Source organism: Hyperoodon ampullatus, assembly GCF_949752795.1.
Source record: "Hyperoodon ampullatus genome assembly, chromosome: 10".
Classification (NCBI taxonomy): Eukaryota; Metazoa; Chordata; class Mammalia; order Artiodactyla; family Ziphiidae; genus Hyperoodon; species Hyperoodon ampullatus.
The window spans coordinates 43722796-43866387 of record NC_136923.1 but is presented as its reverse complement, the minus strand read 5'-3'; the positions used below and the strand labels follow the sequence as shown (position 1 = coordinate 43866387).

General features: G+C 49.7%; 1 protein-coding gene across 7 annotated transcripts; it reads left to right on the top strand.

The window, feature by feature from the left end:
• Window positions 1–40712: 40712 nt before the first annotated feature.
• On the top strand, window positions 40713–126886 carry SCN5A (sodium voltage-gated channel alpha subunit 5; the record flags this gene model as incomplete). Of its 7 annotated transcripts, none has more annotated exons than XM_079712483.1 (27): window positions 40713–40985; window positions 43470–43615; window positions 50994–51074; window positions 52392–52520; window positions 59495–59586; window positions 62833–63063; window positions 64427–64490; window positions 65882–66023; window positions 66526–66723; window positions 67723–67902; window positions 68531–68902; window positions 74092–74224; window positions 75151–75386; window positions 84421–84594; window positions 85903–86259; window positions 90738–91175; window positions 92613–92771; window positions 95464–95584; window positions 96497–96651; window positions 111142–111315; window positions 115255–115377; window positions 117216–117497; window positions 119611–119664; window positions 120253–120394; window positions 121062–121162; window positions 122345–122615; window positions 125646–126886. In XM_079712483.1, the coding sequence occupies 27 exons, from the start codon at window positions 40713–40715 to the stop codon at window positions 126884–126886; spliced, it is 6069 nt and encodes a 2022-aa protein (XP_079568609.1). The 7 variants fall into 7 exon arrangements, with proteins under 7 accessions (XP_079568609.1, XP_079568607.1, XP_079568612.1 ...); XM_079712481.1 differs by having other exon boundaries at window positions 92610–92771; XM_079712486.1 differs by lacking the exon at window positions 59495–59586 and adding an exon at window positions 59269–59360 and having other exon boundaries at window positions 122345–122525.
• Between the last annotated feature and the right edge of the window lie 16706 nt (window positions 126887–143592).

The window sequence follows — 143592 nt, the reverse complement described above, 5'->3', positions numbered from 1 at the left end:
TTTAGATCTAGCAACACCTCCTCCCTGAGTGCCCACAGTCATCATGGATTGCCCTGAAGCAGAGGCGCCATTGAAGAAGCCTCCACACAATATTTCTGATATTTTTCCAGATCAGTACAGAGAAGTAGGCTTACCTCCTCCCCTCTTGCAGGGACCGTGCCTTCTCTTCTAGTACTGTTCACCAGGGTGGGGACTAGAGTGAGGCAAGCAAGGTGCCCTGGGCACAAAATTTAGGGAAAGTGCTCATTTTCAAGTGCTGATCTTGCACTTGTATAAACCTGAGAATTAAATTTTGCACGCTGACACCTTTTTGCCGCATCCTGGTTCACCCCATGACCGCTGCTTCTAACCTACCTATTGATCTCTGAAGTCTCATCAGCAGTAATAATCTGAGGATATTCTCCACCATTCATCAATGTGACAGCTGCTGGCTCACTGTCCACAACCCTATTCCTGTCCTCAGTTCCAGAATGGTTTGTCCAATACACAGGTTTCTCAGATCCAATGATCATATCCTCCACCCTACATTCGCTACCTACTCGGTGGTCATATCCCGAACCTTGTCATCACTATCAGCAGCACCAGTCATATAATTTTGCCAACTATCCCCTCTCCAGTACGCTTACCTTATTACCTCCACCGAAATAATTCTTCAAATGCTGTAGGTCTTCCATCCTTTGCCTTTCCATCACTCCCATTCTCTCCTTACCCACTCTGATGTCATGGTCTATCTTGATAATCACATGCTTCTGAACACTTTCAAATCTTTTGTCACTTTCTCCTGCATCCTACTTGTCCAGTGAAACCTTAACTACTCCAGTTAAACACAAATTTCTACCCTCTCTGATCCTGCTCCGGAGAGTTCCTGGTCTCACTTCAGTTTCACAACCACAAACCTTAGATGGACTCTAAATAGTGTCCAATGATCCTATTGTATTTCCCTAGAAAGTTCATTTTCCTACCCACCAAAATGCTATTTTGTGCCTCCTTCTCTCTTCTCAAACCTCCAACCCTCCTAACCCCTGAATTCTCCCCCTCCTTCATTCTCAGTCTATGCTCCCAATTCTTACTTTTCTATTCAATGATGCAACTTCATTTTTGTCATTCACCATTCCTTAAATTATTTTACTTTTTTATTGAAGTATAGTTGACACACAATATTATATGTTATAGGTGTACACTATAGTTATTCAAAAAATTCAAAGGTTATACTCCATTTATAGTTATTATAAAATGTTGGCTTTATCCCCTGTGTTGTACAATATATCCTTGTAATTTATTTTATACATAGTAGTTTGTACCTCATAATCCCCCACCCTCAAATTGCCCCTCCTCCCTTCCCTCGCCCCACTGGTAACCACTAGTTTGTTCTCTATATCTGTGAGTCTGCTTCCTTTTTGTTATATTCACTAGTTTGTTGTAATTCTTAGACTCCACATATAAGTGATATTATACAGTATTTGTCTTTCTCTGTCTTACTTATTTCACATAGCATAATATCCTCCAAGACCATCCATGTTGCTGCAAATGACAAATTTCATTCCTTTTTAATGTCTGAGTAGTATTCCATTGTGTAAGATCTTACAGAAAAACCTGAACAAACTTTTTGGCCAACCATATGCATATATGTATATACCACAGCTTCTTTATCCATTCATCTGTTGATGGACACTTAGGTTGTTTCCGTATCTTCCATTTGTAAATAATGTTGCTATGAACATTGAGTACATTTATGTTTTTGAACTTGTGCTTTTGTTTTTTTCAGATATATACCTAGGAGTAGAATTGCTGTGTCATATGGTAGTTCTGTTTTTAGTTTTCTGAGAAACCTCCATATTGTTTTCCACAGTGGCTGCACCAATTTACATTCCCACCAACAACGGACGAGGGTACCCTTTTCTCCACATCCTCGCCAACATTTTTTTTTTTTTTTTTTTTTTTTGCAGTGCGCAGGCCTCCCACTGCCGCGACCCCTCCTGTTGCGGAGCACAGGCTCCAGACGCGCAGACTCAGCAGCCATGGCTCACGGGCCCAGCCGCTCCGCGGCACGTGGGACCCTCCCAGACCGGGGCACGAACCCGCGTGCCCTGCACCGGCAGGCAGACCCTTAACCACTGCGCCACCAGGGAAGCCCCTCGCCAACATTTTTTATTTGTGTTCTTTTTGATGACAGCTGTTCTGATAGGTGTGAGGTGATATCTCATTGTGGCTTTGATTTGCATTTCCTTGATGATTAGCAATGTTGAACATCTTTTCATGTGCCTGTTAGCCATCTGCATTTCCTCCTTGGGACAGAAGTTGTAACACTTCTGAATGAAATCTTGGATTGTCCCAGAACTTTTCTGACTACTCATGTAATAAGAAATCCGTTGGTCACTTTAAGTCCCAAAACACAGTTGATGTGATATTTAGCATGTCAGTCCTGTGTAATAGCCACAGTTTACAACTTCATTCAGGTTTTTGCTCCTCCCCCTCCCTCAGTTGAGGCGGGCTGCAGCAGGCTGCCAGCTGCGGGGAAGGGGAGTTGATTGCTTTCTCACTCACTTGCCTGCTCCTACTTCCTGGATGCTGTCTCTGACTCCAACAGGGTTTGGGGGTTGGAGAGAGAAGGGAACTGGAAAATTCTCCTGCTTTCTGAGCCTGGCCAACATTTAAAGATGACTCCCTGGGAGCTTTTATGAATTCAGCTAAAAGCTCTGGTTCCTGGAGATCTCTCACCTGCAGTTCCTTTGTCTGGAATAATATGCTCTCCTCCAGCTCATCTGCCTACTCACTTCCTTCCACAGCCCTGAGAAACCCTGAGGTGGTCCACCTCCAGGTTCTGTCTGCTGACGGGCCCTGATAGATTCATAAACTCACTCTCTTTCTCTCTCATAACCCACATCTGATGCATGGGAACAGTTGCGGGTCTGACAAATACTCTGACAAATTCTGGGAGGGCCTCTCTGTCACAATAGAGTCACCTCTCCTTCAGCATCCCTACCAACAGCTAGGGAAGCCCATCTTTAGCTGTTTAATGTCCCAGGCAGGAGTCAAACACCAGCCAGTGCACCTCCCAGTTGCAGGGGTCCCAGATTTGGCCTCTTGAAATCCTCCTCACAGGGTTCAGATAAAAGGCAGGCACCCGACCCACAATACATCTCCAGTGGAGGTGGGGATGGGTCTCTGTACTCTGTCTCAGCCCACTGTAGCCCCTCCCATCAAAGAATAATCCTCGGGCCTCCCTGGTGGCGCAGTGGTTGAGAGTCCGCCTGCCGATGCAGGGGATACGGGTTCGTGCCCCGGTCTGGGAGGATCCCATATGCCGCGGAGCGGCTGGGCCCGTGAGCCGTGGCTGCTGAGCCTGCGCATCCGGAGCCTGTGCTCCGCAACGGGAGAGGCCACAACAGTGAGAGGCCCGCATACCACAAAAAAAAAAAAAAAAAAAAAAAGAATAATCCTCAAAAATCCTTCCACCTTCAGGCAGATTGCCTATCTCCATTTCATTTAGTTGTTCTTCTGGGGTTTTATCTTGTTCCTTCATCTGGAATATATTTCTCTGCCATCTCATGTTGTTTAACTTTCTATATTTGTGGTCTCCGTTCTGCAAACTGCAGGATTGTAGCTCCCCTTGCTTCTGGTGTCTGCCTCCTGGTAGGTGGGGTTGGTCCAGAGGCTGGTGCAGCCTTCCTGGTGGGAGGGGTGGGTGCCTGTCCACTGGAGGGTGGAGCTGGGTCTTGTCCCTCTGCTGGGCAGGGCTGTGTCAAGGTGTGTGTTTGTTTAGAGGCAGCTGTGGGGTCAAGATGACTTTTGGCAGCCTGTTTGCTGATGGGTGGGCCTGTGTTCCCGCCCTGTTGGTTGTTTGCCCTGAGGGGTCCCAGCACTGGATCCTGCAGGCTGTTGGGTGGGACCAAGTCTTGACTCCAAAATGGCAGCCTCTGGGAGAGCCCACAGTGAAGAATATTCACTGGGGCTTCCACCACCAGTGTCCTTGCCCCCACAGAGAGCCACAGCCAACCCCCGCCTCCCCAAGAGATCCTCCAAGACACACAGGTAGGTCTGGCCTAGGCTCCTATGGAGTCACTGCTTTGCCCTGGGTCCCAGTGCACGTGACACCTCATGTGCACCCTCCAAGAGTGGAGTCTCTGTTTCCCCCAGTCATGTGCAGCTCCTGCGCTCAAGCCCCGCTGGCCTTCAAAGCCAAATGCCCCAGAGGCTCCTCCTCCCAATGCCAGACCCCCAAGCTGGGGAGCCTGAAGTGGGGCTCAGAACACTCACTCCTGTGGGAGAAACTCTGTGACAGAATTATTTACCAGTGTGTGGGAAATAGTGGGTATGGGATTTGATTATATATCAAAAGTACCTCTCCTATCATCTCATTATGGCTTCTGCTTTGTCTTTGGGTGTAGAATATCTTTTTTGGTAGGTTTGAGTCTTTTTTGTCAATGGTTGTTCAGCAGTTAGTTGTGATTTTGGTATTTTCGTGAGAGAAGGTAAGCTCAAATCCTTCTACTCTGCCATCTTGTCTCCTGCCATCTCTGAAGTGTTGGCATAGGTCTGTTCAACAATACATTCAATTTTTAGGGTAGTTGCAGGACTTCCAGAAAAAAGAAAAACACATCTAAAGCATGTCTCACAGCATATATAGGTGATCCATGGTTTTAGGATTCCTCTAGCTCCAAAGAACCCCAGAAGATTCTCAGGCAGGACTCAGGTGGCCCTTCCACACCTGGACCTCTAAAAATTCTTCCACCTTCCTCCAGACAGCCTGACTCATTTATCCCTCAATGCAGGTTGAATTTAAGAGTCATATAACTACTTCTTCAAAAATTTGTATCTTGGTCTAGCACCTCACTTTAGCATGTCAGATTTATTATATTTTGGTGTCTCAATCAACACTTACAATTTAACATCCTGTTACACTTCATTGAAGGAATAAAATGATCAGACATCTTCCCACCAGCAAATAGATGAATCCACCTGCCTCTATAAGCATTTTCTCTTGTGTTCCCTCCTCCTAAAATGGAAAAAGAGTTTCTGCTCAAATCGAAAGTCAGTCTGTGCCCTGGATCACATAACATCCTCATCCACCCTATAGTTATCCCTCTTCCTTCATCATCAATGTCATCATTCCCATCATCCTTCAAATAGGTTCTGTGTCCCTCATCTTAAAACACACATACTGCCTTCCCCCTTCTCCCCACATCTCACTCCTGTCCCATCTCACTGCTCTTCTTCACAGCAAAACTTGACTGAACAGTGATTTAGACTCACTCTCTCCACTCACTTAACTCTTGTTTGTTGGTTTGTTTGGTTGGGGTAGAATTTCTTTCTTTCTGATTCTTATTCTAACTTTAAAATATAGAGAAAAGTAGATAGCCTCATCCACCAGAGGGCAGACAGCAGAAGCAAGAACTACAATTCTGCAGCCTGTGGAAGGAAAACACTCACAGAAAGATAGACAAAATGAAAAAGCAGAGGACTTCGTACAGATGAAGGAACAAGATAAAACCCCAGAAAAACAACTAAATGAAGTGGAGATAGGCAAACTTCAAGAAAAATAATTCAGAATAATGATGGTGAGGATGATCCAGGACCTCAGAAAAACAATGGAGGCAAATATCGAGAAGATGCAAGAAATGTTTAACAAAGACCTAGAAGAATTAAAGAATAGACACCTGGAAGAATTAAAGAACAAACAGAGATGAACAATACAATAACTGAAATGAAAACTACAATACAAGGAATCAATAGCAGAATAACTGAGGCAGAAGAATGGATATGTGACCTGGAAGACACAATGGTGGAATTCACTGCTGTAGAACAGAATAAAGAAAAAAGAATGAAAAGAAATGAAGACAGCCTAAGAGACCTCTGGGACAACATTAAATGCAACAACATTCGCATTATAGGGGTCCCAGAAGAAGAAGAGAGAGAGAAAGGACCAGAGAAAATATTTGAAGAGATTATAGTTGAAAACTTCCCTAACATGGGAAAGGAAATAGCCACCCAAGTCCAGGAAGCACAGAGAGTCCCAGGCAGGATAAACCCAAAGAGAAAGATGCCAAGACACATAGTAATCAAACTGACCAAAATTAAAGACAGAGAAAAATTATTGAAAGCAGCAAGGGAAAAATGACAAATAACATACAAGGGAACTCCCATAAGGTTAACAGCTGATTTCTCAGCAGAAACTCTACAGGTCAGAAGGGAGTGGCATGATATATTTAAAGTGATGAAAGGGAAGTACCTACATCCAAGATTACACTACCCGACAAGGATCTCATTCAGATTCAACGGAGAAATCAAAAGCTTTACAGACAAGCAAAAGCTAAGAGAATTCAGCACCACCAAACCAGCTCTACAACAAATGCTAAAGGATCTTCTCTAAGTGGGAAACATAAGAGAAGAAAAGGACCTACAAAAACAAACCCATAGCTTACCATTCCCCCTCCCCATATCCTCAAATCCATGCTCTAGTAGGTCTGTGTCTTTATTCCCGTCTTACCCCTACGTTCTTCATGACCTTTTTTTTTTTTTTCTTAGATTCCATATATATGTGTTAGCATACGGTATTTGTTTTTCTCTTTCTGACTTACTTCACTCTGTATGACAGACTCTAGGTCTATCCACCTCACTACAAGTAACTCAATTTCATTTCTTTTTATGGCTGAGGGAAGAGATATGGGAACATATGTATATGTACAACTGATTCACTTTGTTATAAAGCAGAAGCTAACACACCATTGTAAAGCAATTTTACTCCAATAAAGATGTTAAAAAAACCCAAAAAAACCAAATGCATAACAATTAAGAAAATGGTAATAGGAACATACATATTGATAATTGCCTTAAATGTGAATGGATTAAATGCTCCAACCAAAAGACACAGGCTCGCTGAATGGATACAAAAACAAGACCCATATATATGCTGTCTACAAGAGACCCACTTGAGACCTAGGGACACATACAGACTGAAAGTGAGGGGATGGAAAAACATATTCCATGAAAATGGCAATCAAAAGAAAGCTGCAGTAGCAATACTCATATCAGATAAAATAGACTTTAAAATAAAGAATATTACAAGAGACAAGGAAGAACACTACATAATGATCAAGGGATCAATCCAAGAAGAAGATATAACAATTATAAATATATATGCACCCAACATAGGAGCACCTCAATACATAAGGAAACTGCTAACATCTATAAAAGAGGAAACTGACAGTGACACAATAATAGTGGGGAATTTAACACCTCACTTACACCAATGGACAGATCATGCAGACTGAAAATTAAAAAGGAAACAGAAGCTTTAAATGACACAATAGACCAGATAGATTTAATTGATATTTATAGGACATGCCATCCAAGAACAGCAGATTACACTTTCTTCTCAACTGCACACAGAACATTCTCCAGGATAGATCACATCTTGGGTCAGAAGTCAAGCCTCAGTAAATTTAAGAAAACTGAAATCATATCAAGCATCTTTTCCGACCACAACTCTATGAGATTAGAAATCAATTACAGGGAAAAAAATGTAAAAAACACAAACACATGGAGGCTAAACAGTACGTTACTAAATAACCAATAGATCCACTGAAGAAATCAAAGAGGAAATCAAAAAATACCTAGAGACAAATGACAATGAAAACACGATGATCCAAAACCTATGGGATGCAGCAAAAAAATTCTAAGAGGGAAGTTTATAGCAATACAAGCCTACCCCAAGAAACAAGAAAAATCTCAAATACACAATCTAACCTTACACCTAAAGGAACTAGAGAAAGAAGAACAAACAAAACCCAAAGTTAGTAGAAGGAAAGAAATCATAAAGATCAGAGCAGAAATAAATGAAATAGAAACATAGAAAACAATAGCAAAAGTCAATAAAACTAAAAGCTGGTTCTTTAAGAAGATAAACAAAATTGATAAGCCTTTAGCCAGACTCATCAAGAAAAAGAGGTAGAGGACTCAAATCAATAAAGTTAGAAATGAAAAAGGAGAAGTTACAATGGACACTGCAGAAATACAAAGCATCCTAAGAGACTGCTACAAGCAACTCTATGCCAATAAAATGGACAACCTGGAAGAAATGGACAAGTTCTTAGAAAGGTATAACCTTCCAAGACTGAACCAGGAAGAAACAGAAAATATGAACAGACCAATCACAAGTAATGAAATTGAAACTGTGATTAAAAATCTTCCAACAAACAAAAGTCCAGGACCAGATGGCTTCACAGGTGAATTCTGTCAGACATTTAGAGAAGTGCTAACACCCATCCTTCTCAAACTCTTCCAAAAAATTGTGTAGGAAGGAACACTCCCAAACTCATTCTATGAGGCCACCATCACCCTGATACCAAAACCAGACAAAGATACTACAAAAAAAGGAAATTACAGACCAATATCACTGATGAATATGATGCAAAAATCCTCAACAAAATACTAGCAAACAGAAACAAACAACACATAAATAGGATCATACACCATGATCAAGTGAGATTTATCCCAATGATGCAAGGATTCTTCAATATACGCAAATCAATCAATGTGATACACCATATTAACAAATTGAAGAATAAAAACCATATGATCATTTCGATAGATGCAGAAAAAGCTTTTGACAAAATTCAACACCGACTTATGATAAAAACTCTCCAGAAAGTAGGCATAGAAGGAACCTACCTCAACATAATAAAGGCCATATACAACAAACCCACAGCAAACATCATTCTCAATGGTGAAAAACTGAAAGCATTCCTCTAAGATCAGGAACAAGACAAGGATGTCCACTCTCGCCACTATTATTCAACGTAGTTTTGGAAGTCCTAGCCACAGCAATCAGAGAAGAAAAAGAAATAAAAGTTATACAAATTGGAAAAAGAAGTAAAACTGTCACTGTTTGCAGATGACATGATATTATTCTTAGAGAATCCTAAAAATGCCACCAGAAAACTACTAGAGCTAACCAATGAATTTGGTAAAGTTGCAGGTTACAAAATTAATGCACAGAAATCTCTTGCATTCATATACACTAACAACAAAATATCAGAAAGAGAAATTAAGGAAACAGTGCCATTCACCATTGCAACAAAAAGAATAAAATATCTAGGAATAAACCTACCTAAGGAGATAAAAGACCTGTACTCAGAAAACTATAGGACACTGATGCAAGAAATCAAAGATGACACAAACAGATGGAGAGATATACCATGTTCTTGGATTGGAAGAATCAATATTGTGAAAATGACTATACTACCCAAAGCAATCTACAGATTCAATGCAGTCACTATCAAATTACCAGTGGCATTTTTTTACAGAACTAGAAGGAAAAATCTTAAAATTTGTATGGAGACACAAAAGACCCCGCATAGCCAAGGCAGTCTTGAGGGAAAAAAATGGAGCTGGAGGAATCAGACTCCCTGACTTCAGACTATACTACAAAGCTACAGTAATCAAGACAATATGGTACTGGCACAAAAACAGAAATATAGATCAATGGAACAAGATAGAAAGCCCAGAGATAAACCCGTGCACCTATGGTCAGCTAATCTATGACAAAGGAAGCAAGGATATACAATGGAGAAAAGACAGTCTCTTCAATAAGTGGTGCTGGAAATACTGGACAGCTACATGTAAAAGAATGAAATTAGAACACTCCCTAACACCGTACACAAAAATAAACTCAAAATGGATTAGGGACCGAAATGTAAGACCGGACACTATAAAACTCTTAGAGGAAAGCATAGGAAGAACACTCTTTGACATAAATCACAGCAAGATCTTTTTTGATCCACCTAGAGTAATGGAAATAAAAACAAAAATAAACAAATGGGACCTAATGAAATTTAAAAGTGTTTGCAAAGCAAAGGTAACTACAAACAAGACGAAAAGACAACACTCAGAATGGGAGAAAATATTTTCAAATGAATCAACAGAAAAAAGGTTAATCTCCAAAATATATAAACAACACAAGCAGCTCAATATTAAAAAAACAAACAGCCCAATCCAAAAATGGGCAGAAGACGTAAATAGACATTTCTCCAAAGAAGACATACAGATCACCAAGAAGCACATGAAAAGCTGCTCAACATCACTAATTATTAGAGAAATGCAAATCAAAACTACAATGAGGTATCACCTCACACCAGAATGGGCATCATCAGAAAATCTACAAACAACAAATGCTGGAGAGGGTGTGGAGAAAAGGGAACCCTCTTGCACTGTTGGTGGGAATGTAAATTGATACAGCCACTATGGAGAACAGTATAGAGGTTCCTTAAAAAACTAAAAATAGAATTACCATATGACCCAGCAATCCCAGAGAAAACTGTAATTTAAAAAGACACATGCACTCCAATGTTCATTGCAGCACTATTTACAAGAGCCAGGTCATGGAAGCACCTAAATGCCCATCAACAGACAAATGGATAAAGAAGTTGTGGTACATATATACAATGGAATATCACTCAGCCATAAAAAGGAAAGAAATTGGGTCATTTGTAGAGACGTGGTTGGATCTACAGACTGTCATACAGAGTGAAGTAAGAAAGAGAAAAACAAATATCATATATTAACGCATATATGTGGAACCTAGAAAAATGGTACAGATGAACCAGTTTGCAGGGCAGAAATAGACACAGATGTAGAGAACAAATGTATGAACACCAATGGGGGAAAGTGGTGGTGGTGGTGGTGGTGGTGGTAATAATTGGGATATTAGGATTGACGTATATACACTAATATGTATAAAATAGATAACTAATACGAACCTGCTGTATAAAAAATAAATGAAATAGAAGTCAAAAATATATAGAGAGGGCTTCCCTGGTGGCACAGTGGTTGAGAGTCCGCCTGCCAATGCAGGGGACACGGGTTCGTGCCCCGGTCCGGGAAGATCCCACATGCCGCGGAGCGGCTGGGCCCGTGAACCATGGCCGCTGAGCCTGTGCGTCCGGAGCCTGTGTTCCGCAACGGGAGAGGCCACAACAGTGAGAGGCCCGCATACAGCAAAAAAAAAAAAAAAAAAAAAAAAAAAAATATATATATATATATATATATATATATATAGAGAGAGAGAGAGAGAGAGAGAGAGAGAGAGAAGTCCAAATGACAGTTCCACAAACACTCTCTCATTTACCCATTATCTAATGGCTGATGGTATTGAACATCTTTTCATGTCCTTATTTGCCATGTGTAAATCCTCTGCAGTGAAACATCTGTTCATGTCTTTTGTCCATTTTTCAATTTGATTGTCTGGGTTAGTGTTACTGTTGAGATTAGAGAATTTTGTATATATTCTAGATAGGAGTCCTTTGTCAGGTATGTGGGCTGCAAGTATTTTGTCCTTGACTGTAGCTTGTCTTTTCATCCTCTTAACAGTGTCTTTTGCAGAGCACAAGTTTTTAATTTTGATGAGAAGCAATTTACCAAGTTTTCCTTTTATGGATCATATTTTTGATGCCAAGTCTAAGTTCTGAAATTTTTCACTTACATATTTTTCTAAAAGTTTTTTAGTCTTACATTTACATTTAAGTGTGTGATCTATTTTGAGTTAATTTTGAAGACTTGGCTTAGGTTCATATTTTTGCCTGCAGATGTCCAATTGCTCCAACACCATTTATTCAAAAGGCCATTGAATTGCTTTTGCACCTTTGTCAAAAATCAGTTGGACATTTTGTGGGTTTTTTTTTCTGAGTTCTGTATTCCATTCCAAGGATTTTTGTGCTTACCCCTTCACCAATGCTACACTGTCTTGATTAATATGGCTGTGTAGTAAGCCTGAACATTGAGGAGAGTGGTTCCTCCCATTTATTTTTCAAAATTATTTTAACTATTGTAAATCCTGGGCCCTTCCATGTAGAATTTAAAATAAACTTGTCAATGTCTACAAAAACTATTGCTGACATTTTGAGGAATTGCAGTGAATCTATAGGTTAATTTGGGGGGAATTGACATCTTTACTATATTGAGTCTTACAATTCATTAATATCGTATGTATCTCCATTTATTTAGGTCTTCTTGAATATTTTTAAATCCACATTTTGTAATTTTCAGCATATAGATCCTACACATGTTTTACTAGATTTACATATAAGTATTTCATTTCCTTTGGAGTAATTATAATGATAATTGTGTTTTAATTTTGATTTCCATGTGCTCATTGTTAATATATAGAAATGTGATTGTATTTTGTGTGTTGATCTTGTATCCCATGATCTTGCTTAACTCATTGGTTAGTTATAGGAGTTTATTTTTGTATATTCCTTGGGATTTTCTAATTAGTAACAATTTACCTGCAAATAGGGATTTTTCTTTCTTTCTAATATGTATGCTTTTACTTCTTTTTCTTGCCTTATTGCACTGGCTAGAACTTCCAGTACTATGGTGAATAAGACTGATGAGAATGGCCATCCTTGCCTTGTTTCCCACTCTTAGAGGAAAAGCATTCAGTTTTTCACCATTAAATATGATGTTAGCTGTAGGTTTTTTGTAGATGCTCTTTATCAGGTTGAGGAAGTTTCCTTCTATTCCTAACTGAGTGAGAGTTTTTATCATGAACAGGTGTTGGGTTTTGTCAAATGCTTTTTTTGGTGTCAGAAAATATGTTCATATCATTTTTCCTTTTTAGTCTATTAGTAGGGTGATTACATTAATTGATTTTCAAAGACTCAAATTATTTTCAAACCATCCTTGAATATCTGGAGTAAATCCCACTTGGTTGTGGTGAATAATGATTTTTATACATTGTTGAATTAAATTTATTCATATTTTGTTGAGGATCTTTGTGTCTAAGATCATGAGTGATATTAGCCTTTTTTGGTGCTGTCTTTGTCTGATTTTGGTATCGAGGAAATGCTAGATTCATAAAATGAGTCGGGAAGCATTCTCCCTTTTTCTACTTTCTGGAAGAGTGTGTAAATACGATTCCTTTAGAAATTTTTTTTGCCCATTTGGATTACCTCTTCTATGGTCTGCCTGTATTTTTTGTCCACTTGTCTATTGCATTGTTTGTCTTTTTCTTATAAATTCTAAGAGTTCTTTACATATTTCAGATATAAATTCTTTATCTGCTACATGGATTAAATATGTCTTCTTCCAGCCTATCCCTTCTCTTTCTGGTCCATTTAGAAATCAGTTGATGGCAGTAAAATGTGGTGGGCATGTGTGTGGCCTCTGGCACATGACTGCCAAGGTTTAAGCCCCACTTCTAATACTTACTAAGCCTGTGACCTTGGGTAAATGATATAACCTCTCTTTGCCTTTCATTTCATTGTGGCAACATGGAGATAGTAAGAGCACAGACCTCAGAGCATTTTTTTTTTACTATAAATATATAACTACTGAAAAGAAATTTAGAGCCATCACTTGCAAAGAGTAAGCCCTCACCATATATGTTAGTCACTATTTCTTTACTTTTGATGATTTTTATAAAAAGAGGATTTTAATACAAATATAGTCATATTTGTCAATCTTTTCCCTTTTTTAAATTTGTCTAAGAAATCATTCCTTATGTATTAGAGAATATAAATATATTATTCCATGATTCTTCTAAAGATTTGAAATTCTCTGTGTTTACTGTGTTTCTATGTTTCAGTCTTTAGTTCACCTGGAATTTTATTCTTTGGTATATGAGGTATAGGTCTGTGTTAGTCAGAATATAGCCTTGGCTGCTATAACAGAGAGACCCCAAATAACAGAGGCTTAATGAATGAACAGTGAGAGGTTCATTGCTCTGTCATGTAAAAGTCCAGATGAGAAGTCTAGGACTGAAAAGCAGCTCCAGGACCAGGCTTCTATCATGCTGCTCTGACATCTTCATCATGAAGCTTTTATCTCCTGGTCCAAGAGGGCTGCCCTGGCTCCTACAGTTATACCCACATTCCAGCCAATGGGAAGTGGGAAAGGGGAGGGCACTTTCTCTCTTTCTAAAGGCATGATTGGAAATTGCCCACATTTCTTTTCTCATAGCCCTCCTCATGGCTAGGTGTTGCCACATAACTAAGTTCTAACAAGAACACAATCCCTTCTAGTTCTGGTCCTCCATTATAACAATTCAGCACAGGAGATCAGCTTTGGTTGCACCCTCAGGAAATGGCACACCATCCACAATGGAAAGGGTTCTCTTTCTACCTTTTCCATTACCTAGTTAACAGCTTAATACCTCATTAACAATTCTTTATATTAAATTCCCTCTATCTAAATAAGTGATGGGGACTTCTAACTTCAGCTTGGAGATGCAGAAAGCTAAAGAAAGCACTGCTTTCCTCCTTACAAGAGAAAAGTTGGAAATTAATCACTTTTGTTAAATCGCTGAGAGAACTGAGGTTATAGGGCAAACAGCTAACTCAATATCTGGAGAAAGACACGCCCTGTAGGGAATTTTTATAAAACTCTAGAAAGATGCAAACTAATTTGTCATGTCAGAAAGCAGCAGATCAGTGGTCGCCTGGTGACAGGGTGGGTGGGTGTAGGAAAGGATGAGAAGGAAGGATTGAAAAGGGGCACAAAGAAATTTTTGAAGGTAATGGATATATTTACTATGTTGATTGTGGTAATATTTTCATGGATGTATCCATATGTCAAAACTTATCAAATTTTACACTTTAAATTTTACTCGATATAAATTATATCTTATTGTATTATTTTTTATATATCTTATTTTAAAAAATAGAGCTCATCACAAGCTGTGATCCAAGGATCAGTGTTTTGGTTGTCTACTGATATGTAACAACCTACTCCAAAACTTATGGGCTTAAAACAATTACCATCTAGTTTGCTCTCAAGTATGTGTATCAGGAATCTAGGCAGGGCTCAGCTGGGTGGTTCTTTTGTTCCATGTGCCATTGGTGGGGTGATTCACTCTGCTACATTCAGCTGGTGGTTGGGGTGAACTGGAAAATGCAAGAAGCCTTTACTCACATGTTGGCATCTTAGTGCTCCTTTTCATGGACTATTTCTCACCACTTGGCAACCCTGGACTTCCTCATCGCATGGTGGTCAGACTTTGTACATGGTACTTGGCTTCCAAGAGAGTGCTCCAAAAAATAAAGGGAGAAGCTGCAGACCTCTTAAGGTGCAACCTCAGAAGTTACACAGCATCACTTTTGCTACATTCTATAGGTTAAAGCAAGTCACGGGACGACCCATGCTGCGGACGAAGTAACACATACTCAATCTCATGATGGGGTTTCACAAAGAATTTACAGCCATTTTAATCCACCACAGTCGGGAGCCACTGCAATGGCTGCAGATTGCCTCTTTATATCCATAAATATAGTCCCAGGTTCACTGGGATGCTGATCTAGAAAAACCCAACATCTCCCTGACCATGCTTGCCAGTAGTAACATCCAAAGCACTAGGAAGGTGGTTTCTGCAATCCAAATGTCATGCCAGCACATCTAACTGGTGGAACCTAAATTCAAATTCAGAACCCTATCTACAAAGGAGCCTGAGAAATCTAGTCACCAACCTTCTGGCTTGGGTACAGAAAGGCACACTAGAAGATATTAAGTGGCAGCTGAGTGCCTGACCCACACAGTGCCTCCCATCACAGCAGGGACTGAATGGAGTCAGAAGCATCAACAGCTCTATTTTGCTCCTTGGTGTGGTCCAACACATATGGACCATGCATGTGAGCTAGAGGTGGATGGAGGTGCTGCCCACTCCCAGAGGCCTGGATACAACCCTAGGAGAAGGCATTCCTATTGGATATTTGTTTGCCTGAGAGAGGCATCCCAGCTGGGGCCCTAGAGTTATAGATAAAGGACTTACAGCTGAGGTCTGGACTCTGGAGATGGTGAGAGCTACTCAGTAAGGACTTCTGAAAGAACAAAAGGCACGCCAGTGGTCTCACTGTCCCCTGTGAAGGTCCTGAGGGCTGGGTATTGGCCCAGGCTGAAGCCAAGCTCCCTGGGAAGTGCAGCTGATCTGGTCCCCAACACTCCTTTCCAGTATGGGGGCCTCAGGGCTCCTGTTCTCTGCACCTCTCAGAAATTATAAGGCTGCCTGAGTCTGGAGCAGCTTCACTCTCCCACGGTGCACGCTCAAGATACCAGGGCCCCGGACTCACCCTCAGGGACCCCAGCAACAGCCACTGCCACTTCCAGGTCCAAGGCAGGTCTCTCCTTGTCCCGGGCCCATCTCCTACAGTGAGACAGTGAGGGGATGGTGCAGTTGATGTCCCCACCCAGGCAGCCCGGATGCTCTGAGCCGAGCCGTGAGAGTGGGAGGCAGCTCTTCTGTTCTCCTGTCAGCATTCACTTGAGAAGACTGCGCTCCAGCCCTGCCTCCTATCTCTTCAAAAGCTGATACACTCACAGACTAGAGGCAGCTTTTGTCAGCTGCTGCCAGTTCTGAGCATTTTCTGGTCCAAAGCATTGACTGCCAGTGAAAAAACCTGTTTCCCTACGAAGTTTTCCGAAGTCTCTCGTCAGGCCTGGGCCCCTCGGCTCACCCTCTTCTCTCGGGAGTGTGGAGGTGGCAGGGCTGGGGGTGGGGCTGGGGTGCTAGGTGCTCTGCCAGCTGTGGCGCCCCAGGACTCATGTCAGCGTTTGGACAGAGTCCCTCCTTGGGTGCCTGTGGACCTGTGGGCTTGTGGGCTTCCATTCTTGTGGAATGTTAGGGGATTTCGTAATCCCCAGGCTTTCCTCTTAGAGATGGGAAAACTGAGACCCAGAGGAGTCTGGTAGTTGGTTTGCACAGCGCTGGGGCTTGAGTCGATGGGGGCTGCTGACCCCACATCCTCTTTCTGTATCTGTGATGTTTTTATTTTTAGGAAGTTGTGGATGCCGGACAGGGGCAGGAGCTGGGGAGGCTCAGAGGTTCCCTAGGTGTGGGACAGGGACTCACTGGCTGGCTCGCTCCCCTGTTCTCTACCATGGCAGCACTGGGGAGGAAATGTCTGACAAAAGAGAAAAAAAAAAATCCAGTCTTTCGTTTCAAAGTCCACAACCCCTGTTTCTGGGCAACCAGAGCCTTCAGTTCAAGCTCATGTACAGAGCAGTGGAGATCAAATACCTGAAGCCCAGAGACCCCGTTCCAGCTCTCTGGGGCTCAGAATAGTGGCTCTGACCATGGTCTCTTCGAGAACCACACACACCTCTTCTTTCTCTTCCGCACACACACCTGCATGCTCACACATTGCTGAAGGAAGTACTACTTCTGTTCAAAAAGGTAAAGGTGCCTCCTTTTTTATTTTTAATTTTTCTATTTATATTTTAATTTACATTCAGGCAAATTCATCCTTTTTAGTGTACAGTTCTGTGAGTTTTGTCAAGTGCAGATTCATGTAACCACCACCACGGTCACAATCCAGATCTTAAAACGTTCCCTCCCTCAGGCTGCCCCTCCACTCCCACACCTCCCTCCACCCCCAACCCCTGGTAACCACTGATCTGTTTCCTGTTCCTTTAATTTTGCCTTCTCTGGAACCTGGTATAAATGGAATCTTCCGATATATGTAACCTCTTGAGGCTGGCTGCCTTCACCCAGCATAACACATTTGAGATTCATCCATGTTATGTATATCAATAAGAATGCTTTGTAAAGGTAGAAAAACAAAGCTGTAGTGGTAACTCCATGCCCAAGCACAGTGCCCCTCTGGCGGGGTCTCCAGCTCTGAGCACAGCTCCCCAGCTCCCCTGTAACCAGCATCATCCTCCATCAGCCTCAATTCCATTCCTGCCCTGAACTGCCGGCTCCCACAAACACACAGCCTACCCAGAACCTGGAATTCCTAGCCCTCCTATCAGCACCCATCTACTTCTGATCCTCGTTCACGTGACCACATGGGGTGCTCCAGAGTCCTCATGGGGCTGCTGGGCCCTCATCCAGGAGAGAAAAACTCAAACGCTTGCAGGGCCATGCAGGTAATGTTAATAAACATAATACAACAAGAAATGGTGGGAACCAAAGAGAACAGGACAGTGCGTGTCCTCCCTAAAGACATTCGTAACACTATAAACTGTTAGGTACACTGTAGCTGCCCCCCCAACACCCTCGCCCCTGAAAAACACATCTGTGGGCTGCACTCAGGTGCCCGGACTCTGGTTCACAGCCTCTGAATCTCTCACGTTGAACCTTTTCCTCAAATCCACCATTGTGTTGATGCAAACTGACACAGGGCAGCGACGTCACCGTTATGAAGGTGGTGGGACTCAGGGTGACCACATGTCCTCCGTGGAATGCGATGGAACAGGAAGCAGGTTGCCCTATGTGGACTTGGGATGCTTCTGTGGAATATGCTTTGCACCGGTAAAGCCGGGGAAAAGGCCAGCTGAATGGAAGGGATGAAGCCCAGGAGACACCACCCTGGCCACAGCAGTCTAGTGCTTCTTACTCCACAAAACCAAACCCAGGAAGGTTCTTCTGTGCACAGAATCAATCTTTGGCTCTTTTCTGATACCTCCCATATCGCATCCACCGAGACCAACCCACCGCCCCACATATACGACACAGGGTAGGGGGATGCTGCGGCAAGCTGCCCAGAGCCCCTTTTAGGGCTGAGGTACTATTTTCCCTCCAGCTGCCAGGAGTGTGGCTGCTGACAGCTCACAGCTGCACACCCTTCTGAGCACTGCCCTTGCCTTGCGGGAGCTGACTCGCCGGCCCACCGCCAATGACTGATTGAAGTGCAGGTAGAAAAGCTTGCTCCCTCTCCTCTGGTCTCAACTGGGGACAACTCCACGGGGTCACCCAGCTCCAGAGCTTCCCGTGGCCTTTGGCTGAAGCCTTTGTTGCAGATGCATTGGAGATCAACGTCTCCCTCTGCCTAACCCTGTCTCCCTCACATCCTTACAGACGTTTTCCCCAGTGCGCTCCCTAGAAACCTCCTGCACGCAAATCTCCATCTCAGAGTGTTTCCAGGGAACCCAACTGAAGGCAAAGAGTGAATAGGCTTTAGTTAGTACGAATGCCAAGTTCAGCCTGTAAAATATTTATTCTGTTTCTCACGTATTATTTCATTTGATTCTCTCAATAACTCAATCAGGTGGGTATATGATTATTCCATTTTGTATATGAGTAAAGTAAGGTCTGGAAAGGTTATATGTGTAATCCAAGGTCACATGGACAATAGTAATCGATCTGATCTGAACTTCTGACCCTCCAAGCCCTGCTCTCTAGTTCACTACACTGGCCAGAGCTGATGGGTGAGGGACAGCATTTTACAAGGAGGAGATGGGCTAGGTGGAGGCAGGAGCAGGCTGCCATGTACAGTTGTGCTTCACACATTTTGGGGGCAAAATGTGCATTCCTAGATATCAGAGATTTATGTCTATTTTCTCTCAGCTCTCCAGCAGATGGCAGTCGACTGTCTGGAGGAAGGGGACCATTCGAAGGCCAGCATCATTTGGGCTGGTGGAGACCTGGCAGAGGTAAGGGGGTGGGTGTCTGACTAAGGCAGAAGGTAGATGTAGGACACAGCACATCCCACCTGGCGACAGTCCCTCAATAAAAGCGTTAGCCTGCCCATTATCTAGGTATAAAGGGGGCATCAGGTCACCAACCCTTTGGAAGCAAGTCATGTTCTTGCCCTTGACCGTGAGCAAAGTCTCTTCCAAGGAGAATGCTGACAACCCACAAGGGTACCATCTTATTACTACTTAAACTTATCTGGGGTAGACAGTGAAATGGAGGACTTTCTTCAAAATATAGTGGATTGAAGACATCTCTTAAAATTTCACTAAAATTTAGTGAAATAATTTTAAAATGCATAAACGCTACAAGGACAGAAAGTCCGGAAGCGGAAGTAACAGCGGCTGCGACAACAACTTTTTGGAAGTGTGAATGGTAACTGACTTAGCAGAGAGGGGAAGGCTGAATTCAAAGAGCCCTCGGAGGGAGGGGTGCCAAGGAGAGCAAAGGACCCCTCCGCCTCGAAACCCTGGGACGTTTCTGGGACTCAGACACTGGGTACCTCTGGAAATGGGGAGGGGGATGGGACCAAAAATAAGAGAGCTGGAGAACAGTATTGAGAGCACCTTAGCTTCCAGATCCCTCCCCACCCAACACAATCTGGCTGCAAATCACAGAGAATTCAGTCTCATTTGTTTACACAAAGATTCAAAGAAAATATGAAGGTGTGGGCTCTGCGGTTCACGGTCATTGGGGCCAACAGCTGCAAATCTCCTGGCCTTACCTCCGTGGTTGTGTAATTGGCTTCGTCAGCTCCAAGTATTGTGCCCTTGTTCAAGGCAGGAGGAAGGGGAAGAGGGAAGACAGCTCCTTCCAGTGCTCCTGTCCTCTTTTATCAGGAGGGGAAATGCTTTCCCAGAAGCCACCCTTCCCCAGCCAAGCTTTGCTTATGGCTCGAGGCTGTTGTAGAGTCACGTGGCCAGCACCGGGTAAAGGGAAAATTGGACAGGCAAATACTTAGCTTGTCCAGCCTTCATAGGAGAGACAGGTAAGGAGAAATAAGATGGGAATGAATGTGGAGTGAGTGGAGCTCCCGGACAGGAGGGCTTCCAGTGGGAGAGATTGGGTGGGTGTCCAGGATCAGAGGTCTTCTCTCTTGGGCTGGTCATTTTCTCAATGTGGAATTCCCCAATCCTTTGCCAGAGTTCTGGCACCTAGCAGAGGGAACCAGGGATCTCACTAGATCCCCTTAGTCTCAGGAAAGCTCCTCACTCCTGCCAGATGCCCCCTCCCAGAGCCAGAGTTAGTCGGCTGGATGGGGGACGACCAGCCTCTGTCTTAGGGGGTAGGGAGGAGGCGTCTCTGGTTCTACGGGCTTTTGTGTGAGCTTTCCACCACGCCTCCTGATTTTAGCCCCAACTTGCACCTCCACCTTCTATGATGCCTAGTCCTGAGTGTTTATGGGTTCTGAACCCCTAGTCAGCTTGCTTCTTCACCTACCCCCACCTCAGGCATCAGCAGAGTGAAGCTAACAGAAACACAAGCAGGTTACTACTCTTCCATCTTCAATCCTACCTAGCATCCATCTCTAGGGGAATGGATAAATAAAATTCGGTGGGTGCATAATGCAGAACACTCTGCAGCTATCAGAAGCAAAGAATTAGCTGCCCACACCAAAACATGGATAGAGCTCAAAAGCAAAGTGTTGAGGGAGAGACATAAGAAAAAGGATGAAAGTTAGAACAATGCGCATTTATATAAATGGAAAGCACATACACACAAATGGCCAATAAACTGTGAAAAAGTGCTCCATTTCATTACTCATCAGGGAAATGCCAATTAAAGCCACAATATGAAACCTCTTCACACCCACTCAAGCGGCTAAAATGAAAAAGATAAAAATACCAAGTGCTAGAGGATTCAGATGAACCAGAATTCTCTTACATTCACTGCTGGTAGAGTGTGTGTTGGTAGAACCACTTTGGAAAACTGTTTGGCCGTGTCTCCTAAAAGCAAGCATACTCCCTCCCATGGCCCAGCAATGCCACTCCCAGGCAGGCACCTGGCAGAAATGCACATAGATGGTCACCAAAATTCACACCCTAGAATGTTCATAGCAGTGCTATTCATAGTAACTCCAGCTAGAACCACCAAACACCCATCAGCCTAAGAGTGGATAAATAAAGTGTGGGATATTCACACAGTGGAATTCTATACAATGAGAACAAACAAACTATATATACGACTACAAGCAGCAGCAAGGATGAAGCTCTCAAACCCAAAGCTAATCAAAAGAATCAGATACAAGAGTCTGTACTATATGATGCTATTTAAATAAATATAAGAAGTGGGCAAAACTAACCTAGGGAATTTGATGTGAATATAGTAGTTAACCCTGGGGACAAAGTGGTGGTAACAGGAAGAGGGCAGGAAGGAGATGTCTGGGGTGCTGGTACTGTTTAGTTTCTTGACCTGTGTGCTGGTTACAGGGATGGGTTCAACTAGCGACACCTCTCGCGCTGAGCACTTCGGGTTTGTGCACATTTCTATATGTAGGTTCAGTGGAAGTAAAACATAAAAAGAAAAGCCTGGGGCAGTAAAAACGCATAAGAAAATCCATAGGCACAAACAACAATACTGCATATTTTACAAAGATGTGTACATATTTAAAGACCTAGCTATAAGAATGGGTGCCTGTGTGGGGAGACAGAGGACAGCCAGGGAGTAGATGACAGTAGTAGCAGGGAGCAGAAGTAAAAGGAAGTAATACCAGAGAGGAATCCTGTGTGGATGCACAACAACAAAGTGCTTAACCCAACTTTGAACCTGAGCTAAGGGGAAGGGCGGAATAAAAGCAACAGGAGTTTTAAAAACCTTGGGTTGGGGCTCCCCTGGTGGCGCAGTGGTTGAGAGTCCGCCTGCCGATGCAGGGGACAAGGGTTCGTGCCCCGGTCCAGGAGGATTCCGCATGCCGCGGAGCGGCTGAGCCTGCGCGTCCGGAGCCTGTGCTCCGCAATGGGAGAGGCCACAGCAGTGAGAGGCCCGCGTACCACAAAAAAACAAAAAAGCTTGGATTGTTTTCTGACTGCCGACTGCATGTTTCTGCTTTAATTAAATGGGGTCTGGTGAAGAGAAGGGAGTCTCCAAGATCTTGGCAAGGGCTCCTTGTAGGAGGTGCCCTGTCTCTGGCCCGTTGACCTCTCCTGCCCTCTGCCGCCACTCTCAGGCCACCAGATACGTTGGCTGAATCTCCAAATTAGACCCGAATCAGAGTTCTATTTCCTCCTTCTCATGAGCTTCTCTCCCCTCGCTTAAATCCGGGATGCGTGCCTCTCCTGCGGGCAACATCCAAGTGCCCAGCACCAAGGAGGAATGTGAGAACCCCACCTCTGCTAGATGTAGAGGAAGCAGGGGGTCTCTCTAAGCCCACCCCCAGCGGTCTCCGTTCTATCTCAGTCTCCTGCTTGGCCCAATGTTCGTCTGCAAGTTTGAATCTTCATTCTGGGGCCCCAGAAGCCTGGTGGAAAACCTCAGGGAGGACCCGGGTTCTGCTGCCCGCTCCTCCCACCTAGGAGGGGTGGGCTCAGATGGTGCCACACCGGGCTGAAAAATGGACATTGTCTGCACTTCCCTCTCTGGCCGCTAGTGGGAGATGCTGGCCAACCTGAGGCCCACCATAGGGCTAGAAGCAGGTGGCCAGAACGTGGTTTATCTGTCCGTCGCCAGCCACCCTACCAGACCGAGGGCCAGAAAGGGTCTTGTGTCCGGATCTTTTCTGTAGACTGGCTTTCTTACTGATTCCCGCACTCTGGGCTGGCTGACTCGCCCCCTCCTGCAGGCACCGGTAGCTCCTCAGTATATACGTAAGGCACCCAGTGACCCCAGGAGCCCCACACCCAAGTCCCAAACGGAGGATGGCCCCCTGGTGACCTCTCCAAGACCCCAAAACTGGAGAGGCAGGTCATAGCCTTTGAACTCCCAAACACAGCACCTGGGTGCCCTCTGAGAACGATTTAGGAGCCTTGAAAGTGTGTCAGGAGAGATTAGAAGGCTGCTGGGGAAGAAAACAAACGCTGTGTGTGTGTGTGTATGTGTGTTTACGTGTGTACTCCTGTGTTGACTCTGGGCAATAGCTGGTCCCTTCCAATGATGCTACTGGCCTGTGGGCAAAACCTGGTGGCCTGTTTCTTTTAAACAAGGATGTGTGTTCCTGGGTACATCTCCCTGTAGGTCAGCCTGCGTGTGTGAGCGACTGTGCTTGTCAGTGTATGGGTCTCTGCATCCATGTGTGAGAGACAGTCTATCTCATTGTCAGTATGTAAGTGCCTCCGTGTGTGTCCAGGTGTAGGTTTTCTGTAGCTCAACAGGGTGAAGTGAGTGCATGTGTTTCAGTGTGGGTGTGTCTGTGTTAGTTGGTTGTGTCTGTTGGTTGTTTCTGGTCTGGGTGTGTGTTTCTGTCAGTGCCTGTATGTCAGTATAAGTGTCTACCATTGTGCAGACTTGCGTGCTCTGTGTGTGTCTCTAGGAGACTGTGGTTCTATGTGTGTGTCTCTGTGTCAGTGTGTCAGTGGATGTGTGTCTCTGAGTCATGCAGGTGTCCCTGAGTTTGTCAGAGTATGACTGCCTCAGTGTCGGTGTGTGTCGATGATGTGTCTGCTTGTGCCCGTGTGGGAGTCTGTGTGTGTCAGTGACAGCGGGTGTCTCCGAGTGTCAGTGTATGTCTGTGGGTAAGGTCCCCAAGTCAGTGAGGATGTGTGCGTGCGTACTCCGCGTGTGCCGGGGTGTGTGCCTGTCCGCGTCGGCGTAGGCGGCTAACTGTGGCGAAGCGTCGCCAGGTCGCTGTGTGTGTACCCCCGCGTGTGCCGGGTCTGCGCGCGTCTGTCCGTGTCCGCGTGGGCCGCTTTCTGTGGCGGGGCGCCCCCGGGTCAGCGCGGGGGTGTGCGCCCCAGCGGGTGCCCAGGGCTTCACCCTCAGAGCGGGCGGAGCGCCACGTGCAGAGCCCGGGGCGCGTTGCTCTGGGGCGGAGCCAGCCCGGGGCCCCAAGCCCCAGGCCGAGCCCAGGCGGGGCCCGCCCCCGACCCCGCCCCCAGCTCAAGCCCGCGCCGCCCGCGGAGCCCAGGAGTCCGAGCCCAGCCGCGGAGCCGAGACGACGGCGGCGGCGCCCGTGGGATGCGGGGATCGCGACCCCGGGGCCGCTGAACCTGCGCCCAGTGCCCGGAGCCCCGCGCCGAGCCGAGTCCGCGCCGAGCCGCAGCCGCCCATTCCGGGGCCCCGGCCGGGGGACCAGCAGGTGAGCGAGCACCCCCGCGCCCGGCAGCCCCGGCCCGGCCGGAACCCCCTCTGCCTGCCGCCGCCCAACTTTCCTCCCTGAGGGTTGGAGCCTGCAACCGCTGCGCGCCCCTCCCCTGCCCCGGGTCCGCAGGCAGGCTCCCTCCCCCATCTCTGCCCCCGAGGGTGGGAAGGGGAGAAGAAGGGTCGCAGAGCAGCCTGGCTGGAGGGGATTCCCGGGAGCGGGGGGCGTCTGCTAATCGGCGCACGCCCCCTCCCCTTCCCTTCCCTTCCGGGTTTCCCAGTGCGCTGTCGAGGGCCGGGGGAGGGGGAGCTGCGGCTCCGGCTTCCCGGCCGATCCTGGCGCAAGCTCGGGGAGGGTCTGAGATTGGCACCCGGATTCCCGAGGCCAGAGACCCCAAGGTCAGAACAGCGACTAGGCGCATAGAGAGTGGGGGAACTGACCGAGAAGGGCTGGGAATGGAAGAAGGGGCTATACCCCCCCCCCTTTCTCTGGGCCCCGCGGAGCAGTCCGCTGGGGGTGTCCTCTCTGGGGTGAGATCTCTGCTGGTCCTGACCGGGGACAGATCTATGTGCACCCTGACGGGGGAGAGATCTGTGTTGTGTGCCCTATCTCTGCGCGCTCCGATCGTAAAGAGATCTCTCTGCCCTCTTGACGCCCTAAAGGGGACACATCTGGTCTCTGTGAGTCCTGAAGTGGAGAGATCTCCGTGTGCTCTCAACAGGGGAGATATCTGTGCTCTGGGATGGGGAGAGTTCTTTGCCCTCCTAGCTCTGACCCGGGAGGCCGGAGGCCAGGCCGTTTTCTACTTGTTTTTTGATCGTCTTTGTTGGTGCCCTGGAAGGAAGTAGAGGTGCCTAGCCTTGTGGGGGATGGAGGTGTGGAGAGTGCTGGTGGTGGTGGGGGTGCTGGGCACAAGGCCCTGGCCTTAGGCCCGCCTTGCAAACACCTGTTGGAGGCCAGTGCACAGCCCCGAATCAGGAAGCCATGGCCGAGGTTGTGGCAGGAGTCGATCTCTCCTTAGTGCTTTGAGACCAGTGCGGGTGACGGGATCAGTCTCCTCTTGGGGTTCTGGGCTGCCATTCCATTTCCCCAGCTGTCTCCTCCCATCCTGCTGAGAACGCAGGCACCTCCACTGGGAGGCTAGACTGCCCCGTGGAGACAGGCACTCCACATGACCCCACCGTGCCTGCCACAGCACATCCGTTCTCTCCCTGATTCCCACCATCTCTTCAGGATCCAGAGGGACCCTGAGTGGCAGAGGCCCAGGTCATCAGGAGGCCAGGCCCCTGCTGCTGCCCTCAGCCTCTCGCAGTTAGAATTGGGCAGGTGCATGTGAGTGGGTGGTAATGGAGCTGGAAGGTGGAATGAGGCTGGCACGGGCTGATAGCTTAAGCCCCGCTGCAGTCACAGGAGCGAGGGGAGGGGAGGGTCAGGGAACGGCCAGAGTGCAGAACACAGATTTTACACTAGAATGTTCAGCCCCATGCTGAAATGAGCCTCAGTAACCCTATCATCACCACCACATCGTGCGGGGGCAGGGGGGAAACTGAGGCTGAGAGTGAGTCAAGGACTAATCCAAGGTCACCTAGAGAGTCAGTGGATTGGGAGCCCCACTCAGGGTGAAGATGCCTTGAGATCTACTTTCTGAGAGCCAAATTGACCTAGGACTGATCAAAGAGCATCTGAGCAGAAAGGGAAGTGGCCCTGAGGTGCCAAGAACTAGCATTCAGCCCAGTGTGGCACGGGCAGCTGCTATGCCTTTGGGGTGCTTGGTCCCGACTCAGTGGTGATTGAAGCCCCTCTGGAAAATTTCCAGGATTGACTCACTCGACATGAAGATGGAGCTCGGAGGAGTGGTAGGAAGTACCAGAGACAACTGGGAGTTGGGGAGAACAAGAGGCTGGTGCTCAGGGAATCCAAGGAGAAGGGAGTCCTGGGGGCAGCCTGGGACAGTGGTAAATGGCAGTGTCTGTTCTGTTCGTAGGAGGCTGGTTCCTGCTGACCCTTGGGAAGCTTATTGGAAAAGTGTACAACGATAGAAGTGTGTGCCCACAACCCACTCAAAAGAGGAATGATTGCCTTTGGCCAGGAGAGTCAAGGGTATCTATCTAACAAAAATAACTTTCCAGCTGGATTTTGAAGGATGAATAGGAGTTTTCTAGGTAGAGAAGGTGCAGTCTAGCCATCAGGACTATCACGTACAAAAGCACAGAGATGTGAAACAGTACAATCGTTCAGTGACCCGTTGGGTCCCATGGTGTGAGGAAGAGAAGAGCAAAAGCTAAAGCCAAGGTCACAGTCACGGGGGCCCTTGGAGCTCCGCTCAGGAATTGGGAATTTATCCTCAGTAATGGTACTAAAAATAGCTAACATTCACTGAGTGCTTTCTGCCAGCCAGGCACGGCACTAAGCACTTTATAAGACTCATCTCGCTGAATCCTTGAATCAACCCTGGAGGCAGATACCATAATAATGACCAACTCGCATTTGGTGAAACTGAAGGCCCAGAAAGGTTAAGTAACTTGCTCACTGTCACACATCTACTAAGTAGCGGGACTTCAGTTTGAGCCCAGGTGTCAGTATATCTGCTTTGCACTGTGCTACCTTTCCAGGGCAGACCATGGGTGCCGTCCAAAGTTTTTCAGTTGAAGGAGAGGGACAGGCAGGTGACCACAGGTGATACAACCTGTGATATTCCAACTTCCTTTCCTGTTAAGGGATATGGCACTCTCCCATCCCCAACATCGGTTGCTCACTAAGTGAGATTCACTGCTGCTGTATCACACGGTGGGGAGTGGGGGGGATGGGCAAGTGGAGTTTGGTTGGCAAACTTGATGCAGAACAGAGAAGGTGATGGGTGTTTCAGGGTTCTGATCTGAACGCGTAGTGCTTCCAGGGAGATGCTGATATCTAGCAGTCAGTTGGAGGGAAGGGTCCAGGGTCCAGGAAGGAGATCTGGGCTGGAGGTAGGAACTTGGAATCGTCTGCAGAGGCTGGTTGTTGGAGCCATGGCAGTGAATTAGATTTTCCAGTGAGAATGCAGACCAGTGGTTCTCAACCCTGGCGATATTAGCATCACTTGGAAACCCTTTTTTTTTTAATAAATAAATTAATTAATTAATTAATTAATTATTTTATGGCTGTGCTGGGTCCTTGTTGCTGCGCGTGGGCTTTCTCTAGTTGCGGAGAGCAGGGGCCACTCTTTGTTGCGGTGCGTGGGTTTCTCATTGCGGTGGCTTCTCTTGTTGCAGAGCACAGGCTGCAGGTGCACAGGGAAAGCTTTTTAAACAAAACCAACCTATGCCCAGACTCCACCCCAGAAATTCTAATTCATTTGATTCTGAGGTGAGGCCCAGGCATCAGTAGTCTTGAAAGCACCCAGGTGATCCTAATGTGGAGAAGAGGGTGGGAGAGAAGAGAGTTCAGTCTGGAGCCCTGAGGCACTCCAACACTTGAGGCTGGAGAAGTCTGCAATGGAGGCTGGGAAGGAGCAGTCAGAGAGGTAGGAGGACAGCCAGCAGTGGGAGGTGTCACAGAAAGCACGGAGGGCGCGCGTCCCGGGAGTCTCCTGTTGTGCTGGGAGAGTTAAGAAGATACGTTTTGAGAAGTTCATGGGAAGATGAAAAAGAATGCATAATTTAAAAAAGAGTGTCCATTGGACTGAGCGACTGTGAGGGTGCTGGTGACCTTGACAACAGAAATTTTCCTCTTGGCACCCACAGAATGTGGTGCTGAGTAGAGATGGATTTTGATGAATGAATGAATGAATGAATTCGTGAGAATGGAATCCAGTTTGGAGTGGGTTGAGGAGTGAGCAGAAGGTGAGGATGTGGAGAGAGCATGTGTAGACAGCTTTTTCAAAGAGTTTGATGGTTTAAGAGGGAAGAGAGAGATAGAGGGGAGCTGGGGGAGGGTGGGGTCGAGGGAGGGCTGTAGGAAGAGCCTGGAGTGGACACTGCAGGCGTGTGCATCCGTGCAGTGTGTCCATGTGCTTGAGATTGTGGGGAAGATGCTTTCCCTCACAGGGAGGGCCAGCGGTCTGTGAGTTGAAAGTGTGCCCGTGGGGTCTCGGTTGCTCTGGTTTGTCCAGTGGGCCGGTCAGGAAGGCCTGGGGTGAAATGACTCTTCCTATGAAGCTCTGAGAGGGTGATTTTGATGGCAGGAGCTGTGATTCCTGCTGGGGGCAGGGAGTAGGAAGGAGAGGGAGATTTGCTCTGAGGAGAGAAAAGTGTTCCAGAAAGCCAGTGTCTGAGGATAAGATGAGGTTGTCTAGAGCAGGTTTCCAGGAGTAGAGGGCCTGGGCTAAAAGTCCTGTGGCTAAATCCACAAAGGAGACGAGAAGAGAAGGTGAAGCCAGGGGGCAGCCTGTGGAGAGAGGCTGGACGATGCAGGGAGGGGTCACAGGGGTGGTGAGGCTTCGAAGTGAGCCCAGGATTTGATGCCCACTGCCCTCTGCCAGCCCAGACTAACCTGCAGCAGAGGTCTGAGTCTGAGTTCAGCCTCAGGTAGTCGGAGAGAGCCTGGACAGGACATCCAGCACCTAATCTCTGTCATGGAACATTCTAGAAGCTGTACAATTCAGGTACAATAACTGCTCTCATGAAGTTTACATACTGTTGGGAAAGACAGTCTGGGTACCACGAAACAATTAAATACAGAAGATAATTTTAGATTGTGACCGGTGCTATGAAGGAAATAAAACAGGATGATGTGATGGAGAGATGGGAGTGATGCTAGACTGGCTGGTCATGGAAGGCATCTTGAAGGAGGAGACTAAACTGAGACCTGAATAACAAGAAAGAAGCAATCCTGAGGAGATCTGGGGCAAGAATGTCTTGTAAAGAGGGGAATGCCAGTACAAAGGCCCTGAGGCAGGGCCAAGCTCCTGAGCAGGGTTGGCTGCTGTGCTCGAGCAAAGGGACTGGGGTGGAGATAGAGAGGTCCCTTGCCTCCATTCCACCTCCCTCCCTCAGTCGTTAGCCCCTTCAGACTGCCCCTTTGCTTATGCATGGCTTACACCACTCACCTCGGGCTGCCAGAGGTTCCTGAGGGTGACACTATATTTAGACACTTCTCCTCTCTGTGGTCCTGGAACATCCTGTGTATTTTTAAGATGATCAATATGTATGGGATGGGTGCTATTTATAGAGACCCCAGGGCTTCCCTGGTGGCGCAGTGGTTGGGAGTCCACCTGCCGATGCAGGGGACGCGGGTTCGTGCCCCGGTCCAGGAGGATCCCACGTGCCGCAGAGCGGCTGGGCCCGTGGGCCATGGCTGCTGAGCCTGCGCGTCTGGAGCCTGTGCTCCGCAATGGGAGAGGCCACAACGGTGAGAGGCCCGCGTACCTCAAAAAAAAAAAAAAAAAAAAATTTAAAAAATTTATAGAGACCCCAAGTGAATTCCTGGGACCTGGGGCCCTCAAATAGTGGAGGAAATCCAGGACCAGGCTTTTCGGGGGCAGCCACTGCATCTGGCAGAGCATTGGAGCCATCTGATTCACAGACTCTGAAACTCGTATCACCTCCCTTGCCAGGCCTGCTTCATCCCATCCCTGCAGAGTTACCACAGCCATGGGCTGGGGAGCTTGGATGCCCATAGTCCACCCATCTCCAACTCTGTTTCCTGGAGGGGTATCCAGTGTGCCCCAAGCCCAACAGAAAATTTCATTGTGATTGTTGAAACCATAGTCTGATGGGACAGTTTGTCAATCTCTTGTTCATTCCTCGCTCTGTTTACTGGCAGAAGAGGACTCTCAGAGCCTCCCAGGTTTACCCCACTGGCCAGAGAGAGGTCTGCCCAGGAGTAAATATGAGGTTGGCATTGGAAGCTTAGCCTTCCCAGTGGGAGATCAGTGTGGCCCAGAGCAGCCAGGGAAGGCTGCCTGGAGGAGGTGGGATTGGAGCCCAGCCATAGAAGATGCATAGCATTTGGAGAGGTGAAAGGGATCAGATCAAGTTTTCAGGCCTGTTTTTGGAAGAATGTTTATGTTCCGAGGCTGGAGTTCTTTCTCTTTCTCTCCCCTTCAGTTTTTCTTCTGATTAAATCTCCCAGGGAGACAGTGGAAAGTCACGTCCCCACAGAGGTATTAGCTGAGTGGAAGGACGAAGCTGCTCTCACGGAGTCTGTGTGGGCCCGAGAAGATGGCTCACCCCCTTGGAGATACCGCTGTTGTCATCTGCAAGGACTTTCACTCCCCTCCTTACAGCTCTGAGAGGCCAAGGGCTGGTACTGGTCACCCCATAGGCTCAAGGTCACACAGGCATGCAAGTGGCACTAAGCCTAGAGCCAGTGACTCCCTGCCCCACCCAGGCCTTGCCCAGGTATTCCCCATGCTTTCTGGGAATGGATCTTGAACAGTAGAAAGGCTCTTCATGGCATCAGGAGGGTGGTAAACACCTTTCTGGCGGGTATTGATTCCTTGAAGGCCTGTGTGAAGGAAGGACCTGGCTCAAGAGGCAGTTCTCAGAGAGACAGCAGAGCAGGAAGGGTAATCTGGCTTGAAGTACCAACTCAGTTCTCAGGCTACCTTAGCATCCCTCCATCCGGGCTGGCCTGGGAGGTGCCCTGGGAGGATCTAAGGTGAGGGGCAGGGGGAGATCAGACCATGGGAGGGACCAGCCCAGCCCAATCAATACCTCCTGCCTGGCCATCAAAGTCCCAGCCTCATCGACTTGGGCCGATAGCACAGAAGTGGTCCAAAGAGCCCCTCAGAGCCCAGGTGCCCTCCCTCTGCTGCCTGCCTCTGGGTCTTTTCCTGGGAAGAGTACCAGCCCTGGGTCCATTCCCTGCTGGGCCCAGGGCCCCACCCAGGGGACACCCTACTGGTGTGTGGGTGCAGGGAGGCTGAGCGACAGAGGCCTGCCCACCACGGCCAGACTTGAGTCGAAGAAGACACAGGAGCTCAGCTGGCCATTTGCGGCGACGACCCTGCCACCGTGCTGGGTCACAAGCAGCACAGACTGCCAGTGAAATAAAGCGAAAGCTAGTTGATAACAAAACTGGAAACGTAGGGAAAGCCCCCACTCACTTGCTGGGCCTGGGTGTTTATTAGGTGTGTAATTGCTGAGCTTCCATTTCAGGAAATGCCTGAGGGAAGGAGAGAAAAAAACTCCCTAAGGATCCCCTGGGGCCAACTGTCCCCGGAGACTGCTGGACTTCGGGTCCCTTCCAGCCCTCAAGTTTTATGATTGAATTAAGGACTTGTCCCCAGATGGTTCACTTGTGTTCCCAGTGTATTGCACAAATAACTTAAATGGCACTCACCGACAAATAAAAAGTAAAATTCTCAAAAGCATTATGTTAAGTAAGAACAGCTGACACACAAGAGCCCATACGGTGTGATTCCATGTATAAGAAGTTCCAGAACAGGCAAAACTAATCTATGGTGACAGAAGTCAGAAAAGTTGACTGGAAAGGGACAGTGTGGAACCATCTTAATTGGCGTAGTAGTTACACAGGCGTATACATTTATTAAAACTCATCCAGCTGTACACCTAAAATCTGCATTTTCTTGTATATGTATTATACCTCAATTTAAAAGAGTATCAAGGCACAAGGGCTGCACATTTGGCTATACTGTGTCATGGACACTTCTGCCTTGTGGATTTTGTGGATTAGTGGATTGGCTTATCCCTCTGGGGGCTAAATGACCCTGTAGCATAGGGCTCCTAGGTTTCTCTGGGCGCATTTCTGTCTCCTTCAGTGCACACAGTAGGTGCCCCAAAAATGCCTAGGTTGCCATGGCGTCTGTGCAGTTCCACTGCGGAACCTTTTTTCAGCCCAGATGGGGAAAGTGAGTTGGAAGGAACTGGGCTGGAGAGAGACTTGGGATGCTGATTGCTGTCTCAGAGGCACCTCTATTCCAGGAGGGTGTTTCCTGGGCCACAAGTGGACACCTTTCTGGCCCGATTGTTATTGTGTGGGTGTAGCTCTACAGGGTCTGGGGCAGAAGTGCCCCAGGCTGACTGAGCCAGCTCTTCAACCTCTGGGCTCTGTGGTCTCCGAATAATAGATCATCCAGGTCTCCACCCAGGAGACCCAGGGCCCCAGCAGCTCTGACAGCTCAGAGCTGCTCAGCACATTATAGCTCCCTGAGTCATGGAGCGGTACAGGGTGTTTGGAGGAAGACTCGGGCTTGGGGGAAGGGGGTGCTGTGTGCCTGGTGGAAGGGGCCCTACATGACCTGGGGAGTTTGTGTTTCCCCTGGCCTGGCACCAAAACACCACTGAACACTCAGATGAGATGATGGAATGAACTGGCACTTCCCAGCCCCCAGGTCCCCATCCTTAAATGGGGAAGGGGGATGAAAAGGCAGGAAGGAGGCTTGGGCTGAGTTCAGGACTCAGGTCAAAAGTGCCCCTGCCTCCATACGGCTCTTCCATCAGCTCCCAGTCCAGCAGGGGGCCTGGTCTCAGGGACCCCCTTTTCATCCCTGCCTGGAGAATCACTTCAACAGAGCAAGAGGGTGAGGTTTTACTGTCAGCTGAATTAGCCTCGGCTTCAGCCTGACTGTTGGAATAAATGAGATGCAAATGTATGTAAATGAGGGCATCCCCGGCTTCTGCGGTGGGTGTGTTCACCTCTGGGAGGGATGGGATGATTCTGCAAGACTTCCCGAGATTGCTGGGGGCTGGGATGGCAACTAGAGAAGGAAAGCCCCTTCATGATGCCTCGCCCCCTTCCCGAGGACTGGGGTCCAGACTGGACAGGGTTAATGCCTGTGCAGCCTCAAAGGAGAGGAGCCTGCAGGGAGCCGGTTAGCTGAGGCCCTGCACGCACAGGGACGTGCCAGTGTGCCTTTGATCTGGGAGCAGGGACCTGAATGCACAGGCCACGAGCACCAGCTGGCACCCCCGCTGAGCCTTTGTCCAAGCGGTTACCCCGGGAGAGCCAGGACTGTGCATATAATTGCCTGGGCAGGAGGGATGGCCTGAAACACACTGTCGACCCCTCCCCTTCCCCCCACCCCCTACCATCCCAGCCTGTGGGATCCCCACCCTCTAACCCTCCTTCCACCCATCCCCACCTTCCAGCCCTCCTCCCCTCCGTTTTCTGCTCCCTCCCCTCCCCCACCCCCAGGCTAGCCTGAGGCCCAGCCCCAAAGCAGGTGGGGTTCTGTAAGGGTTTAGGGCCCGTGGCTGGAACTCTACGACAGTGCCATCCAATAGAGATATAATTTGAGTTACAAATGCAAGTCACATATGCAATTTAAAATTTTCTACTAGCCGCATTTTAAAAAGTAAAAAGAGGGCTTCCCTGGTGGCGCAGTGGTTGAGAGTCCGCCTGCCGATGCAGGGGACACGGGTTCGTGCCCTGGTCCGTGAAGATCCCACATGCCGCGGAGCGGCTGGGCCCATGAGACACGGCCGCTGAGCCTGCGCGTCCGGAGCCTGTGCTCCGCAACGGAAGAGGCCGGGACGGTGAGAGGCCCGCGTACCGCAAAAAAAAAAAAAAAAAAAAGTAAAAAGAAACAGGTGAAATTAATTTTAATATATTTTATTTCACCCAGTACATATATCCAAAATATGATCAGTTTAAATTTTAATCGATATTTAAAAGTTAATAATGAAATAGGTGACATTCTTTATCATGCTAAGCCTTCCAAACCAGTGTGGATGTAACAACAGCACATCTGGATGGGCACTAGCCACCTGCCAGGTGCTCGCTAGCCACAGGTGCAGAGTGGCTTTCCTATGCGACTGGTGTGGAGAGCTGGAGAGACAAGGGCAGAAATTGGCCAGGTCTCTGTGGGACCATCTGGCCACACAGGCTGCGAAGAGGGAGGACCAGCCTCAGAGGAGGCTGATGGGCCGGCTCTTAGCTTTGGAGCGAGGATCACAGACATACTCAGCCCAGGTAGGCAGGCCACAGATAGCCCTGACCCTTCCTCCCTGCTCTTCATGTCCTCAGAGGTGGGAGGCAATGTCGTGCAGTGGTTAGGCTTAAGACCTGGCTTCAGACAGACTGAAGCATCAGATTTCCCATCTGTACAATGGGGATAATAACATCCCCTCTTCCTAGGATTGTTATAAGGATGGAATAAGCGCAGTCCCAGGCACATAATGAGCAAGTGATGCTGCTGGGATGACCCACCCCAGCTCATGGTTGAGGAAACTGAGGTCCAGAAAGGGGGGAGGGAGAGTGGTAATAACGTTGTCCAAAGGTCACAGTGTGGGTTAGTGGCTGGGCAGTAGGAAGGTTAATCTGGCACTCATTCATTCATGCATTCATTCCTTCATTCACCAGGCCCTTATAGGCACCTCTTTGAGGCCAGACTGTGCTTTGGGAGCTCAGGACACAGCCAGAGGGAGAGGCAGATGTGGAAGCAAATTACTCTACCCTGTGATGAAGCCAGTATAGGAACGCAGTGTGCCAGGAATGCAGAGAAGGGAAGGCCCAGCCAGGCGGGGAGGACTGGTGTGGGCAGCGACGAGGTTTTTCAGAGAAGGGTCTTCTGAGCTGGATTTCTTAGGAGAAAAAGAATAGCAGCAATAGCCACAATGATTATAGCAAATGACACTCATTGAACACTTTCTGTGTGCCGAGCATGTGCAAGTATTAATACACTTATGCCTCAGAACAGCCCTGTGAAATAGGTACTATTATTAACCCCATTTTACCTGTGGGAAAACTGAGGTAGAGAACCATCAGTTAACTTGCCCAAGAACATACAAGTGGCCAGAACCCAGGTTCACACAGGCAGTCTTGCTTCCAAGCCATAGCCCTAACCATGCCCCTATCCCGCATAGGACTAGTAAGCCTCCCAGAGATAGAGGGGTGAGCAGACCCAGTCACAGGGCTGGGTTCTCTGGCCCAGGGCATTTTCTCATTGCCAATCTCAACAAGACCGAGTAGAAATTTCCTTAAAAGCTACCATACTCTCTTTGCTGATGACTTTTCCCCCTTTCTTGTCATCACACCTGTTGATTTGGGACCTATCACCTAGGGAAGAAAAGTATTCTAAGAAGTCATTTGTAGGGCCATGCACACAGTGGGTGCTGATTAAATGTTCACTGAGTCATTAAAATGAGTCTGTGGGTTGAGGTGTTGATTAGTTTCAACGGGTTCTCCTCAAGGGAGAAATGAAGTGGTTCCTGATACTCCTCACACCTGTGGGGAGTGAGCCCCTGCTTCAGGGCCACCCACACCCTCTCCCTGAGCCCTCAGGACTGAGGGGCAGTGGAAGGGCACAGGTGGAACTAGTGCCCAGGGTGGTGGGTGCTCCAGCCCGAGGCCACCTGGACTGCAGGGCGGGAAGGAGGCGCCCAGAGCAGAGGAAGCCGGCAGAGATTTTCTAGGAAGCCAGGGAATCACTTCCACAGAGCTCTTTGAATAAATTTACATGGCAAAGAATATTCTTTGCCTGTTGTGTTCCAGAGGCTCCGATTCCAAGGTGAGCAGAATGCCAGAAGTGACTCAGGAACTGCCTTCAGGAGCCGGGAGGGGAGTGGGCAGGAAGGGGCTGCAAGGAGGGGTTAGGCTGGAGTCTGGTCCCTCCTCACCCCAGGGACGGCCAACTGGCCTGGTTTGTCCAGGACTGAAGGGCATCTGGGATGCAGGAATTTTAGTGCTAAAACCAGGGAAGTCCTGCGCATCCCTCCTCCACCCCAGCACTGCATGGCTGCACTGCAGGCTGCTGGGCTGTCGTGTCCCGTGTCACGGCATTGTAACCACCATTGACTGAGCACCAGCTATGTGCCCTGTGCATTCAGGAGATCGTCTTTCAGGAGGAGACAAAAAGATGAGATAGTCTAGGGCGGTCCAGTTTCCGGTGTGAACAGTCCATATTCTCTCCCCACAGCATTTCCGCCCTGATGTGAATTCCCACACCTACAGGCCAGTGACTCAGAGGAGGGGGGACCCAGCCTTGCCCTAAGATGAGGTTTCCAAGATGTTTGGGGAGACCAGACCCACGCTAACAAGTGTCAGAGAGCAGCCGAGGCCAGGAAGAGATCCAGGGCTGGATGTGGGGCTCAGCCTCCTGACCCAAAGGAGGGAGGTCAGTGTGGGTGGGCAATCAGAGAGGGCGTCCTGGAGGAGGTGGCGTAGTGAGGGGAGCATGGGGTGGCTCTGCCGTTGCGCAGGGCATGGACAGTGTTTGGCAATGTCTGAACTAGGGAGTGATGGGAGCTGCACATGGTGGGTGGAGGGAAAGAGGGAGGAGGCTGGTGGCAATGGGATCAGACTGGTCCCAGCTGGAGCCAGAAGTCCCATCCCATGACCGTGGCCTTGGGGATGGAGGCCTGATGTTTGGTGGAGCTGGGGAATTGTGGCCAGTGTCAGAGGAAACGGTGTCAGGAGGAGCCAGTTTGAAAAGGAGGGTTCACAGTTTGCTCCCAGCAACTCTCAGGAGCAAGCAGAACTGAAGGAGAGATGCACCCAGTAACAGAAGCTGATGAACTTGAGACAAGATGGAATAGGGGGTCCCTAGAGCTCAAGCGACACCAATAGGACAGGGGAAACTGGCCCAAGAAGAGGGATCATCTGGAAGAAGCTGTCCCAGCCTGGGGAGCAGGTGTAGGGCTGGTACAGATGGAGAAGCTGGTGAAGGTGGAGAAGCTGGTGCAGGTGGAGAAGCTGCTACAGGTAGAGAGACTGTTGCTGGTGGAGAAGCTGGTGCAGGTGGAGAGGCTGTCCTGTGTGAGGGTGAGAGTCATGGGGTGCCGGCATCTAGAAGAGTATGATCTTTGTGTGATCTTTGAATCAAATCTCATCCAGGCTCCCCTACATGATGGAGCTATGTGAGATAGAGGCTCCTTGCACTTCCCCAGCCAGAAGTGGGTCCTCCCTGCAAAGCTGGGGGCCTGCCCTCCCAGGCCTGAGGGGTATGGCTGGGCCTGAGCCTGGAGTGTCCTCAGATCTACTCCGATCTCTCCTTACCCTGGCATCACCGGAAAGCTTCCAGCCAGGGCTCAGCCAGTCTCAGCCTCAACAGGGCGTGGGCCCTGAGCAGCTGAAGGAAGGGCAGGATCAGAGCCAGGTGCAGGCAGTGGGAGAACAAGGGAGAAAACAGATCCCACCCACCCACAGTGAGCCACCTGTGGGGACCCAGAGACAAAGGACGCTCTTGGCAGGTTTACTTTGGAACCTGAAGCTGCCTGGCTGCTGGGGAGCAGGGAACTTCATCTGGAATCTGGTTTCACAAACTGCCGAGTCCCAGGGGTTCTGGTGCCCTGCTGGAGGCCAGCTGGGGCAAGACCCTTCCGAGGACCCAGGGCCCTGTCATTGGGGCTTCGTTATTACTATATTAAATAATAATATCTAATAAGTGTTGTAATTTTGAAGTAGCCATGGCATTAATGATATTTGAGATACTGCAGCCCCTGTAATGGAACAGGGAAATAGCTGCATTTATTGGTCACAGGTATCGCTAACACTTCCATCTTGCTGCCTACATTCATAATGGAAGGAAATGTTAAATTTCAGGTAGAGGTTAATGAGAATGAGATGCAATTCCCCCCAGATTTTTTCCCCATCACTCCAAGAGGTCTGTTAGGTTCCTCTGAGCTGCAGAGACAAACAAAGGTAGTCTCCTGACTGTTAGCAGTCGGGAGAGGGGTTATCCAGTTGCTGACTAGGGGGGAACCCCAGTCAGAGGGACTGGAAATTATCCATTTCTTGACCTGGGTGCTAGTGACTGTGTGAGTTCGGTTTGTGGAAATTCATCCACCTGTGTGTACACTTAGGATTTGGGCACCAATCTGTATGAACAGTTGACTTCAATACAAATTTTAAAAACACCTTTACCAGAACAGATGTATATGCAGGTGCAAGCTTGCGTGCACACACACACACACACACACCACACACATGCACACACACACCCACACACACACACGCCGCTATGTACCAGGGGCCCTAGGTCCGTGGGTGCCCACGTGTCTCCAGAACCCTTGCAGGCATGTGGACACAGATGGACACAGTGAGACAGAGAACACTATTTTTAGGAAATAATTCCAAGTAAAAGAGGAGGCTTCCTGATTTACAGGACTAATGATTGCTTACAGTGGAGAGGATTGCCCTGCAAGGAAGGGGCTGCTCTCATCCAGGCTGCCTTGTTTTTTGTTTTGTAATAAAAAGAATAATGACTTTATTGTTTTTGAAAAAATAATATAAGATCATCATAAATAATTCAAAACTGAAGAAAAGCATGAAGAAGAAAGTTTAAAATTACCTAAACTTCCACCAGCCAAGGAAAAAACGTCACCATTCATGTTTGGTGACGAGTATTACAGACGCCTCTCTTTGTTCACGCAAAGATGGAGGTAGACAGGGACAGGCTTGTATTAAACAGGGACCTCCTCCTTCACCTGCTGTTTTCAACAAAGATGTTCCTTTAACTTCACTGGAGTGAACCAGAAGAACAAGAGGCTGAAGGATGGGGTGGTTCTGACAGTGTCTGTCCCGGGACCTCTCTCCTCTGCCTTCCTGTCACACATTCCGTGCTGCATCTCCCTGCGGACCAGAGGCGGCCTTTTGAGACCTGGCTGTGTTGTGTTTGCTCACTGTTTACCTGTTACCTGGCCAGGTGCCTACTTCACGGTGACCGGAGCCTGGGCCCTTGGCGGGGTATGTGCAGGGGTCGGGGTGGCAGCCGCTCATTGGGGTCATTGGTGACATGTGTCCCAGGAGTCAGATCAAGGCAGAGCTGGTCTTTGACGGAAAGGGATTCTGTCCTGGCAGAGATCTCCAACAGGTGCCTGGCCCTGCCCGGGTTTGATGTGGTAATTAGTGACAGGGCCTCCCCCTCCCGGTGGCAGTGGCGTCCCAGTCAGGAGCTACGCCGACCACATCCTGTTTTGGTGGGGCAGTCGGGTACACATTCTCCGGCCTCCGTGTCAGAGTCAGAGCCTGTTCACACCAGGTCCTGGATCATCTGAGGCCACCGGGGGCCACATTCTCCCTGTTTGACGTCACATGCGGCTGCCGGCTGGACGTCCTAGCGGAAGCGCAGTCACCATTTTCTGGTTCTGCTATTACTCAAGATGGGCCCTGGTTTGTTCAGACTCAGGAGGAGGGAAGTGAGTGGAGGCATGAGGAGTCTGGGATGCTCCATCAGCGTTTTCCATCTCTGCAAGGATGCCTCACTCTGGGGATTTCTTTGAGATCCTCTCAGGGGGCTCTGTGGCAGCTGTGTACATAGCTCTGCGGTGCCAACATCTGGATGGCAGCTGCCAGGTTGTTACCCAGCTGTTTCCAAAAACCTGCAGGGCTTGCCTGGGCCTCGGTGAGCAGATCCAGATACCCCCTCAGTGGCCAGATGTTGGAACCTCCGTGCCCCAGGTGAAGTCTGGGCGCCCTCCCCCACGCAGGTGCGTGGTGCTGTGGGAAGGCCAGACAGACTGTCCCCCACCCTCTGGTCCCACCACTCAGGCCGAGGATCTGCCTGGAGAAGAAGCCCAGGGTTGGGACGTTGGCCCAGGAGGGCTCTGATCACCCTCCTAGGGTCCCAGGGTTTCCTGGAGAGGAGACAAGCTGAGAGGAAGAGCAGCAGTGGGTACCTGCGAACGCCCTTGCCCCTCATCTACGTGTTCGTCATTCATTCCATCCTTCATTTGTTCAGGACCAGCCTGGCCAGGGATCTGAAATAAAAAGGTGACAGGCCCCCTCCCTGCCCCATGGAGTGTCCCCCTCAGCCCAGGGTGTGTCGGCATCAGTTGTGAGGAGTGTCTCAGTGGGCTTGGTTAAGGAACCAACAGGTGTGAGTGTGCCCTTTTGTATCGAGTGGGGTAGAATGGAGGGTCCTCGATGACCCAGTCACTCGTGCCTACTTGCATTCAAACATGCTCATTGGGATGGGAAAGGGAGGAGTGACCCTCCTGCAGGTCCCCATGCATTCCCTGGAGCCTGGAGGGCTCTGGGTTTGCCCAGGCCGGCATCCGCCAAGTGTGCCTGTGGAGAGGTGGGGAGCATCTTTGCCAAGATGCTGGTCCTTCCCTCCACCAGCCCAGCCACTCCCCCCAGGTCTGGCCACCCTGCCCCCTGGCCGTGGGCGCAGCATCAGCCCCATGTCTGTGTCTTTCAGCTTCCCTGCAGGCAGTGTGAGGACAGCCTGTGCCCCAGAAGCAGGATGAGAAGATGGCAGACTTCCTGTTACGTCGGGGCACCAGCAGCTTCCGCAGGTTCACCCGGGAGTCTCTGGCGGCCATCGAGAAGCGCATGGCAGAGAAGCAGGCCCGAGGTTCGGCCGCCTCGCAGGAGAGCCGAGACGGGCTGCCCAAGGAGGAGGCTCCCCAGCCCCAGCTGGACCTGCAGGCCTCCAAAAAGCTGCCGGATCTCTATGGCAACCCACCCCGAGAGCTCATTGGGGAGCCCCTGGAGGACCTGGACCCCTTCTATAGCACCCAAAAGGTGACTGTTGCCCACCCCCACCCCACCTCCCTGCAGCATCCCTGTCAACGCAGCAGACAGCGAGAGGGCCTCGCCTCCATACGGGGCTCTGTTTGGGGTTGGCTTCCCTGGGCCTTGGGAGAGTGAGTCATTAGTGATCTATATTCCCATCACCTTAGTGTTAGAGTTCCGGAATAAAAGGCCAGAATTATGCAGCCTGAGGTGGTTTGGTGCTATGAAAGAAAGAGCAGGCAGCCACACTTGAAATCTTGCCTCCCTGTGGAGTATCTACTTTGGGAATCATCTGTGGTTAGATTATTCTCACCCCTGGAGGACTCCTCCCGGGTCCCGTGGTATGTGTGGATTGGAGTCAGGCCCTGAGTCCAATTTGGGCCCCAGAGCACAGCATGTGATCCCTCTCCTAACCAGAGACAGCATGTAGCCCCCATCCCCCGCCCCACGGAATTTGCTAGGCACTGGCTATGTAATGACAGCTCAGGCTGGGGGCCACGGCAGCAGCATCCTGGGCCTTGTGGGCTGGTGATGGGACCATGACGGCCAGTGGGAAATCTGAGAGGGGTAGGGAGGGATGGTTCTGCCACTGTCCGTCCTGAGTGTAGGGAGAGGAAGGGGCTTTTGTCCACTAGGGCAGGGTAACCCAGGCTTCCTCAGGCATGGATTTCTACCCAGGAGGTCAATTCCCCCGTCTGGGTCCCCTGCCCTGGCCTCACCTCTCAGGACCGTGTGCTCAGCCCTGCACCCAGCCAGACCACGGGCATGCCCACCCCGGCTGCCCACACTTCGGGCCTCACTGCCGGAAGAAGGCGGGTTTGAGTTTGGGGGAGGACTTTCCCCAGAAGGCTGGGTGCCGTGGAGGATGGTTCCTGCCCACATCACTGCAGTTGGTCCAGGGCTGAGGAAGCGCTGAGGAAGTGAATGTGAGCACCTGGCGGGTATGAGTGTTGTGTGTCAGTGTCACCGGGCGTCTGAGTTGTGTGTCACTGTGCATTGAGACTTCATTCAGGAGACCAGGAGTCTGAGGGTGGGAGAGGTGCCGATTGTCTCTGTGTGTGCAGGCACATGTGAGTGGGTAGGTGGAAGGAAAGCCCACCCAGGCTATATGCACAGGTGGGAGAAGAGACCTTGAACCTGGTCTCGATTCCCCCCCGAGTTCGAGTGACTCAAGCTGGGTTAAGGTGAGGGCCTGGGGCCACGGTTGGGGTCAGAGTTAGACTAGACATTGGGATTAGTCAGGTTGGGTGGGCCTAGGTCCTGGCTGGTCAGAGCTGGAAGTGAGAATTAGGGTCGGGTTAAGGCCGCAGCTGGGGACAAGGCAAGGTGTGAGTGGTGCATCAAAGTGGCGATGCGGCTGAAGTTAGCTGGGACAGGCAGGAGTCATGGCACAGGGACAGCTGAGCGTAGGCCAGGGCTGGGCTGGGCTTTGGGGGCTGTTGGCAGTTGAGCCTGGGAGGAGTCAGGGACACTCTCCTGTCCCTGTGATCGGGGACACTTGAGTGGTGGCCCCAGGTAGGATTCTGGTCTCTAACCTCCCGTCTCTCCTTGCTGACCCCCCGGTCACCCTGCCTGCAGCCCCACCGGGTGATGCAGGCACCACAGCAGAACGTTCAGTCCTCATCTATCTGGTCAACTTGTCTCCCCAGCCCCGAGTAAAAAGAACCTTATCTCAACAACTCAGCCCTTGGAGAAGCACAGCCCCAGGCTATGCCACCTCAGCTGTGCCCACTGAGCCGGGACAGGGGGAATGGACTGCTGTCCTCAAGGGTGGCATCTGGCTCAAATGCCCACTCGATGTGCTCGTGGCTCAGACTCCAGCACCCATTGTCCATTCCCTTGCCCCGTTGAGCTATGTAGATAGAATCTTCTGGAAGCGCAGGGAGCGGGCTTACCCTGGGCTGCACATGATCCCCCGAGGAAGACACTAGGTCGTGTCCTCTGGGGTCAGGTGGGGCTGCCATCTGTCTGGACTCCAGGAGACACAGTCCCCGGGAAAGCTTCGCTCTCCTGGGCTGGGCTCTGCATTTTCCTCATCCCTACTCTCACCCGTGAGTCCTCCCTGCTGACCCAGCTCCCTTATCAGACCCTCACTCCTCAGTGGGCCTCATGGGGGAGTACAGAGGGGTCGGAAGGAGGGGGCATCAGCTGGGTCCTGGCCTCCGCTATGATAACAGCTCGGCTAGGATCATGAAAGGCCTCTTCTGGCTGGGACTGTAATTTTCAAACGAAACTAAATTCACCCAACCTGACAATCCCTTAAACTTGATCTCATCCCACCCCAGCCGTGGGTGACCCAGCAAGGGTCCACTCACCTGCCAAATGTGCCGACTGCCCCTACCCCCCACCTCTCCCTCAGGCCCTCTCCTCTTCCTCTCACCCTACCCTTTCTCCAGAGTTCTAGGGCTCTAAGCCAACAGCTGCCCCCCAAAAGCCTCTCTCCATAAGGGCCTAGGGGCTGCCACCCGACCTAAAGCAGCTCTCCGTCCACAGACCTTCATCGTCCTGAACAAAGGCAAGACCATCTTCCGGTTCAGTGCCACCAACGCCTTGTATGTCCTCAGCCCCTTCCACCCCATCCGGAGAGTGGCCGTGAAGATCCTCGTTCATTCATATCCTTGGCAGTCTGTCCCCGCTGTGTGGGCCCCAAACAGGGCGGGGGAGGGGGGCGGGTGGTGGATGGGGCGTTTAGGGCTGAGGGTGGTGCTGATTCCCAGTCTGTCCTCAGACGAGCACACAGTTGTCACCTGGGAGCGGTTGGACATCAGTCTCTCGGACCCCACCCCGAATCTGCATCTGCATTTTAACAAAATCCCAGGGGATCATGGACACATGAAAGTTTGGGGGATTCGGCTCTGATCCTTCAGGAGAGAAACATCCTAGAAGCTCAGCTACTAAGGATCCCAGAAGAAATGAGGCCGATCAGTGTTCCCTGGTTCTGGTCTTGGCTCCACATGTCCCCTCCCACTGCAGCCCCTGGGCCTGCACCTCCCCGCCTACCAGCTGGGACCTCAAGCAGGTCACCGGGGCTCAGCCAAGGAAAAAATGCTTCCCAGTAAAGAGGCCTCTGGTTTATTCACATGTGGGCCTCTTTCAAGGGAGGCATCGCTTGCTTTTTGATTAGGTGTTGACAAAATGTTTGCAGTTTCCGAGTATCTCAAAGAACTCTGGTTAGCGTTAAGTTATATAAACCACAACCTAAAAAATTTTCAGGCTGCAGAGGAGAGCTATGGGACGGCTGCAGTGTGGTAAGGGATGGGTACTGGTCTTTGGGCCCTAGGAGGACCCCATTCGGGCCGAGCATGGGACAGGGAAACAGCTGTTCTCTGGACTTTTGAAAAGGGGCCTACACATGGAGCCTCTCGGGGTGGGGGTGCAGGTGTCTGGCTGTGGAGTCAGAGGCATGTGTGTTTCACTGTGAGGGCCTGGGCAGCTTTGCTTTAGCTGCAGCTGACTTGCCTGTTTAATTGAATCAATGATGCTGGGCTCAGTGGTGTGATTAGTTGTTGGGTTGGCGGGTTGTCCCGAGAGCTCCCCAAGGTCCCCCCTCAGTTCCCCCTCCGGATGGACCTTTTCTGAGGCGAAGGCGAAGGTCTCACCCATTAACCTCTGGTCAGGGCAGGAGGCTTCAGGAAAACAGCTGCTCAGTGGGGGACTGAGTAACAGAGACAGATGCTGACTGCTCGGGGGACATTTCCTGCCAGGCAGGGATGAGGGGTGCTCCTTCCTGGCTCCACTGTCTGCCCACCTGTGCCCTGGTGCCGGATTCCAAACCCAGGGACCAGTGAGAGGGCCTCAGGGCCCCGTTTGTTTTCTGCTTGCAGACGCTCTCCAGCCCCCTCCAACTGGCTCCTGCCTATCTCATGGAGATCCTGAGACACATGTATGTCCAGGGACCACCCCCTGCTCCCAGCCCATGCAGGCCATGGCTGTGGCATCAGTAGGGTGGTCTCTAGGATGGGCAGACACTGTGGGGAGAAACTATATTCAGGGGCAGCCTACCATTCACAGCTGCATCCTACTTTATGAGGCAAGGGTGGTCCTGGATTTAATTTTGAGCCATTCTGCAACTGTTCCCAAGCTCCCTGTAGGCACCAGGCACTTTGCCCGGCACCCTGGGGGTGTCAAGCTGAATGAGACACTGTCCTTGCCCCCTTGGGAATTTTACAGTCCCCTCAGAGTGATTAGACAACCACACAAGGAGTTGTCATTTCTGCCGGCATGTGGGCATAGCCTGGTGAGAGCAGTGCAGCGGGAGGAAAGGCCAGCCTTCTTCTTGCTCTCAGCCTGTCTCCAGCCTCACTCCAAGGGTGTGGCGTCCCTGAAAGCATGCTCCGGCTCCCACCTGGGGCTTCTCCTCCAGGTATCTAACCAACCCAGCTCTGTTTGGCAGCCACCGCAGCCCCTAGGGATGCAGTTGCAGCCCCAGGGTTCCTGCAAAGCTGGGCCATGGGGCAGCTGAGGCCAGGGAGGCGGTAGGGGCAATGCAGTCCCCAGCCTGGCCAGAGGGTCCACCGAGCGGTGGCACTGAGGCTGTGAGGGGCTGGTTCCGCCCGGCAGGACCGGCTCTGAGGTCACTGAGGTGGACCTTGTCTCCCAGGGCAGCTGCCCCAGGGAAGTGGCTCAGCATCTGGGAGGCCCTGTGCTGGGCTCTGAGCAGCTGCCTTGACGCTCCACCCTGGGGATGGGAGCGCACTGCTGGCCTCCAATAGCGCCCCTTAGCGGGCTTGGGGGGCACTGAGGGAGAAGAGGGGCCTGGATTGTGGGCTTTGGGAGCAGCCCCTCTGTGTCCTTGAGTCTTGCCATCAAAGTGTGGTACACCAACCAGCAGCAGCAGTATCACAAGGATCTTAAAGGAATTGCTGAAACTTGGGCCCAGAACCCGCATTTTAGGAAGGTCTCCATGATTTCTGCACATACCGCTCTAAGGCAGTCACTTCCAAATGTCAGTCTGCCAGTGGCACCTGGGAAGTTTGTTAAAAATGCAGATTCCTAGCCCCTTCCAGACCAGAATCACCAGTGTGAGGCCTAGAAATCTACAAGCTCTTCATGCATTTCTCTTTTTTTCAATCAAGATACAGTTTGCATACCATAAAATTGACCATTTAAAGTGTACCATTCAGTGGACTTTAGTATATTCATAAGGTTGTGCAACCATCACCACTTTCTAATTCCAAAACATTTTTATCACCCCCAAAAGAAACCCCATGCCCATTGGCAGTCACCATGCATTTCTAATGCCCACAGATTTCAGGTTTTGAATTATGAGCTTTCTCTCCATTTACATTTTTTTTTTTTTTTGTGGTAGAAAACATGTAACATAAAATTGACCATCTTAATCACTTTTAAGTGTCCAGTGTGGTCATATTAACTATAGGCACATGGTTGTGCCATAGATCTCTAGAATTTCTTCATGTTGCAAAACCGAAACTGATTGTTGGCTTACACATTTCTATAGCCATTCAAACATCTCAGTCCCCAGTGTGCAAAGTTCTGTGCCAGGCCCTTTGGACAGGGCAGTAGGGGCAAAGACTAACTTACGAGGGGGCAGGTATGCAGTCCCTGCTCTCCAGAAAGAAATCCCGCTCACTTGCGACAATCCAGGCATTCCCAGTGACATGCTGGTGATTGTGCGATAACTCAGTGCAGCTTTGCTCTGGGCTCCACGCTTGCAGCGCGTCCCTGGGAAGTTGCCTAAAAAGTAAATATGGGCATGTAGAATTTTTTTTTTTCTGAAGTATTTTTGTTATAATCCTGCAGAATGTGTTCCTACCAGGATTAAATAAAAGAAACCAACAGAACGCCAAATTCCACTGCAGTCACATTCAGAGAGGCCGCACGTTCATGGCAAGCAACATTTTGCCTTCCTGGGTGCATAGGATCTGTTCACAAAATCCTCCCACATTCCCCTAGAAGATTCAAATGGGCAATCAAACCACATGTTTGTATGTGTGTGTGTGTGTGTGTGTGTGTGTGTTAATTTAATAGCACAAATATATGAAAATACCCTGACCATTAATTCCCTTCTCTTTGGGAGTTTTTTGACTCCTTAGGATCTGAAGACAGGCAGCCCCAGCTTCAGGCTTTCCCCACAACCCAGGCTGGCAGTCCTTGCTGGCATTTTAATTATGAGGCTGGGAGTGGGTGTTTGGGGACAATGACACGGCAGGATTGAAGATGTTCAGCTGAGCTCAGCCCCGGAGAGCTGGCCTTTGCCTCTGCCCACACATGAAACCAGCTCAATCATCGGCCTGAAACCACCAGGCAGTGCAAACAGGTGTACCCTGGCCAGGAGTACACTTGACTTGTCTCTCTGGTATTGGCTGTATGCGTGGCTCCATGGGGGACCTAGGGATGCTTGGGCGGAGTCACATGGACTAAAGGCTCAGTCTAGGTAGGAAAAGATCACATACACAGGAAAGACTGAGAATAATGGAAGGGCTGTCCTCAAGGATAGGAGAGCCAGGCAGGGTTTTGAGCAGTCAAGTGGCAGAGACCAGAGTCTGTACACCTCACCCTCCATTGCTGTGTCTGGAAAAGCCAAAATTCATTCAGGGAGCACTTGTCTTTTCCCACCATGTGACCCAGGCCCTGGCTAGGAGGGCTCAGAAGGGCTGTCTACTCTGGTTCTTCCCTAAGTCTTGATGCTAGACCTTGATTCCCCTCTGTCTGTGTCCCGCCAAGTCCTCTGGTCCAAGGCGGCCTGTCCGCACTGCTGCTGTCTGCCAAGTGACCTTTTCCCCACTCTAATGAGAGCTATGAGTGGTGTGTGCACTGAGAGAGGGCTTGGGAGAGGCTTGGCTCCCCAGACAGGGGTCTCCCCAGTTCTGAGCCTCACCAGGACCAGCTGGGCTGACTGACGGCTGGAGGAACCCTAACCAGCCTCCAGTGCCTGTCTAAATGCCTCCTCCAGGAAGCCTTCCTGCCCAGCCCAGCCAGAGGCGGGTCTGGTTTCTCATAATATCCTATCTTGGAGCAGTTCAACGGCTAAGAGGCCTCCCTATCTCCCGCACAGAGCCACGCACATGTGCTCACATGAGGTTTGTTCTTAAAAATGCAAATAATTCTGTTCCTCTTCCTGGGTGGCCGTCTGCTCACACTTTACAGAGCCCTTCACCCTGTGGTTTGTACCCACAGTCATTTTCTGTGACTACTGTAACAAACTACCACAAACCTTGCCACTTGAAGCAACACGGACTTACCACCTTATAGTTCTGGGGGTCAGAAGCCCAAAAAAGTTCTCACTGGGCTAAAAGCAAGGTATTGGCAGGGCTGCAATCATTTCTGGAGGCTCTAGGGGAGAGTCTGTTTTCTAGGTTTTTCTGTTTTCTCGGGGCTACGGGAAATCCTCGGCTCTGGCCCCCTTCCATTTCCAAAGTCAACAGCAGCTGGTGGTGTCTTTCTCATAAGCATCATGGTGATGCCTCACTCTTTCTCTTATAAGGACCCTGTGATGACATTGGGCCCGCCCAGATAATCCAGGATAATCTCCAGATCCTTAATTTAATCACATCTGCACAGTTCCTTTTGCTGTATAAATTAACGTTTATAGTTTCCAGGGATTAGGATGTAGTTGTCTTTGGCGGGTGGGCGGGGCATTATTCTGCCTACTAGAGCATCCTTCAAGGTAACCTCTTTGTGCCTCAGTCTCATCTCCAAAATGGAGACAAAATGGAACCCCTCCTGCATTCTTGGGAGAATTGAATTAGTTAATAGATGCAGAGAACAGAGCCTGGCACCTAGGAAGGGCTCAATAAATACTTGCTCTTAGCATCATTACTTTCACATTTCAGGAATCATCTGATCCTCGGTTGGTTTAACAATGGATCTGTGGGGATGAATAAAGTCTGGTTGAGGGGCTTGTTAACTGCCTGCCCAGTGAGGAAAGCCTTGGCAGAGAGCCGGGGTGTGAGGAATGGGAATGTGTGTGCGCACGTGCACACGTGTGTAGGGGAGAAAGGCTACTGAGATGGGTATCTGATCCTACCCTTGAAAGCTGGAGAGGAACTAGGCCTGGCCATGGAGACCCTCCCCCAGGCAGAGGGATGCACAGATACCAAGCTGAGGGAGGGACCTCAGTGTCTGGAGAGACACCCTCTGGCCGGGGAGGAATCAAGGTTCCCTGAGGCCCTGGCCGCTGAGCTGAGCAACTCTGGTTTGAGTATCCAAACCCTGGGGTGGGTGTCCCAAAACCTGACCCCTCTTATCTCAGATGAGAAATTGGAGAATTCTTTATGAACTGGGGGCCAGGTCTGACATGCTATTGCCTGATTCCCTGGATTCCCTAGAAGGAGTGCTGGAGGTGTGGAGGGCATTCACCTAGATTCCTTGAGATATCCCACCTCTCTCTCCAGCTGGGCCAGCGCCCCACCAAAGTCAGTACCCCAGCGCAGCCCCATCTCCAGTCTGACTGCATTGGGCTCCCCATCGGGCCCGAGGCTGGGCCAAGCCATGGGAACGGGTGGAACTGTGATGGAAGGGAAGAGGCAGGCCGCCGGAGCTCAATTACTGCAGCTCCCGGGCTTCCGGTGGGAATCGCCTGGCTGGCAGCTGCTGCCCGCAGGGCTGAGGCCAGGACAAGGTGGTGAGCCTGAGGGCAGCTGCAGGGAAGGGAGGCCCAGTTTCCTCTCTCGGGCTGGGGAGAGGATTTGTGGGGCAGCAGAGTGTCCCTGTTCTGGGCTGGGCCTCTCGGGGGTGCCCCTACCCACAAGAGGCCCAGGGTCTGGCCCTTGTTCCTCTGCAAGTCCGGTAGAGGTAAGGGAGGCCATGGCGGTCAGTCAGAGCTTTGTCCAGCCTGAAGCAGTGTCTGGGACTTGGAGCCAAAGAGTCAGGGATCATGGTGGCGCAGTGGTTAAGAATCTGCCTGCCAATGCAGGGGACACGGGTTTGAGCCCTGGTCTGGGAAGATCCCACATGCGGCGGAGCAGCTAAGCCTGTGCGCCACAACTACTGAGCCTGCACTCTAGAGCCCACGAGCCACAACTACTGAGCTCGCGTGCCACAACTACTGAAGCCCGTGCGCCTAGAGCCCGTGCTGCACAAGAAAAGCCACCACAATGAGAAGCCTGCGCACCGCAACGAAGAGTAGCCCCCACTCGCCGGAAATAGAGAAAGCCCATGTGCAGCAACAAAGACCCAACACAGCCAAAAATAAATAAATATATTAAAAAAAAAAAGACTCAGGGATCAGACAAGGCCTGGAGCAGTTCAGTGTGAGGCCAAGGGCCCAGAGGATGCCTGAGACGCAATCCCAGCATTTGAAGAGCTCCCCTTCTGGTGGGGACAGATGGACACTGCCATTCAGGGAGCCAGACATGCTAAAAGAGGGATGCCTGGTGCCATGGGGGTGCAGCAAGCAGGGAGTCAGGGCAGGCTGCTCGGAGGAGGCACTCCTTGAAGGAGGGAAGCAGTGTACTAGGCGGAGCAGAGGCCACGAGTGAAGAGCATGTGCAAAGGAGGAAGCAGCCAGAGATGTGGTCCCCTGCCTCCCCCGGGTCACTGTGTCCGGACAAGGCATGAACATTTTGGCAGAAGTCCTAGCTCAAAGGTCAGCGTGGGCTGCTCCCATAGAAGTGGAGGAGGGAACTCAGGGCCCTGCCACTGTGGCTTTCCTCTCCCTGAAACAGTGGCCCCTGAGGAGCTGTTTATAAACACCCATCTCCCTCTAATGTGGCCAAGGACAGGGCTCCCACTAGGCCATGGGTAAAAACCTCTGAGTTCTGGGGGCCGGCCCCTCCTCCCTTCTCTCCAGGATGGGCCCTACAAGGGACTCTGCTGTTGGAATTCAGGTGTCTGGTCCCTGTTGGGGGCTGTGGAACAGGGCAGGTGTCCAGCCTCAGTGGGGAGGAGTTAGCAAGGACTGGGCAGAGCCCCGGTGTGTCTCCTGAGAGCCGCTGTCTCGTTGATCTGGCAGCCCTGGCCTGACGGTGCCGACACCTGGGGCAGGACCCCCTGGCGGTGGCAGCCCGTCTGGCCCCCTGCAGGAGGCTTTCCTTGACCCTGCGCCATGTTCTTCAGCATGCTCATCATGTGTACCATCCTGACCAACTGCGTGTTCATGGCCCAGCACGACCCTCCACCCTGGACCAAATATGTCGAGTGAGTATCTTCAGGGCCTCTCCAGCCAGCCCCTCCCACCCTGCCTTTTCCATTCCAGACTCTTGGCCTCAAAGTTACCCCAGCAGAGGCCCAGGGACTCACCCACCTGGTGGGGGGGGGTGGTCCTTGCCCTAGCCCTTCCCTCTTCACTGCTTCCAGTCCTGCCAAATTCATGCTTTGAGCTATGTCCTCAGGAGAGGAAGCTCTCCAGGTTGGCAAAGTGAAGGTTTCTCCCTGACCCACCCTAAAGAGGACTGATGGTATTGCAGAAGACTCTGAGACAATACTACTAATAATTGATTGAGTACTTAGTGCATGCCAGACACTATCCTGGAACAATAAGCATCATGTAACCCTCATGACAACCCAATAGGGCAGGTACAGACACTATGCCCATTTGACAGATGAGAGACAGAACTGGAGAAGTGACCACCCCAGACCTTGCAGCTAGGGGGTGTGGCTGCCGGGAAAAGGCCCAGAACTATTCCGACCTCAACACCACACTCTGCTGCCTCTTTTCCCTAAGCCCTGCTTCCTATAACCATTTGCACAGTTTTAGAAAACTGTGCCTGGTTCTTTCTTCCCAAATGAACGTACCTGACCCATAGATTCTAAGTGGAACCCAACAGGCCCTGTTTTTAGGGGGCCAACGAAATGTAGGGGACAGCCTCTCTTACCTAAGTGGCTTGCCTGGTGGTGCTCCTTGTTCACACAGGACCCAGCAGCACGGTTGGTGCTGGGGTCTGCATCCAGCTGCTAAGACCTGGAGACAAGCATGGCTGTGGCCCTGTGGGCCGCAGTCCCAGCATCTGAATATTTGGGATTGCTCAGCTGGCTCCGGACACAGAGAACAGCAACCTCCCAGCCTCAAGTGTTAGAACATCAAACCCCCTTTCCAAGCCCAAGGTAGACAGCGGTACCCACCTACCTGTAGGTGGTTGAGGATCCACAAACAAGAGCGAGGGGCCAGGACTCTGAGTGTCCTAACTGTCCCACAGTGGCCACCGTATGCCTGTGTACCTGGACCCCCAGGGCTGGGGTGAGGAGATACATGGAGGGTCTTCTTACATCAAGACAACCGAGAGACAGAAGATGGAGGGTTCACATGGGCATGCACAACGCTGAGTAAACGGGAAGATGCATAAGTTGACCAGGTGTTTGGAACGAAGCTCCGGCCCCCGACTCCAGCTCTGCCATGGGGGCTTTGCAGGGAGCCTAGTCTGAGAGCCCTCGAGAGGGAAGCTGCGTAGGGCTCCTGCCAACCTGGCCTGCGGGCTTCACCCTCCCTGAGAAAGCCCACCGGTCTCTCCTCCCCAGGTACACCTTCACTGCCATCTACACCTTTGAGTGTCTGGTCAAAATTCTGGCTCGAGGCTTCTGCCTGCATGCGTTCACCTTCCTTAGGGACCCGTGGAACTGGCTGGACTTCAGTGTGATCGTCATGGCGTAAGTACCTTGCCCCTGTGCTGTGCGGGGTGTGACCACACTGACAGGCGCGGGCGCCACTCCTGGCCCCAGGCTGCCCAGCCCTCTCTGCCTCCCTGCAGAGGCAACATCAGCTCTGCAGGAGGAAGACGGCCTGGAGGCCCTCGGCTCACCCTGGTGGGGAGAGACGGGTTCAGAGTAGCTCAGGCGGCCATGCTGGTTAGGACCCTGGCTCATATGTGGCTCCGTGGCAGCCCTTTGCTCAAGGGACTCCATTAAGATTCTGGTTTAGCATCCTCTGCCGTTTCTGTCAAGGGAAACCAATGTTACAACCTGAAATCTCTGGACCACTATGAACAGTGACCTGGATTCCAAGGTGATTTAAACTGCAGGAAAGAGAGCAAAGGAGCTGGAGAAGTGGCTGGGCATCCCCAGGAGCTTATGCCAGGTGCCCCAGCATGGCTGCAGTCTCCACTCAGAGAGTCAATAACTGGCACATTGTGAGACGCCTGGTCACTCACATGATCCAGTGGGTCCTCACACCAGCCAGAGGGGTCACCTGGATGGGGGTTCCTTACTCCCATTTTACAGATGAGAAAACTGATGCCAGGGACACAGTAAGCAAATGTGACCCCAGGCCTGCTGCCATGCCAGCTGAGGCCCCACTTCCTTGCCAGGGAAGGGACCCTTGCTTAGGGGTTGTGTTGAGGCATGCCACTCTGGATGTCTCAGGCAACGGATGCTGGTTTCTGGTGGGGATGAGTGATTAAGGCAGGCCTCCCATGCAGGAGTCATGGTCAGGGGCTCAGCCATCAAACCCTTTGTGAAAGCCTGATGTGTGTGGAAAACCCAGTGTGTGCAGGGCTGGGTGCCGCACCTTGGCAAGAGCAGAGCTGATGAGGGTTATACTCCCTACCCTTATAGAGCCTCAGTTTCCCCACTGGTAAAAGGTCGGTGTTGAGCTGGGTGGTATCAGAGGTTCAGTTCAACTGCCACTTTCTAGGATTCTCAGATTCACTGAACCCACCTGTTCATGACAAAGTCTTTATTTACCCTTGTATGTGAGCGGCTCTGAGCTCATCCATGCAGTGGAGGAGAGAGGAGAAGAGGGAAACTGGACCCTGCTGATGGGGTGCTCTCTGCCTGGTGGTCAGAACATGCATCAGAACCCCTGTTTCTAGGCACACTGCTTGTGAGCTGACTCCAGCCTGCCATTTTACAGGTGGGGAAACTGAGGCTCAGAGAGAGGCTAACACTTGCCATGAATCCAATGTAGATTTAGGCCTGGGCAGAGCTAAGTGAACAAGGGAAAGAGTAGTGGGGTGTGGGGGACAGATTGTACAGCCTTACAGGCCATGATAAAAGCCAAGTGTGATGGGAGCCAATGGGGGTTAAAAGCAGGGAGGGACGTGGTCTGATTTACATTCTAGGAAGATCACCCTGGCTGCTCTGTGGACAGGACTCTGTGGAGGGATAAGGGCGGAAGTGATGGAGCAGCTCAGAGGCTATTTTCGTAGCCAGGAGAGAGGATTGTGTCTAGGACCAGGGTCCCAGTGGAGAAGGTGAGAGACATGGTCAGATTCTAAGTATATTTGAAGGTAGGCCTGACAGGAGACCTCAGGGTGGCTATTGGCTTGAGCAGCTGGGTGGCTGGTGCGACCATTCGTTGGCCTGGAAAACAGAGGGAGGAGAAGAATCAAACATCCGGTCTGGAATGTATTAGGTATGAAAGCATCCAGGGTAAGATATCGAGTCAGCAACTGGATCTTCCAACCTGGAATTCAGGAAAGAGGTCCACTCAGAGGTATAAATTTAGAAGCTGTCGGGATACAGATGGTATTTAAAGCCAGGAGACCGGATGAGATCATCTGGGAGTGTCGCCAGGGAAGGGAAGCCGCCTGGGGACTGTACCCTGGGACGCTCTAACATCCTGAAGTCACAAAAAAGGAGGATGGAGCGAAGAAACTGGAGGGAACTGCCAGGGAGGGCTGAGGAAAACCAGGAGAGAGCAGTATCCTGAAAACCAACGGGGGAATGTGACTCGACTTGAAAGAAACCACAAGGAGGCTGAGGAAGGTGAGAACCAAGACGGACCGCTGAAGTCAACAACATAAAAATGGTTGATGATTTTGACCTTGACAAGATGGCTTCCAGGGGAGTGGGGGACACATGGCTGATTAGAGAAGGCTTGAGGGAGGGTGGGAAGAGGGCGCGGCGGGGGGGAGGCAAATGTACCCATCTGCTTTGTGGGGTTTGCTCTAAAATAGGACCCAAAGTAGGGTGGTGGCCAGAGGGGAGGATGGGTGAAGGGAGGACCTTTAAAGAAGGGAGGCATCGTTGCAAGTTGATGGGAACAATCCACTAGAGAGGGGAAGTTGGTGATGGAGGAAAGGGGACAATTGCAGGAGCAAAGCCCTTGAGCTGGCCCGAGGGGTAGGAATCCAGGGTCTGGGTGAAGTGCTGGCCATAAGAGCAGGGAAGGCAGAATTTCAAGTGGCAGTGGAGGTAGATTGATAGAGCCGATAGTGAGAGAAGGAATTTCTCTTCTGATTGCTTCTGTTTTCTCAGTGGTAAGAAGCAGGATCATCAGCTGAGAACACAGAGTTGGGAGGCAAGTCTGATGTGTGAGGACGGAGGGAGCATTCTCTGTCAGAGCCAGGGGCTTGCACTCATGGGAATGGAGTAAGATGGCTAAGGCGGGCCCAGGCTCCAAGGTGCCCTACAGCGGGGGTGGGGGTGGGGTGGGCAGTGATCCATTGGCCCCTGAGGGCCGGAAGTCACAGGAAGGGGCTTCAAGAGGATAGAGCATCTGCCTGAGCCTTTCCTACCTTCCCATCCTGGAGCCTCAGCAGAACTGTGTCATGGCAGCAACGCTCCCAGAACCCGGGCCCCTTGTCTGATGGCAGGAGCCAGGCTTTGACTTGTCATCAGCCCATGACTCTGAGAGATGCTCTGAGTCCTCCCCATCCAGCCCTTAGCCAGTCCTCCTGTCCTGTCTCATGCCAGTCAATCCTCGTGGAATCCCGCAGAAAACCTCTCCCTCCACTGGGAATCGCAGAGCAGGAGTGCCTTCCTCACCAAGCCCTCCTGCCTTCACTCTGGACCAGAAAAAGCAGAACGGGGCCTCAGAGGCCACGAGACTATTTCCAGGTTTCCGAGCGTCTCACAGAAATGGTCCACTAACTTCCCCTGGGGCTGCCTTGGCCCATTGGCATGTCAGGTTTGTGCTCTGGGCTGGATTGGCCTGGCACTTTGATTGACAGTGCTCCTGCCTTATGAAAACAATGAATTACTGCCATGGTAATGCTGTGAAAAGTGTTCTGCTATAGCCAAAATGATTCAATAATGAGGGGCTCTTAGAATCATCAGAGGAGTCTTAAGTGGCAACAAAGTTCTATTCAATGAAACTCCCCATCCCACCCTCCGTTTTACAGATGGAGAAACTGAGGCTCATAGAGAGCCTACCACTTGCCTAAAACTGTAGAATGAATCAGCAGCAATGCTGGGGTTCAAACCAAGTCTCCTAACCCGTAACCTTGAGAAGCACCCCTATTCTGATGTTTCTGGCTAGGCTTCCACCTGATCCCCAACCCCACCCACTGTAGAATTGTGGAGGGTTGGAGGGGGTGCCGGGAAGCCTGCCAGGCTCCACTTGCAATCCCGCAGCCAGAGCTCTTCCTGTTGCCCCCTTTGAGCTGGGCATTACCTGCTAGTTAGCGCAGCCTCCCACCTTCTGGGGTTGTTATGGAAACCAAACATGGAGGGGAAGGGAGGGAGAGCAGAGAGGAAAGGGTGGCAATCACAGCAGTAGCTAACGTGCTGTGCTGCCTGTACCTCTGCCTAGCAGCCCAGGAGGGGCCGTCTGCCTGGAATGGGAGGGCTGCACAGCAAGATAGGGGCAGAGCAGGAAGAAGGCCAGGGTCTGCCTTCCTCATGGTTCCTCAGCCTCCAAAAGGCTCCCTCCTGCGCTGGGGCTGGTGTGATGGGGTGGAATTCTCACCCACCGTCGGCTGCTTTTTCTGTGTCGGGGCCCACGATCCACCCCCGCAGCTGTCTGCCCCTGCCCAGCTGCTTGGCCACAGCAGAAAGAGTAGAATGGCTTGGAGGAGCGTTTTGCCAGCTTGGCAGGAGCAGAGCTCCACCCGGACCTGGGCCACTGCTGAAGCTGGCCCTTTGCTAAATACAGGGTCTCTCCTGCCTTGCCATTCTCTGGGACCCCAAGAGAGGCTTTGGCAGGGGTCTAGGGCCCCAAAATGGGAAGTAGCCAGGCACTAGGTTCTGGGTCAAGTAAAAGAGGCAGCAGCCCCCGTGTCACAGACATGGTCACAGACACACCTTGTCCTCACTCTGCTCTGTGCCCCGCCGTCAAGTCTTCTTCCTCCTCAGTATTGCTCTCCCACGTGTGACCTGACTTCACCCACACTCAACCACTGGCTCCACCCTGTTCTCAGCCACACAGCTGGCCTTGAAGGCTGCCGGAAGCACATACCTTGGGGTCTCAGCTTTCTTATGCCCAGCAGGAATTGAGCAAAGGGCAAGCACTGTCAGCACTGGGGGCCCTGAGGGGGTGGGGAAGGCAGGGTCTACACTGGGACAGGTGAAGACAGGCTAAATCCAAGCAGGAGATGGGCAGGGCTTCACTGGAGACACGAGGGGACAGGCAGGGTCTGGAAGGGACAAGAGGCTGAAGCAGGGACGGTTGGTTCCCTCTCCATTTGACACAGTTCTCTGCCCATTCCCTGTAACCAGAAGAGACAGCCTTGAAGCCAGTGTCCTGAACAAGAAAACTTTGTCCCAGGCCACACCCATTGGAATAGCAGCAGAAAATGGATCCAGAGCCATCCACAGGCTGGAACTGTGGCTTCCATGTAACAGCGACATCGGCAATGGTCCAGGTTCAACCTGGCAGTCCCCTGGCCACACCATGTCTGGACAGAGAGTCCAAGCCTGAGAGGAGAGTGTGGGACAGAGGCCTGAGGGTCAGAGCCCTCACAGAAAGTAGAATAGCCATCAAAAGTTGAGAGGGAGCTTCGACTAAATCAATAGATGTATATGGGCCAGAACAAGGGAGGTGACTTCTACGCCCCCCGGAGCACAGGGCTGCATCCGACTGTTGCACCCAAAAAAGATTTGCAAGCTGCAGTGAGTCCAGCAGAAGGAGTGGAAACCACACCATGGAAAGGATCTGGTGTAGACAGAAGGAAAGCTCTGCTGAGAATGAGTCTCCTGACTTCCCAGCTCTGAAGGGATGTGGAGAGAAAGAAGGGAGCAGGCCTCGTCCATGGGGCCTCATAAAGATGGAATAGCCCCATGGGCGGATGGAGAGGAAGCTGGTGTCAGCCCAGGGTCAGAGCTGGACCCGGCTGACCTGAGGACATTGAGTCCCTTGGCACAGCCTGCCAAGTCCCTCCCTGCAGACCCCAGAGCTTGAAGGCAGATTCAGAAACTCTGAGCCGAGTGGAAGGTCCTGGAGGTCCACAATGATAGGCAGAGTGAGTCTGTCAGCACTGTCAGCCCACCCTCGACCCTCACCCAGTGTCCCTGGACTGACGTCACTCAGACACCGGCTCGGACACAGTTGGTTAAACATCAGACATCCTGAGTCTGCTGTTCTTTGTCAAACCTTTGGTTAAATCTCAGACACCCTGGATATGAAACCTTTGGTTAAATATCACAAGTCACTTGCCACTGTCCCAACAGCCCTGGTCACTTACTATCCATCCATCTCTCAGACATCCTGGTCATGTGACCCACCCACGCATGTCTTCACGCTCTGCTTGGGCGGGTCCCTGCCAGCCAGAGACCGACTCCTTCCTCCTGTGATTGTGGAAGCTATGGATGGACGATTGTCCAAGTTGCAGGCGGGAGCCCCACGGCCACTCAACCCTGCTGAGCACCACTCGGGCCCAAGCGGGACACACACCGAGGAGGGCTGCTTGCCTCCCGAGGTCACTACTCCTGTGGAGACCCAGGGCCATCGTGAGGAGACACCAAGACTGGGGTGGACTCATGGGAGAGGGGCTGGCACATCCCTAGGACCCCTCAACCTGCTTTTTTCTTTTCTTGTGTTGGCCGTTGCCTGTGAGTAGTTAAGAGCTAAATATTTGGGCAACCTCCCATCTCATCTTCCAAAGCATCATTTTGGGAACTCTTCTCCCTTTGAGTACTCAAGTCACCTCCACCTCCTGACTTCAGGGACTCCTGAGCCACGCCTTGTGCAGAGATTTGTGGTTGGAAGGAGGGAGTGGGATGCCCTCAGACACCCAGCCATGCCTCCACAGCGGTCTCAGCTAGACTTCAGGGTCCCACGGATCAGAGCTGCCAGGCACGAGCTGGTGACACTGCAGAAGACATAGAGCAAAACCAGGACCAGAAACCCGCTTGCTTCCTATATCACCTGGCCTGAGCCTCCTGGAAAATGGAGTTTTCCTCTTTGCTGTGTCCCCAGTCTCAGACCCCACCATGTGGCTTCGTGTCCTAGTTCCCAAGTGGCATGGAGAACGTGGCAGAGTCGTTGCCTCGTGACGCTGTTTATTCACAGGACCATCACCGAGAGAGCCGCCTGGGAGCTTGCTCTGTGGACATCCTTAAGGCACCCTCGCTGAGGTTCCCCGTGGCAGGAGGGATGAGATCAGGAAGAAAACTTAGGGGAGGCCCCGGGTCATGCACAGCCCTCCCCGTGGGAGGGGGAGAAGGGAGAGGGCTGGTCGGGGAGGGCGGGCTGAGGTGCCGCTTTGTAATTCCCAATAACTGTGATTTGATTCTACAGGTATGTATCAGAAAATATAAAACTAGGCAATTTGTCGGCTCTTCGAACTTTCAGAGTCCTGAGAGCTCTAAAAACTATTTCAGTTATCCCAGGTAAGATGCCCAGGTTTGCCTCCCAGATCTCAGCTACAAGTGACTCTCTCTCCGTCTCCCCCACCCCCCTCCTCTGACTGTGTGTCCTACTGGCGTGTTGTCACTGTCTTGTGTGTGAATTTCCCTTGTTACAGATACACCACTGAATTTGTGGACCTGGGCAATGTCTCAGCTTTACGTACCTTCCGAGTCCTCCGGGCCCTGAAAACTATATCAGTCATTTCAGGTGAAAATCAGGTTAAACGCCAAGGCTGGAGGGACATGCTTGGGCCTTTCCAGCTACCTGGGAGCCAAGGTGACCCTCGGGAAGGCCCCTTCAAATGTGCCTGTCCCCAGAATACCTCTCCCAGAGCTTGGGTATGGGGGCTGTCTTCAGTGGACACGGCTGTCCCCTCCATGCCTCAGAATGGGCTTCGGACTGCCCACCCCAGCAAAGCCCACCACCATAGACCCCCGGGGGCACAGAGTACTCCATGGCAGGTCCTGGATTGAACCCAAATTCTTCCCAAGGTAGTGATTTATTTCCCAAACTGAACTCAACTCTTGGAATAGCTGAAAGCTTGTATGTGAGTTGCTTCAGCCTGAAGCATCATCCTCCGATAAGGAAACTAAAAGTACTGTTGGTGAGGGAAACCACACCCAGAGTAAAAAAGGATAGCTCAGGCATGGCCTTTCATGGCTGAGTGCCCATTTCCTGCCTTGAGCCCCCTTTGGTGATACACACACAGCCGATACCGCAGCCCCATTCTGTGAAACGGAGAGTACTCTGTGGACAGGTGTCACCGGTCCTTGGCGTTTAACAGCCTTTGCTGCATGTGCGGTAGAGGTTTAGCAAACCGTGCATGGTAGCCTCGGGAAGAAATTCTCCTTGACGCATGTTGGCAATTGTCCCCGGGAAACCTTCTGAGGCCCAGACGACCTCTCTAGAAAGCCAGTCCACCCCATCCATCTAGGAAAGCTCTCAAAGACTTATAATGATTTCAGAGCCCAGAGGCCCCTTCCAGAAACTTTTCTAAGTGCATCCCCACTCAGAGCTGGAGAAGGCATTTCTTTTAAGAAGGCAGCTGGAAACAGGTTGCATGTCACCGATCTGGAGAGATGTCAGAGCTGGTGAGCCAGATGGTTGTAACCACTCCTGACTTGGAAAGCTCAGGGGTCCTGGGCCCTTGGCCTGCATTTGCTATTGCTGCCCCCAGGGAGGCAGGGACCCTGCTGTGAGCTCCCTGAAGGAGCTCAGACTCCCCCGGTGGGGCTAATTATCTAATAAGAGGAGCCCCCACTTATGCTGATTTCACACTGAGCCTCAATACTCCTCCTGGCTCTGAACCCACCACGGGGTGAGCACAGGAGCCACTTGCCCGCACGCTCCCCGCACGTGGCCCAGACCTCTGCTAAGAGTCCGTAGCGAGTGGGGCACTCTGTTCCCATCCCCATGGAGCCCCCCCAACGTTGTGACAGGCGTCATTGGCCAGGGTCAGTCCTCTAGGGCCCTGGGGACTTCATAGCACACACCTGGCAAGGATAGATGAGCACACTGACCACGACAATTAAGAAAAATCATCTTCCAGTTTGTTTTATTTTTAAAAAATAAGGCTGACAAAGGAAAATATTTCTCAGTCCGGGGAGTCCCACTGGATCTCTTCAAAGCTGCCAGCAACCCAGTGAGGCAGCACACAGCAGCTCCTGAAAGCGGTCATTAGGAAAATGCTGTGGTCAGCATTACCGACGTCTCCCTTGAGTACGGGTTCCCTGAGCTGAGGCTTAATAGCCGTGGCCCTCTCCAGACCTCAGTCTCCTTTCCTTTAAAATGGGAATGAATCGGAATGGTTAGTTTCCAAGGGCTCTTCGCCCAGCCTGTTAGAACTTCAGTGGAGGGAGAATTTCCCACTTGATCCCCCGGGACCCATCTCTTCCTGGGTCTTCTCAGAAAGAATCCCTTTACTTGGTTGGAATCCTTCTTGCCGGAAGTGGAAGTGGACTCTCATCAATGTGAGAAATGGTTAAAGGAATGGGTCACCAACTGATTGTCCCCAAGGACACTATCTCCACAGACCAGGAGGTGCTTTTCAGAGCCTTGAACTGAGTGATTCAGGCCACAGATACTTTGGAGGCAGAGTTTAATTTGGGTATGTGGGCTGCTGCCCACGGCCCCTCACTTTGCCCCCACCATGCCCCACACTATGGGTGGGTCTCCAAGTGTGGCGAGGAGAACCAGATGCCCACCGAGGGTCCTAGAAGCTCTGCTAGAGATGAAGCATAGTTCTGGACTACAGAGGGCTCGTGAACCCCGCCACCACCATCACCACCTCCACCACTCTGGGCCCAGACCCCTGCAAGGTCCACGCAGTGCCCAGGCAGTTGCCAACATCTGCCAGGATGATTTCACAGAGAACGCGGAGTGCCTCCGAGCCCTGGGCAGGCAGCAGCGTTGGCGGTACTGTGGGGAGGACTTCCTCTCCCCTCTCCTGTGTTTGCCCATCGCTGCCTCCTTGTCTCTGAGTCATGGGCACAGCAGCTGCGGGCACAGCTGCACAGGTGCTCCTAACACATTAACCGGCTGGACGATGGACGGATGGAGCTTAATCTGAGATCTGGCCGCTTTGATGGGGGGGACGGGTGGGGAGGAGGGATGGGAGGTGAGTCCCTGCTGCTGGCAGAGATGCCCCCTCGCTCCCAATGCTCTGCTCGAACTTGTGAACTTGCTGTAGGACCGCAGCCAAGTGTCAGACCAAAGGCGTCTACACTTGCTTTTCTGTGCGGCACTGGCTTCTGCAGGGATCTGGGCCGTGCAACTAACAGATCACGGCCTCTTAACTTTGGGGGGTGGGATGGACGGGGATGGGTCCCAGGGGGACAGGGCAGAGGAGGAAAATACAAAACAGGTACCCCTGTGCCTTTCCCAAAAGTGGGGCCTGAGCCAGAGCAGGCCCCTTAGGACGTCACCCACCATGGCCTTAGCCAGACCCCCCCGCCAACCTCCCCAGTGCACACACCACATTCCCCTACCAAGAATGGCTGTGTCTCTCCCCATCTCAGGATCAAGGCCAAGGCTGTCCATTGCCCTGGAGGGGGCCTGGCCCTCTGTCTCCTTTCCAGGAACTACATTTAAAGGGACAGGCCTGGCATAACTTGGGACCATCCAGAGGGTGATGGGCTTTGAGTGTTTTCTCCCACAAGGAAACAGCATTTTCCATACTTATTTCATTTATTTGGCTATGGAGAGCAAAGAGAACTAGGCCCCTCTGAAAATACACAGCCAGACTGGACTCCTGCCCCAGGGGGATCAGGACAGACTCTCAGCAGCAGAGGAAAGGGAGGTTTTGGTCTGAAAAGCCCAGGAGAGGCCTCCTTCCCCTGCCCCCACCTCATGATCACCCCCCAAGCCCGGCACCCCTCAGGCCCGGCCCCTGTCCACTGGAGCGGGGAGCACGGGTGCCATGGGTGACTCTGAGCTCCTCCTCGCCTCCCCCAGGCCTGAAGACCATCGTGGGGGCCCTGATCCAGTCTGTGAAGAAGCTGGCTGATGTGATGGTCCTCACGGTCTTCTGCCTCAGCGTCTTTGCCCTCATCGGCCTGCAGCTCTTCATGGGCAACCTGAGGCACAAGTGCGTTCGCAACTTCACGGTGCTCAGTGGCACCAACGGCTCCGTGGAAGCCGACGGCCTGGTCTGGGAATCGCTGGACCTCTACCTCAACGACCCAGGTGCTGACTGGCTCTGTGGCCCAGGCAGGGCTTTGTGGGGCCACCAGGGCCGAGCATCTCCCACACAGGCCTCCTTCTGAAGATGTCCAAGCCCTACCTGCTCCCCCAGAGACCCGGCTGCGTGTCAGGGATCCCAGCCCCAGCCCTTTGGGGCTCTGGGAGAGAGGACAGGAGAGGAGCAGACTCGGCACCTGTCCTCCTGAGTTCTCAGGCTAGATGGGGAGATAACACTTGAAGAATGGGAAGGATGGAGAGGTAGATAGGAGAACGGCAGCTACAACATTTGAAGGGTCAGGAATGGTGAGGAGACCAGGCTGCCAGCAGGGAGAGGGGTTTCGCTTGGGAAAGGGTTGGGGGACGGAGCTGGGGTAGTTTGTGAGGCTTCAGAGTAGAGGCCCCATTTGCTTGGCATGGGCTTTGTCACTTGACTTCAGTGATCCTTGTCAGGATGTTAAGTCCATACCCATGCACCCCAGGACAAGCTCGATGATTGTACAAACCCATATGAGCCCCTCGAGTTGTTTCACTGCCCCATGGGTTACACTTCCACCCTCCGGGCTGATGACCAGCACCTCTCTTGACTAGAGCCATCAGTCTAGACCAAAGGTAGATGCTGGTACAAAGCCAGATTCCAGGCCACAAGGACCCCGAGGGCCGTTCTGAAGTTAAGGCCTCTAACATACACCAGCAGTCCACTTTGGGAAAAAGAAATAGATGGAAACTCAATGAGTAAATTTGCTTGTGATTCAGTGTGGCCACGTAGCAGCTGTTCTAAAACGTATGTGTACACCAAAGTCACCTGGAAGGCTCTGGAAAACACAGACTGCTGGGCCCCACCCCACGAGTTTCTGAGTCAGTAGCTCTGGGAAGTTACCTTTCTAACCAGTTCCCAGTTGATGCTTGATGCTGCTGGTCTGGGGACCACACTTGGAGAACTGACACCTAAGGCTAAGGTAGATAGTGGGGAGTGATGGGGACTGATGGATGGTCACAGAGTGGAGGCGACAGGACTGATGTCCTATGTCTCATCTGGTCCAGCCCCAGCCATGTCTGAACAAACCCCTGCCTCCTGTTCAGGGCCTCTCTTGACCCAGGTTGGCCCCCTGAGTGGGGCAGGGTCCGGAAGCTCCCTATGGGGATTTCCTGAGTGCACCTGGAGACACTGGCAGCTGAACGTCAGAGGAGGAGCCAGAGGAAGCCCAGGGTATCAGCCAGAGTTGTCTCAGACCTGGTCAGGCAGAGGGCAGAGGAACGGACAGAAGACCCCCAGCAGTGTCTACCTCCCCAAAGCCCAGGGTACAGTTTGGAACCCCCGGGAGTCTGGGCCACACATGCCTCTCACCATTGGATGCTTCTCTTCCAGAAAACTACTTGCTCAAGAATGGCACCTCTGATGTGTTACTGTGTGGGAACAGCTCTGACGCTGGGTATGTAGCACCCACCCCCCCAGTGCCACCTCACCCAGCTGGGGGAGTCTCCTCCCAGTGCTTTATCAGCTGACTGTGCTTTCAGTTTATGCCCTTGACCCCAGGGACAGCAAGACCTTTCCCTGCCTCCCTTCCCTGCCAGGCCCATGGCAGCTGCCCCCCACCTCCACAGGGAGACCGCTGGGAAGGGGTGAAGAAAGAGATGGGGGTTCGGCTTTTCAGGGAAGGCAAACAGAGCCTTGAAGATGGGACTTGACTTGGGGGGCAGCCCAGGAAACCCTGCAGGGCCCCACACTAGCCCAACCCTGGCTCCATTCCCTTCTCAAAGCCCCCCAGGGCGGCACCCACCCCCTCCTGTCTTCACTTCCTTCCTCCTCATCCATCCATCAGGTCAAGAGTGAGTATGGCCTCCCCCGGCAGCCTAGACTCTCCTCCAGGGCAAGCAGGGCCTGGACCTGCAGCCTGGGTGTGGTACCCAGAGATGACCAGTAGCCACGTGCAGCTTCCAGGGCCCTGTGCACACCAGCACCTGGGTCAGTGTGACTGTGCCATAGGTTGTTATGGGGAGGGTCACACAGGCTCACCTAAGGGAGGTGCTCTTCGGGGCTGTAGTCCCGCATCTCTGAATATGTAGATCTTCCCTTCCCAGACCTCAGGGTCTGGGGGAGCAAGGGGGCAGAGGTCATCTTCACTGGGGCCCCTTCTGGGTCAAGGTCATAAATCCCAAGTTGCCCAGCCTGGCTGTGTCAGGGGTTCAAAATGGCCACAGAGCCCTTCCTGTCTCTGAAGAAAAAGTCTTAATTTCTTAATTTAGGAGATTAGCAAGGCACAGAGGCCCCTTGGCTGCATCCTACTACTTGCCAAGTTCCCCTTGCCCCCATCCTCTCTCTCACACACTCACTCCACTCGTGGCTCCAGACCAGTGCTCCCTCTTTGGGAGAGAGGCTGTCCCCTCCAGACATGGCCGGGCCCCAGCCCATCCACCCTAGAATCATCCCACAGCCCCATGGCCGCCTGACCTTTGCCTTGGGCTCCATCCTGTTCACCTCAGCCTCATGCTCCCCCTGTGTGTCTGCACTGTGCCCAACTCCCCTGGGGTAGGCAGGCAGGGAAGAAACCTGAGCCAGGCCCTTGGCACTTCCTCTGGGAGGGGAGAGGCAATGCAGACAGCAGCTGGGATGGTGTGTCACGTGGGCAGAGGGAGCTGGATTTAGGCCTAGCAGCATACAGATGGGTAGAGAAAAGAGGATGACTGTGTCCCGGGTGGGAGGCACAGCATGGAAAGTCACGGCGGCAGGACCCCGCAGTGTGGCAGTAGGTTTGTGGAGCTAGCGTCTCAGGGGCAGAGGACCCCTCACAGCATAGGACAAAGTCAGTGTGTCTGGCCGTAGGACATGTCCCGAGGGCTACAGGTGCCTGAAGGCAGGCGAGAACCCTGACTACGGCTACACCAGCTTCGACTCCTTCGCCTGGGCCTTCCTTGCGCTCTTCCGACTGATGACGCAGGACTGCTGGGAGCGCCTCTACCAGCAGGTACGTGGGTGCATGGGGCCAGCAGAGAGCTGCCAGGAATGGGCTCAGTGTCTAGCACCAGGGCCCAGGCTGCACAAATGACTAGTCACAAGCGCCCCAGCAGCTTCCCCACTGGTCAGAAGAGAGGAGGCACAGGGGACGTTTGAGGGATGGGGACTCAGCAAGCAAAGAAACTTTCCTTTTGCTGGTGACCAAGTACCCAGCCCTCTATACAGGATACTCCACGCTCTGTTAGTGGAACACTGGTCCACCCTATGTGACACTTCCTGTGTCAACGGAAACGTTCTGCCTCCTTCCATGGGTAGGGTACTGCCCGCTGTGTGCAGGTCACTGTCTTCTGTAGATTAGGACACTTCCCTCTATAGGTGGGACATGCTCTACCCCATCTCCAGGCTGTGACCATTTGAACCCCTGGCACAGCCAGGCTGGGCAACTTGGGATTTATGACCTTGACCCAGAAGGGGCCCCAGTGAAGATGACCTCCGCCCCCTTGCTCCCCCAGACCCTGAGGTCTGCAGGGAAGATCTACATGATCTTCTTCATGCTTGTCATCTTCCTGGGCTCCTTCTACCTGGTGAACTTGATCCTGGCTGTGGTTGCCATGGCCTACGAGGAGCAAAACCAAGCCACCATTGCTGAGACAGAGGAGAAGGAAAAGCGACTCCAGGAAGCCATGGAGATGCTCAAGAAAGAGCATGAGGTGGGTGAGCAGTGTGGCCAAGGAGCCTCTAGAACAAGCCTTCACCTGATTGTGGATGCCTATAAGTGTGGCACCTGCTGGGTAAAAGCTGGTGGCTGTAAGTGATGCATGCTGGGTAAAGCTGGTGCCTGCTGGGTAAAGCAAGTGTCTGGTGGGTGTAGGTATTTCCTGTGAATGTGGTGTCTGCTGGGTAAAAATTTGTTACCTGCTGGGTAAAGACAAGATCCTGTTCATGGGGAGGTGCCTGCTAGGTAAAAGTGGTGCCTGCTGAGTAAAGGTGGGTCCTGTGAGTATGGTGCCTGCTGAGGAACGCTCTTCCCTATGACCTTGGTGTCTTCTGGGTGATGGTGGTGCCAGGTGGGTAAAGGCGGTAGCTTCTGGCTAAAGGTGGTTGCCATGAGCCTCGTGCATGCTGGGTAGAAGAGAACCATGTGTCCGTAGACATAGTTTATCCTAGTCAAGGGATACCTTCTGATGGGGTAGTGAGGAAGATCCAAGGTTGGAGGCCTGAACAGGCTCAGCAAATGAGCACTGGCGATGCTGCCACGGCTGTCCCCACAGTTCCACACCCGGAGGCTGACTGCAGAGCAAACTTTTTAGAAGCTAGGCCAAGGACATCCACTTCCTTCTCACTGCTCCATGCCACATCCTGCAGCACCCATTTTGGCCAGCCGAACCTTCTCGAAGATCCCCTGCCCTCTATTTCTGTCACTACCTCGGCTCATCAACACCCCCTCTCCCGCCTGCCCCAACACTCCACTCTTCCAAGAACTGCCCACTCAAGCCACTACTCTCTTCATCCCTGGATCTGGATCTTTCTCAAAACATCCTGGGTCTGTCTGAGCTCACCTCTCCATGATGTACTCGTTTGGGGGTGTGTGGGAAAGTCCACTTAACTGTTGGGGAAAACAGAGGTGCTGAGAGTTGCCTGGCCTACCTTGGCCTGAGGTTGCATCACGTCTCAATGACCAAGACATCCCTTCTTCCACCGTTTTTCAGGCCCTCACCATCAGGGGTGTGGACACCGTGTCCCGCAGCTCCTTGGAGATGTCCCCTTTGGCCACAGTAGTCTCCCACGAGAGAAGGAGCAAGCAGAGAAAACGAATGTCTTCAGGGCCGGAGGAGTGTGGGGATGACAGGTTCCCCAAGTCCGACTCGGAGGATGGTCCCCGAGCAGTGGTAATCCCCGGCCGTGGCTCTGGCCCTTTCAGGGTGGATCCGGCATCAAAAGGCCATCGTGCTAGTCCCCTGGTGCTGTCACAGCCCCCGCGGTTGCTCCCCAAGGAGAATATTCCTTGAGTCCCCTCCCAGCCCCTCCTGTTTCCCATGGTCACTCTTAGAGTGAAGGAGCCCTGGGCAGAGGGATAGGGTACATTTGGGTGTTAGGATATCCCCAACCTCAGCTAAGTCCCCAGCATTGGGGCTGGGACTGAGGGACTCCCCATGGTGTGGATTGGTAGGAGCTCAAGGACGTGCCCAAATGAGTGAGGGACATGACTGATTGCCCCAGCCCCTGCTCAGGCCAGGCCTGTCTGCATGGGCCTTCCTGCCCCCTTCTCCCCCAGATAAGCTTCAATCTTAAAGCCCCAGAGGCACAGGCTTCAGGTGAGCAGAGATCCCAGAAGATGCAGGATTGCCTCTAACGCTGCACCCCTCTCTGAGCACCCCCGGCTCAGCCCATCCAGTTCCTATGTGGCCGACAAAAGCCCTCAATGCTCCAAGCTGAGCTGGGGCCAAAGCCACAAGTGAGAAGCTGGGAGCACGGGAAGAGCCGTCTTGGTCCTGTCCCCTCTCTGTGTGCCCTCAGAATCATCTCAGCATCACCCATGGCCTCAGCAGGACCTCCTTGAAGCCACGCTCCAGCCATGGAAGCATTTTCACCTTCCGCCGACGGGACATGGGTTCTGAGACAGATTTTGCAGATGATGAAAACAGCACAGCCGGGGACAGTGAGAGCCACCGCACATCACTGCTGGTGCCTTGGCCCCTGCGCCGGCCTAGTGCCCAGGGACAACCCAGTCCCGGAACCTCAACTCCAAGCCACGTCCTCCATGGCAAAAGGAACAGCACTGTGGACTGCAACGGGGTGGTCTCCTTGCTGGGGGCAGGCAACCCTGAGGCCACTTCCCCAGGGAGCCGCCTCGTCCGCCCTATGATGCTGGAGCGCCCCCTGGACACGGTGAGTCCGCCCCGCCATGCAGCGCCAGGCAGGTCCCATCTCCCAGACTGGTCACCAGAGCCAGGTCTAAAAATACTTACCAAGTATTTACTGAGTGCCTATTGTGTACTGAGCTCTGGGGGTGAATAAGCCTACCAAAAAATCTCTGCTTCCTAGAGCTTCCAGACAGACAAAAGTTAAAGAAAGAAGAAAAATGTGTATGTATCCATATATGGTATGTAATGATGATAAACAGGATGACAGTTAAATATTTAGCAGCTAGTAAGGCATGGGCACTGAGACACTGTGGTGGCACAGGACCAGTGCCCTAGAGGTCTTGTGTGTGCCAGGTGTGAGCCCTGGAGAGTTGCAGATCATGGACAATCTGGAGAAAGGCCAGAGTGGCAAGGGAACACTTCTGAGCTTCTGGGCAACAGTTATTCATCAAGTTCAAAATATTTTGGCACTTTACAAACTGATAAATGTAAAGTAATATTAGCCCAAGCTCTAAGTACTGTGGGAGGACAAAAGTGGGGAAGAGGGAAAGGGAAACCCCCTTATTGCAAGGCATTTAAACAATGACCTGAAGGAGGCAAGGAGCGGGGGAACCAGGTGAGGGGTGGTATAGCAGAGGGGTTAGCACCCAGATTCTGGAGACAGATGGGGCTTGCTTACCAGCTGGATGGCTGTGAGCAAGTTATTTTATATCTCTGTGCCTCAGGTCTCTTGTCTGTAAAATGGATTTAAAATACCCACCTCAGGGACTTCCCTGGTGGTCCAGTGGTTAAGACTCCACACTGCCACTGCAGAGGGCACAGGTTTGATCCCTGCTAAGGGAACTAAGATCCTGCATGCCACGCAGTGCAGCCAAAAAATAAAATAAAATAGTAAAATAAAATAAAATACCCACATCAGGATCAAAGCCAGGATGAATGGGCTAATATGCGTAAAGCAATCAGGACACACACGAGTACGTTGATGTGGTGATAATGTTGTAGTAACATACTGTCATTGCATCATCTGCGGGAAACATATTCCAGGCCTAAGGAACAGCAAGTGCAAAGGCCCTGAGGCAGAAGCATGCCTAGTGTATTGGAGGAAATGCCACGAGGGCAGTGTGGCTGGAAACCAGGGAGTAAAGGAGAGGGGAGTTGGAGCAATTGTCAGAAAGGTGACGGGAAGGGAGGGCCAGATCATGAGAAGCCAGTCAGAGCTTTGATCACTCAGTCAGCCTATCCTATGACAGGCTGATGTCTGCCCAACCAGTCACCGGGTGCCCTTGCTGACCCCTGCCCCCAACATAGGGCTCAGAGCAGCCCACCCAGGAAAAGGGCAAATGTGGGTCTCAGACCCCGAGGCCTGCAGGAGGTGGAGAAGGGCAGACCTTCTGAGGAAGCAGGACAGGACAGGGAAACCTGATCAGGAAGGTAGAGGCAGACTGAAGAGGGGGCTCACAGCCAGATGGCCTGTTTTGCTCCAGCTCAGACACTTGCTCTAGCTGTGGGACTTTGCACAGGCAATTAATCTCTCTCTGCCTCAATTTCCTCATCTGTTAAGTGGAAATAAAAATAATATCCACATCAGAAGGTGGTAGTGAGGACTAAAAGTGTTAATACCTGTCTGGTGCTTAGACCAGTACTTGCCTCATGTTCAATAATAATTATTATTATCTATGATTGTTATTATTGAGCAGGACAGAAGGAGTGAAGACTTGGGGCCCTCGTGCTCCTCTGGAGCAGGGAGTCAAGGAGAGGGTCCTGGGAACGCACTGGGGGCAGACCATAGCTTCTGGGTGGGTCTGGGGACCCACCTGGCCATTACCTGGAGGGCGGGGGTCTGACTTCCCAAGAACACAGATTCCCGGTTGCTGCAGGTCCAGCCCTGGAGCCTCAGCCTTGTGGAACCAGGTCAGCAGCTGGAGCGCTAATAGAATTCCCTAATCTCATTAGGGAGAAAATCATCTCATTGTACTGCACATGTCGGGAGGAATCCAAGTTCAAACACTTCAGTACCGGGAACTCTGAGTTCACCCATTCTCACTTCTGTGGGGCCCATTTATAACCTTAAAGGGATTAGCAGGCCAAGGGGGTTATCTGCAAAGTTAAAGGAATTAGTGGACCAAGATGGAGACGTTGAAAAGTTAAAGAGATTAGCAGGCTGTAGACCCCTGGGGATGCCTTGCCTGCTTCAACTGAGCCCCTTGTGACACCTCTGCCCAGTTCTAGTCTGAAAACAAAGCACAGTGTCGGGCACATAGTGGTTTCTTCATCAACACAGGAGGGGCCAGGCCCAACAGACAGCTCACTTTAATTTGGGGCAGAGGCTGAAGGTTTACTTTGCCTGCTGCCTGTATGTGTGCCTGGCCCAAAGGCAGAGGGAGTGGGGGAGGCACCTTGAACAGATTCTTCTCCCTCCTACCCACCCCCTCCCTGCCCCCGTCATCTTAGGGACAGAACTAGAACTTAACCCAAGCCCCTGAGTGCCAAGTATTTATCCATTTAGCCCATATCTATCCAGTGCCAGCCCTCTGCCTAGAGTGCCAGTGTTTAAGGCTCCAAGGATATAACAGTGAACAGAACAGACAAGAACTCTGACCTCATGGAGTTGGCATCGTAGGCAGGAAGACAGAGAGTAAACTGATCAATATTTCTAGGGACCAGTAAGGGTCATGTGATAGAAAGGTGCTACGGGGAGGGCTGGGAATGGGGGCTATTAGTTAGAATATGCAGGGAAGTCCTTTATGTGGAGGTGACGTTAAAATTGACTAACAGGTGATTTTAGGGAGCCAGCCACGAAGATGTGGAAAAATAGTGTTTTAGGCAGAAGGGACAGAAAGTGTAAAGGCACTGAAGAGGAAGAAGCTCAACATGTTTAAGGGATAAGAGGGCCAGGCAGGGCCGGGTGTGGTGGAAACAGAAAGGGATATAAAATGAGTTTGAGGAGTTAGGATTTAGCCTATGCAGGGCCTTGTAAGCTATAGAAAAGTTTGGATTTACTCTGAGTAAGATGGGGGGGAGTTGTTGATCAGAGGATTATCATGATCTGATTTACTTTTTTTTTTTCTTTTTTTGCGTGCCTCTTCCGTTGCGGAGCACAGGCTCCGGACGCGCAGGCTCAGCAGCCATGGCTCACGGGCCCAGCCGCTCCGTGGCATGTGGGATCTTCCCAGACCGGGGCATGAACCCGTGTCCCCTGCATCAGCAGGCGGACTCTCAACCACTGCGCCACCAGGGAAGCCCCTGATTTACTTTTTAAGGAAATCCCTTTCAGCTGGGTAGACAATAGAGGGGAGAGAAGAGGCCAGTTAGGAGGCTGTTGTAGTAGTTTTGGGAAAGAGATGATGACAGCTTGCACTTGGACAGTGTATCAGTCAGCTATTTCCACAATATTGCTGTGTAACAAACTACCCCCAAAGTCAATGGTTAACAACAAGCCTTTATTCTCACGCTCACTTCTCTGCAAGTTGACCATGGTTTGGCTGGTCTAGGTTGACCTTGGCTGGGCAGCTCTGCCTCGGACTGCACATGGCCTGGCTCCATACTATAGGTTAGGCTCAGGGCTGCTCCCCTTGTCTTCGTCCCGGGCTGAAAGTGTGGCAGCTACTTGGGGAAGCTCTTTTCCTGGAGGATTACTGGAGCACAAGAGCAAAGCAAATGGCACAAGCACATTCAAAGCTTCTGTTCACATCATGTCCACTAACATTCCCTTGGCCAAAGCAAGTGTGCCACCAATAAGACAGGAAATTTTGCTTCAGTCACAGTGGGAGAGGAAAGGGTAAATATTTGTTGAATGATAACCCAAACTATCACAGATGGTAAAGGAGAGAAGTTGAGAGAATTTAATACATGCTTGTGAGTTAAGCTGGGCAGATTTGTAGTTGCATTGGACCTAGGGTACTACTGTTCCACCAGCTACCTCAGCTTTCTCAGGTGCCTCTGCTTGAATACTTCAATGACTGGGAGCTCACTCCCTTCCTAGGCAACACTTTAGGGCAGTCCTACCAATTGCAAAAGCTGACCTGAACTTGAGCCCAGATCATTTTGTTACCCACCCCGGGCCCTGGCTCTGCCACCCTGCATTGTCTAGGCCCATCTTCCCTCTAACAGATTATAAAGCCTCGCTCTTGCACGCTGAACAGCGCAGTGCCTTCATCAGCCCCAGCTTGGGCTCACGGACTGTGGTCTTGCATGGCCATGCTGACATGAAGTCTTTGCGGGCCCCTCTTGGTTCTGTGGGGGGCTCTGAAGTAAGCCTAGGGAATGTCTGCTGCCACCCCCTTCATTTGGACACACCCCATCTCCATTTGTAGGCCTGGTTCTTTTACTTACAAAAAAGGTGCAAGCACGTTGAAAACAAATCCAACAGTGCAGAAGTAAAAGTCCTTGCCCTTCCCACACAATCCCATTCCCGGGATGTAGCCACTTTAACAATTTAGTGTGTTATCTTCCAGATCTTTTTCTTGTTTTCTCATCAAACTGTTTGTCTTGGAAGTGCTCCCATGGGAACATATGTGTAACAGCCTCGTTCTCCTTATTGTCAGAGTCAGAGTCCAGAGTCGGACTGTATCCATAGTTGATTTTAATATTCTTCCTATTGATCAGTTGTTTTGTTTTTATGGTATTAGAAACAACGCTGCAGTGAACATTGTTGCATACATATTTTTGGTGCACGTGTATAATTATTTATGAAATTTGATTACTAGACAAGGAACTGCAGAGCCAATTTAAAATTTTCTTGGTAGATATAGCCAAACTGTCTCCACAAAAGCTCCCACCGGCTATGTCTGAGCATTGTGCTTTCTGCTTCCATTAATGTCACCTTAGAGCATGGTGGATTTTTTTTTTTTCAGCTTTTTTTGACTCTGGGGAGCTTGGGGTCAATTAAGACTCCCAGATTGTTTTTGCATGTACTAATGTATATTTCAGCATCTGGTTAAAAGAACCTGGTACATGTCATTTCCTGTCCACACTCAGGAATCACCACTAATGAGAGATGGTGAAGAAAAAAAAAGAATGAAGGAGATAACGATTGGCGAGAGGGGAATTATTAGCTGGGAGGGAGTTGGGAGCAAAGAAGCCCAGCGCCCAGTGTCCCATCAAGACCCCCATGCTGGCCCCCTGTGACCTCTCCAACCTGAGTCTGGCGCAGCTGCCCCAGATCCAGGCAGACCCCCGTCCCCAGGCTGACGCATATCTCCCGGTTACACCCAGACCACACCGTCGGAGGAGCCAGGCAGGCCTCAGATGCTGACCCCCCAGGCTCCGTGTGTGGATGGCTTCGAGGAGCCAGGAGAGCGGCGGCGAGCCCTCAGTGCAGTCAGCGTCCTCACCAGTGTACTGGAAGGTCAGCCCTGGTGTCATCCAAATACTCCCCGCTTCTAGTCTGAGCACCCTCACAGTTAGCCAGCCCTGAGCCAAGTTCACCCCAGCTGCTTTGCCTGCCTTGGACATCCGCACAGCTGTCCCAGACTTTCCAGTCTCTGTGGCCTGTCCTGGGTGTCTTTTCGTCTGTTCCATCTTGTTTTGTCCTGGGCATCCTCAGGAGCCATGTCTGTGTTTCTTCCAAGCATCCCCACAGCTGTCCTGGCCTGTCCTAGGTGCTCATTGGTCTCATCCTATCCTCTCCCAAGCATCCCCATGTCTGCTGGGACCATCCCATCCCAAGCATGCCTGTTCTAGCTTATCCCAGCCATCCCCATATCTACCCCAGGTTATTCCAAGCCTCCCACATCTGTCCAAGCCTGTCCCACTTTAGGCAACCTCACACCCAATCCATCCTGAACTTGGCACCCCCCTGATTTGTCCTCTCCTGTCCAATATGACTTCTGTCACAGGCATCCCACCCCCGCATCTGTCCTGACATGTCCCAGATATCCACATCTGTTCCTACCTGTTGGGTCCTGAGTGTCCTTATATCTGAACTTGCCTGTCTCAGATGTTGTCTCAGCCTATACCTCCCCTGAGTGTCCCCAGATCTATGTGAGAGTGTTGTCTCAAGAGAGCCCACATCTGTCCTAATCTATCTTGTCCCAGTTTTCCCCACATCCATCCTGGTTTTCTGTCCCTGTGGCCCTCTTCTCCCGTATTCCCAGAGTAAGGAGCCAGGACATAGGCCACTCTTTCCCTTAGTCTTCCCTGCCCCTCTTTCTGTCCCCCTGTCATCTCCTGGGTAGGTCATCCATCTTTTCTGGAATACCACGAGTTATATAAGAGTCGGTCAACAAAAACAAACCAGCTCACTGGCTCTCTGCCCCGCCCCCTCCCACCCAGAGTTGGAGTCTCACCGCAAGTATCCGCCATGCTGGAATCGCTTTGCCCAGCGCTACCTGATCTGGGAGTGTTGTCCACTGTGGATGTCCATCAAGCAGAGAGTGAAGTTCATGGTCATGGACCCATTCGCTGACCTCACCATCACCATGTGCATCGTGATTAACACACTCTTCATGGCACTGGAGCATTACAACATGACAACTGAATTTGAGGAGATGCTGCAGGTCGGAAACCTGGTAAGGGCTGCTGGCAGCTGACTCTCAAATGGGCATCGTGTTGTGAAGGGCTCTTGGCCAGCTGGCACAGCCTTCGTGGGTAAGGGAGAAGTGACTCAGAACACGAAAAGATCTTCTGAAGATAGGAGTCATTGTGGAAGACCTTGTGGAAGGAGCCTCAGGATCAGCTTTTGTGAGAGATGTGATTGGGAGTGAGGGGTTGGGGATAAAGATGCCCAAAAGCTAGAAAACAAAAGTGAGTTGAGTGTGAGCCTGAAATGTGTGGGGACATGATGTGTGGCAGTTAGTAATGGAGGAGGAGAGTGTATGCAAAAAGAGGCAGTTCTCTTAGGGAAAGGATGGATGGATGGCTGGATGGAGAGAAGGAGGAAGGGAAGGATAGAGAGATGGATGGAGTGAGTAAATCAGGCAGAGCCGGATTTGAATTCTGACTCAGCTCTTACTATGTGACCTCAAGCAAATTACTTAGTTTCGGTAATTGGCACAGTAAGTATCTGTTGAATTTAATAAATGTAAAATTAGTATGACAATATCAACTTCATAGGAAGCTAAATATGCTTGGCTCAGAGTTTGATAAACAATAAGCACTCAAAATAAATGATAGCTGTGGTGATTATCTTTGTTGTTGTTATTAAGGAGACTGTCCCTGGAAGTCAGAATGTCTGGGTTCTAATTCTGATTTTTTTCTTCTTGACACCAAATCAAGTCCTAGCTCTTCACTCTGAAGATGGAAAACTGAGGCCAGAGAGGTGACATAGTGATGGCATAGCTGGGCATGTAGCTATTACCTCCTGACTCTGGGGGACAGGTTCCTACTGGCTCTGTCCAGGTAAACAAAGTGTCAACCCTTCTGCAGAAGATCCTAGAGCAAGGCTGCAGAGAGCCCACTGGCCTCTGAAAGGAGCTCCTGGGATCATCACTGAGGTTGAGTGGGGGGAGGGGGTCATTCAGTCCAAGCTCTCTCCTCTTGCAGACCCAGCCCTGTCTTGGTCCCAGCTGCACAGGTGGCCCCCACAGGTAGGCATGTCTCCTACACTGTGGAGTGTGAGGATTTTCTTCCCTTATTACTTTCCATATCCAGAACTCTAGATAGTTCTCTACAGGGTCTATTCAAATTTTTTCACAAATGTGAGTCTGTTTTGCTGTGATTCTGCTTTTCTTTTCTTCTTCTGTATACAAACAGAAGGAAAAGCTAGATATCAGTCTGTAGGAGTCTCGTGGCACAATTGTGCGTGCCTTGTGTTGGGTGATCTTCAGAAGGTAGTTACATAGGATTTCAGTTGAATACAGTTTTAATGGAATGTGACCGTTGGGTTGGACTGAGCAGCAGTGAAGGTGATGAAGAGCACTGGTGGCTTCCCTGGAGCATTAAGTTGTGATTGAATTGCAGATGTGTTAAATTTGTGATTCAGTTATTAGTAATAGGTCATGTCATTGGATTACAGCTTATTTTGATCTGTTTGGATAGCTTTATTGCTAGTATGTAAGGTTTTGATTGTCTTGCAGTTAATATATTCTAGATGGTTTAAATATTAAATGTAAAGAAACAAAATCACAAAAATAAGCATAGGTAAATAATCTTGGTGTGAAAAAATCCTTTCTAAGCATGTCACTAAAGACAGATTCCATAAAGGAGAAGATTGATAGATTTCACGAATGTTTAGCCCATCATATAAACAAAGGTAAAAGGCAAATGAAACGTCTGTTCCTAGCAATACTGTGGACAAGGAAACCTGAGATGTTTCCAACTATGAAACAATTAAAAATACAGCAAACATTCTTTGACATGCATAGTAAAGTTCATGAGAAAGTAACAAAAATCCCCAAGTGCCAAAAACAAAGAGGGACTTAAAAACCATAGCAGTAAACGTGTGAAATCATTCTGTAGTTGCCCTAGGGGGTGGGAGGGGTGCTGATTTGAGTAATCTTGGGGGCTTGGATTTCTGTGAACACACAGGGACAGGACTTGTATTTGGGACAGTGCAGGTAGGGTTTGGAACTGAGTAGCCCCATAAGAATATGACCCTATGTTCAGTAAAATGGTGAACTAAAATAAATCCACACACTGACCCTGGGAAACAATAAAGAAGGAAGGTTGTCAGTCTCAGCCAGGGCTGGAGCGGGGTGAGGGGGTGGGGAAAGTAACCTCCAGAAGCTTGTGACTATGAATTTGACCTTATACAGATTTGGAGTTCAAATTTATACCTGGGTGTTCCTGGAACCTATGTCTGAAAAATTAACACACAAAGTGATCCTGGTAATCATAGCTAATACTCGGTGAACACCTAATTTTTATAACAACCAGTAAGGGAGATGATATTATTATTACCCCTATTTTACTAATAAGGTAACAGAGGCACAGAGTGGTGAAATAATTTAACCAAGGTCACACAGCCAGGAAGTGAAAGACCCAAGATTCAAATCCAAGCCATTTGTATCTAGAGTTCATCCTCTTACCTAGTGCCTTACACTGCTGTGCTGCAGCTCTAGCTTTGTTCCCATCTCCCTGCTTCGAGTCCAAATTATACTGGAGTCCTTGTCCATGTGGTAAGAGAAGAAAAAGAAGAAAGAAGGAAGGAAAACTGATCTAATGTTATTTCCCAGATTATGTTTTTATCTATAGAAATAATCCAAGAAAATCTACAGAAAGACAATTAGAACCAGTAAGAGAGTTCAGCAATGTTGGTAGGTACAGACTCTACATACTAAAACTAATTCTGCTCCTAGCCACCATCAATGATCATTTGGAGAGTAATTTCTAAAAGTTAACACTTACAATAGCAATAAAAACTGTGAGGAATCTAGGAATAAATGTAGCAGAAGATTGTAAATTTTATATGAAAAAAATTACAAAACCATTGAAAAATATAAAAGAATAAATTAGTGAAGAGATATGCCATTTTCATGGATGAAATTCTGAATAGAGATATCAGTTCTTACCAAATTAACCTGGATGTTTAATGTAATTCTGATCAAAATCCCAACACATTTTTACCCACGGGATTTGAAAAGGCAATCCTAAAATTAATATGGAAAAATAATGTCTATGAAACAAATTAATGAACAGCTGGGGAGGTTACCCTACCATGTATAAGATATATTATAAAGCTATAGTAATTGAAACATTATAGTATTGGTGCAATATAGAAAAATGGACCAGTAACACAGAATCAAGAACTCAGAAATAAGAAATGCATATTTGGAGACTTGATAAATAACAGAGATGGCATTATAAATCAATAGGAAAATGACAGACTATTCAATAAATAAGATTGGGAAGAATAGTTATCTCCTTTTTTTTTTTTTTGGCTGCACTGCATGGCATGCGGAATCCTAGTTCCTGGACCAGAAATCCAACCCGCGCCCCCTGCAGTGGAAGCACTGGAAGCATGGAGTCTTAACCACTGGACCATCAGGGAAGTCCCCAGAATGGTTATCTCTATGGAGGAAAATCAATTAGATCCCTACCCCATACCATGTTCATTAATTAGTTGCAGGGAAATGGATTCAACACCTAAAAGCAATAAAATAAAATTTTAAAGCTTTTAGAATAAAAATGTGGAAGAATATTTAAAATTTGGAGGTTGGGAAGGCTTTCTCCAACATACAAAAAGTTTATACCATGAAAGAAAAGATTGCTAAATTTACCTATGTTAAAAAATTTGTAAGATGTGTACAATAAAGGATATGGTAAACAAAGTGAAATCACTACCCCAAACTGGAATTGATGTTATGAAAAGTATTTAACTGGAAAGACATGGAGTCCAGAATATACATTGAATGCTTACACATCAATAAAGAGAAGAGGGACAATCCACTGGCAAAAACACAACCACAACAATGGACAGAAGAAATGGCAGAGAGGAAATTCAGATAGTTATAAACCAATGAAAAGAAACACAGAGGAATGCAAATAAAATCAACATTGAGATACTATTTCCCACCCATTAGAGAATCAGAAATAAACTTCTGTGTGTTGGCAATGATATGAAACAGTGGGAACTCACACTTTGTAAGAGTGTCAATTTGGTACAACCATTTCAGGGAACAGTTGTACAGTATCTGATAAGTCACGGATATGCATACCCTATAACTTAGTTTCAGATATACATATTCTTGAGAAAGTCCCACATGTCTGTACAAGGAGACATGTGCCAGAAAGCTCTTTGCTGCATTGTTAGTCACAGGGAAAATTGGAATCAATCTAAATGTCTATCCCTCCACTTAAAAATGGATAAATTGTGGTGTTTTCATACTGTGAAATACTGTACACAATTAGAAAGAATATATATACATCTTTCAATATGGATAAATCTCACAAACGTGATGTTAAGAATAAAAGGAACTTGCAAAAAAGAACACATATGGTTATAGAAACCTTAAAACTGCAAAAATACTATGCATCAAAACTGTAAAAACATGCATGGGAATGATAAACATCAAATTCAGGATGGTGATTACCTCGGAGTGAATGTAGTTCTATGGGTTTTACCTGCGATGGCAGGTGGTGATCAAGACTATGCAGAAGAAGCCAACTGTTTAGGTTCATGTCAGGTTCCATCATGTGGGCCAGTGACTTAACTTCTCTGTATCTCAGTTTCCCTATCTGTAAAATGGGGATAACAATAATATCTCATAGAGTTATTGTGAGGATTAAGTGATTCAATATATGTAAAGCACTAGTGCAGTACCTGGCATATAGTAAATGCTATTTAAGTCTTTGCTCTTATTTTAAGGGAAAAAGGAAACAAGATTTGCAGCAAGTATGGCAAAATGTTAATATTTGGTAGAGTTTGGTAGTGGGTACAAAGGATGCATCATATTATTCTATACTTGTTTATATGCTTAAAATATTTTATAATTTTTAGAAAGTACAACGACAAAGATAAATGACAAACCAAGAAAATTGCAATGCACACAGTAGATAAAGGGATAATACCCTTAATATATAAAGTACTTTTATAAACAGCACCAAAAAAAGGCAAACACCCTAATAGGAAAACAAGTAAAGGATATGAACAGGCAATTTCACAAAAGGAGAAATACAAAAATCAAAGAAATGTCCAACAAGGCAACAGTAAAAGATGGCTTTTGTCCTCTTGGATTGGAAAGGTTAGTGGGACAGGAATTAGCATTTTTATGAGGGAAACAGTTATCCCATGTGGTTCATGGGATTGGTTAAAACCGATCTCTGAGGATCTTTTAGCAGTTATGTGTCAGAATCTCTAAAAATGCTTGTTGGCTATGCAATTCCATTTCCAGAAATTTATACTAAGAAAATAATTGGGCAAGTTGTTTTAAAATATGTATGTGAAAGGATATCTATTATGGCAATGTTTTTTTAAATTTATTTATTTTATTTATTTGGCTGCATCAGGTCTTAGTTGCAGCACGTGGGGTCTTAGTTGCGTCATGCAGGATCTTTCGTTTTGGCGCGAGGGCTCTTTGTTGCGGCACACAGGCTCAGTAGTTGTGGTGCGCGGGCTTAGTTGCCCCGAGGCATGTGGGATCTTAGTACCCCAATCAGGAATTGAACTTGCGTCCCCTGCATTGGAAAGAGGATTCTTAACCACTGGACCACCAGAGAAGTCCTGGCAATGTTTTTAATAGGGACAAAAGAATGCCCATCACAAAGAAATGGTTAAACTACTTACGGCACATCTGTACTGTGGGATATCCCACAACTAGTTTTTTTTAAAGGAAAAAGAAAATGATGCTGTAGATGATGTTTAAATGGCATAGAAGGATGTTCACAAGGTGTTACGTTTCAAAAGCAAGTTTACAGTGTGTACAGGATGATCCCATTAAAGACATTAGCCAAGGTCAGGAGAGTTTGGGGTTTCTCAAAAGTCCTCCCACTTCCTGGGAAGCCACGATTAGCACTGATGGCTCCATGTAGCACCTGCCAGGAGTCAGGGGAGGTGGGTGCCCACACTCACAGCCTGCCTGCTAGGTCCCAGTGAGCCTATATATCATGCAGAGCCGTTTGTATCTGAAGCCCCTGCCTGGGCCTGGAGTTTTCAGCAGTTATAATAAATGAGGCCAGTGAGAACAACAACTGCCCTCTCTTAGGCAGTATCCACTTGACATCCATTAGCTCTAACTCTTAGAAACCACCTATGGTGTTATTATTATCCCCATTCTACATATGGGAACACTCAAGGCTCAGACAGATGGGGAAACTGGCCCAAGATCCCTCTGTGGCAGACCCTACTTTGGAACTCGGGTCTGGCTGCCATTCTCTGCACATCTTAAACCATCCAGCTTTGATCTCATGTCCTTACAACGCCAGTGGTGATCCTTTGGAAGGAGTCACACCAAAATTCATGTACTTCTAAAGCAGTGGTTCTCAAGCTTAGCTGCACATTAGAATCACCTGGGAAGTTGATAAAACTCTGGCTACTTGGGTACTCCAGTCCAACTTAACTCGAATCTGTGGAAGTGGGACCCAGGCATCAATATTTTAAAAACTCCTTAGGGGGTTCAAGGCGCACCAAGTTTAAGAACCATTGCTCAAAAATAGCACTTCTCAAACTTCAAATCACCTGTGAGTCTGGTCACAATGCAGATTCTGATTCAGCAGGTCTGGGGCCTTCAAGATTCTGCATTTCTGAAGACCTTCCAGGTGATGCTGTTGGTTCTTCTGCTCATCACCTCCCCAAAGGCAATCCCCAAGAGCTTCCCTCTGCTGTCTTTTTCTTGCTGACTTCCAACACCACCTTGTATCTGCTATTTTGCTGCCAGAACAGCTGCAAACCTGGGCAAAGTGAGGTGGGGGATCTTTCCTGAGCTCGTTTACCGAGACATGAGTATTAGCACTCGTGGGTCTTAAGCACACACTCACCCTGGCATCCTCAGGCAGTGGCCAGGGAGACCAGAGGGCTGGGGGCAAGGAAGGGCAAATCCAGGCCCCACACTTAGGGGCTCTCAGCAAAGCCCAACGCAGGGAATGCAGCTGGGTGAGGGCCGTTGCTGAGTAGGGAAGGCCTCAGGAAGACAGGGACATGGAGCTGGGCGCTGCAGGAGGTCTAAGGCCCAACCACTTGCATGCTTTTTCAGCCAATATTGATGGCCCGCCTATAGGCTGGGCACTGTTCCAGGTACAGTAAGACAGGAAAGGTCCCTCCTACTGTGGAGTTTACAGTCTAGCCAGAGGAGACTCAACATACAAACACACAGCTACCGTACAGTATGTCAGGGTGGCATATGAGGGAACAAAAAATAAAGCAAGGAAGAGGATAAGCACAATCGTGGGTGGGGCCCCGATTTTAAGTATTAAGAAGTTTTGTTGAGTTGATTAGGTGGCTTTTAAGCAGAGACCTGAAGGGAGTGAGTCCTGTGTATTGCGGAGGGGAGGATCCAGGGAAAGGCAGCAGCAGGTACAGAGGCCCTGAGGAGGTGATAGCAAGGAGGCAAGCGTGGCTGGAAGAGTAGTGGGAGATGGGGTCAGAGAGATGGAAAAGTTTTGGGGGCAGGGAAAGCGGTGGAACCCAAGGATGCCTCTTCACATGTGAGCGCAGCCTAGGAATTTGAGCAGAGGCTGGAGGATTTCGGGGGCTTTCCCTTCCCTAAGACCCCAGCTGGTGGAGGGACAGTTCTCTCTGGGCACAAGCACTAAAGGGACCGCTGAAGTCACATGGGCTGGGCTGATGGGTGGTGCCCTGTATGGTAGTGCAGAGGTGCCCACCCACCTGCCATCCTAGTGCCCTCCCTGGGCCAACAGCAATCCCCTGCTCCCCAGCCCACTGCCACAGGGCCTCATTTCCGGAGGAGGGAAAGGGCTGGTGCTGGGGCCACCAACAGGTGCAGATGCCTCTCCTTCTCTCCTTTCAGCACAGAGTCTCCTCAGGGCAGGTGCCAAGGACAAGGTAACCCCCACTCCTGAGTGCTGACCTCAGTGAGATGCCTCAGCCATGGCCCTGCTTCTGACCTCCACAGCTACTGAGGCCCTCTGACCTCAGGCCTCCCCTGCAGAAGACCGCAGAGCCTCCTCACCACCCTCAGGATAACCCCACCCCCTACCCCACCTGGCTCCAGGAAGGCCTGATATACAGGCACCAACTTCCTGCTAGCCGCACCCTCAGGGGATATCCCCTCCTCCCAGAGCCATGCTCCCTCCTGCCATAGCAGTTGACACAGCTCAGAGCCGTAGGCCATGGTCGGAGCTGCCTGGCCCATCACACGATGGACTCCTTAACCTTGAGTCTCTGCCGGCTGAAGCTGGGCTGCTCAGGACTCATGAGTCAGTGAACCAGGTGAAGCCCAGCCCCTGCCCACCTCAGGAACGTTTCTACAAGGGAGAGTGGTTGCTCTAAATCTTGAAGGACTGCACTGAGTTCATCTCCTGGTTCTCAAATTTATGAGCTACTTGACCCCAGGCATGTTACTTAACCTCTCAGTGCCTCAGTTTCTGTACCTGTAAAATGGGGTTAATGATACTTTTCTCATCAGGTTGTTGGACAGATTAAAAGAAACAACGTATGCAAAGCATTCTAGCCAGCTCTTGGTACATAGTCAAGCCTCAAGAGATGGTGGCTGGTTGTTATCACAGTGAGAAGAGTCAGCATGTGGACAGGGAGGAAGTGGGAACAGCCTGGGCAAAAGCCATGAGCCATGAAAGCGTGTTTGTGGGAATGTGTGTATTTGGCGTGTGTGAAACTTCCTGTGGCCACACGGGCTGGAAGGGGTCTGGAGCTGTGGTGTCAAGGCCCACCCCAGCTTCCCCTGATCCCAGGTGCCTCCCAGAGCTGTGAGTCCCTGCAGAGCCTGCAGTTTGCCTGGCTGTTTCTGAGGCCCAGGCTGGTGGGTCATGCCTGGGAAACAGCGGAGTTGGCTGGAGGCATCGGGCTGGAGGTGTCCCCAAGGGACCAGGCCATGGCTGAGCAGGCACCCACTGGGATTCTGGGTGCAGTCAGAGCTGACAGCCAAGAATGGGGACCCTACAGGAGCAAGAGTCAGGAGGCAGGGAGCCCCTGCTGCCAGAGGCTTTTTCCAGCCTAAACGTCGGGAACCCCTGATGCCCGCTGCTTCCCAGGTCTTCACAGGGATCTTCGCAGCAGAGATGACCTTCAAGATCATCGCCCTGGACCCCTACTACTACTTCCAGCAGGGCTGGAATATCTTCGACAGCATCATCGTCATCCTCAGCCTCATGGAGCTGGGCCTGTCCCGCATGGGCAACTTGTCGGTGCTTCGCTCCTTCCGCCTGGTACACGGCTGGGCCCAGCAGGGGGCGAGTGGGTGGGGGCCTGGGGTACTGAGCCACACCCCCTCCGATTGAGTCACCACTCAATCACCCCTACTGTGATCTTTCATGCCTTACCCAACAGCTGTTTGCTAGGTACCCCAGTGCTGGTGATGTGGGGGACACAGAGGTGGGCAAGACAGAGGGAGATAGCCCTCCCTCCAGAGGGGCAATTGGGGTGTCCATCCATCCTGGCGATTTACAAAGCCCTTAATGATTCACCATGCCCCCTTTAGTCCTCATAGGATCCCAGGAGAGGAACTAGTATTACTACATTCCCATTCCACACTCAGAGAGATGAAACAATTTCCCAAAGCCACGTGACAAGCAACAGGTGGAACCAAGTCTGCTGAGGCTCTACCTGCTGGTTTTGGAATCTGCATTTTTGAAACTTTAATGTGCACACAAATTGCCTGGGATCTTGCTAAAGTGCAGATGTGGATTCAGTAGGTCTCGGATGATGTCAAAGCTATGGGTCTGTGGACCCTGCTTTGAGTTCAAAATGTCTAAGAGGTCCAGGCATGGGGCTAGAGGTAGGTCAGGGAAGGCTTCCTGGAGGAAGTGGCTTCTTCCTGGAGGAAGTGGCTTCACTTGTGGCTAGGAAGGCAGACTGGTGGGGGCAAAATAGAAAGCCTAGGCTGTGGGTTTTAATTCCAACTCCACTGCCAAGAGCCAAGGGACCTAGACAAGATACTCCACCTCTAAGGGTTGGCTTCTTCATCTGTCAAATGACATAATAATAGTGCCACCCTCATGTAGTTATTTGGAGTTCTGAATGAGCTGATCCATCCTAAACATAAGGCCTGGCACAGTGGGTGTTTAATAAATGCTAAACACCAGCTCCCTTTCTCTGTGATAACTGAGAGGAGAGAAAGATGGAGGTGACTGGGCAAGTCAGGGGTGGTTTGAGCTCGCCCAGAAGGATACCTGATGAGGAAAGTTCTGGAAGAGGGACATTCCATGATGGGGAATCTACTGGGTGGTTCCTGGAAGTGAGACCAAGGTGGGTAGGAGGCTGGTGTGGGGACAAAGAGAAGAGGTGGGTTGGGGGAGGAGTCTGGAGCTGTTGACCTGACTCCCAGAGCAGGACCCGATGAAGCTGCCCTCAGGCTGTGGAGAGAAGCAATAGTGTGTGCTCTTGGACAAATGAGGAGAAACAGGTGTCGGTGACCTTTAAGGGTGCCCTGGGTTCTCAGGCAGGAGCTGTTGGGGGTGAGGGTGTCTATGGGCAGTGGGAGCCAGAGCCCCTCACAAGGACCCCTCCCTCCCCAGCTTCGGGTCTTCAAGCTGGCGAAGTCCTGGCCCACCCTGAACACACTCATCAAGATCATCGGGAACTCAGTGGGGGCACTGGGCAACCTGACGCTGGTGCTGGCCATCATCGTGTTCATCTTCGCTGTGGTGGGCATGCAGCTCTTTGGCAAGAACTACTCAGAGCTGAGGCACCGCATCAGTGACTCAGATTTGCTGCCCCGCTGGCACATGATGGACTTCTTCCATGCCTTCCTCATCATCTTCCGCATCCTCTGTGGCGAATGGATCGAGACCATGTGGGACTGCATGGAGGTGTCTGGGCAGTCACTGTGCCTGCTGGTCTTCTTGCTTGTTATGGTCATTGGCAACCTCGTGGTAAGTTGGCCAGGGGCCTCACACACACTCACTCACCTACCCATCCATTCATCTACCCAGCTACCCACCCACCCAGTCATCCATCTGTCCATTCACTTACCCTTCCTTCTATCCATCCACTCCCTCACTCAGCCATCTATCAAACAATCCATCCACCCATCAATCTCTCATCCATCCATCGATTTACCCATCCATCCATCCATCTACTCATTTACCCATCATTCCATCTGTTTACTCACCCATTCATTCGTGCACCCATCTGTGCACCCATTTACCCATCCATCCATGTATCATCAATCCATCTATTACTTACCCATTCACTCTTTCATCTCTCTACTCATTCATACATCTACCTATCCAGCCATCCATCCACTCATCAATAACCCACCCACCAACTCACCTATCCACCTGTCCACCTTTCCATCCATCTGCCTACTCAGTTACCAATCTCCCTACCCATTTATGCACTCACTCACCCAGCCATTCATCCGTCAACCTCCATCTACTCATTCACTTACCCATCCATTCATCTATCCATCAACCATCCATCCATCAACCCCCATTCACACACGCATGCACACCTATTCATCCATCCATTTGCCCATCTATCTACCCATCCATACATTCACCCACCCATCGATCCATTCATTCATCCATCAGCCATCTTTCCACTCACTCATCTATCCCTCTATTCATTCATCCACCTCTACATCCATCTATCAACCCACTCATCTATTCTCTCATTCATCAGTCCCATCCATCTACTCATTTATCCATTCAGCTATCTACTCACTCACTCATTTAGCTATCCATTCATGCACATCACTCTTCATTTGCTCATTCTTTCATTTACCCCATCTATTTACCTATTTATTCATTATGTATTCATTTTATATCCATTAATTATTTTCTCATCTACTCATTGTTTTATTAGTTATTCACTGTCAGTGATTTATCACCTGGTTCAATTCAGCTTAACAAACATTTGCTGAGCTCCCTTTGCATGCAGAATATTGTGCCAGATGCTGTTGGGCATACAGAGATGAATGTGGCTCTGACATTGCTCACCACCTTGAGAGAGTGAGGAGGTGGAGAGTTCAAACAGGCCTGAGATAACTCTCAAGCTGGTCAGAATGGTCAGAGCCATTAAGAGGGAGCCCATGGGTGCTGAGCCCCTTCAGCTGGGGAAATCAAGGAGGGCTTCCTGGTGGAAGGGGTTTTGCGCTGACCTGATTGACAGGTAATGCTAGAGAGGGAAGAAGCAAGGTCAGCAAAGCACAGGCACAGGCAGATGGTGGTGGTCCAGGTGAGGTGAGGCCCGAGAGAACCTTGTATGTCATCCTGAAATGCTGTGGTGAGAGTCCCTGCTGTCCTGTAATGAGGAGCCCAGGTCTTTGCTCCCATGGCCACCTGTCTGTCCCAGGGAAAGTGCATCTTGCCTTGTGTCTTTACAATGTGGGCAATTCTGGAGTTGAGAGAGATCAAAATCTAAATGCCAGAGAAGGAGCCTTTTGAAGAGGCAAGTTTGAGAGGGGTCCGTTGTTCAGGGAGAGGTCAGTGTCCACTGTGGACATGCAGCCACCTTCCTGGGTACACAGGGGGACCACGCACACTCCAACACCACACCTGCAGTGTCTGGCTCCCACTGCCCATGGTGTGGGCAGCGCAGGCTCACAGCGGCTCATAGAGGGGTTTTAGGTGATGTGAGTACTGTGGGTTGCAGATTCCAGAGCCCTTCTCCAGACCTACCTGCTTTCTCCTCCCATGTGACTTAACCAGGCCAAGTTGGGGTCGGTCTTCCTCAGCCTCCATGGGTGGAGCCCAGAGAGGAAGCAGAGTGCACAGTGCCAGTGGAACCCAGCTCTTTGGTGGGCCCTGCAACCCGCCTCCCATCCCCTCAAACCTGCCGCCCCTCAGGGTGCCCCTCGCTCAGCCCCTGGCACAGCTCTGGGGCTGCCAGACTCTGTGTGTTCCAAGGAAGATGCGAGTACACAGAGCTTTCAGCCCAGGGCCAGGCTGAGCTGCCCTCATGCACACACAGCCTGCGACTTCCGAGCAGACCTGCCTGGGGATGAGAAGATTAGAGGCTGCTGGAGGAGGGAAGCTAACGCAGCCCACGCGGCCCCCTCCCTGGCTGCCTCAGGAATTGGGCTGCTTCTGGGTGTGGGTGGAAGCAAGATTGTCATTGAAGTGGGAAGTGATCATCAGGCAGGGGCTGGGGAGCAGCAGTGTGATTGACAGGGAAAGCACTGGAAGCAGCCGAACTTCTGAAGCCGGAGGCAAGGGAGGCCCTAGCGTCTTCTGTGGGTGGACAAGGCTGCCCAGGCACCCCCTGTCCTGCCCCCAGCCTGGCCCCGGATGCCTGGAGGTCAGGGGATGTGAACCCAGGGTGGGCTGCCAGGAGCTGAGGCAGGCCAGGCCTGGGCCAGTGTGGACAGAGGCTGGGGGCCTGGCCAGAGGTCAGTGTAGACAGCAGCTCTGCATCACATCACATGCGTCACCTCTCCAGTGACGACATAAAAGAGACTGCCAGGTGTCAAAAGTGATCATCTCTCTGTGGAGATAGAACAGGAGAGCCTACTCCTTAACCTTTCCATACTGTCCACATGAATGTTACTGTTTAAACCAAAGGCAGATTTCTGAGGCCTGGCACTCCAACCTTGCCCACTGCTTTCGCCAGAATTCTCACTCCCAGCTCGCTGACAAGCATGTCTCAGGGGCTTGTAAGAAGCCAGAGCAGGGACTCAGATTGGGTGTCCACCTTCACACACCACCCTGCTATAGGGGCCCCCATTCAACTGGACTCCCTTCTGGGAGTGGCTGCGGAGGGGAGACCCAAGCCCAAGGTGGGGAGATTGGGTCTCTGTCCTGTTGGCCTGGTGATGCTCATGAGCCAGTCTGACCCCTGTGTGGAACGAGCCCACCACCATCTTCAACTACCCTCCCTGAGATGGAAATGGACCCAAGCCCAGTCCCTTGTCGCTCAGTAAAAGTTCTCTTTTTTAACAAAAGCTAAAACTTCACACTTGCAATGTGGTTTAACAACAAGCAGTAGGCCAGAACCATCCAAGGACAGAGAGATTTTTCAAACCCCCCTTAGGGACATCAAGTCCATAACCCCTAATAAATAACTTTAGCAGAGACTGTGTGCTCTGGCACCTCTGAAGCCTCAGCCCCTCCCCTGGCACCAGCCCCAGGTCTCTCCACTCTATCCAAGTGTCTAATCCTGCACGCAGCACCCATCCAAGCACCCCTCACTGCCTGGACACAACTCCATCTCAGTAGCTTGACCCTACAGTTAGTCCCAGGTGCCCAAGGGCTGCCACCTGGCCTCTTTTCCTGGCATCGCCCTCTTCTCTGCTCAGTCTCCCGTGTCCTTCACCTGGAAAGCATGGTCGGATCTGGGGACACAGGTGGAGAGTGCTCCACAGCTGGAGCCCCAGATCTTTGAGTGGTGACCCAGCTTCAGTGGGGAACTCAGAGGCATATCACTGCCCCTCCTTCACCAACAGATGCAGGGGCCTTTTCCCAGGAAAGCCCCAAAAGCAGATGGGTGATGGATGAATGAATGAATGAATGGATGGGTGGGCCCTGCTGATCCCAGGTTGGATCCCAATTCCCAGGGAGCAGCCCTGTGCTCACCCTGACCTCACTGCCCCCCATTACTCCCAAGACAGCAAGGCCCCATCTGCAGGCTTTGACATCAGATGAACCCATGGTTCTCCCATTGAACCTGGGCCAACACCCAAGAAACCTGGGTTTGAACGCCCTCAATTCAGACTGTATCTGAGTCCTTGGGAGGAGGGATTGATTCTGGCAGTGAAAAGCTGGAAGAAGGACCTCAGTTCTTCTTTGAAGAAAGAATTCAGCAAAGAGACCAAGATTGTGAAAAAGATAAAAGCATTTATTAGAAGCAAAGTACATGTGGAAAAAACAAAATATGTGTGGAAGAAACAAAATAAGTGTGGAAAAAACAAAGTGTGTGTGGAAGAGCACACAGGCAAGCTCAGAGGGAGGGGCTTAGGTTGCTTAAATAGGGCCAGTTTTCCAGATTTTTTTTTCTGGCCAATCATCTCCATATCTGGTCCTGGTGTGGGTCCGCATCTCTCAGCCAAGATGGATTCCAGCTGGCGTCTTCTCCCTCCTTTTGTCCTTCCCCTAGACTGAGGACCTTCTCTGAGCATGTGTCGGGCCAGAAAATCCATGAGAACGCACCCAATCAGGGCCCAATGCTCCTGCTGGTATCCCATCTGAAGCATCAGCAGGAGACCAGCTGCAGCTGCTTAGCCTGGGGCCTATCGCCTACCTCAGGATGAGAATTTGTCTTTCCTTTTATAGCCAAACTCTCTATATTCAGGAGTATGGGGGGTTAGGATGAGAGCCTAGGGCCCAAGGTTTAAGCCTCGAGCTGTCTGCCTCAGGCAGTGCTCATCATAGCCCCGAGGCTGAGCACGCAGGGCACGGCATTATCTCCACAGGTCCTGAACCTCTTCCTGGCTTTGCTGCTCAGTTCCTTCAGTGCAGACAACCTCACAGCCCCTGACGAGGACGGGGAGATGAACAACCTCCAGCTGGCCCTGGCCCGCATCAAGCGGGGCCTGCGCTTCATCAAGCGGACCACCTGGGACTTCTGCTGTGGGCTTCTGCAGCGGCGGGCTCAGAAGCCTGCGGCCCTCGCCACCCAGGGCCAGCTGCCCGGCTGCATCACCACCTCCAGCCCCCCACCACCCTCAGAGACAGAGAAGGTGCTGCCAGCCCACAAGGAGACACGGTTTGAGGAGGGCCAACGGCCAGGCCAGGGCACACCCGGGGATCCGGAGCCCGTGTGTGTGCCCATCGCCGTGGCCGAGTCAGACACGGATGACCAAGAAGAGGATGAGAACAACCTGAGCACAGAGGAAGAGTCCAGCAAGCAGGTGAGCCCCATCCCCCATCCCAGCCCTGCACCGTGTGTGCAGCACCTACTGTCCAGGGGACCCAGCCTCACTCAGAGCATCTGCCCCAGCAGGTGTGGCCTGGAGGGAGAAGACAGGCCATCCCCCAAAAACCAGCCTCATGGAGGCATGCTGAAACCAGCTTTCAACCCTCTCTCCCCAGCCCAGCCCAGCCCAGGAGGGCGTCTTGGGAGGGACTGCTGTCCATCATTCATCCCCTGGCTGGTCACGGGCAGCTAACTGTACAGAAAGGGAAACTGAGGCACAGCAAGAGAGAGAAGAGAGAGACTTGCTAGGAGTTCCTCATGCATCTAGGACAGAGCTAGGACACCTGGCCCCCAGACCCTGCCCTGACCTTGTCCCCTCCAGGACTAACAAGGTGGAATGTCTTGGTGAGGGAGGAATGTGGCCTCCAGACCTCCCCACTGCCGCTTCCCCTCCTCCCAGGCCCAGGGCTAATTCTGAGATTTAAAAATAAGCATCCCTAAGATGGCAGGTGTCAGAGACAGCACTATCTTATCTCCCAACCTGTTATTTTTAACACTTGGGACTAGAGTCTGGACAACCGGGATGGTACCCCTCACCGCCACCCGAGCTCCCTCAGTTTTCTCATGGCCTGAGCTAGGCTCAGATGGCTTCTCCCTAGGTCTCAGGTCAAACAGCGAGGACTGGTTCTCTCCATTTCGTTGGGCCCATCCTGGCTGCTTCCTCAGGGCCTGCACTGGATGGGTCTGGCTGAGAAGAGCAGCTGTTCCCTTGCATGGAATTTGATCTGAGGCTCCAGGCTTGATTCCACATCCTCCTGCCTCCCTGTGGTCCCAGAGGCCAGCTTCTGCCCTTGCAGTCGGGCTGCGGGACAGCCACTGTGTCGGTTGGGGGAGGGGGAGCGTTGGCGTTGCCAGGACCACAGCTTCCAGTTAGCTCCAGGACACTCCCAGCACAGGAGTGGGATTCCGCCTGCCCCTCCTTTTCCTCCTCCTTTCCTTCTCTTGAGCCTTTTGGCCCTGGCTCCCTGGGGCCTGTGTGTGTGTGTGTGTGTGCGCGCGTGTGTGCACATGCGGGCATGCAATCAAGCAAGCTGGGGTCCAATGGGAACTCCTGGGAAAAGTCAGCATGTCCTTCCTAAGTAGAGCTGCCAGCATCTGGGAGCTGGGCATCATAGCCCAGCTGTACCCTTCAAGGAGTGGGAGGGGGGGAGATTTGTCTAGCCTTAGGCCCTTTGCCCGAACCTATCAGGAGCCTTCTTCAGCCTCAGGACGCCCGAGGGAGGGGTCTTCAGTGAGATGAGACCTCATGAAGAGGTCAGGAGGCAGTGCCCCGCTGCATGGGCAGGGCCTGAAGCAGAGCCAGGGTCCTAGAAATACTCCGACCTGGTAGCTCATGGGCTGGGCGGGTGGGGTCGGGGGGTCTCTTCAGCAGGAATCCCAGCCTGTATCTGGCAGCCCAGAGGCCCTCCCGGAGCCCAGGCCCCGGAGCCAGGTGTCAGAGACCACCTCCTCTGGGGCCGAGGCCAGTGCAGCTCAGGCAGACTTGCGGCAGCAGCGAAGAACAGAGGCCCCAGCCCCAGGGTGCAGTGAGGTAATGCACACCTTTGTCCCTGAAGCCGGTGGGGCACTGCTGCTGGGACTAGAGGCCGTGAGAGGCCCTGGGCACAGGCCTGCATTTGCTGCTGGGAACCACAGCCGCCGTCACAGCCAGTGTGGGAGACCCGTCTGCAGAGGGGGGCATGGGCAGCCCTGTCCTCATAGGAGAGACACGGCTTGGGGCGCAGAGCCATGGGGAAATTCTGGAAACAGCCCCTCAGGACCACGATGCAAGACTAACCCCAAACTTCTGCTTGTTCACCCCCTCCTCACTCGGTTCCTGTGCTTTGGTCCTGTCGGCACATGTTTGTCCTGTGAATCAGCCCACCCCAGGGTGCTGTGGGGAGCTCTGAGAACAAGTTCTTGGCACACGAGCCACCGGCTGCTTCTCACCTGGACAAAAGCAGAGGCAGCAAACACAAGGCCTGCCGGATGGCTTCAGGACACAAAAGGGTTTTAATTTGAATTTGCTACCAACATTTAAAACCCAGAAGCTTTTATGTAAAAAAAATCTGCATTTCGGGCTTCTCTTGAAAAAAAAAAATTGCAAGAAGAGCTGCCCTGCTGGAGACGAGTGTTAACCGCCGCCTCCTTGACACCGGCTGGAGCGCTCCGGTTTGCCAGTTCCCACCTGCCTGCCCTCATTCCATCACCTACCTGGCCCTGTAAGCATTTGAGCTTGCAACCCCTGAGCTAACTGGACTGTGGCACAGCTGACTACACCCCACCCAGGCTCTGCCAAGCATCAAGGAAGGTGGAGGTTATATGTTCAGAGACAGCACTCAGGGGCCCTTGAACTGCTGCCTGACCTCGGCCCTCAGTCAGGCAGCTGTGACTTGCTCCAACAGGATATTTCTCCTTTGCCTTGTTCCTTACATGAGATGGGCCCATTGGAGGCTTTGTGATCATGGCCAGTTTGTAAGCACGAGGGCCTGGTGGAATCATCATCCTGACTGTACAGGTCACACTTCTCCCCCTGGAGGGTCTGACACACCAAGGCTTGTGGGAACAGGAAGACATAGGAGTAGCAGAAGGTCATGGACGGAAGGGGCTCCTGTACTAGAACGTTGACCTTTGAACGAGTTTTGTAACTTCATCACCTCTTCAAATCAGGTCGCGGTGGGAACAAGGGAGAGCGAGGTGGGCTGGGGCTTTCCTGGGAGAAGGACCCCTCATCTCACCTGCAGCGGGATTCTGAGTACTTGTCCTCCCGCGTGACAGCTCCAGTGTCTGAAAAGAAAAGCTGCATGAAGACCTCTGACTGTGCCTCTCCCAGCTCAGTGCCGCTCAACGAAGCTGGGAGAAGGACATGACCCTCAAAGCCACGGGAGACCACCCTGCACCCAGGAGCACTCTCTGCATTCTCACCAGGATCCAGCCCTTCCTTATCACAAACCTCAGGGTTAAAGAGGACTTTGAGACAGCGGTGGAGTGAGTAGTGGAAGGAAGGAAAAAGAAGGCAACTTTGAGAGCAGTGGCTGCCCAAGAACTCAAACCAGCTCTCCCCTAAGTAGAGTGGAGCTTGAGTGGCATGAGGCTGGCCAATCGCGCTGGGGGATGTAGATGTGATCTGAAGCAAATGAAGGCTGCTCTTCCTTTACAGAACCCCCTTCCCCACCATACTTATCATTAAGGTGGGCTCCTAGAAGCAGAGCTGGAGCCTGGCTTCCTGTGCTAATGTTCCGTTGAGGGAGTGCCCTCAGGAGAGACCCATAAGGAAGTGAGAGAAGCAGGATGAGGCAAAAGAAGCAGCTCCAGATGGCATGCTGGCTGGATTCCAGCCTCAGCTTGCTGTCCTCCATATCAGTCGGTCACTAGGCATCAGCCACCCCTGGCTTCGATGTAACCACCAAGCCATTTCCAGGGATTGCAGGTCCCTGGCTAAAGACACTTTTCTGGAGAAGGGGCTGCCTAAACAGTATTCATGGCAGCTGGAGATGGGTGCACTGGCCCAAAGAGGGGAAGTGGGCAGGACTACAACACCCCTATACACTGGCACCCCACATGTGACACACACAGACACTCATAAGGGCACCTGCACACACCTCTCTATAATCAAGTTATGTGGGATCAGGGCAGCAGAACCCTGCACAGCCGGGCAGGAAAGCTTCCAGCACCTTCTCACTCTTGTTCCAGGCTCTGTGCATCACACCAGCACCCACATGAATTGAGTGAGAAATGTGGGCTGGATTGCTGGCCTGTTCTTTTCATGTCTGACCTGGTACCTGTGCGTGCCCATGATCCTGGCTCTGACTCTGTTCTGGGTGTGGCATGCCTGTTTCCTCTGTGTGTACCGAGCTGCCACTATGTGTCCACTGAGCTGCCACTATGTGTCCATGTCCCAGTGTGTGTCCCTGTTACACCCCATGTCTGTTTTACTTCCACCTGGATGCCTTCCCCATTCCCAGGGTTTTCCCAGAACCCTTCCCTGACCCCCTGTACCCTGCCCTAGACACCAGTAGACTAGAATCACAAACTCAGGAGCCCTAAGGTCCAGGCTAGGTGACCTTTATGGCAGGTTCCCATTCACCCGGGCTCAGATTCCCCAGGTGTGCAATGGAGGATAGTCTGGGCACCTCCACTCTGGGAGCCCCAGGCTCCCCCCAGACTCTGGGCCTGAGGCTGGAGGCTACTACATGGCCCACACTCATGCCCTCACCCTCCCTACCCCACGGTCCTGCCCACAGACACATGAGAACAGTTACTCTGAGGGGAGCACAGCAGACATGACCAACACTGCTGACCTCCTGGAGCAGATCCCCGACCTCGAAGAGGAGATCAAGGATCCAGAGGACTGCTTCACTAAAGGTACTGCCCTGGGTGGGCCTCTGGCCCAGCCTCAGCCCTGTCCACTGGGGCAGGAGGACCTGCAGCTCCTGGGGGTAGAGGGCCATGTCGCACCCCACTCTGACCTGGGTGCCTGCCATTTTTCCCCCATTCTTCGAGACCCTGGGGGCCCCTCCACCTGCCTGTGACATGAGTCATGGCAAGTGTGCCCGTGCCGTGCTGGGCTGGGCAGCTGTGGGTCGGCTGCGTGTGTAGGACGGTAGCATGACCAGGTGTCCCCACAGCGGCAAGGACTGGATCTAATTCCCCCTGTTCCCTCAGGCCCTGGCACGGCACCTGGCATATAGTAGGCCCTCTGTGAATATTCAAGGTGGGTGTGGCATGTGGCTGTGCTGGTGACTGGCATCTAGAGCTTTTATGAATCCATGGTATATTCGGAGGGCAGCTGGGGATAAAATGAGGGTTTGCCCTCCATGTGGCACATCATTGGGGCTATCAGTGAGGAGTCTGCCCTTCCCAAGGCTCAGAAACTGCAAACATGGAGAAAGGCCAGGGACACAGCACCCCAGGGGGTTCTGGTACTTTCCCCCAGGGGGAGAGTTTCCCAGATGAGCACAGGACAAGTTGGAGCTCATCCCAACCCCAGCCTTGCCCCTGCCCAGAACTGCCAGGCCCTTCATCTACTTACTGGTTGCCTAGTCCATCCAGCCTATCCACAGGGTACCTGCTGAGTGTGGGCTCCTGAGGGCAGCACTCACAGTCACCCCTCTCTGCCACCCACCCCCTGCCATGGCCCCACCCACCATGTTGCCCAGTTCATTACCCATCATTGTAACCTCTTTCAGTCATTCTTTCAACCATTCAACTTTCTGCCATCAGATGTGGGCATTTGCAGGCCCTGGACTGGGTCTGACTCCTCTCCCTCCCCCAAAGGCTGTGTCCGGCGCTGTCCCTGCTGCACCGTGGACACCACGCAGGCCCCAGGGAAGGTCTGGTGGAGGCTGCGCAAGACCTGCTACCACATCGTGGAGCACAGCTGGTTCGAAACGTTCATCATCTTCATGATCCTGCTCAGCAGTGGAACGCTGGTACCCTCCTGGGGATTGGGCAGGGAGGTATGGAGGAGGAGGGGAGATAGAGAAAGGAGATCTCCAGCTGGAAAACCAGGTCAGAAACTGGGGCGGAGCCTCTGTTGAAAATGCATTCCCCCAGGGCCCCAGATCAGGACCAACTCATAAACTGTCAACACCCACAGCACATATGGAGGTCAGAGCAGAAAGGGCTCACAGAGGTCATCTTTCCAGGCCTCCTTGTTCCACAAAGGGAAGTAATTTTCCCAGATCACAGTGCACAGCTGGCATAGGTCGCAGGTCACCAGTTACCTACACCCAAGCCCTGGTGACACACCCACCTGCACACAGCATCAGACACACTGTCAGATTGGTTCAATGCAATTAACAATGCAGGCTGATATTACACTGGTAGCTCCACTCATTCCATGTCTTCTAGGGCTAGAGGCCAAGCTATGTAGTTCACACATTATCACATTTAATCCCCATAGCAACCCTTTGTAGAAACATTAAGTAACTCACCCAAAGCCCCACCACTCACAAGCAACAGATGTGGCATTTGAGCCAAGAGAGTCAGATTCCGAGTCCTTTGTCTTGACTTTCCATTTGTTCAATAGATCTTCACTAAGCTCTCCTTGTATCTACTGGTCCTGTGAGCCATGGAGGAGCAATAGGAAGAAGAGACTCTGGCTCTGGCCTCAGGGGCTCCCAGTCTAGTTGAAGAAATCAGATTCAGCAGGTGTGAGATAGTCAGAGATCAGCTCGAGAGAGAGTTGAGTAAGAATGGAGTAGATGACTCAGGGTGATGGGAGGTCAGGGGGAGCTGGAGCAATCAGGAAGACTCCCTGGAGGAAGCAGATGGAACTGGACTATGGAAAATGGGGAGGTTTGGTGAGGCTGGGAGGAGCAGTGAGGCACTCCAGGGATGCCCTATCTGGTTCCCAAGCACCTTACTCATCTCTCAGAGCCCTTCTAGGAGATGGAACAGCCCTGGAGAGGGTTGTGAAAGGTTCTGGTGGGCAGAGAGAGGGGTGATCAGAACAAACAGAAACTTTCCTACCCCAGAGGGAGCAAGCACCTGATATTGTTGAGAAGTTTAGAACCCCATGGGTGAGCAACTAACAAGGAATGCTTTGGACTATAGAGAGGGAGAGGGCCACTCTGATCCCAGGCTGTTCGCCCCCAGCACATGCTGCCTCCTGTCGGGGCAGGCCATGGGGAGACATTGCAGCTATCACTTCTAAACCTCTGGGCCTCCCATCCCACCCTGTACTGCCCTGCCCCTGTTCCAGAGTGGGCCTGGAGCCATGGCTTGCATGCTACATGCTGTTTTACCATCAGCAGCTAGAGCCAAATCTCTGTAGGCTTCAGAGAAGGAGGATTTGACAATATGTTAACGAGTTTTGTTTTTAAACAGCCACAAACAAGGGCAGCCAGAGCCATTTAGTCTGGGCTATGGAGGAAAAGCTCAGCCTAGCATAAGTGAGGAGGAGTTTTGGCAAGCGAATGGTGAATCTCATCAGGGTAGAGAGCCAAGCACTGTAAAAAAAAAAAAAAAAACCCCACACATCAATGATATACAGAGAAAAAGAAGTCAGAGTGTGTTATTTAAAGTTATAAACTTGTTTAACAGAAAGCAGACTGTGTATCACTTTGAAATTGCTGAAGAGAAAATTTTTTTAAAAACACAGAGATTTTACAGCAAAAGATAGGGGGAAAAAAGGAACAAGGAAGCATTAAATCAGGAAACAGTATGGCAAAGGCAAGATCAAGCATGTGTTTTAATAATAAATGTAACTGGATAAAATTCATCTTTTAAAAGAAAAGGACTCTAAATGGACTGAAGAAAAAAAACTTCAGCTATGTGTTCTCAAATGACAAATCTGAAACACTGTGACTCAGAAATAGTAAAAGGAAATAATAAGATAGGGCAGACAAATGCAAACAATGACAACAAAAATCAGAGTGTTTTTGTTTGTTAATGTTAAACAAGGTTGAATTCAAGGTAAAAATTGAGATAGAGAGGGTCCAACCTATAATAAAAATACAACTATTATGAATATATTTACTTGGGATTTCATAGCACTTATACAAAGCAAAATCAGAAAAAAAGTGGCAACAGTGCAGTAGTACAGTGAGATTTTACCACACTTCTATTAGCGCTTGACAAATCAAGTAGAAAGAACAAGACAATGAGATATGTAAAACATATGTATAGTTAATAAATTTGATCTAACATAATAATAAAAATAGTAGCTAACACTTAAATAGTACTGACTATGTGCCAGACCCTGTTGTAACATTTTACAAACATTAATACATTTAATTCTCATAATAACCCTGTGAGATAAGCACTGTTTTACAGATAAGAAGACTGCTAAGTGTAGCAAAAATAGAAAGATTGAAAACAAACCCTTAAAAATGTAAAAGTTATTCTTAAACTTTGGATCAAACAGAAAATAGTTTCATGGTGGGTTCATGGGTGTTCATTATATTAATAAGTAAGCAAATAAATAGAGACTATTCATGGACCAAAGATGACAGTGTGTCATAAATCAAAGATTACAGTTCAACCAGTTTTGTCCACCTGAAATCTAGAAAAATAAGAAAGGAAAAATAGAGGTATAGAAAAAACTTTGACTTGGGAGAGGGGGAAAGAAACTAGAAAATAACAATATCAGTAATACTGCATGTGGGCTGCAGCCAAAGCTGTAATGAGTAAAATTAATAGACTTAACCATTTTCATTATTAAATAGAAAGAATAAATTCATTAACTCAAGAAATTAGAAATACAACAACAAAATAATCTTAAAGAAAGTAAAGGAAGGACTTCCCTGGTGGTGCAATGGTTAAGAAACTGCCTGCCAATGCAAGGGACACGGGTTCGAGCCCTGGTCCAGGAAGGTCCCACATGCCATGGAGCAATGAAGCCCGTGTGCCACAACTACTGAGCCTGTGCTCTAGAACCCCCGAGCCACAACTACTGAGCCCATTTGCCACAACTACTGAAGCCCACATGCCTAGAGCCTGTGCTCAGCAACAAGAGAAGCCACCACAGTGAGAGGCCTGTGCACTGCAAGAGTAGCCCCCACTCACCGCAACTAGAGAAAACCCCTCGTGCAGCAATGAAGACCCAACACAGCCAAAAATAAATAAATAAATAAACAAATGTAAAAAAATTTTTTTAAATAAAGCAAAGGAAGTAATTAATAAAATAAAAACACAAATTAATGAATTAGAAAATAAATAGTAAATATGATAAAACTTCCAAAGCTGATTCCTTCAAAAATTAAAACAATCAAATAAACCACTAGGTCTAATCTCTTACATCTCCAAGAGTGGATTCTTTCATATTTTCAAGGAAGAAAATAATTTCAATCCTATTTAAAATCTTCTAGGGTATGAAAAAGGATGGAAAATCCTCAAATTCTTTTTATGAAAGCTAAATAGTGCTGATTTTTAAAACCTTAAGTATACCAGAAGTAAAACCACAGACCAGTTTTCATACTCTGTACTAGTGAATAGTGATGCAAAATTCTTAAAATACATGCAAATAGGATCCAGTAAAATATTTGAAAGACTAAATGAGTCATAGCTAGGTATATCCTAAGAAGTCAGAACAATGCCCTACTAGGAAATCTATTTATATGAGTCAGACAAAGATGAAAAACCATTTAATTGTCTCAATGAATGCCGGATTTTTAAAACTTTGGTAAGAATAGAAATAAAATATATTTCCTTTACTTAATGAAAAACTTACTTTCAAATTAACTTCTTCCATCATCATTAGTAGTAAAGCACTAGAAACATTCTTATTAAAGTCAGGAATAAGAAAAAGATGATTTAACTACCTTTTAGCTGTTTTTCATTATTTAATAATAATCTTGAAGTACTAGCCAGTGCAATTAATCAAGAAAATTAAACATACAGTATAAAAATCAGAAAAACAGAAGAATTTAAGTTAATATAGTCAAGTATAAAATGAGTTTAAAATAATAGAAATATATCATTACTTGTAGATAGTGATTGCTTAGAAAAATTTTAAAACCTATTAAAAACATTATATGGCCAGTTATAAAACAAATATACAAATAATTGTTGATGTTTCTGTTGTTTTATACTAACAGAAACCACTTAGTCACAAGTAACATTTCTCCAATAGTCCTTACATACCAGGCATTGTAGCCATAAAATAATTGGGAATGAATATAACATGGAATGTATAAGAGGTACATGAAGAAAACTATTAAACTTGCCTAAGGAGTGTAAAATAAGACAAACAGATAAACATACTGTAAATATACTCTGGTCTTGGGCAGAAAGACTGTATTAGTTCCTAAAACTAATGAGTTATTAAACTCAAGGCAGTAATAAATTTCTAACATTTTAAAGGGAATTTGAAAAAACATTGCTTAAGTTTATCTTAAATATTATGAAAAATGGCCAGGAAAATTCATATGACACTAATTCAGGAATAGACCAAGAGAGCAGTAGAACCACACCGAGGTTGGAAATACATTTAAACAAATATAGAAATGTGGTAGATGATAGTGTTGACTTCTACTCTGTGGATTCTTTAATAAAGTGTTAGGACACTTGACTAGTCACTCTGAAAAAAAGGTTAAAATATATATTTGCTCCAACCAAAATATATTAGATTTTTAAAATTGTAATATAAAACAATGAAACGAGAGAGGAAGGGAGGGAGGAACAGAGGAAGGAAGGAAGGAAGGAAGGAAGGAAGGAAGGAAAAAAGGAAAAGGAAGGTCATTTTTTTTCTAGTCTTGCAATAGGCAAGGGCTTTCTTTTTGCTTTTTGCTTTTCTTTTTTTTCATATGTACCTCAATTTAAATTTTTTGTAGTCTTTTATTATTTTTTATACATTAAAAAATTTTATTTATTTATTCATTCATTCATTCATTTATTTTTCGCTGCACCGGGTCTTAAGTGTGGCACGCAGGATCTTTGTTGTGGCATGTGGGATCTTTAGTTGCGGCACGTGGACTTCTCAGTTGCAGCACATGGACTCTTAGTTGCAACATGCGGACTCTTAGTTATGGTATGCATTCAGGATCTAGTTCCTGGACCAGGGATCCAACCCAGGCCCCCTGCATTGGGAGCATAGAGTCTTACCCACTGGACCACCAGGGAAGTCCCCATAGTCTTTTTTAAATTAAATTTTTATGCTATATTGGAGTATAGTTGATTTACAATGTTGTGTTCATTTCAGATGTACAGCAAAGTGATTCAGTTATAAATATACATATATCCGTTCTTTTTCAGATTCTTTTCCCATATAGGTTATTACAGAATATTGAGTATAGAGTTCCCTGTGCTATACAATAGGCCCTTGTTGATTATCTACTTTATATATAGTAGTGTGTATATATCAATCCCAAACTCCTAATTTATCCCCCCCCCCCGCAACCTTTCCCCTTTGGCAACCATAAGTTTGTTTTTTCATGTCTGTGAATCTGTTTCTATTTTGTAAACATGTTCATTTATATCATTTTTTTTAGATTCCACATATAAGTGATATCATATGATATTTGTCTTTCTCTGTCTGATTTCACTCACTATGATAATCTCCAGGTCCATCCATGTTGCTGCAATGGCATTATTTCCTTCTTTTTTATGGCTGAGTAATATTCCATTGTATATATGTATCACATCTTCTTTATTCATTCCTCTGTCGATGGACATTTAGGTTGCTTCCATGTGTTGGCTGTTGTAAATAGTGCTGCAATGAACACTGGGGTGCATGCATCCTTTTGAATTATGGTTTTCTCCAGATATATGCCCAGGAGTGGGATTGCTGGATCATATGGTAGTTCCATTTTTACATTTTAAGGAACCTCCATACTATTCTCCATAGTGGTTGTACCAATTTACATTCCCACCAACATTGCAGGAGGGTTCCCTTTTCTCCACACCCTCTCCAGCACTTACTGTTCGTAGACTTTTTGATGATGGCCATTCTGACTGGTGTGAGGTGATACCTCATTGGAGTTTTGATTTACATTTCCTAATAATTAGTAATGTTGAGCATCCTTTCATGTGCATTTTGCCATCTGTATGTCTTCTTTGGAAAAGTGTCTATTTAGATCTTCTGCCCATTTTTGATTGGGGAGTTTATTTTTTTGATACTGAGCTGCACGAGCTGTTTGTGTATTTTAGAGATTAATCCATTATTGGTCACTTTGCAAATATTTTCTTCCATTTTGTGGGTTACCTTTTTTGTTTTGTTTATGGTTTCCTTTGCTGTGCAAAATCTTTTGAGTATAATTAGGTCCCATTTGCTTGTGTTTGTTTTTATTTTCATTACTCTAGAAGGTGGATCCAGAAAGATATTGTTGCAATTTATGTCAAAGAGTGTTCTGCCTATGTTTTCTTCTAAGAGTTTATAGTATCTGGTCTAACATTTAGGTCTTTAATCCACTTTGAGTTTATTTTTGTGTATGGTGTTTGTTAGAGAATGTTATAATTTCATTCTTTTACATGTAGCTGTCCAGTTTTCCCATCACCACTTATTGAAGAGACTGTCTTTTCTCCATTGTATAGTATTGCCTCCTTTGTCTTAGATTAATTGACTGCAGGTTCGTGGGCTTATTTCTGGGCTTTCTATCCTGTTTCATTGATCTATATTTTTTTGTGTGTGCCAGTACCATACTGTTTTGATTACTGTAGCTTTGTAGTATAGTCTGAAGTCAGGGAACCTGATTCCTCCAGCTCCGTTTTTCTTTCTCAAGATTGCTTTGGCTATTCAGCATCTTTTGTGTTTCTATACAAATTAAAAAAATTTTTTTCTAGTTCTGCAATAAATAACATTGGTAATTTCATAAGGATTGCATTAAATCTGTAGATTACCTTGGGTGGTATGGTCATTTTGACAATATTGATTCTTCCAATCCAAGGACATGGTATATGTTTCCATCTGTTTGTGTCATCTTCGATTTCTTTCATCAGTGTCTTATAGTTTTTGGAGTACAGGTCTTTTGCCTCCTTAGGTAGGTTTATTCTTAGGTATTTTATTCTTTTTGAGATGATAGTAAATGGGATTCTTTCCTTAATTTCTCTTTCTGATCTTTCATTGTTAGTGTATAGAAATGCAACCAATTTCTGCATATTAATTTTATATCGTGCAACTTTACCAAATTCACTGATGAGCTCTAGTACTTTTCTGGTAGCATTTTAAGGATTTTCTATGTATAGTATCATGTCATCTGCAAACAATAACAGTTTTACTTCTCCTTTTCCACTTTGATTTCCTTTTATTTCTTTTTCTTCTCTGATTGCTGTGTCTAGGACTTCCAAAACTATGTTGAATAAAAGAGGCAAGAGTGGCCATCCTTGCCTTGTTGCTGATCTTAGAGGGAATGTTTTCAGCTTTTCACCACTGAGTATGATGTTAGCTGTGGACTTATCATATATGTACTTTATTATGTTGAGTAGGTTCCCTCTATGCCCATGTTCTGGAGAGTTTTTATCATAAATTGGTGTTGAATTTTGTCAAAAGCATTTTCTGCATCTGTTGAGATGATCATATGGTTTTTATTCTTCAATTTGTTGATGTGGTGTATCACACTGATTGATTTGTGGATATTGAAAAATCCTTGCATCCCTGGGATAAATCCCACTTGATCATGGGGTATGATCCTTTTAATATATTGTTGGATTTGCTTTGCTAGTATTTTGTTGAGGATTTTTGTATCTATGCTCATCAGTGATATTGGCCTGTAATTTTCTTTTTTGTGGTATCTTCATATGTCTTTGGTATCAGGGTAATGGTGGCCTCATAGAATGAGTTTGGGAGTGTTTTATCCTCTGCAATTGTTTGAAATAGTCTCAGTAGGATAGGTGTTAATTCTTCTCTAAATGTTCGATAGAATTCACCTGTGAAGCCATCTGGTCCTGGACTTTCGTTTGTTGGAAGTTTTTTAATCACAGTTTCAATTTCAGTACTTGTGATTGGTCTGTTCACATTTTCTATTTCTTCCTGGTTCAGTCTTGGAAGATTGTACCTTTCTAAGCATTTGTCTACTTTTTCAAGGTTGTCCATTTTATTGCCATATAGTTGCTTGTAGTAGTCTCTTATGATCCTTTGTATTTCTGTGGTGACCATTGTAACTTGTCTTTTTTTTTTCATTCCCAATTTTATTGATTTGAGTCCTCTCCCTTTTTTTCCCTTGATGGAACCTGGCTAAAGGTTTATCAATTTTGTTTATCTTTTCAAAGAACCAGCTTTTAGTTTCATTTATCTTTTCTACTGTTTTCTTTGTTTCTATTTTATTTCTGCTCTGATCTTTATGATTTCTTTCCTTCTACTAACTTTGGGTTTTGTTTGTTCTTCTCTAGTTGCTTTACGTGTAAGATTATGTTGTTTATTTGTGATTTTTCTTGTTTCCTGAGGTAAGATTGTATTGCTATAAACTTCCCTCTTAGAACTGATTTTGCCATGTCCCATAGGTTTTGGGTCATCGTGCTTTCATTTTCATTTATCTCTAGGTATTTTTTGATGTCCTCTTGATTTCTCCAGTGATCCATTGGTTGTTTAGTAGCATATTGTTTAGCCTCCACATATTTGTGTTTTTTATAGTTTTTTTCTTGTAGTTGATTTCTAATCTCATAGCGTCTTGTTTGGAAAAGATGCTTGATATGATTCCAATTTTCTTAAATTTACGGAGGCTCACTTTGTAGCCCAGCATATGGTCAATCCTGGAGAATATTCCATGTACACTTGAGAAGAATGTGTATTCTGCTGCTTCTGAATGGAATGCTCTATAAATATCAGTTAAGTCTATCTGGTCTAATGTGTCATTTAAGGCCTGTGTTTCCTTATTGATCTTCTGTCTGGATGATCCGTCCATTGATGAAAGTAGGGTGTTAAAGTCCCCCACTATTGTTGTGTTACTGTTGATTTTTCCTTTTATGGCTGTTAGTATTTGCCTTATATATTGGGGTGCTCCTATTTTTTGTAAGTATATATTTTGGGTGCATATATACTTATAATTGTTATATCTTCTTCTTGGATTGATCCCTTGATCATTTTTGTGTGTCCTTCTTTGTCTCTTTTAACAGTCTTTATTTTAAAGTCTATTTTGTCTGATATGAGTATTGCTTCTCCAGCTTTCTTTTGACTTCCCTTTGCATGGAATACCTTTTCCATCCCCTCACTTTCAGTCTGTATGTGTCCCTAGATCTGAAATGGGTCCCTTGTAGACAGCATATATACGGGTCTTGTTTTTGTATCCATTCAGGCAGTCTGTGTCTTTTAGTTGGAGCATTTAATCTTTTTACATTTAAGGTAATTATTAATATGTATGTTCTTATTGCCATTTTGTTCATTATTATTTTTTTTAGGTCTTTTTTCTTCCCTTCCTCTTTTGTTCTCTCCTCTTGTGATTTGATGACTATCTTTAGTGTTGTGTTTGGATTCCTTTTTCTTTTTTGTGTGTGTATCCATTGTAGATTTTTGGTTTGTGGTTACCATGAGGTTTTTGATATAGCAGTCTGTATATATACAGGTTGTTTGAGGTTGCTGGTCTCTTAATTTCAAATGCATTTCCAATATCCTGCATTTGTACTCTCCTCTTCCCACAATTGCTGGTTTGGATGTCACATTTGTGTGTGGATGATTTCTTACCTTTACTGCATGTTTGCTTTTACCAGTGAGCTTTCCCATTTTTAATTTCCTTGTTTCTAGTTGTAGCCTTTTCTTTTCCACCTAGAGAAGTTCCTTTAGCATTTGTTGTAAAGGTGGTTTGGTGGTGCTGAATTCTCTTAGCTTTTGCTTGTCTGTGAAGCTTTTGATTTTTCCATTGAATCTGAATGAGAGCCTTGCTAGGTAGAGTATTCTTGGTTGTAGGTTTTTCCCTTTCATCACTTGAAACATATCATACCTCTCCCTTCTGGCCTGCATAGTTTCTGCTGAAAAATCAGCTGATAACCTTATGGGGATTCCCTTGTATGTTATTTGTTGCTTTTTCCTTGTTGCTCTTATTTTTTTTCTTTGTCTTTAATTTTTGTCTGTTTGATTAATATGTGTCTTGGAGTGTTCCTCCTTGGGTTTATCCTGTATGGGACTCTCTGTGCTTCCTGGACGTGGGTGACTGTTTCCTTCCCCATGTTAGGGAAGTTTTCAGCTGTTATCTCTTCAAATATTTTCTCAGGCCCTTTCTCTCTCTCTTGTCCTTCTGAGATCCTTGTAATGTTGGTATGTTTAATGTTGTCCCAGAGGTCTCTTAAACTGTCTTCATTTCTTTTCATTGTTTTTTCTTTATTCTGTTCCACAGCAGTGATTTCCGCCATTCTGTCTTCCAACTCACTTATTTGTTCTTCTGCCTTATTTATTCTTCAATTGATTCCTTCTCGTGTATTTTTCATTTCCATTAATGTATTGTTCATCTCTTTGTTCTTTAAATCTTCTAGCTCCTTGTTGAACATTTCTTGTATCTTCTCAGTCTGTGCCTCCATTCTTTTTCCAAGATCTTGGATCATCTTTACTTTCATTACTCTGAGTTCTTTTTCAGGTATATTTCCTATATCCACTTCACTTATTTGTTCTTCTGGGGTTTTATCTTGTTCCTTCATCTGGAAAATATTTCTCTGCCATCTCATTTTGTCTGATTTTCTGTGTTTGTGGTCTCCATTGCTCAGGCTGCAGGATTGTAGCTCCTCTCACTAGCAGTGTTTGCCCCCTGGTGGGTGCAGTTGGTCCAGGGGCTTGTGCAGGCTTCCTGGTGGCAGGGACTGGTGCCTTCCCACTGGTGGGTGGAGCTGAGTCTTGTCCCTCTGGTGGGCAGGGGTGTGTCAAGCAGCTGTTAGCTCAGGACATCTTTAGCCAGCCTGTCTGCTGATGGGTGGGGCTCTGTTCCCACCCCGTTGGTTGTTTGGCCTGAGTCATCCCAGCACTGGAGCCTGCAGGATGCTGTGTTGGGCCAGGTCTCAGTGCCAAAATGTTGACCTTTGGGAGAGCTCATGCCCATGAACATTCCCTGGGGCCTCTGCCACCAGTATCCTTGCCCCCACAGTGAACCACAGGCAACACTTGCCTCCTCAGAATACCCTCCAAGACCCACAGGTAGGTCTGGCCCAGGCTCCTATGGTGTCACCGCTTTGCCCTGGGTCCAAGTGCACATGAAACCTTGTGTGCACCCTCCAAGTATGGAGTCTGTGTTTCCTCCAGTCCCGTGGAGCTCCTGTACTCAAGCCCCACTGGCCTTCAAAGCCAAATGCTCTGGGGGCTCCTCCTCCCAATGCTATACCCCCAGGCTGGGGGAACCTGATGTGGGACTCAGAACTCTTACTCCTGTGGGAGAACCTCTGCGATATAATTATTTTCCAGTTTGTATATCATCCACCTGGCATGTATGGGATTTGATTGTATCTCAAAAGTGCCCCTCTTACCATCTTGTTGTGGCTTCTTCTTTGTCTTTGGATGTAGAGTATCTTTTTTGGTAGTTTCCCATCTTTTTTTGTCGATGGTTGTTCAGCAGTTAGTTGTAATTTTGGTGTGTTCATGAGAGGCGGTGAGCTCAAGTCCTTCTACTCTGCCATCTTGTTCAGGGAGTCTCTGGCAAGGACTTTCTTAACATGATGCCAAAGGTTTTACTAAATGAAAATCATAACAAATGATATAAATATATTAAATGATATAATAATAAGTGAAAGTAAAGTATAGAACTTCAGTATGGTAGACAAAAGTAAACAAGATTTAATGGCACAAAACTAGGATAAAGTATATAAAACAAAGAGTTAATGTCCCCAAATAAACCAGACTATCAAGTGAAAAAATAGGTAAAGGACATGAACAGGCAATTTATAAAGAGAACACTGCAAATATCCAAGGAGATGATGTCAGTATCACTAGTAATAAGATAAATTAAAATGTAACAAATACAAATTTCATTCATTAGTCTGGGAAATGTGACAAAGGAGAAACTGCACCAGTGTGGGTCGTGGGGAAAGAGCCACATTCATGCACTGTGGAAGGAGTCTCAAATTGGTGTCCCCTTTTGGAGGTCCTGTTCCTAATCTGTACCAAAAGTATAACTTTGACCTGGCACCTCAATTCTAGAAATTTATCCTCAAGATAATCAGACACTGTGCTCATTGCAGTGTTGTTTCTACTAGGGATAAATTGGAAACAATGGCTAAATTAACAGTAGTATATGCAAATAATGAAATATTATGCAGCCTTTAAAAAGAATGATAGATCTTGTATGTATTCACATTACTTAGTAGGTAAATGTTCACAAAAGATTGTTTCATGGAAAAAGAAATTTCAAAGCAAAATATCTTAGCCTATTTATAAAATCGTGCACTCAAATATATACACACAAATAGTGAGGGTTGAAAGAATGTTCACCTAAATGTTAGCAGAGGTTACTTTAGTGTCATAAAATTGGAGATGCCTTTTATTCTCTTTTTTTTAATCAATTTTTTTAACGGAAGTATACTGATTTACAATGTTGTGTTAATTTCTGCTGTGCAGCAAAGTGATTCAGTTATACATATATATACATTCTTTTTTTTTATATTCTTTTCCATCATGGTTTATCATAGGATATTGAATATAGTTCTCTATGCTGTACAGTAGGACCTTGTTGTTTATCCATTCTGTATATAAAAGCCTACATCTGCTAACCCCAACCTCCTACTCCCTCCCTCTCCCAGCCCATCCCTCCACCTTGGCAACCACCAGTCTGTTCTCTATGTCTGTGATTCTGTTTCTGTTTCATAGATAGGTTCATTTGTGTCATATTTCAGTTTCCACATAAAAGTGATATCATATATTTGTCTTTCTCTTTCTGACTTACTTCACTTGGTATGATAGTCTTTAGTTGCATCTATGTTGTTGCAAATGGCATGATTTCATTCTTTTTTATGGCTGAGTAGTATTCCATTGTACATATGTACCACATCTTCTTTATCCATTCCTCTGTTGATGGACATTTAGGTTGTTTCCATGTCTTAGCTATTGTGAATAGTGCTGCTGTGAACATAGTGGGTGCATGTGTCTTTTTGAATTATAGTTTTGTCTGGATATAGGCCCAGGAGTGGGATTTTTGAATCATATGGTAATTCTATTTTTAGCTTTCTGAGGAACCTCTGTATTGTTTTCCACAGTGGCTGTGCCAACTTAGATTCCCACCAACAGTGTATGAGCGTTCCCTTTTCTCCACACCCTCTCCAGCATTTGTTATTTGTGGACTTTTTAATGACGGCCATTCTGACCAGTGTGTGGTGGTACCTCACTGTAGTTTTGATTTGCATTTCTCTAATAATTAGCAGCGTTGAGCATCTTTTCATGTGCCTATTGGCCATCTGTATGTATTCTTTAGAGAAATGTCTATTTAAGTCTTCTGCCCATTTTTTGATTGGGTTGTTTGGTTTTTTTGTTGTTGCTTATTCTCTTTTTTATAATTTCTGTATTATTTCATTTTTTATAGGAGGCATACATTTTTATAATCAGAAAAAAACAGGCCTACTTTCTGTCTTGAACAACTACCAAAGTCCATTTTGGGGCCTGAATTATCCTGTTGTCATATCTACATGGACCAGATTAGCTATGTGGTCTGCTAATCTGACTGCTGACAGCACCAGCCCCCTGGATCACGGTAGCTCACAGAGGCCCTGCAGTCAGACAGGGAGGCCCAGAGCGACAGGTGGAGGCAGCTCCCTGGGGCCCTCAGTGACGCATTCAGTTGCCTAGACTGGGAGCCTCAGAGCACATTCTGGATAGGGGAAGGTAACTCAGGAGGGGCAGGTACAGATCAGAAGCCTGGAGTTAGAAGAGGGCAGCTGGGGCCATCTGAGTCTCTCTGTTGGCTTGGGGATTTGGGTTGAAGCAGCAGTGAGGAGGTGGGAAAAGACCGACAACTTCTAGCATTTTAGGAATGTGGACTCCCAGATGCTGAGGATTGCAGGAGGTTTGACTTCATCTAGTCCTGTGTTTCCTAATCTTCATATCTACAAACTGGCTTTACTATCATTTCTTTAAAATTTTGCCTTAGATGAACATTCACTGTTTTTTTGTTTGTTTAAATAAGTTTATTTTAAAGGGCAACTTTGAATGATCATTGTCATTGGAAACCAATATTGTTTCCTATGAAAAGTAGGTAATTGCCAAAGTAAATTGAGTAAAAACACAGTGGAATAGAGGGAGTGGGGAAAGTGTATGCTGTTTCTAGCAGCAGGCCTTGAGCTGTTTTAGAGAGGTCTTAACAATGCACTAGCACTGAACTGAGACTTGCTCTTTAAAATGAAGGAAGAAGCATTCTCACTACACATTCTGCCTTGTTGTCCACACACCACATAACATCATTTCCTAACCCGGCAATGGTGCACACGCGGCTCAGAGGGCACACTCAGGAATCCCCTCCACGACATGGATCCCCTCTGTCCCGCCCTCCTGAGCAGCAGATACTGTCAGAGATGAAGGCTTGTGCAGGGTGGGACTGGCTGGGTCAGGATATCATGTCTACCTTGTCTACCCTGGTCTGCAGGCCTTCGAGGACATCTACCTGGAGGAGCGGAAGACCATCAAGATCCTGCTGGAGTATGCCGACAAGATGTTCACCTACATCTTCGTGCTGGAGATGCTGCTCAAGTGGGTGGCCTATGGCTTCAAGAAGTACTTCACCAATGCCTGGTGCTGGCTCGATTTCCTCATTGTGGACGTAAGTGTGGCCCCTGAAGGGAAGAGAGGAGGGGGGCACCCGTTGCCAGTGTGAGAAGGAGCTGAGGCCGAGAGACAGAAGGACAGAAGGACAGGGCAGCAGGACGAAGTGGAGCATCTTGGCTGTGCCCGTGGGCAAAGGGGCAGGAAGCCCGAGTCTGGGGTCACAGAGGGGATACCTGGGCTCTGCCATCAAAACCCCCGACTGGGGACACAGGGAAACCTAGGCTTCTGGGAGAAACTGTACTCACCACGGGGGATAGTGAAGTGCAGTTCCGGCAGCGGTGTGAGCCAGGGCAGGAGTGGGGTCCCACCCTCTCAGGACGTCCAGAAAGGGGAGCGATGAGCCCGTATTGCAGCCCTCACCATGGCACCTTGTGAAGTGTCTGTCAGGCTCACTACACAGATGACCAGTTAAGAGCCTACATGTCCACACACAGAGGAGGTGTTGTATAGGAGATGGAATGAGCCAAAGGCCAGAGGGCACAGGATTGGGGAAAGGGTGCTGGGCAGGCAGGAGATCCTCCTGGCTCAGGTAGAAGGTACCACTTGGGGAGGGTGAGAGGGGTTGGAGTCACCTGTGAGAAGGAGGAAAGCGTGAACACTGGCTGAGGGGTTCCAGGTGGCTGCCCTGGGTGATCAGGCAGCTGGCAGGGCTTGCCTGACCTCTGGTGTGCCCAGGGGACCTGGGGTAGGAGGTTGGCATATCCCCTGAGCACCCAGTTGGCAGATGGAATGGGAGGGCCCTGCCCCACAGTTCCCCAGGCCCCGGGACACTGCTGGGTACCAAGCAGGGTGAGTGCAGGGTCTTGTGGGGCTCCTGAGCACAGTCAGGTGGGAGAGTAGCCACGGCGGGGTGAGAATTGAGACTCAGAATGCGGGGCAACCTTGGTTCTGTGCTCCCTAAGGGCAGAGGGAACATGGCGAAGGGCTCAGGCAAGGACTCATCATCTGGTTGTGGTGGGTCTCGCACAGCAAGATGTGGGTCAGGATCTACAGGCTGGGGAGAGCTTTCCAGAAGACACTCGTAGCTCTGCCCACCAGCAGGGGCTGTCCTTCCTATAGTTATAGAAGAGCTTAGGCCTGTGCTTGGTCCCCACTTCGGGCCCAGAAGCTAAAGGGAGGGGCTCAGCTGCCAGTGGGCCTGGCCAGGGTCCAGGCCTGGATGGGAGGACAAACTTGAATGGCTCCGTGGGCTAGAGTATGTGTGGAGACACGGATCCACGTTGCTGGGCCTCCAGCCCAGGCCTCTTTCATCACCCCAAGTGGCCGATGCTAATGCTGGGGTAAGAGGTGCTGGGGTGGCAGAGACGGGGGGAGCTCAGGATGCTCTTACAGCCTGGAGCCCTCAGAGCCTCCCTGAGATGAGGGAGAGGACCCCTGAAGCCTCCTTGCCAAAGAGCCGGGGGAAGGCCTGGGATCCTGGCAGCTCTGCCCTGAGGCCCCGTCACCCAGCTGTTCCTGCAGCTTTTTGGGACTCCCTCAGGGCAGTCCAGATAGAGTCTGCAAAGACTTCTGGGGAAGCCCACCCACCTCCCACCACCTGCCACCTTGGGGAACTCCGCTGAGGCCAGGGCTAAGGGCCTGGAATTCTCAAGACTGGAGAATTAGCCTGTGGAGAAGGAAACTGAAGCTCACAGCAGAGAAGGGCCTGGCCCAAGGTCAAGGAGAAGGAAGTGGGTGCTGGAATCCAGCTTTCCAGACGCTGGCCATGCCCCCCTATCCCCACGCTTCATGGAAATGGTGGACTTCAGGCCTCAAGGTCTGGAAAAGGATGTTTCCATGTTCAATTCATGCATTTTTTCGATACTATTGAGCATCTACTGTATGTGGGTGCTATTGTAGATGCTGAGGATCTTGGGGAACAAAACAGACAAAACCCCTGCCTGCACACAGGAAGGTGACTGTGAACCAGAAACATAATACATGAGCCAGATTTATATTACGCTGGTGATGTATACACATGGAGAAAAGGAAGTAGAGAGGGAAGGGGGTTAGGAGGGCCAGGACTCAGGGAGAAAGGAAGATAGAGATTAGAACTTTAAACAGGCTAGGGCTTCCCTGGTGGCGCAGTGGTTGAGAGTCCGCCTGCTGATGCAGAGGACACGGGTTCGTGCCCCGGTCTGGGAAGATCCCACATGCCACGGAGCGGCTGGGCCCGTGAGCCATGGCTGCTGAGCCTGTGCATCCGGAGCCTGTGCTCCGCAACGGGAGGGGCCACAACCGTAAGAGGCCCGCGTACCGCAAAAAAAAAAATACAGGCTGGCCAGAGTGGGCTCACTGTGGTGACATTTGAAGGAAGTTGGGGTTAGCCAGGCAGATGTCTGCATAACATTCCAAACAGAGGTTGGAACAGCAGTGCAAAGGTCCTATGGTAGGAGGGTGCCTGGGATACTTGAGGAACTGCAGGGAGGCCAGAGTGGCTGGAGCAGAGGAGTGGGGAAGGGAAGTGCAGGAGATGAGGCCAGACTGCATGGGGTAGAACGGATGCAGCCTTTGAAAACCATGGGCCTTTATTTAGAATGAAATGGGGAGGCATTGAAGGCCTTTGGACAGAAGAGTGACATCATCTGACTCATGTTATGAAAGAATCGCCCTGTCCGGGTGGTGGGGGAGGGGAGTGGAGGCAGGGGGAAGGCTGGGAGGTTGTGGAAGTGATCCAGGGGAGAGATGATGGCGGCCTGGCCAGGATGGTGGCAGTGGAAGCGGTGAGAAATATTTGGACTTCTGACATATTTTGAAGGCAGAGCCAACAGGAAATCCTGATGGGTTGGATGTAGGGAGTGAGAGACAGAGAGAAGGCAGGGATGATGCCAAGGCTTGTGGCCTGAGCAGCTGGAAGGATGGAGTTGTCATCAACTGACATTGGGTGGAGCAGGCAGGGCGAGCTTTGGAAGCAGCAGACGAGGCTGGCCTGCTGGGAGCTAGGCGGGGAGACTGGCCGGACCTGGCTGCCCTCAGCAGCAAGTCCCTGAGAGATGCCCCTCATCCTCTTCCGGGTGGGGGCAGCACAGATGTCCATCCTGGGAGTCTTCCTCTTCCAAGCCCCTCTGCCCAGCCTTCTCCCAACCTGCTGCTTCCAAGCCTGGGAGGAGGGTCCGGGAGTCAGGGCCCCGCCTGCGGCCCCTCGCCACCGTCAGGCTGCCCTCAGAGCTAGGGTGGTGGTAATGGTGATTGCCGGCGAGGTCAGGCAGGAGGCCACTTCTAACCTGTGATCACCGGCCAGCAGTGACATAAGAAGGGATTGGATGCCCCTGGAACTTTAGAAGGATAAAATCTGCTGGGTGGAAATGCCCCGGTGAGGGCAGGGCAGAGAAAGCAGACAGCAGAGAACAGTCCTCTGGGGCTCCATCTGCGCTTCCCTTCTTTGAAGATGGCAGAATGTTGTGAGGTCCAGCTTTGGGGAAATGCCCCAGGATTGTCTGTCTGCTCATAGTCAACTCAGGACAGTCCTTCCCCAGAGAGTCTACGTTGGGGCAGGGAAAGGGCAGGCCCAGGAATCTGACTTGAAGGAAAGCACATGGGACCTAAAGCCCAGGCTTTGTGGCCCTGCTCCTCCACACTAGTGGGTGGCTTTGGAACTCAGTTTTCTCATCTGTAGCATTGGGAGGTGTATTCCAAGTCCTGGGGTGAGTGCGGCTATTACAGACACGTGTGTGTGTGTGTGTGTGTGTGTGTGTGTGTGTGTAGTGCACACAGCAGGCCCTCGGTGAAGGTCTGAAAGCTGGGACATGCTTGGGCTTGCCCCCAGCCTCTTGGGCCGCAGGAAGGCTGGCCCAACGCAGGACAGCCTGTGAAGACGATCCAGCCGGGAATCAGAAAGACTGGACACAGGAAGGCCTGCTGGCTCTCTCATACCCAGCCTGTTTTTGGTGGGCCAGGAGCCCTGCCACTGTCTTGAGCTGTCCCCGTGGCTCCACTCCCACCCTGCCTCCCACAGGTCTCACTGATCAGCCTGGTGGCCAATGCGCTGGGCTTTGCTGAGATGGGCCCCATCAAGTCACTGCGGACCTTGCGTGCGCTCCGACCCCTGCGAGCCCTGTCACGATTTGAGGGCATGAGGGTAAGAGGAGTGGCTCTTCCCACAGGGGCAGTGGGAAGTGGCTTCATGGAGGGGACCCACAGGCTCACTTGCTGTCCAGGCGGCCCTGACCTGGTGGGAGCATGTACAGGATCTCCAGGAAGCACGGCTGGGCTTGGTGGCACTCGGAAATGGAGAGCTGTGAGAACCTCCCCCCAGGCCTGCCACCCGCAGCCCTGTGGGCTCCATGAGGGCCAGAGAGCCCTGGATAATGGAGAGGAAGTGAGACCTGGGGCACAGGTGTCTCAGCTGCAGCCAGCCCCACCGGCCCAGGGCCCCTTCGGCTTCTGCTCTCCAGCGGGGCCTCATGTCTGTGTGTGCCCCGGCTCCATGTGTCCGGCCCTGTCCCCTGCCTCCTGGCCATCACAGGCTGCCTTCCCTCTGTGATAGGCAGTAGGGCAGTGCTAGGGAGGATGAAGGAAGCAAGGAAGGAGCCAGCTGTATTCTCACCATCAGAGAGCAGTTTGTATTTGCTTAGTAAACTCTTTGGCACTATTTTCTAAGTGCAGAGCCCTCTGCGTTTTTTTCAAGTCACCAAATTTTACCAAAGAATGTGCACATATAAGGCAAATTGAAAAGCCCACTAAGAAAAAACATTATCCATCTTATATAGCAAGAAAACAAACCCATGTGTTTGTGTGTGGGGGTTTTTTTGTTTCTTGTTTTTACAAAATGCGCACAGTTCTGTTGTGACTTTAGCAGACACGTCTGTGTGTCTCTCACTGACACAGCAGGCACCATTACACAGCCCCAGTTTGGCTGATGGTTTTGAACTTTGCTCACACCCCCAATCCATGGAGAGACAAACTGCTTATTTCTGGTGGGAAGCCATTCACAAGTGAATAATCCGACCTAAGTTAAATGTCTCTTTGGGAGCAAGGACATTTTGTTCTGGGACAAGGGGACATGGGGGAGACACTAGTCGCCAGGAATGCCTCTGCTGTGGCTGCCGGCCAGAGAGCCAGAGAAGGGCAAACAGGAGAGTTGGTTTCCCACCCTGTTCCCAGGTTCATCATACCTGCTGGGGGGCCACGGACCGAACCCCTCCTTTGCGTGTGTCAGCATTACCGTATCCACCGCCCAGCCCCACACCAGCTCCGCTCCTAGTCTGTGTGGCAAACGTTCCTGGCTCACAGACAGCTGAGAACTAGGTCCCTCACTGGAGTGGAGTCCCCAGTTATTTTTGCCAAGGATACTTCTCCTGGGTGCTGTGAGTTTAAATAAAGAACATGGGGCCATGGCCCCATGGGGTCAGAGAGCCTCTCCCTGGGGAGGGCAGAGGCACAGGGAGCATGCACACCACCCGCCCTGCCAGCCCTGCTCCCACCGCAGCATGAGAGGCTGTCAGAGCACCCTCCAGACGTACCACCCATACCACCGGAGGTCCCCTGGGCACACTTTACAGGAGAACAACCATTCATCCTGGTAGCAGCAACCCCAAAGGAAACCAGAAGCTTAGCTCAGAGAGTGTATGTCCAGAGGCCCTTTCTCATCAGACTTGTGGCATACTTGTCCAGCAGAGACCCTGCTGAAAATTAAGTTTGAAGGTCGTGGATTCCGGGCAGAGCCAAGAAGGGAAAGGCAGATGTTCTGAGCTGTGTCAGACTTCAGGGTGCAAAGCAAAAGGCGTGTGTGTTCTCTCTCACTCCCCTCACTGCCGGCCAGAGCTTCCAGCCATGGGTTCCCCTTCATTGGGGACAGGAACTGTTCCCCACCCCCATAGGAACCTATACCCAGGAGGTTCAGTAGGTTGGGGGCCTTGAAAAGGGTGTGTGTTCTGGGCACCCCCAGGAACTGAGCCTCTTCTCTGCCCACTTGAGGTTGTGGTCAATGCCCTGGTGGGCGCCATCCCCTCCATCATGAACGTCCTCCTCGTCTGCCTCATCTTCTGGCTCATCTTCAGTATCATGGGCGTGAACCTCTTCGCCGGGAAGTTTGGGAGATGCATCAACCAGACTGAGGGAGACCTGCCCTTGAACTACACCATCGTGAACAACAAGAGCGACTGTGTGTCTTTCAACGTGACTGGCGAATTGTATTGGACCAAGGTGAAAGTCAACTTTGACAACGTGGGGGCCGGGTACCTGGCCCTTCTGCAGGTGGTAAGTCCTGTGGGGGTGGGGAAGGGCCTTCCTTCCTCCTACTGGCTGACCAGCAACAGGCACCTTCCCCTGTGCTGTGGGCAGGAGAGGGAGAGCAGGGCCACTCTGGATCCTCACAATAGGATCATGTTGCCCAAAGGAGGCTTAGGATTCTCCAGGGAATTCTTGGCTGCTTGGGAAGGCCCCAGATTTTCCATTCTAAGGAAGATGCTACATTCTCCAAGTATGGCATGGGGCTTCAGCACTATGGCAGAACCAGCTCCCCAGACAGCAGTCAGTTTGGCAGTACGATGGCACAGATTGCAAGTGAATGACCATAGACACCCAGGAACTGAACTATTAGCAAAATTGTGACTCTGGCCACCCCTCTGTTATAAAATGTAGTGATATCTCCTGCGTTGTTAAAAGAATATATTTCCTTTCATCTATAATGTGCAAGATGTGTGATGTTTAAACATGCATGGCCTTCCCCAGTCTTTCCAAAGTTTCCATTGATTTGTGAGGACAGTGGCTTCAGTGATTATAATGCACAGCATACAAATAACCTTGACAACAGAAATCAGTCTGAACCATAACATGCAAAGCTGCAGCTTGTTCTTCTTGCTGTCCCAACCAAAAGCTCAGACACCTGTCTCTAGTCCCCAGAACAGAGGGAAGCTTGGCACATCCCCTCACACCTCCACCCACCTCTTAAATCACAGGGATAGCTTTCTCCAACGTGAAATACATCGTGGGGAACATGATTAGAACCAAACTCAGAGCGCCTTCCATCCCTGTGACTGTCCCTTCTGAATGTCAGAACTTGGAAGGAAAGCCCCCTTTCTGTTGCAGACAGAACCGCACAGTGGCTGGGAAGAATTCGGTCACGGGCATCTCGTAACCTTGGGTGGTCCCCAGCAGGTCCCACAACATCTCCAGGCCTCTCTGTACAGGTGAGGGCCCCATGGCACAGGGAGCTGAAGCAGTTGCCTTCTCTGCGGCCACCTTGGTTTCCCTCTGCCCTGCCTGACTCATAAAAACTCTCAGACATGGAAAGTCTGTGCAGACCAGCTTATACCCTGAAAGTAGGCTCAGGACACAATCGGATTTTGCCAAGGACACAAGTGAGATCCGCTAGGCAATTGGTCTCACCACCAAGCATGTCCCTCAGGCTCTTCTGAATCATCATCAGCATCCCAGACTTGGGCAGTCCATGCAGCCAGTGCCAGGATCTTGTCCTATTCAGCCTCCTCTTTCCTGCCTTGTGTACCATGCCAGCGCCAGCATGTATGGACTCACAAGAGCCAATTGCTACATTTTCCAATATTTTGCAAGCCATTATTAAAAATTAGATTTTATAAACTTGTAATTAGCTCAATGATATTGAAACGAAATCAGAACTCACCATTACCACTTATTATCATCTATGCTCTTGAGGTTATTCACACCTATTATATCCATACAGTGGAAATATTCCAACGCTGTGCTCCTCTTCCCGACTCTGTGGTCAGTAATGACATGTTGGCAACTTAAGGATGGCAATGATCGGAGTATTTACACAGAGAAGTTGGCAAACACAACAATCAGGGCTTTTCTTTTTCTTCTGGAAAGCCATTTGTTAGCCATTTGCCAACACACCACTAGCAAAAGGACCCCCTTAAGTATGAGGGAAGGTTGGGATTCTTCAGGGACTTCCTTTGAAAAGCTATGAAGCAGAAGCCATAAGGCTCATGACAAGGGGGACCAGGTCAGCCCTGGAGTCCTTAAGTAAGAACTGAGAGCCCAAGAGCCACCTCTCTCTCCCTGATACCTGCTGTGCGCTTCTGTGTCATTTTAGAATCTGAAATGAATGTGGACCTGAAGGGAAGTCTCTTGGCCAACATCAAGAAGTTTATTCCCCCACTGTATGACCTTCTTGGGGTGTCTGCTTGGCTGGCTTCCCCTCCTTCCCAGCCCTGAACAAGAAGGCCTTTCCCTGACCACCCAGCCATTTGGATACTGCTGAAAGGGTGGGATGGACTGCTTGCTTCTTGTAGGAGGTTATTTCCTGGCCTCATCTGCCCAGACAGGAACCCTAAGTAGCTCCATAGATGCAGAATTAAATGATTTCCTTACTCTTGTTTTTTCCTTCCAGGCAACATTTAAAGGCTGGATGGACATCATGTATGCAGCTGTGGACTCCAGGGGGGTAGGTTGTCACACTGGCCTCTCTGCCTGAGTCAGGCACCCGAGGTTCCCAGCTGCTTGGCCACCAGGGAATCAGGGTCTACATCCCATAAGGGCCAGGTCTCTTGTGTCAAACCAGAGTTGAGCCTCTTAGAATGCCTAGGCCTGGCCCTGGGGCAAGGTTGTGTGGTCTCCCAAGGAGTCCCCAAATTTACAAATATCTTTCAAATTAAATTCACTGTAATTTAGTTGAATCAAAGTCTTACCCCAGGAGGATGGGGTGGAACCAACAGAGACATAAATCAAGTTTCTCCTCTGTCCTTGTGTTCCACCCCCATCACACTGACAGTTACAGGCTGAGAGATGCCCCCATATACTCAAACCTCCCAGTGACCCAGGGGAAGGAGCCATGCAGGGATGCTGTGCCAGCCCTGAGCCCAGCATGCCTGCCCTCCTCACCTGCCACCACCCACTCTTCTCAACTCCATCCCCACCCACCCATCACACACACTCAGACATACACCCTGTGTGGTGACCTTCCTCTGACACACCCAGCCAACCCACCCCCATTCCCGCCTGTCTGACCTCCCGTCTGGTTTCTCCCCTCTAGTATGAAGAGCAGCCCCAGTGGGAATACAACCTCTACATGTACATCTACTTTGTTATTTTCATCATCTTCGGGTCTTTCTTCACCCTGAACCTTTTCATCGGTGTCATCATTGACAACTTCAACCAACAGAAGAAAAAGATACGTAGAGCACAGGTTCCCCAGGCTAGAGGGCAACGCTGGATGCCAGGGACTTGGGAGCCTTTCCGGCTCCTGGCCCCATTTTTCCTTCCTGTTGGGGATGGTCCTCTTCTTGCTCCTGTTGGGATAGGGTGGGAGAGGAGTGTGTCCATGATGTGACCTGCTTAGGGCTGTAAGCCTGTAACAAGGGGGCCCACGCCTGCCGTAGTCTGAGAGATGAGGCTCCTAAGAGAACCTGGGGTGAGGGCTGTGTCTGTTTACCTGGTCCGTGATCAGGGACAATGGCGGGGGCGGTGCTTCACAAAGGCCAGGGTCTTCCAGGGGCTCCATCAGAGGGGCCCTGATTGGGTGGCAGGCAAACCAAGTGGGCAGAGAGAACTTCCAAGGTGGCTGAGCTGGGCAGGGGAGAGGATGGGAGTAGGGACTGGATTTGCAAGTCACAAAGTCAGAGAGAGCTCAAGGAGAATGGAGACAGGGACCCAGGAGAAGCAGGTCTGGGGGTGGGGGAAATCTCTGGTGCAGGATAGAGGCACACTTTTCTGCCCCGGGAGAGGAAGTGTGGAGGAGTGCAACCCTGGCACCCTCATCAAGGAGGCAAGATCCGTGTGCCCTCCATGCTGGGGGCTCTGAGAACTCCAAAATGAAGCTGGTGCCTATCTCTCTGCACTTAGGGGGCCAGGACATCTTCATGACAGAGGAGCAGAAGAAGTACTACAACGCCATGAAAAAGCTGGGCTCCAAGAAGCCCCAGAAGCCCATCCCACGGCCCCTGGTGAGTCAGGCTCTCAATTTGATGGGAGTGGGGAGGATCAGCCGAGGGGACCCTGAGAAGGCCCCACGCCACAAGACCAGCTATCAGGGCCTCTTCACAGTCTTTTGGCCCAGCCCAGGGCCCTCAGCCTGTCCAGGAAAGGAGGGACCTATAACCACGCACAGGGGCCTCAGTCTCATGGAGATAGAGGGGAAGGCATGAGACAGCTATGGCAGCCCAGGGGACACTTCCCTCCCACAGGAACCTCTCAGTGAGCCCTCTTCTTCCCTGCAGGGCTGCAGGCTTTCCCTGCAGGCAGGGAGCGCAGGGCAGCCTGCCCCCACCCCCATGCATAACCTCATCCTTGCAACTCCCTGAGCAGTATAGACTTCCCTGGTAGGTGGGGCCCAGAGGGGTGCTGGGTTCTCTGCTAGGCTGACTCCCTTGGCCCAAAAAAGTGTGTGTGTGTGTGTGTGTGTGTGTGTATTGGAGCAGGATGGGGGCAGTACTGAGGTTAATTAGGTGAATGATACCTAAATCACTAGCTTGTAAGTGGCAGCCCCAGTTTTTGCATCTAATTCATCCATTTCATCTGATACTTTCCTGTTCTCCATGCTCGGTTCTAGGTTAGTTGTGTGTGTGTGTGTGTATGTGTGCGCGCATGTGCACACATGTGTTTTCACTTATTTATAATCGTCTCTCTTCCCCAAAATAATCTTACAATTAAAGACATACAGTCAGTAGAATCCACTGGACCACCAGGGAAGTCCCAAGTAGAATAAATAAAATAAATTCCATAAAAAGAGTGGAGAAAATTTGTTAACCTGAGGACTGAGACAATTACTAGGACTGAACTTTAAATCTGACCTTGAGCCTTCAGACAGTGGGAACAAAAAGGGAAGCATGATGAACGATGTGCTGAGGAAACTCAGAGTAAGAGAGGTCCGTTTCTGAAGAGCCATCAGAGATGGTCTCAGGGAAGAGAGAGCCTAGGGCTGGGCCTGGAAGCCCAGAGAGCTTTCAGCAGGAGAGCCAGGCTGGCCAGCATCCTGACTTCTTCCTCTTTCCGTGACTGTCTGGGGGCGTTGCCCACCCCCAGAGGATGAAGTAAGAGGGTAGGTGGCCTGGGCTGAGAGGCAGCAATGGGGGCATGCTAGCCTGTCTGAGGCCCCTGCTGAGCCCGTCCTTTGCCCCTCCTTTCAGAACAAGTACCAGGGCTTCATATTCGACATTGTGACCAAGCAGGCCTTTGATGTCACCATCATGTTTCTCATCTGCTTGAACATGGTGACCATGATGGTGGAGACAGATGACCAGAGCCCTGAGAAGGTCAACATCTTGACCAAGATCAACCTGCTCTTCGTAGCCATCTTCACAGGCGAATGTATCATCAAGATGGCTGCCCTGCGCTACTATTACTTCACCAACAGCTGGAACATCTTTGACTTCGTGGTTGTCATCCTCTCCATCGTGGGTGGGTATGCAAGTCGGCTAGGCAGAAAAGCTCTCCCCAGGCCAGGCCTTTCCCTCTCCTCCAGCCCTGGATCTGTACTTAATAACAAGTACACCAGGCTCCTGCATTCTTTTCTCTCTACATTCCTTGCCTCTCCCCCCATCTCATACACACATGCACACCCACACACACATCTGGGAGGGCCCAATCAGGCCAAGGGACCAACCTGGTAGAGGACCCAGCACCCCCTCCTGGCCCCACCCTCCCTGAAACCCTGGGACACATCTCTCTGATTGGAGAGCTTCAAGGATGAGTCTGGAAAAGGGAATGGGACCTGTGGGGGCTTTCCTGCCTTCCCAAGGGAAGCCTTCCCCTTAGGCTGAAGGAGGAAGAGGTTCCAGAGTCGGGAGGCAGGTGGCCCTCTAAAGTAGAAGTTATCCCTGGAGATGGAAAATTCTGGAGTCTAGCCACCCAGGTATGTGCCAGGCTCCTTCAGACATCACCTGCCTCATGCAGTTTACCTTATAAAGTCAGCACTGAGGCAGGGAAATCATACAACTAGGGAGAAGCAGAGACAGGATTCATACACAGTCTACTCAGGCTGCTATAACAAAATACCAGACTGGTTAACTTATAAACAACAGAAATTTACTTCTCACAGTTCTGGATGCTGGAAGTCCAAGATTAAGGCACCAGCATAATCATGTTTTCTGGTGAGGGTCCTTTTCCTGGTTCATAACCTGCACCTTCTTGCCACGTCCTCACAAAGTGGAAGGGGCTAGGGAGCTCCATGAGCCTCTTTTATAAGGGCACTAATCCCATTTATGTGGGCTCCACCCTCATGGCTTAAGCCCTCCCAAGTTCCCACCTTCTAATACCATCATCTTTGAGAGTTGGGATTTCAACATATGAATTTAGGGGGAGACAGAAACATTCAAACCATAGCACATGCCCATATCTGTTTAACTTCAGAGCCCAAGTTCTTTTTTTAACAACAGTTTTATTGAGATATAATTTACATAACATAAAATCCACCCTTTCAAGTGTACACTTCAGTACTTTTTAGTATATTCACATAGCTGTGCAACCATCATCACACTCTAATTTTAGAATATTTTCCTCATCCCCAAAAGAGACTCTGTACCCATTTAGCGATCAGTCCCCATTTTCCCTCTCCCCAGCCCCTTGGCAACCAGTAATCTAAAATTTTGAGGGACCACCAAACTGTTTTCCAAAGTGGCTGCACCATTTTACATTCCCATCCTCAATGTATGAGGGTTCCAATTACTCCACATCCTTACCAACACTTGTTGTTTTCCGTATTTTTTAATTATAGCCACGCTAGTGGGTATGAAGTGATATCTTATTGAGGTTTTGGTTTGCATTTCCTTGATGACTAATGATGATGAACATCTTTTTATGTGTTTATTTGTCATTTTCCTTGGTATATCTTGGTATATAATAAGAATAATGTCTTGGAGGAATGTCTTCAAATCCTTTGCTCAATTTTTTAATTGACTTACTTATGTTTTTATTGAGTTGTAAGAATTCTTTATATATTCTGGAGGCCAGTCCCTTATCAGATATATGATTTGCAAATATTTTCTCCCATTCTATAGGTTGTCTTTTCACTTTTTTCGTTGTTATCTCTTGAAGCACAAAGCTTTTATTTTTAAGTCCAATTTATCAATATTTTTTTTCTTTTGTCACTTGTGTTCAGGGCCCAGTCTTGACCCTGCCCCCACAGACCTCTGCCTTGGGGTGACTAGCTTTCATCTTTCTGCCATGTTCAGACCCTGCCTTCAGTGACTCAGAGGCAAAAGCAGGGGCTGCTATGGCTGCAGTGATGGGCAGATGGTTAGAAGCTGGAAGTTAGGTCAGGAAATGCTCCGAGAGATCCCAGGCAGGGGTGAGGGCGAGATTGTGCCTGGTGGGACTGGAGAGAAGCTTTAGAGAATGAGGGTGTCAGGAACAGGAACAGAGCCCTTGAGGCATAGTCTCAGAGATTCCAGGAGGTGCAGTCTGTACTCAGGAACACCTACTGATCCCAGAGCTTGTGTACCAGAGAGGCACAGTTAACAGGTCGACTTGGAGCCAGAGTGTCTGAGTCAAATCGCAGCTTCTCACTGACTAGGTGGTAACTTGGATAAGTTTCCTCTTCCGGAAAATGAGGATAATGGTATCAGCTTACCTCCTAGGGTAAGCCCTTTCTTCTGTTGGAAGGACTAAATGGATGGGTATGAATTGCTCAACCCAGTGCCCTGTTGACAGTGAACACTGGACACATGTCAGCCGGTGACATTATAATCATATGAGGAGTCTGGAAAGGTCACTTGGGCCAATACAAGGCAAGTGTATTCCACTCTTTCTCCTATAACTTACATCCCTGCTCCTTGAAACTCCAAATCCAGACTAGTCAGTAGAGATGGGTGGGCAGGCCTGGCAGCTAGCAGAGTTGGGAGGGTCATAGGAAGCACCTCAGAGAGGCTGAGATGTGAGAGGCGAGGTGCGGGGAGTGGGCCGACTGCCTGGCCAGTGCCTCTTGTATTTCAGTGTGCACACAAACCACCTGGGCTTGTTAAAACACAGTGGGTCTGGGGCGGAGCTGAGATTCTGCATTTCTGATATGTGCCCGGGAGATCAGGCTTCTGGTCCTTGGACCACACTTTGAGTAGCAAGGAGCTAAAAATTCCCGAATTCTGGTCCGAGGTGGGCCACCAAGATGCTGAGAAAGTCCCCTGAGGCCTCAGAACCCAAGATCTGGAAGATGAGCCTGGTACGGCTCTGCAGGTGTTCTCAGGAGACTAAGGAACGGAGTGCTAAGAAGGCATTTTGCAAAAGATGCAGGTACTGTAGGTCCTCCTTTTCTGGACCACAGTTGCAGCAATGGAGACTCAAAGAGGTGGGTGGAGGCAGGGTCCTTGCAGGTCCCAGGTGACCCAGGCCTCCGCTCCCTGGCTCCTCGCTGTACAGAGACACCTCCCAGCAATGCAGGGCTGGAGGGAGGACAGCAATGCCATCAGTGGCCACAGTCTGCATTGTTTCCCACAGGCACTGTGCTCTCAGACATCATCCAGAAGTACTTCTTCTCCCCAACGCTTTTCCGAGTCATCCGCCTGGCCCGGATCGGCCGCATCCTCAGGCTGATCCGCGGGGCCAAGGGCATCCGCACGCTGCTCTTCGCGCTCATGATGTCCCTGCCCGCCCTCTTCAACATTGGGCTGCTGCTCTTCCTGGTCATGTTCATCTACTCCATCTTCGGCATGGCCAACTTCGCCTACGTCAAGTGGGAGGCTGGCATTGATGACATGTTCAACTTCCAGACCTTCGCCAACAGCATGCTGTGCCTCTTCCAGATCACCACGTCGGCAGGCTGGGACGGGCTCCTCAGCCCCATCCTCAACACAGGGCCTCCCTACTGCGACCCCAACCTGCCCAACAGCAACGGCTCCCGGGGGAACTGCGGGAGCCCCGCCGTGGGCATCCTCTTCTTCACCACCTACATCATCATCTCCTTCCTCATTGTGGTCAACATGTACATCGCCATCATCCTGGAGAACTTCAGTGTGGCCACGGAGGAGAGCACGGAGCCCCTGAGTGAGGATGACTTCGACATGTTCTATGAGATCTGGGAGAAGTTTGACCCGGAGGCCACCCAGTTCATTGAGTATTCGGCCCTGTCCGACTTTGCTGATGCCCTGTCTGAGCCGCTCCGAATCGCCAAGCCCAACCAGATAAGCCTCATCAATATGGACCTGCCCATGGTGAGCGGGGACCGTATCCACTGCATGGACATCCTCTTTGCCTTCACCAAGAGGGTTCTGGGTGAGTCTGGGGAGATGGATGCCCTGAAGATCCAAATGGAGGAGAAGTTCATGGCGGCCAACCCGTCCAAGATCTCGTACGAGCCCATCACCACCACACTCCGGCGCAAGCACGAGGAGGTGTCGGCCACGATTATCCAGCGGGCCTTCCGCAGGCACCTGCTGCAGCGCTCCATGAAGCACGCCTCCTTCCTCTTCCGGCAGCAGGCGGGTGGCAGCGGCCTCTCTGAAGAGGATGCCCCCGAGCAGGAGGGCCTCATCGCCTACATGATGAACGAGAACTTCTCCCAGCGCCTTGTCCCACCCTCCAGCTCCTCCATCTCCTCCACGTCCTTCCCACCCTCCTATGACAGCATCACCAGGGCCACCAGCGATAACCCCCAGGCGCGGGCATCTGACTACAGCCCCAGCGAGGATCTCACAGACATGCCCCTGTCCCCAGACAGGGACCGTGAATCTGTTGTGTGAGCGTGCCCCGGTGGGCCAGCGCACAGTGTCATGGCAAACCCGAATGCAGCCCCAGACCAGCAGCCGTTGAGCCATCTGTCCTTGCTTTGGGCTTCGGGAGTGAGAGATGAGCCTCGGCCCCATGGACCGACAAAGCAGAGTCCTGTGCACTATGCTGACAGCTGTAAGCATTTGGCTAAGCCAGCCGTTCGGGGTGGCCTGTTCCTAGAGGCCCGAAGTGTACCAGTCCTGGTGGAAGGGTCTGGTCAGGCAACACCCCAGGGCTCTGACGAGCAACTCCATCCCAGCTGCTGAGACAAAATACAAAACTGAGACTGTATGTGTTGTGAACTGGCTTTCATAAATTTATTATATTTGATATTTTTTTACTTGAGCAAAGAACTAACTTTTTTTCATGGATGGATTGGCAGCAATTCCCGCTGCTTCTTCTTAACTCTGCACAAGAGTGTCTATGGAGCTGCTGGGACTCTGTTGTCAGAGCAAAAGTGAAATCCAGTGTGGGTCCCACAGGCCTTCACTGCCCAGGGGTTGGGCTAAGGCGCCAAGAGGGCTGAACCCCTTCCCCTTCATGCGTGTGCACACTCTCATACACACAGAGGCCAGACACCTGCCACGTGTGGCCTGGGCTCCCCGAGGTGAGCACCAGGCAGCCTCTTCTACCCTAGCCTAAGGGAGACATGCCTTTCCTCCCGGCCCCCATGGGTGGGATTCTTGTCAGCCGGGGCTCATCCCGGCCTTCCATTGTCCCCAAGGTTCCATTTTCCCCTTGTATTTTTATGCAGGCCACCCTGGGGTCAGTTCTACAAATACAACAAGCTTCCAGAAGAGAGTGGCCCGGGTCCCAGGGCTGGTCCTCGGCACTGACGTTGCCTTTCTTCCCTGGAGAGCGTGGCCTCTGTTAGAGTATTAACGTTAAACGAAGGGCCTGAGGGAGGAGCCCCACTCACCTCCTGCCACCCAGCTTGTCCTTGCTGCCCAGCCTGGCCGGCCCTGCCCCACAGGCGAGAAAGAGAAGGCTGAGCCCGTGGGGTTAGGGCTGAGAAACTCAACAGCCCTCAGGGCGGGGGCCCCCGGCCCATGTGGAGAAGGGGGTCTGTTGTCATCACCCAGGCTCTCTCTCCGGACCTTTCTGCCTCTGCCCAGCGGTGAGGGGATGCCCGTGTGGCCTCCTGCTCCTCTCCAGATGCAGTGGCATGGGAGTGGGGAGGGCTGTTTGCACCCTATGCAGAGAAGGGGCCTCAGGAGGCTCAGGCCCAGTCCTTGTGCCCTGGGAGGAGAATGGACCGCAGGCCCCCTGGGAAAGGGAGTAGTGTGACCCTGGACCAGTCCCTCCCGCTCAGCCCAGGGTCCTGGTGGCACCCACATGCAGGCCCTCCTAGGGCAGCGGCCAGGCTGCCCATAGGTCTTATGAGCAGGCCTTTTCAGGGAAAAATACTTTTTCTAGTCCAATTACCACCCCCAGGGCCTCTTCAGCTGCTGACAATCCTACTTAGCATATGCAAATCTTTTAATGTAGAGAACTGTCACCCTGATAGTGACAGTGGTGGCTGGTGGAGCCTGTGCAGGCAGGGGCTCGGCTGCCCAAATCCGCTCTCCAGCAAAGCCGCCCTCCACCCGGCGGCGGCCACCTCTCAGGGCAGCCCGGGAAGCCAGAAGCTGGCTGTCCTAACCTACCTCGCCAAGCCGTCAGGGAGCTAGCCGTGGGGAGCTAAGGGGACACTGCCGGCGAGACAAGTATTATGTTTCTTCTTGTCACCTGAGTTCCCTTGGTGGCAGCCCTAGCCTCCACCCCCTTCCACCCCAGTGATTTCTCTTCTCCCATGTTCCCTTTGAGTTCAGTGTGGGATGTGGTTTTTAACTGTCCCAGCGACACTTCTCTGAGTGGAAATCTTATTTTTGTAGCTCTCTGTGCTGTGCTCTTAAGGCTTGGAGAGATGTGTGCCCTCCCTGGCACCTGGCACCCAGAGCCTGCTGCATGCACAGGGATGAGGCTGGGAGGCCGGCCGGCCTGCAGGCCCAGCTGACCGGAAGGCAACTGGGGTTTTGTGTGTGGGGACAGCCTGGGAGCCTGAGGCAGGTGCCCGGGTCCGGCCGCTGACAGACGACGCTGGCTGCACCAAGTGCCAGCCGTTGTCTGAACTACCCAAGCACTTCTCACCAAACTTCGTGCGTAAATAAGATACATATTTTTAAAACAAACCAATAAATGGCTTACATGACCTGGCCTGGACTCTGTTCTTTTTTTTTTTTATTGAAGCATAGTTGATTTACAAATTTACAATATTGTGTTATTTTCTGGTATACAGCAAAGTGATTCAGTTTTATATATATATATATATATACACACATACTTTTTTTTTTTTTTTGCAGAAACCCGCAAAGCCAGTATGTAAACAAAGGTGACCCCCAGTGTAATCAAATGCAGCCTTTATTTTTGCCTCTTCCTGTCCCTTTCAGCTTCATTCAGTGGAGACAATCTTCCCTGGCCCCGGGTAAAAACCAGGCCAATGCTGGGGCTTTTCCACTCAGTCTTGGGTGAAACAGCAGTCTTCAGCCACTCTATTATAAATACCATCTTAGCCTCATCCTGAGAGTGTCCTTTCCTATGACAGTCGGAGATGGGGTGGCTGGACGGCTAGAGGGGACTCTCATACGGGCATCTTCTGGCTTTCTGGAGACTCCCTACTGGACCTTCTCCCTGTAGTCTCCTCAGCCCTAGGAATGCACTCTTCCGGGTGCCCCGTGACCCTTCCTTTGCCTGTGGGCACCTGTGGGTCTACTCCCAGCCTCTTCCTGCCAAGCCCCTGGACCTTCCTGGTAGCCCTGCTGTGGAGGCTCACACAGGCCCTCTCTGCCTGCTGCCTCTGGTCCTCAGGAAGCACTAAGCACATTTGCCCCACCCACACTGGCCTGCGGCCAGGCCCCGGCAGCAGTGTGCTCCAAGGCCACCACCAGAGCAACCCTCCCGCCAGGTGCCAGGGCTGGTCCACTTGAGCTTATCAGGCCCAGTGAAGCCCAGTCCTCCATCTCAAAGCTCTCCAAGAAGGCCCAGGAAGCCCCCCTCAGCAGGCCTGGGTTAGAAGGTGGCACCCTCCACACACAGGCCATCCCCCAGAAGAAGGCCACAGGGTCCTAGAAACAACTCATGATAGTTCTCTGCAAGAAACCCACTCACAACAGGTTCCCTTTTCCTATCCTTGATGTGACTATGGGGTCCCCATGTCCGGCTCCATTTCCCTTGTAAGCCATCTGCATACAAGGGACACATGGTTTGGCATCCTGAAACCCTTGGTATTAGTCCCTTGGTCAAAACAGGGGCAGAGACAGTCCACTTTAACCTCCTGTGACACTTGTTTAATTGTCTCCCCAACCAGACCAGGGCGTTTCAAAGCGCAGGCCATGTCCCATTGTAGTGGGCCACGACCAACTTTTTTTAAAATGATATCAGAATTTAAAATAGCAGTGGATGCTATGTGCTTAGGATAAGTGTTGTCTTGTGAAGCTATTGTTTTAGATATACATAGAAAACTTGGGTGAGTGCCTGTATGTACACTGGGTGGTGAAAGAAAATATATTTTATATTAGAAATTGCAGCAAAAGGAGTGAAAACAACATGAGGAGAGGGGTGTGAGACAAGACAACAGAGTAGAAGGACTTCAGCTCACCACCTCACATGAAAGCACCAAAATCACAATTAGCTGCTGAATAACCATTGACAAAAAAGACTGGAACCTATCAAAAAGATATTCTACATCCAAAGACAAAGACGAAGCCACAGCGAGATGGTAGAAGAGGCGCATTCACAATACAATGAAATCCCATACCCGCAGGGTGGGTGGCCCACAAACTGGAAAATAATTATATCTCAGTGGTTCTCCCATGGGAGTGAGAGTTCTAAGCCCCATGTCAGGCCCCCAGAGCATTTGGCTTAGAAGGCCAACAGGGCTTGATTGCAGGAACTCCACAGAACCAGGGGAAACAGACACTCCACTCTCAGAGAATGTACACAAGGTCTCATGCACACTGGGACCCAAGGAAAAAAGCAATGACTTCATGGAAGCCTGGGCCAGACCTACCTGATGGACTTGCAGGGTCTCCTGGGGAGGCGGGAGTAGCTGTGGCTCACTCTGGGGACAAGGACACTGGTGGAGAAGATATTGGGAGTATTCATTGGTGTGAGCTCTCCCAGAGGCTGCCATTTTGTCACCAAGAACTGGCCTCACCCAACAGACTGCAGGCTCCAGTGCTGAGACCAAACAACCAACAGGGTGGGAATACAGCCCCACACATCAGCAGACAGGCTGCTTAAAGTCTTCCTGAGCCCACAGCTGCTTGGAAAAATCCTTAACAAAACACTAGCAAACCAATCCAACAATACATTAAAAGGATCATACACCATGATCAAGTGGGATTTATCCCAGGAATGTGAGGATTTTTCAATATCCACAAATCAATCAGTGTGATACACTACATCAACAAATTGAAGAACAAAAACCATATGATCATCTCAATAGATACAGAAAATGCTTTTGACAAAATTCAACTCCCATTTATGATAAAAACTCTCCAGAAAGTGGGCCTAGAGGGAACTTACCTCAACATAATAAATGCCATATATGACAAACCCGCAGCTAACATCATACTCAACAGTGAAAAGCTGAAAGCATTTCCTCCAAGATAAGGAACAAGACAAGGATGTCCACTCTTGCCACTTTTATTCAACGTAGTTTTGGAAGTCCTAGACACAGCAATCAGAGAAGAAAAAGAAATAAAAGGAATTCAAATTGCAAAAGGAGAAGTAAAACTTACTGTTTGCAGATGACATGATATTGTACATAGAAAATCCTAAAGATGCTACCAGAACACTACTAGAGGTCATCAATGAATTCAGTAAAGTTGCAGGATACAAAATTAATACACAGAAATCTGTTGCATTTCTATAAACTACGAATGAAAGATCCAAAAGAGAAATTAAGGAAATAATCCCATTTACCATCACATCAAAAAGAATAAAATACCTAGGAATAAACCTACCTAAGGAGAAGACCCATACTCCAAAAACTGTAAGACACTGATGAAAGAAATCAAAGATGACACAAACAGATGGAAAGATATACCATGTCCTTGGATTGAAAGACTAAATATTGTCAAAATGACTACACTACCCAAGGCAATCTACAGATTCAATGCAATTCCTAGCAAATTACCAATGGCATTTTTTGCAGATCTACAACAAAATATCTTAAAACTTGTATGGAAACACAAAAGATTGCCAAAGCAAACTTGAAAAAGAAAAACAGAGCTGGGGGTATCAGGCTCCCTGATTTCAAACTATACTACAAAGCTACAGTAATCAAAACAGTATGATACTGGCACAAAAATAGAAATATAGATCAATGGTACAGGACAGAAAGTCCAGAAATAAGCCCACACACCTGTGGTTAATTAATCTATGACAAAGGAGGCAGGAATATACAATGGAGAAAAAACAGTCTCTTCAATAAGTGCTGGGAAAACTGAACAGCTACATGTAAAAGAATAAAATTAGAACATTCTCTAACATCATACACAAAAATAAACTCAAAATGGATTAAGTACCTAAATGTAAGACTGGATACCATAAAACTCTTAGAAGAAAACATAGGCAGAACACTCATTGACATAACTTGCAGCAGTATCTTTTTGGATCCACCTCCAAGAGTAACGAAAATAAAACCAAAAATAAATGAATGGGACCCAGTTAAACTCAAAAGCTTTTGCACAGCAAAGGAAACCACAAAACAAAAAGAGAACCCAGAGAATGAGAGAAAATATTTGCGAATGATGCAACCAACAAGGGATTAATCTCCAAAATATACAGTTTATGCAGCTCAATCTCAAAAAAAAAAAAAAGCCAATCAAAAAATGGGCAGAAGGGCTTCCCTAGTGGCACAGTGGTTGAGATTCCGCCTGCCGAGGCAGGGGACACGTGTTCATGCCCCGGTCCAGGAAGATCCTGCATGCCGCGGAGTGGCTAGGCCCGTGAGCCATGGCCACTGAGCCTGCGTGTCCGGAGCCTATGCTCTGCAACGGGAGAGGCCACAACAGTGAGAGGCCCGCATACCGCAAAAAAAAAAAAAAAAAAAACGGGCAGGAAATCTAAATACACATTTCTCCAAAGAAGACATTCAGATAGCCAAAATGCACATGAAGAGGTGCTCAACATTGGTAATTATTAGAGAAATGCAAATCAAAACTACAATGAGGTATCACCTCACACCAGTCAGAATGGCCATCATTAAAAAGTCTAAAAAGAATAAATCCTGGAGAGGGTGTGGAGAAAAGGGAACCCCTATACACTGTTGGTGGGAATGTAAATTCGTAACAGCCACTATGGAGAACAGTATGAAGGTTCCTTAAAAAATTAAAAATAGAATTACCATATGATCCAGCAATCCCGCTCATGGGCATATATCCAGAGAAAACCATATTTCAAAAAGATACATGCACCCCAGTGTTCACAGCAGCACTCTTTACAATAGTTAACACAAGGAAGCAACCTAAATGTCCATTGACAGAGGAATGGATAAAGAAGATGTGGTGTATATATACAATGGAATATTACTCAGCCATAAAAAAGAATGAAATAAGGCCTTTTGCAGCAACATGGATGGACCTAGAGATGATCATACTAAGTGAAGTAAGTCAGACAGAGAAAGACAAATATTATATCACTTATATGTGGAATATGAAAATTGATACAAATGAACTTATTTACAAAACAGAAGCAGACTCAGTCATAAAAAAAACAAACTTATGTTTGCCAAACGGGAAAGGTAGTGGGGGTAATAAATTAGGAGGTTGGGATTGACATATACACACTAGTATATATAAAATAGATAATCAACTAGGACTACTTTATAGCACAGGGAACTCTAGTCAATACTCTGGAATAACCTATATGGGAAAAGAATCTGGAAAAGAATGGATATATGTATATGTATAACTGAATCACTTTGCTGTACACCTGAAACTGACAATAAACTAACACAACATTTTTAATCAACTATACCCCCAATATAAAATATTGGCCTGGGGCTTCCCTGGTGGCGCAGTGGTTGAGAGTCCGCCTGCCGGTGCTGGGGACACGGGTTCGTGCCCCGGTCTGGGAGGATCCCACATGCCGCGGAGCGGCTGGGCCCGTGAGCCATGGCCGCTGGGCCTGCGCGTCCGGAGCCTGTGCTCCGCAGCGGGAGAGGCCACAACAGTGAGAAGCCCGTTGTACCGCAAAAAAAAAAAAAAAAAAAAAAAAAATATTGGCCTGGGAGGTGTCAGGTGCATCTGGAGGGAGGCAAGAGTGGGCCTTGCGGTCACCACACCGCCACAGCTGTCACCCGGCCACTCTGGGGTGAGGCTGGGGTCCAGGTTCTGTGAGGGACGGATGCCGGCTCCTGTGTCAGAAGGAAGGCATGCAGCCCAGGATCTCAGCCCTTGGCAGGGAGAGAGATGCTCCTGGACAGACGTCAGCTCTCACCCTGGGGCCAGGGCCCTGGCTGCTCCCTGCCCCGTGCCAGCCGCTCTTCCGCCTCAGCCTTGATGGCCACGAGACTCAGTGCCGGGAGGCTGGGAGGGGCAGGGAGAGAGCACAGGCACTCACTCCTACAGGCGGAGACACAGCCGGCAGCGGCTGAGAGCTAGGAGATGCCAAAGGCCACCGTGGATGGGCTGGGGAAGCCGCAGGACTGTGTCTCCTGCCCCGCCTGCACACACCTCCAGGACACCGTCCTGTGCGCTGCCTGAGGGCTGGGGAAGGCCAGGCCGGCCCGCTCGCACCACACTCTCTGGCCCCCGCCCCGTGCCTGGCACAGAGAGCAGCCCTGGAATGCTGGCACAAGAGACACCCCCTCAACCCAGCCGTTCACTGTCCACTGGGTTCACCTGGATCCTCTCCTCCATTTGAATCCTTCCTGCCCTTCTGTCCTCTTAGGTCCCCGGCTCCTATTCTCACCCACAGTCCCACCTTCCACTGTTTGTTCTGGAAGGACGCCACCTACATGAGATCCTTGCCTACATGGAGAGGCAGTTGCGGATTCACACACATGCACACTCAAGGCACAGCAACCAGGGTCCGTGTTGGGGAGCGAGCAGGGCGTGACCATAGGGAGATGCCTGAAATCCTAAGAAGGAACCTCAGGCTTCCTGTCCCAACCACCCTGGACCAGGGGCCTCAGGACATTCTCAGGGACAGAGGCAGGCAGACAGGCCTGAGGTGGGGGCCGAGGGATTTGGTTCAGAAATGACACTCAAAGCCTGGCAGCTGCCAAGCTCTGTCTCAGGGGATCCTGGGGAGGATCCCAGAGGGACCCCGGGGGCCCCCACCCAAGACGCCGCTCTCCTGTGGGTGTCCCAAGTCAGCCTGAAGGGCAGGGGACGGGGACAGGCCAAGCCCAAGCCCAAGCCCAGCACGTACAATCACCACTCCGACAAGCACTTCCTCCCAGGCCAGTTCACGGGGCTGGCATCCACGGGCAGCTGCCAGGCACCTGCTGCCGGAGACAAAAGCCCCATCACCCCAGCGTTCGTGGAGGGAGGCGCCAGCTCGGATTCCAGAAAGGCGTGCAAGTCGAAGCAGAGCCCCCCTCCCCGGATGTGGGCTGACCTGCGGCGGTACGTCCTGCCCTCCCACCCCGCTGGCCTCCGCCCGGCCTCTGTGGGGCTGAGCTTGCCTCCTGTATTTGCTTTTGGAGCCGTGTCTCCAGGGGACCGTCTGTCTGCCACTCACCCTCTTGGGTTGCACTCCCTCTTCCTGGACAGCCAGGGACTAGGCTGCTTCTGCTTGCAAGGCAATGAGAGATGATGCAAAGACGGAGAACGGGGAGGGTTTGACCAAGAGGAGAGGCCGGCTCGACAGAGATAATTGGGCCTCCTGTATCCTGTATCAATCCATCACATTTATAGTCTTCTCTCCAGACAGGAGACAATGAGGAAATGACAAAAGCCAATAAGGCCAATAAATAAACGGTAATGGAATAACCAGTACAGGCAGCCCATCCCCTGAGCCCCAGAGCCAGAAGCAGGGCCAAGCCCTCCCCCATGTCTGTCTTGACTTCAGCCACAGGCCCCAGGGGACAGGTAACACCAGTCAGCAGCCCCCATGGGGTTTTCAGCTGGAGCTCCAGCTGCTCAGGCCAAAAACCCTGGCATCATCCCTACCTCCTTTCTTTCACACACCCCACATCCAATCCAGCAGGAAATCCTGTTGGCTCTGCCTTCAAACTGTATCCCAAGTCTGACCACTCCTCAGCACCACCGTCGCCATGCTGGTCTGAGCCACCAACACCTCTTGCCTGGATTCTTACAAAGTCCTCCTGGTTGGTCCTTGGCCCAGACCGTTCTCAACACAGCAGCCAGTGGCGTCTATTAAAAGGCAAGTTGGGGCTTCTCTGGTGGCGCAGTGGTAGAGAGTCCATCTGCCAATGCAGGGGACACGGGTTCGTGACGCGGTCCGGGAGGATCACACATGCCGCGGAGCGGCTGGGTCTGTGAGCCATGGCCGCTGAGCCTGCGCGTCCGGAGCCTGTGCTCCAACAGGAGAGGCCACAACAGTGAGAGGCCCATGTACAGCAAAAAAAAAAAAAAAAGGCAAGTTGCACAGAACCCCCAAGTGGCCCCCATCACACTCAGAGAACAGCCTGAGCCCTCTGCAGCCCCCCAATGCACCCCACTCCCCAGGACCTGTCTGAGCCCGTCTACAACCCCGGCTCTTACTCCACTTCAGCCACACCAGCTCCTTGCTGGCTCCTGCCCAGGCCGTGCACGCCTCACCTGAGGGCTTCAGCACTGGCTGTTCCCTCTCTGTCACAGTTTTCTCCCAGAGAGTGCGTGGCTCCCCTCTTTCCTCGGATGTCACTTTCGCAATGAGGCAACAATGACCATCATACTTTCTATCCTCTCCAGCCCACTGTTTCTATACTTAAATCAGGTTCCATGGGGTATAATTTACACATAACAAATTCACCCTTTTTATTTATTTATTTTTTAAGATTTTAGCCCTTGTTTCTTTCTTTTTTTTAAATATTTATTTATTCATTTAGCTGTGCTGGGTCTTAGTTGCCATGTATGGGATCTTTAGTTGTGGCATGCGAATTCTTAGCTGCAGCATGCGAAGTCTTAGTTGCAACATATGAACTCTTAGTTGCAGCATGTGGGATCTAGTTCCCTGACCAGGGATCAAACCTGGGCCCCTTGCATTGGGATCGTGGAGTCTTAGCCACTGGACCATGAGGGAAGTCCCAAAATTCACCCTTTTTAAATGCACAGTGTGGTGAGTTTTGACAAATGTATATGCAGTATAATCACCACCAAAATCAAGATATCAGATATTTCCATCACGTCCTCATGCTCCTTTATAGTCAACCCCTTCCTGCACCCCAGCCTCTGGCAACCACTGAGCTGTTTTCTGTTGCTATAAATCTGCTTTTTCTGGAGAATTCATATAATGGATATTGCACATAACCTTTGTGTCTGGCTGCTGTCATTCAGCATAATGCATCTGAGCCTCATCCATGTTGCTGCCTGTGTTGGTTTGTTCCTTTTCATTGCTGAGAGGTATTCCATTATATGGATGTACCGTGGTTGGTTTTGCATTCAGTAGTTGATAGACATTTGGGTTGTTTACAATTTTTCACCATCAGGTATAAAGCCGCTGCTATCAACATTGTGTACTGGTGTTTGTATGGTCATATGTTTTTATCTCTTGGGTAAATGCCTAGAAATTGAGTTTCAGGGGACAACTAATCAGTTTCATCTGATTAGTGTATGTTTAACTCTATAAGAAGTTGTCAAATGTTTTCCAAAGTGGTTGTTCATCATTCATTCCTACCAACAATGAGAGTTCCAGTTGCTCCATATCCATGCCAACATTCTATTTGCAGGGAGGGGCAAGGTTGCCAGCTGGGTTTGTACTTTAGAAAGATCCTACCTCTTGCTCTGAGGGAAAGATCTGTGGGGCATAAGAACGGATGAGGGGAAACAGGTCAGGTGGTCTCTGTAGGGAGAGATGACGGTGGAGGGTGAGAAACTTGGGAGCAATTTGGGGTGCAAAATTGGAGAACAGAACACCCAAAAATGGGTGAGGAGGTGCCTCTGGTCTCTGACTAGGACAACAGGGAAGGTGCCACAAGAGGCTATCAGCCTCCTCAGGCCACCTCCTGGGCTGGCCCTCAGGCCTCTGACATCTGCCCCAAAGAGTACTTGGCAAGCAGCGTGGATGATTCACTGGGGGCCTATTTTATTTAAGAATTAATTCTCCACTATGGAGAACAGTATGGAGGTTCCTTTAAAAATTAAAAATAGAGCTACCATATGATCCAGCAATCTCATTCCTGGGCATATATCCAGAGAGAACCATAATTCAAAAAGATACATGCACCACAATGTTCATTGTAGCACTATTTACAATAGCCAAGACATGGAAGCAACCTAAGTGTCCATTGACAGAGGAATGGATAAAGAAGATGAGGTACACAGAGACAATGGAATACTACTCAGCCATAAAAAAGAATAAAATAATGCCATTTGCAGCAACATGGATGGACCTAGAGATGATCATACTAAGTGAAGTAAGTCAGAAAGAGAAAGACAAATATATGATATCACATATGTGGAATCTAAAAAATGACGCAAATGAACTTACTTACAAAACAGAGACAGACTCACAGACATAAAAAAAAAGCAAACTTACTGTTACCAAAGGGGAAGGGGAGGAGATAAATTAGGTGTCTGGGATTAACAGATACACACTATTATATATAAAATAGATAAACAACAAGGACTTACTGTATAGCACAGGGAACTATGTTCAATATCTGGTAATAACCCATAATGGAAAAGAACCTCCTATGTCTACCACAGGCAGCAGAAGCTCCACAAGATAGCGAGTTCCTGTACCTGCCTGAGGCATTGCACCATGTCGCTACTGTTAGGAAAACACTACTTCTCTGGTCGTTGTGAATGTAGCTATATGAATTGCCCCCTGAGCATAGAGCACAAAGGCGGCCTCAGTCAGCTTTTTTTTTTTTGGCTGTGCGGCTTGGGGGATCTTAGTTCCCCAACCAGGGATCAAACCTGGGCCCTCAGCAGTGAGAGCTTCAGAGTCCTAACCACTGGACTGGCAGGGAATACTCTCAATCAGCTTCTAATGTTTTCTATCAACCTATCAAGAATTTACATGACATATCCAGTCCCTCTCTTGAGGGAACTTCACCTTCTGCTTGAATTGTTTACAAAACAAAATTGGGGTTGAGGTCTGACGGCACTGCCATGTCACTGTTGAGGACACTTGGACATCTCGCAGGATCCAGCCCAGGCTACCAGAAGGCGGTACCATTCCTCAAAGTCATGGGGAGCCCAGGGAGGGAACCCCACTTTGATTCATCTCTAGGTGACACTCTTGTGGATAAATAACCACAGTCTCCAGTCGAGAGCACAAGCGCAGCTCAGCACCTCCCAACAGTAGCCTGACTCCACGCTGAAGCCAGCGTTCCCCCATGAAACACAGGAGAGCCCTTGCTGGGATCCTGTCACTACCCCTGACCTCTGCTTCCCCAAGATCATTTCATTTCAGAAGCCTCCGGTCCAAGGCCTTTATTGTGGTCACGCCACTCCCCCACAGTACACCTCCTTCCCTTCTCATCTCAGGAAGTAGCAGCTGGATACTGTTTCCTCCATCCCAGAGGCTCTGGGTCCTTCTGTAAATTGATGCACTTCCTCCAGAGGCCAGCTTTCCATACCCCGGATCTCAGAGAGAGGAAGCCTTGAATATAGACTCAAAACAGTTAACTAACTCCTAAGTGGGGGACCAGGGATATGTACTCACCCTACATTTGAATAACTAACAAAGCCAGCCAAGTGGCCTTCCCCAGACTCCAGGCAGTTTCTTTTTAAGCCACACCTGTACCTGCTACCTGTGGACATGGCAAGTGGGCTGCACTGGGCATGTAACCATTCCTGCGGGTCCCCTGAGCCTTGCAGAGGCTTATTTGGAGAGCAGACCTCCAACGGCACCCCAGCCTTAACCTCGGCACAGGTTTGGGTCTGTGTGCTTTTCATGCCGGAAAAAGGAACATTTCCAGGTGGAAATCTTCCAAATGTGTCTTCCCCAATCACCCTGTCACCAGATTGTTCTAAGCAAAAACTTTCTTGTAAATTATCTTTGCCTTTGACTGTTCACACACAAAGGTTACATAGTTGTCTGTCTCTGATATCACACACGTAGCTGGGGAAATGGTTTCAGAGGTTCCCACAGCTGGAATCTCCAGAGGAATTCTGACCAAGAAGGGGGACATGAGGTCACGATGAAGAGGGAAAGAAGGAAAGAGAAGGCGGGGAGGATGCAGAGAGCCAGAGAGGAGAGGGGACTCTATGCAGGTCACCTTGCTCCTTTGCCCCTCCCACCTCCAAGCTGCAGTCTCACTGGTGCTGCCCCAACCTTCGCATACAAGTGAACAGATGATAAAATGGTCAAGGAGGAACAATAATACACCAGTATCAACGAGCACAGGCAGCCCCAAGTCTTGGTTTCTAAATACCATTCTCCATTCAAAGGAAATCGGACTCCTTGGTGAAATGGCTGATTCATTGCTAGAGCAGAGAAAAAATACAAGATGAGCCCCGGACCATCCTAGAAAGTAAGAGAGTGCTTAGACTGGTATATACATGTCAAAAGCCAGTTTGAATGGTCCAGTTAGTAAGTTTAGAAGGAGGGAGGGAGTAGCACATCATCAATGGATGAAAATTAGGATAAAAGTTTGATGAGGAACATAGTCTCAAAGTATCCTCCCACAGCTGCTCTTTAATTTTCTTAATTTAACAGCGGGGGAATTTGGTACACACCTCCTAAACCAAGTGATCGGAGACAACATCGTTACCAAATGGGAAAATGGATATTGCGTGCCTCCCCATGTGATACTCCGAGAGAGATACAACATCCCCTTTGTGGTAATCTTACCAAAAATGCATAACCTAAAACAAATCATGAGGAAACAGCAACAGAACTTGAGCAATGTCATTCTACAAAATAACTGGCCTAAACTCTTCAAAAATGTCAAGTTCAAGAGACACAAGGAAAGGCCGAGGAATTCTTCCAGATTAAAGGAGGCTAAAGGGACATGACAACTAAATGCAACAGGTGGCCCTGAAACAGGAAAAAATAATAAATAGAAAGAAGACGTGATTGAGACAATGGATGAAATTTGAATATGGCCTGTGGATTAGATAACAAATTTTCTGATTTTGTTAACTGCATTGTGATTTTGTAAAAGAATATCCTTGTCCTCACCAATACACTCTCAAGTATTTAGGGGTAAAAAGGCATGATGTCTTCAACTTACTCTCAAGTGATTCAGAGAAAAAAGTGTGTATGTGTATATACTATGTATAGTATATATACAATATAGAATATACAGTATATTATACATAATGTAGAGAGAGAATTATAAAATTAATGAGCAAAATATAAATAATTGGTGACTCTGCATAAAGGATATATGTGAAATTACATTAAAGTAAAATTTACACAAATAATAATAATGGCCAACAACTCCATGGTGCTTACTCTGTGGCAGGTGCTGTTCAAATACTTTACATGTAGTAACTCATTTGATACTTGCGAGAGTCCTACAAGGTATGTGGTACTATCGTCCACGTTGTCATCTTCCTTTTGCAGATGGGGGAACTGAGGCACAGAGCAGTTAAGATGGCAGAGCTGAGATCTGACCCCAGGTCAATCTGCCTGGCTCCAGAGTCTGTGCTCTTAGCCAGTGGGCCTTGATGCCTCATAAGCTGTGCAGAGGCTGAGAACGGAACCCGGGGATGGGAACACACACAGAGGACACGCACATCTTTACACCCAAATGCACATGGATGGGCTGCCCGATGCACAATGGTGGCAGCCTGAGAATCAAAGCAATCTTCAGCTCTGAACATGTTAGCGAGCCTCTGAGAAAGCAGAAGGAAGCTCCGAGTTGAGTGCCTTGGGCTTGGGGGCAAAGACCCTCCTTCCTGGGGGTGTCCTGCAGCCTCTAGCCCAGCCTGTTTGCCTTTCCCTTCCCCTTCCTGAGAGCTCCAAGCTCAGTTTCTCTTCTTCTCAGACCCCTAGGCCCACAAACCCAGAAATTAGGGGTTTCTGGCCTTGGCCTGCTGGTGGTGAACACTGGCTGGGGCCTTGGAGGAAAGAAGGTGGGCCCCGATGAAACAGTGGCCCCAAAGTCAGAGTTGAGGGGGTAAGACCGAAAGCTGATGGCCACAGGGACTGGAGGAGACTGGGTGAGGGCAGGAGACGAGAGGACCAGCCAGGCCCCAGCCCCACGGTCACTGCAGGAGCAGCTTGGCAGGGGTGGCCGTCCTCCTCAGCTCTTTGCCAGAAAGGACTGAGGGGGGTCTTCTCCCTGCACCCCTGAGGAGGCCGAACCTCGCTGGCCGAGTGTCAGGGAGGATGGGGCTGCTTGGGCCTGTCCAGCCCAGCAGGGAAAAGGGGGTGGGGGTGGAAGGCGCTGACGTCCAGATTCAGCAGAGGCCTGGACCCCCGCCATCCCCTCCCCACTAAAGGACCTGTCACAAGGTGGCCATGGCTCACACCCGCTTATCGGGGCTGGGGTGTGGAGAGGGTGTCGCGGACGGGAGATAGGGCTGGGACAGGGCTGTCCACACCGGCCTGCTCTGCCTCTCCCTCATTCACGCCTCCTCTGAGGCCCCTCAGCCCACTATCCCCTGCGCCTCCAGGCTGCCCCTGCATGGCTCCCTGCAAAGCACCCCTGCAGGCTGCGTTCTGAGAAGGAATGCTCTGCCCCGGACAGTCAGAACACCGAGCACAGAGGGACCCTGGAGAGTGTCCGGCCCAACCTCACGCTGCACACAGGGGACTAGGCGTTAAGGGGGCGCCACTTACCTGAAATCATATTGCAAGTATGCAGAGGAGCAGAGCTAGGCTCTGCCCCTAGACCAGAGCTTGTAAGGCTCTGAGTCTCAGCCAGGGACCCCGGAGGAAGGGTCCCAGGGGCACAGTGAAGGAGGCGTCGCAGCACACTTACCCCTGAGGGATCCCAGTCTATTCAAGTTTCGGCCTCATATGGGGAAAGAGGACACAGACACGTCACACTGTCCTGGACTCCACTGACCTTGGAGAAGATCCAAGGTCTCGGCCCGTGTCTGAATGGCAATGACAGTGAGAGGTTGAAGGCTCCCTCTGCAGTGCGGGGCAGAGAGGCGAGAGGCGGCACACAGCACAGAAATCAGGAGGCCGGGGGAGAAGTCAGGGCCCATCATGGGAGGTGGTGGTAACTAAAATATGTGTCCTGCCCAGTGGGCTAAGAGAGAGCCAGTTGGGCCCCAGATGTGCCAAGGCCTCGGAGCTGCTGGGGACGCCTGGCAAATTCAAGGCCACTGTCTGCCACTGTCCCCAGCCTTAGAAGACATATGGGCAGAAATGAGCCCTGGCATCACCAGGGGCATGACGGTTCATCCTGTGCCTGTCGAGGAACTGGGGCTGGGGGAGGGAGAGGAGAGAAATAATTCCAAGATCCTGGCTGGGGGCAGGGGAGAGGGCAGGGTTCCACACCTGCGCACAGCTGGAAGACCTAAATTTAACTCCGCTTCTCTCTGGGCCAAACACACAAAAGCCCTGCTCAGCACACTCTGACGGGCACCTCCTTGCTCTCATCTTCCCACTG